The sequence below is a fragment of the Ostrinia nubilalis genome, chromosome 12 (genome assembly GCF_963855985.1).
Source record: "Ostrinia nubilalis chromosome 12, ilOstNubi1.1, whole genome shotgun sequence".
NCBI classification, from domain to species: domain Eukaryota; kingdom Metazoa; phylum Arthropoda; class Insecta; order Lepidoptera; family Crambidae; genus Ostrinia; species Ostrinia nubilalis.
In genome coordinates, this window is record NC_087099.1 from 16,138,005 (window position 1) to 16,277,453 (window position 139,449).

Genomic DNA, 139,449 nt, shown 5'->3' on the forward strand with positions numbered 1-139,449 from the left:
ACTGACCAAACCGAATTTAAATTCACACATCTACATTTTTACCAAGATCTTACAGAAATTATTATGTATCAAGTATCCAATCTTCTGATACAAAGATATGTACGAAATCTTCACACGACTAGAGCCCACGCCTAACCGCTACCTTTTTTAAATCAGTGTTGAGTGTAAGTAGTTAGCGTGCCTGCTTGATTGAAACAAACTAAATATTTTTTATTCCTACAAATATTAATCATATTTTTACCACGATTACTCTATACAAATGTTAGAATAATTGCACAGTTAAATCTTGATTTTACGCGAAAAGTTTAGTGACTATTGTCTAAGTACAGTTTACTTGATATGTATGATACAAGTCTAAATATTATGATATCACCACAGCATTGACTTCTCTTCATTTATCTCCATTACATTATACGTTAAATCTACGTTTAAACATCGAAGAATTCAAAATGTTTTTAGTAATTGTTCAGATAATCATTCATTCCAATACAATAAAAAGATTCATGCTTGTGATTTATGAATCTGTACTCGAGTTTGTAAAGAATTTTTAGGATCATTTTAAAATATATATTAACCTTAATTTTTCGTGCGTTTCTGAAATTCTTAATAGCACTGAGTACAATAATTAGTGTACTATACGTGTTACAATTAGGGATATTCCGATACTAATAAATACGAGTAGGTACTCGATACTTTTGATTCGATACCAAGTATTTATTGTATCGAATCAATTTTGCGATACATAATCGGTATCGAAACAAAAATACTTGGTATCGAATCGAATCAGCAAAACAACCGAAAACAATAAAAAAAATCCGAGAACGCATCATACAGAACTGAGAGAGTAAAAACAGTCAGCTAATCAGCTTTAATCGGTTACCGAGTTACCGGTATTCGTCGCGTGGCGGTGTGAGTGACGCGTTGTCTCGCGCTGGGCCAGCCGAATTCGTCCGACTTCAGCCGAGAAGAGCCGAAAGCGAGAGAAGGAGACACCCGCACCCGCCCGCAAATCATCTCGCCATTCCGCCATTGTGAAAGTGTTAAGTGATTATTTACAAGTAATTTTATTAATTGTAATCATCAAATTCATCGGTTTATTCCAATGTTATCATGGCATAAACCGATAAATAAATAGTTGTTTTCTTCTCAATTTTGTTTAAATTATTGTCCTTCAACGTTCATTGATAGCACCCTCAAAATAATAAAACAAAATAAAAGTTCCAAAAAGTATCGATATCAGTAAGTATCGATACTTTAGGAGTACTTATTTAAGTAGTATCGAAAAAAGATTTGAGTATTATCGAAATGAGTAGGTATCGATACTTAGGTGGTATCGGAACATCCCTAGTTACAATTGACTGAAATGCAACCATCCTATACTTATACACTATCGCGTACGAAACTTTTTTGTTTTAAGAGTAATTTCTAGACACATAGATTTTCATTTACATCTACTACGCTTTTGTTTTGTGTATACTATATTTTAACGTGTAGAATTAATTTAGGTTCATAAAATAGGACTTACTTAAAATAATTACACACTCGTCCGCATCTAACGTGCCGGAAAATGCTTCCATAACAATATGTTACGGTTGGTTACAATGGTGCACACTTTATAGTACGTTCTTTATGTTTTATAAAGAATCATAATTACCTATACAAAATCTATGTCTGCGATGCGGACCATTGTGCGTTAAGCATGGTTTAATTTTACACATATTTATGTGAATCATCATACACAAGTTCTAATACTAAGGCTTGATTTCCTCCTACGATGACGTCGGTCGCGTACATCGGTCGAGCGTACGAATAAACACAATGTTCTATGAAGCACCGCACTGCAACGCCGTCGTCAGCGGCAGATGATTACATAGAACTAGTGTGTAATCGTGCGCGCCGCTGACGTCGGTCACCGATGTCAGCCTAAAAGGAAATCAAGCCTAAAAGAAGATTTCGTAAATGCCTAAAACATCAACAAATGTATAAATATAGACTTTATAAAGGTGTATAAATAAATGTGTATAAAGCTCTACAAAGATTCTAATGCTTATAAAGCCGCTGATGAATATGTAAATAGGACCATAGTGCAAAAGGTTTTTAGGTCATCAAATAAATACCTTTCAATAATTCTAATAACAAAGTAATACACAACATTTGGATATTATATTCCATTTATATTTTGGCATGGAAGTCTAAAGTAACAAGGAACATTTTCATAAATTAAGAAACCATTGCTACAACAATAATAATTTAAGATTTCTTTTTGCCAATAAATGATTTTTTGACTAAAAAACGTACTCTCTTCTCAACTAATCTGCATAAGACTTACGATTCACGGCAAAGATTCGACATAATTAATACAATTATCTTAATAACAATTAATTAGATCAACGTACTTAATTTTAGGGTAACAACAAATAAATATACATTCCCTACCAAGCATTCAAAATACTGGCATAGTATGTTCAAAATAACTTTTTGGCTTACAATCTATTTGACATACATTTTCTAAGTATAATTTAGTCAATTCTTGATATGTATTCATTTCCTTATAATAATCTTTCGTGCGAACAATAATATAAGAGATCATCTTGTTTAAAAGACACAAGTGTGTCAATACTTTTCCAAATCTTAGTTGTTTCAGTTGTCAGGTTTTTTGTTCTGGAACATGAGTTTCATGGAGTCCAGGGCTTCCTCCAGCGACTGCCTGAAGGCCTCGGTGTTGGTGACGCTGGAGGAGGTAAAAGAGGAGATGCAGAAGATGACGCAGTCCTTCTTTGGGTTGTAGCTGCAGCCGTAGCCGTCTGGAACCACTGCGCCGTAGCCCATGAATGTGCCGTCGGTTGTGGTGGCCACCTGGGGAGCGAGATGTTTGAAAGCTCATAAATATAAGTCGCTTCAAGCATAGGTACCAGCGCCACCAGACACCAGCGCTTATTGGCATACGAATAGTTACGGCTTAAAGTTAGAGCTTGCAGTATAAGCAAATGGAAGAAAAGTTATTAGTCATTTGTCTAGTAAGCTACTATCTAACGTGATGGGCGTGTGTGATACTATAGTCTTATATATATAGACAAAATTCTACGTGCTCACGGACCGGGCTTTAGTCATACATAAAATTCGCTTTTACCACTCTGTTAGCGTCAAATCAATATCGCTGGTACATACCCGCTTCGAAAAAGCTGTCTGACTTGGGCTTGGAAACAGCAACGTATTCAATCAAAAGAGTAGCTAAGTCACATATACATCTACTGTTCTAACGCATCTTGGAGATTATCAATTGTTTGGTATGCAGCTACCAACCTGACTAGTTTTAAGCTTGCGGATTGCCTCCTCGAACAGCTCATGTTTCTTTTGCTCCTGCAAGAGGTAACTAACCTGGCTAGTGCTGAGCTTGTACTCGATCATCTGCTTGTAAGTGGGGTCGGTGAAGAGCGCCGGCAGCGAGCCCAGCGCCTCGCGCGCGGCTTCCCGCAGCCCTAGCAGGTGGTTGTCGATGCCGCGGCCCAGGATGTTAGTGCGGATTCCTGGATGACTCAAACTTGGAGTGCAGTTGTGGTTTTGTTCCACAGTCGATGAAGCACATGATGTCGTGCCATGCGTGCCATCCAGGAAGATTTAATTAATGCTACTGACAACGCCACACTTGTAGCGGAGTTTTGGGCTGACGCTGTGTAGGTTTGTTGTCGACATGACAAGGAGAAGGATGTTGGCTTCCTTAATGGAAGTTTGCTTGCGGACTGCCTCCTCGAACAGCTCTAGTTTCTTTTGCTCCTGCAAGTGGTGACTAACCTGGCTAGTGCTGAGTTTGTACTTGATCATCTGCTTGTAAGCGAGCCCAGCGCCTCGCGCGCCGCCTCGCGCAGCCCTAGGAGGTGGTTGTCGATGCCGCGGCCCAGGATGTTAGTGCGGATTCCTGGATGACTCAAACTTGGAGTGCAGTTGTGGTTTTGTTCCACAGTCGATGAAGCACATGATGTCGTGCCATGCGTGCCACCCAGGAAGATTTAATGAATGCTACTGACAACGCCACACTTGTAGCGGAGTTTTGGGCTGACACTGTATAGGTTTGTTGTCGACATGACAAGGAGAAGGATGTTGGCCTCCTTAATGGACGTTTGCTTGCGGACTGACTCCTCGAAAAGCTCTAATTTTTTTTTATTCCTGCAAGGATGGTGACTAACCTGGCTAGTGCTGAGCTTGTACTCGATCATCTGCTTGTAAGTGGGGTCGGTGAAGAGCGCCGGCAGCGAGCCCAGCGCCTCGCGCGCCGCCTCGCGCAGCCCTAGCAGGTGGTTGTCGATGCCGCGGCCCAGGATGTGGGTGCCGATTCCTGGATGACTCAAACTTGGAGTGCAGTTGTGGTTTTGTTCCACAGTAGATGAAGCACATGATGTCGTGCCCTGCGTGCCCAAACAACTGCACGCAGGAAGATTTAATGAATGCTATTGACAACGCCACTCTTGTAGCAGAGTTTTGGGCTGACGCTGTATAGATTTGTTGTCGACACGACTCCTTAATGGAAGAAGTTTGCTTGCGGACTGCTTCCTTGAACAGCTCGAGTTTCTTTAGTTCCTGCAAGACTGGTGACTAACCTGGCTAGTGCTAAGCTTGTACTCGATCATCTGCTTGTAAGTAGGGTCGGTGAAGAGCGCCGGCAGCGAGCCCAGCGCTTCGCGCGCCGCCTCTCGCAGCCCTAGCAGGTGGTTGTCGATGCCGCGGCCCAGGATGTGGGTGCGGATTCCTGGATGACTCAAACTTGGAGCTGGGCATGGCCGAGCGCCTCGACGACCGCCGCTTCCAGGTCACGCAGATGGCTCAAACTTGGAGTGCAGTCGTGGTTTTGTTCCACAGTGGATGTAGCACATGATGTCGTGCCCTGCGTGCCCAAACAACTGCACGCAGGAAGATTTAATGAATGCTACTGACAACGCCACTCTTGTAGCGGAGTTTTGGGCTGACGATGTATAGGTATGTTGTCGACATGACAAGGAGAAGGATGTTGGCCTCCTTAATGGAAGTTTGCTTGCGGACTGCCTCCTCGAACAGCTCATGTTTCTTTTGATCCTGCAAGTGGTGACTAACCTGGCTAGTGCTGAGCTTGTACTCGATCATCTGCTTGTAAGTGGGGTCGGTGAAGAGCGCCGGCAGCGAGCCCAGCGCCTCGCGCGCCGCCTCGCGCAGCCCTAGCAGGTGGTTGTCGATGCCGCGGCCCAGGATGTGGGTGCGGATTCCTGGATGACTCAAACTTGGAGCTGGTCATGGCCGAGCGCCTCGACGAGCGCCGCTTCCAGGTCACGCAGATGGCTCAAACTTGGAGTGCAGTTGAGGTTTTGTTCCACAGTCGATTAATCACATGATGTCTTGCCTTGCGTGCCCTAACAACTGCACGCAAGATAATTTAATGATTGCTACTGACAACGCGACTCTTGTAGCGGAGTTTTGGGCTGACGCTGTATAGGTTTGTTGTCGACACGACAAGAAGGATGTTGACCTCCTTAATGGAAGAAGTTTGCTTGCGGAGGACTGCCTCCTCGAACAGCTAGTTTCTTTTGTTCTTTAGAATGGTGACTAACCTGGCTAGTGCTGAGCTTGTACTCGATCATCTGCTTGTAAGTGGGGTCGGTGAAGAGCGCCGGCAGCGAGCCCAGCGCCTCGCGCGCGGCTTCCCTTAGCCCCAGCAGGTGGTTGTCGATGCCGCGGTCCAGGATGTGGGTGCGGATTCCTGGATGACTGAAACTTGGAGCTGGGCATGGCCGAGCGCCTCGACGAGCGCCGCTTCCAGGTCACGCAGATGGCTCAAACTTGGAGTGCAGTTGTGGTTTTGTTCCACAGTCGATGTAGCACATGATGTCGTGCCCTGTGTGCCCAAACAACTGCACGCAGGAAGATTTAATGAATGCTATTGACAACGCCACGTGAAACCACTCTTGTAGCGGAGTTTTGGACTGACGCTGTATAGGTTTGTTGTCGACACGACAAGGAGAAGGATGTCATGATGGAGGTTTGCTTGCGGACTGCCCCCTCGAACAGCTCATGTTTCTTTTGCTCCTGCAAGAGGTGACTAACCTGGCTAGTACTGAGCTTGTACTCGATCATCTGCTTGTAAGTGGGGTCGGTGAAGAGCGCCGGCAGCGAGCCCAGCGCCTCGCGCGCGGCTTCCCGCAGCCCTAGCAGGTGGTTGTCGATGCCGCGGCCCAGGATGTTGGCCTCCATGATCGAGGTCTGCTTGCGGACTGCCTCCTCGAACAGCTCGAGTTTCTTTTGCTCCTGCAAGAGTGGTGACGGTTGAGAACTTGTCACAGCATTTCTATCATATTCTTTCTAGGATTTTGGTGAAATGTAGTCATATTTTAGGGAGGGTCTGAAGTCTCACTGACGTTTAATGTAACAAAAACTCGCCTTTCTGCACTGCTGCAATAGCGAGAAATCTGACTCAATTATATCTATGCTGTGCTTCAGTCACACGGAAGTCTCATGGGAAAGTTTTCGAAAAATGATGGCTCATGAAGACTAACAACTCCTAGGTTGTGACTTTAGATGTACCACGACACAAAAGAAAATGAGAAACATGTATTTGAGCATATAGTTGCTGCAGCTGCAGTCAATACCAGGACCTAAGATCCATCTACACTGTAACCTTCGGTAAAGGCAAGGGTCCTCACCCCGTACAAGTTAAAAGAGACCTTCTTCTGGCCGTCGTCGGCGTCTCCGAGGGGCGGAGTCTCGGCCGTGCACATAGCGGCGGCCCAGGCCAGGGCTGCGTCGTGCGCCGACCTGATGTTGTCCACGCGACCGTTGCGGAAGCGCCGTAAGGAGGCCGACTCGTAGGTGGAGACGAGGTAGCCGTACATCCTGAAATACGAAGATATTAGATTCTCAGGCATGCTCTAGTTCTTTCTATCTGCCCATCATCTCAACAAACGTAACTAAACAAATATGATCATATTTTCGGCTTGAAACACATTATGGCAATTTTGGTTTGATCTCCCTCGCAGCTACAAAGGCATGATAACTGCCTGATGACATCATGGTAATATCATCATTAGGTTATTTTTGGTCTCTGCAGCACGAGCAGAACCCTCCCTAATTTACCAGAAGTAAATTGAAGATTTAGCCTACACTCCTTACGGTAGCTAGACTGGTTGAGGATGTCTGATGTGTCACGTAAATTGTCCTCTTGCGACATTTTCTGGAACAAAAATGGTGGTGTAGAAAATGGTGAAGGTTCTTACTTGTAGTAAGCGTACTGGAGCGCGAGCTGGATGTAGACGTCGGGGCTGGCGCGGCAAGACTTCATGAACTCGCGCCCGTAGCCTGTGTACGTGTACACTTTGTGGTCCAGGTCGCCTATGGCTCTGAAACATAAAAACATGACAATGTTTTTGCAGTTGTAAGAACACAGACACTTTTACATGACGATTTATACAAGCAGGAACGTCTGAAGAAAGGAATTGTAGAACTTGGCGGAAAAGTGACCCTCTTAATTAGGACAGTAATTTCACAAGTTTGTGCATGAATCCACTGAAACGAAGATGGGACTTACAGACCAGAGGTCAACAGGTCTTTATTTTGACGTTGATTTTGCGATGTCCTTAGTCTAAAACGTACCTGTCTAAATCCCTGGCAGCAGTCTCGATGGTCCTCTGCACATCTGTTGTTACATTCCAGCTCATGGCCTCTGGCGCAGGTCGGTGGAGAGGCGGTCCGATACTATAGTCAGGATAGTAATGCGAAACTTTGTGCTAGCCGCCCAGTGGCGGCTAGCACAGTTTCAGTAAACGTGATCGAAGCTTCCAGCGGTCAACAGGTCCGATGCTTCGATGGCTCCTTAATCTATAACGTACCTGTCTAAATCCCTGGCAGCTGTCTCAATAGTCCTCTGCACATCTGGCGTTACATTCCAGCGCATAGCCACAGGTGCTGGTAGCAGGGCGGGGGGCGGGGCAGGTCGGTCGGCCACCTCGGCTCGAGCTAGGGCGCGTTCGGCCAAACGAACAACCGCCACCCCCTCCGCCGCGCTGTGCTCGTAGCACATGCCTACCATGCCGTCCGAGGAGATGATAAGCTGAGGGCAGGGAAATTGGCATAAACAATATGGTAGTGCAAGTACAGGTTACGAAAATTTCTAATTTTCAGTGTAGTAACTTGTGTCTTTTAAAGCTCCTGACCTTCTGGTCAAGCTGGAGTGCTGATGTTTTGACCATATTTGGGCCTGGGCGGAGGCGAGTCGACAACTATTTATTAATCGTATCGTAATTCCAAGCCGACATATCTAAGTCATGATGAAGTAACACTGGATGTGCTCAATCCAAAGGTGTGTGGCCAAGGAAATACAGACAGGTAAGTAAAGATTTTGCATTGCGCTAGTTTATGACCAGTTCACTTTACGTTACTGGGTTACAAGTTCAATAGACACTAGAGGTTATTTTCTTTTTTATAATAACGAGTAGGATGTGGGACTCGTAGGTATGGTTCTCCCTGCACGGTCTTGTCGAACCAGCGGTTGGCTAAGTGGTGCCTAGTGCCTGCGCCATGCATCGCAGCATAGCGTTAATGGCCTCGTCCAGGAGCACAATACAGTGTTTTAGACATACGAGTACAGCAGAAGAAACAAGAAGTCTCACCTGCACGGTTTTGTCGAACCAGCGGTTAGCGGAGTGGTGCCTGGTGCCTGCGCCGTGCATGGCGCGCAGCATGGCGTTGGTGTCTGCGTCCAGATCGGGCCGGTCGCCGCCGCCCTCGTCCAGGCACACGATGCACAGGGCTCGAGAGATCAGCTCGAGGTTGGTGCGGTTGTTCTCATCTGTAAAATGAATGTGTGTCAATCGCACAGGTGATAGAACCTTAACAGGGACAGCGAGAACAAGAGCACATCTTGTGCTGGAGAATGGAGAGCATTCGATGTTAGTCCAATGAGGGCTATCGTTTTAGCGCTCACCAGTTGGCGCCACTGTAGAGTAAGGTCCTGTCACTTGCTAGTAGCGAAGACAGTGGCGCCGACTGGTGAGCGCTAAAGTGGTAGGAAGACTATCGCATTTGCACTCATCAAGATGGCGCCACTGTAGAGTAAGGTCCTGTCAATCGCCAGGGGTGCCAACTGTTAAGTATAAAAACGATAGCCCTCATTAACATTAGCCCAACCAAATTAAATAATTTATCATCCAAATAGTATGTTACAACTTTGTACAATTGGTATTCTTGGTTCGTGGCGCTGAAATTCCTGGGCAGTTTTTTATGCAGAACAAGGCAGGTATTTTATCGCAATCGCACCTGATGTGAAGTGAGATGCAGGCTACGTAGATGAATTGCCAATCATACCCATCTTTGAAAACCTTTGAAGGGAAAGTTGTCCAAACCTTCTAGCTAATTGACTTGAGACTCCTCCAGAGATGATCCTGACCAAATAATAAGGTTGTCCGTACCTCTAATCAGGTGTTCCCTGGCCTTAGCCCACTTGTCCCGGTCCATGGACGTCAGCAAACCGACGCGGGGAGCAAGGGGTGCTCCGGCCGCGTCCACCATGGCATGCAGTAGCTGTGCCTGCATCTCGCCAGGGGTCAGGCGTCCGCGGTCGGCAGCTTTCACCGGGATCGGGTAGAACTGGGGAAAATATGATCGAATTAGTTCATCAGTTGGCCAGACGTATTCTAGAGATGTATTTTGAAGAATCTGTATTTGCCGTCGCACAATATTCATAAAATAAACGGGTTTTATCAATATTTTGATGTTCAGAGTCAGAGAGAGCGCGGCGCTATCGGTTTACGCATTGCTCTTGCCTACATTATTTAGAAAATTTATTGAAAGATTTTTTTAAAAATTTATTAATTGATCATACGCCTTCCAAAAGAGATTTGCCTATTTCTTTCAATGTCATTTGCTGCAACATAATTAAGATACTTAGTTTACAAACTTCCATCTAAACTGTTGAAAGACGCATTTAAGTAACCTAAAGGCATATTCAAATTTACTGTAGTTTGCTTTAGTTTTCTAATTACATTCGTGGGACCGCAATGGCTCAAACTTTCTCTAAGAGCCAAGTTAAGAGATAAAGTGCGCCGTAAGTACCGACTGGGTTACTCGGGCCTAACTTAATAAGCCGGGACATTGTCGAGCGCAAGTTGAATACTGATTGAAAGTGCTGAAAATACTTTATCTTTGTTCGGGACTAAATTCATTGTCGTCGCCCTCTAGCAACTTAAGTTTCCCTCGGATTATAGACTTAAGGCTGAATCGTTCTCATGGAGATCAATCCTACCCTTTTTACATTCATGAAAAGTGAAGGTTAAGGAAGCATCTGGATGCGGGCAGCTCAGGACCAGTCGTTGTGGAAAATTTTGTGGCTTTTGTCAAGCAGAAGAAGTCCTTTTACTGGAACGTGTGGCTTACTCTGCCTGTAGGCAGGACCAAAAACGTGACTATGCTCTCGGTAAGCCATATGAGACATGAACGCAGGACATACCATCGGCGGTTGCCTCAAGCATTCGTCCGCGTTCCCTACACTCGGAATTTGGCACGCTTAGTGCAAAGCCCAAACCAAACAAGGCGTCATGTCACCTTCAGTCTCCAGCGAGCAGCACGGACACCCTCGTATCAGCTGCCTAAGTCCTACAGATTATTTTCTACCTTACTGTCTTTGACATATGGTCTTAACTTACGTAGTTCCTGCAGGCCACGATGACCAGCTCCTCCTGTTCCCCCTCCCCCCGGGCGGGCAGCTCGAGACGGTCGCGGCCCACCTCCGCGACCCTGCAGACTCCCAGCAGGCGGTAGAACTGCTCCATGCACAGCGAGGGAGCTAGTGCGTTACGAGGGGCTCACCCTGCCCAAACGCCGGGACCAAAAACCTGACTATGCTCTTGGTAAGCCATATAAGACATGAACGCAGGAACGGTTGCCTCAAGCATTCGTCCGCGTTCCCTATACCTACTCTGCATTTGGCACGTTTAGTGCGGAGCCTCAACCAAACAAGGCGTCATGTTGCCTTCAGTCTCCAGCGAGCAGCACGGATACCCTCGTATCTGGTGGCTGAGTCCTACAGATTAATTTCTACCTTACTATCTTTGACATATGGCCCTAACTCACGTAGTTCCTGCAAGCCACGACGACCAGTTCCTCCTGTTCCCCCTCCCCCCGGGCGGGCAGCTCGAGCCGGTCACAGCCGACCTCCGCGACCCTGCACACTCCCAGCAACCGGTAGGACTGCTCCATGCACAGCGGGGACAGCCTACAGATTAATTTCTACCTTACTATCTTTGATATAGGATCTTAACTCACGTAGTTCCTGCAAGCCACGATGACCAGCTCCTCCTGTTCCCCCTCCCCTCGGGCGGGCAGCTCGAGCCGATCGCGGCCGACCTCCGCGACCCTGCAGACTCCTAGCAGGCGGTAAAACTGCTCCATGCATAGCGGCTGGCCCTTCTCGCGGCTGGTGGCGCGCTCTAGCGGCAGTTCACCTCTGTTGAGAGAAGTATATTGTGGTGATAAAAAGCATTAGCGAGTTTCTTGTTGCTGTTAAATTTTTTTTATGCTAAATATGCTTGTGTTACGAGTGCGTTCATCACAATAGTTCAGCATCGGAGTTGGCACCAGCGTTGCTTAGATCTCGAGTCAACCAGTCCGACACCTTCACCGTTCGCCTATTTTCGCTTTTAAAAACTTGTTTAAAAGCGACAATAGCCGAATTTATTTCTAATTGTGAGCAATATTTATTTAGACGTTGGTAAAAGCAAAATAACATTTAAAAGGTCACAGCATTAATTAAAAACTCACAAAAGCTTTCTTCAGCAGGTAATTAGCATGAATAAAAAAGCAAAGGCGCTATGCTAATAAGACGTCTGGTGTCGACGACCAAGTGACCGCGACACGCGACCACGACACGACACGACACGACCCGGCACATAAAACGTAGATATCTTCATATTAAACAAAATTAAAGTCTGTTGCACTGTCGATTGCACGAAATATGATAGACGACAAAGATCTGTTTTAATTTTGATTGCATTTTTTGTTTTTTTTTTCCCCTAATCTTAATTTAACTATAATTGAAAACCGAATAAAATGTATGCAAGAAACTAAAAATGCTTGAAACGGAACGGTTTATAAAAACCTTGAAAAAGAGGGGTAGTTACGAAAAAACTTTTTTACGACTGCCGTGCAACTGAGACGTTTTATCATACTGTTCGGTAAAGTGAAGATTGAAATTTTGAATAAGATATCATTTAGCGGTTTATCGGTACGTACACTTCCTACTACATTTCTAGCGATAAAAATGTTGAAATCTTTACGCAATATTTTCTTCAAATAGTAGCTACGTCGAATGAGCTTGATTGCACAAACAATATTAAGTAATGAATTCTCCTTCTCGGATCCCTCGCTGGGCGGCTGGCTTTACTTGTGTCTGTTACTTAGCTAATTGCGACCATTCATTACGTGTTTAGTACCTACCTGCTAGAAATATTTATGTATTTTAATATGATGCTTGTAAAATTTTGGCTTTCTTGTATTTTGTAAAATGTAAATGTGTGCGTTTGGTAGAACTTTTGCATTAACATTTGGTTAACGTGACGATCACAGGCCGGAAGACGTAGCGTGGGCAGGCCTCCCACTAGGTGGACCGACGATCTGGTGAAGGTCGCGGGAAGAACCTGGATGCGGGCAGCACACGATTGTTCGTTACGGAAATCCTTAGGGGAGGCCTTTGTCCAGTACTGGACGTCATTTGGCTGAAACGAACATTTGGTTGGGTTACCTATTTATAAATAGTGTTTAACTTTATATCGTGATCGCATAAGACAGCAATATGAGGTAGATTAAAATAATTTTACATTATTGTCCTATTCGCTTACTTATGACCTAAATAATTTTAGTGTGTGACGGTGATTATGGGGTAGAAGAATTGAGAGATTGTTAGCAGTAGCGGCGTAAGGGGGGGGCGGTGGGGGCGGTCCGCCCCGGGTGCCAAGCATCAGGGGGTGACACAAGTCGCGCAGATTAGTACTCACTGGCACATCTGCATGGCAAATCTGCGGTTCTGTCATGATACGAGAGGGGTGGGGGGTGCGATTGTTTTTCAATCTTCGAATCGGGAGGTAACCCCAAAAATCCTGGGGGGTACCAGGGGGTGCCATAGGACTTGTGACGGGGGGGGTGATCGCCCCGGGTACCAACCCATGCTACGCCGCCACTGATTGTTAGTTCTATTTCACTTGCCACTAATCGCGAATACCATTGTAGTGTGTGACAGTGCTCGGCGAAATTACTTATCAATATATGGGATAGAATTACATGATTCTTTTCCACATACGATCGATCACGTGGACCCAGTGACGACACATTCATTGCAGTAATGTGAAATATTTTTGTGGGGTAGAATTAGATGATTCTACCGCGCGTATCATTGTTCGGTTAGTAGACTCAGTGGCGAGTAGTATGTGACGGTGCTTGGCTGGCTTGGCGAAATATCATTGTGGGGTAGAAGAATAAATTATTGAATGATTCTACCTCAAACATTGCTCGCTTGTCCAACTACTAGATTAGTAGGAACACTGTCAGTTTAGTGTAAGTTTTGATGTGGGGAAAAATTTTACTATAATTTACTTAAAACATAGTGCTTGCAATGTAGACCTAGGTAGATAGGTCAATAGGGAAACAGTTTAGTTTGAGTGTGACGGTGCGTAGCGAAATAATATTTCGCTACGCACCGGCAATTCTACCCCATATTCATATTATGAATATGGGGTAGAATTGCCGATTCTACCTCGCTGCTCAGTCGGTCTAAAATTAGATCGAATATTGATTACAACGAGCGAATAATACTTAATGGTAATATTTACTTACTTTCTAAACATAATATTGTGTTGATTCCCCTGATAACTCATTTATGTAAAGCAATGCGAAAGTGTATTTTATGTTTAGGTATGATACTACCTATTAGTTTTCTTTTTATAAGTAGATTACGCGAAACAACATCGAAGCGAATTTTCTCTTTTCTCACTGGAGGATTCGGGTTTGTAATCCCAACTCCAACTGCTAGACTACCCAGCTTAACAAACCAAAAGCGTATGTGCTGTGATTTTGAAGTCGATTCTTTTTTGCGTTTTTTGAACTGACACATTTGTAACTATAATAGTCTAGCATTTTCTTCAAAAGGAACCCACCGATCCAGCATCTCCTTGTAATCCAGCAGGTCGTCAATGAAAAGCGCGGCCAGGTCAGCCACCTCATCCAGTCTTCCGAAGCGCCGCCGCGGGAACACCATGCCCGGGCTTGAGTTGATGGGCAGAGGCAGTCGCACCTTCATATACATGTCGTCCAGCCACCATTCTGTCACCTGGAGGAAGAGTGGAGGTAAGTGATTGAACTGTTTAGTGTACAATATTTATTTTAGGGTTCCGTAGCCAAATGGCAAAAAACGGAACCCTCATAGATTCGTCATGTCTGTCTGTCTGTCCGTCTGTCCGTCCGTATGTCACAGCCATTTTTTTCCCGAAACTATAAGAGCTATATTGTTGAAACTTGGTAGGTAGATGTATTCTGTGAACCGCATTAAGATTTTGATGCAGAAATAAAAATAAAAAAAATTTTGGGGGCTCCCCATACTTAGAACTTCAAAATTCAAATATGATATCGAGGTTTCTAAAATTTTTTTTTTTCTAAACCGAATAGTTTGCGTGACAGACGCTTCCAAAGTGGAAAAAAGTTGGTCCCCCCCCCCCCCCCTCTCTAACTTCTAAAATAAGAAAATGAAAAATCTAAAAATACGTATAATGTACGTACATTACTATAAAAACTACCAACGAAAATTGTTTTGAACGAGATCTAGTAAGTAGTTTTTTTAACCCTTTGTGCGTGAGTCCGACACGCACTTGGCCGGTTTTTTAATTATGCTACCTTGTGTGTGAGAGACTGGTCTGAGATAGGTTTCCTTTGAAACCAATAATACACCGAACTATAAGTACTCTCTGTCATTAAGCCTTAGGTTCGGAAATCTTCTCCTCTCCTCTCCACTTTGGTGCAAATCGGCCCTTACACCTTACAGTCCATCGTCAAAATGTGTAGTGACCTTTACAAATTATAAGATGACACAGTACTTGATGTGCCAGTCTGTACACTGCCCACACAAAGCTTTTATTTTGATAGACGGGACTATTCCCACCTCTCGTTCCCTCCCAGCTTGACCGCCATTAAAAACCCAATCAATGAAGGTCAAGTTTGTCCTGGTTTCTTTTTATATAATAATTCATAATTCATTTATTCATTGCATCATGTAGTACAACAGTAAGTACCATTGGAAACATTCGTGAATTAACTATTTCATTGGCATAAATCTATAAGAATAGAATATAACAACTGAACCTTTAACATCAAGCAATAGATGGGTTAACCTACCATATTCGATATTTACGGAAAAACTAGCCATTTAGTAGAAATGATTCAGTAGGAAAATATTATTTCTTTTGGATGTAAAAAAACTCAATAATTATTTTGTATGAAATATTTTACTGGAACTACTATTTACAAAATTAATACATACGAGTAAGTACTTTAATATTAATATTATGCTACAATAAAACATCACTTCTTCCTGCGGCGGCTCCAATACGCTAAAAATAACGATTGTACGGCACAGTCGGGCTTAAAAAGAAGATGGTTCTTCTTGGTCTAGTCCTTCTCGGTCTTTTGGTCGTCGTCGTTTTCACTTCTTCGGGAATCCAGAAATTTCTTTTTAACGGCAACAGTAGCTGCTGAGGCATTTCGTCATCCTCACCATCATCATCATCACCAAGACCGTCGGAGTCATCTAAAGGAGAGTCCAAAAAGAAATCGCGTTGCGTTGTTGATTTGACAAAGTCCGTGTTAATAAGATAATTGCGTATTGAATCTACTCTATCTCTCAAAACCTTCGGCTTAGTTGAAGGCTCCAGAACAAAAGGCCTCGCTAGAACGTTATATTTAGGCACTGCCGGTTGTTTTTTCTTTAAAACTTTTTGAATATAATTGTCCCTCCACGAAAAGGCACGACGTTGGTTTTGGTATTCGTCTCTAAAGAAATTGTCTTTGTTTTGGTATATTAGTGGCTTTGGTCTGAGATTCGTCCGTTCTTGATCAAATTTCGGTCGTAAAACTACTTGTCTTGGCACACTCGTGGGCTTGTATACCCTCATATTCATAGTGTCTGGGCGAAACTTGCGCGCTGCGTTAACATTATTTTGCGTCATAAATCGTCGTTGCGAAAAAAAGTCGCCTGTATTCATCGTCATAATTTCTTTATTTTTGCTGGCCAAATGAATTCTCCTCATGATCTTCCTTTGAGTCTTTGGCGAAACTATTTTTATAGGGTACAAGTTTGTTTTAACGAAAGGGTCTAGTAGTTTGACCTTAGTTAAATTTGGATTGAGAGATACGAAGTTCTTAGTAAGTATTTTGTTTCGCCGGACTTTAACTTTTACAGGTGGATTGATGCTTGAGGTTGGCGTTAACTCTTCAGAGCAGTTGGAAGCTTTTACTAATTCTATAAAACTTTTCAAACTTGGATCGACGTGATGACTTAAGTTTCTAAGCAATTCACAAGCTGGGGTATTCTTAATCTTTATACCGACTTGAGATCCTTTGATAGTTGTGTATTTAGATTTTGGTAAATTCTCTTTGAATAATTTTATTCTTGCTTCTAAACTTACAGTGTTGTCTAAATCCTCGGTCGTTGGCTTATATGTATTGTATTTAATTGTTTTTGTGGTTTGGGCACTTGAAGTTACTGTCTGTGTCATATGCGTGCTGATTGGTTTATAACTTGTGGTGTGCCTAGTGGTATTATTGACTAGCATATTATTATTTTCGTACTTTCTAAACAAGTAGGTTCTTCGGTTTAATGGGCTAGGTTTGTCTGTGGCGGTAACAATGCGTGATTTCAATATTGGAGCTATTTTACTTGGGTACGAAAGTGTATACTGTGGATAATGCAAAGTTGTATAAACTTTGTTGGGCATTATATTCATGTGATCACCAGAAATGTTATAACTTTTTGTCAGTGGTTTTAAATCTTTCAATTCTATAGAATGTGATACAAGTTTATCAAATAAATGTTTAGTGCTGTCGGTACTTAATTTTAATGAGCTATTAAATTGTGTGTGTCCTTCTTGATTTTTATCTGTATCATTGCCTAATTTATGGATACTGTTGTTAGAATTAAAAAATGGTTTGCCAATTACGTCATATCTTGGGTTTTCTATTTTTGGACTGGTCTTTTTTGTTAGCCTTGTTATATGTACAACATCAGATCTATTACTCATTTTATCTTGGCCTGTGTTATTTTGTTTGTCAGATGGAATTCTGTCAATGCTACTCTGGTTTAATTTCTTCAACATATTTTTTAGTATAGATGATAAAGTGCTGTTAGATGAGCTTCCTGATTCTCTTAATTTAGTTAAATTAGTATTGTTATTATCATTGTGTTTGATCTCAGCACTTTTCAAGTTCTGTGGTAAATTGTACATAAATCTTCTAGTTATGTTAATTATTGTAGATACATTAGGCACGTTATATGCCTTAAACGTTTTTTCAGAACTTGTTCTGATGTCTAGAATCGTATGATCAGTTGACCATTTGTTGTCTGTATGACGTGACATACTTTCAGTATTTTCGTCTTCAGTTTCAGTAACTGTACTTAACTCATATGTTTGAGTCAATATTTCGGAATACTTAGGTAAATCCATATCAATCGTCGTATTTTTATGTGTTTTGTTTGTCGAGTGCTCAGTCTCTGGAAATAGTAACTTGAAACTGTCTACTTGAACAGTATTTGGAGGCTTTTTTTGTTTGCCTGTTGAAAATTTATTTTTAATGCGTGCTGTTATATTAGGATACAAGATTTCCGAAGTAACAAGCCTTCCAGGTACGCCTGATCGATTAGTTTGAGGCAAGTTTAGTGTAGCTTCATCTGAACTTAAAGACGGTGTAACATCATCATGTTTTGAAGTACTTGTTGATGCAGATCGGGCAGTAAAATGTTCAGTGGTGGTTTCTGCTAATGTCATATCAATTTCTGTCTTAGTGTTTTCTACATAGAGAATACTGTTTGACTGTACATTACCCAGTCCGGTAAATGCATACGGTGTTGCTTTAACTTGGGTATCTTGTGATATTTCTTCGACCAACTGCATTGGTTTAAATGATATAGGAGTTATACTTTGGGTGTCATCATTTATTGTACTATTATTGCCCAATGTAGTTTGTAAACTTGACGGACTATAATTTTTAGGCAAATCACCCAGTCCGGTAATTGCATACGGTGTTGCTGTAACTTGGGTGTCTTGTGATATTTCTTCAACCAACTGCATTGGTTTAGATGTTAAAGGAGTCATACTTTGGGTGTCATCATTTATTTTACTATTATTGCCCAATGTAGTTTGTAAACTTGACGGACTATAATTTTCAGGCAAATCACCCAGTCCGGTAATTGCATACGGTGTTGCTGTAACTTGGGTATCTTGTGGTATTTCTTCGACCAACTGCATTGGTTTAGATGTTAAAGAAGTCATACTTTGGGTGTCATCATTTATTGTACTATAATTGTCCAATGTAGTTGGTAAACTTGACGGACTATAATTTTCAGGCAAATCACCCAGTCCGGTAATTGCATACGGTGTTGCTGTAAATTGGATTTCTTGTGATTTTTCTTCGACCAACTGCTTCTGTTTAGATGATATAGGAGTTATACTTTGACTTTGGGTGACATCATTTATTGTGCTATAATTGCCAAATGTAGTTTGTAAACTTGACGGACTATAATGTTCAATTAGCAAGTTGCTGAATTCTTGTGGTCCATGTAACATTTTTCCAATTGCACTTGTAAAATTGACATTGTTACTTGGAGTAAAGTCAGTGTTGTCTTTGTGTGTAAATTGGTCATTGAATTTTTTCAACGTAGAAGATTCTTTTTTAACAAAACCCACACCTGAGGTAGTAGAATATATAGCTGACGTTTCTTGTTCATTTCGCATTTGTGATGGTTTAAATGTATCGTCTGTTATAGTATTAAGACTCTCAAGTGCGCTGTTAGTGTTTGTTGATAAATCTGGGAATTCCCTATTTTCATGTAACATAACTGAAAAACTGTCGGAAGATGTTTGTTTTAGTGTGCTAGTTTCTATAAGTAATTTACGGTCACTTTCCTGTAAACTTAATATTTTGTCATAATTTTCGATATCTAAGGACGTTAAGCTTTCTTTTTCTCCTTCGTTTTTAAATGTCTCTTTACTTGTTTTATTTTGAAAGCTATTAGTAGTTATTTGGTTAGTATAAATAAGATTTTCTGATAAATTATCGATGTCATGCGCCTTAATCGTATCATGTAAGCTCTTGTCGACTGTCCAAGAAATATCTGTAACGGAGAATAAGTTTGATTTTGATCCGATTTGTTCGTCTAGGGTTTTTGATGAAGTTTTATTGAAATCTTTTGAAAATGTGATATTATTATTATTATTTTCCTCGTTTATATTCATCAAACTTGGCTTTATTGATGCTGTTGTCACCATAATAGGTTTTTGCACTTTTGTTATACTTTTTAAATTCAAATTATTACTATCAGCAGAATCTGTATTACTAAAGAAGCTGATATTAGAGCTATCATTACTTTCTGGAAATGTGAATCCTTTATTGCTTTTTGAAATAACTACAGGTTGCATAACATTTGTATTTTCATCTTTCGATCCATGACTGCTCTTTACGTTTTCTTTCTTTGGTACTGTAGTAAACATTTTGAAGAAAGTTTGTTCATTTAATACCGGGGATTTGTACATAACTTCGGTAGTCATTGTTTGTTTATTTTCCTTAGATACTATGTTGTCATCTTTCAATCTGTTATTACTTGGTATATTTACAGAATATTCAGGAAGCAGATTCGTGGTTGTATCTTTTCTTATGCTTAAGTTTTCACTAACATCAATACTTTTCTTTGATGTGATTTCAGTAAATAATTTTGGTTCTTTTATAGTCTGTAAAGATAACTTATCTGTCCTATCTATTGTGGCATCTTTAGTTGCAAAATATTTATTATTCATAATTGTTAAATGCGTATTTTTGTCAGTTGATTCCTCGAATTGATTAATAGGCATTAAATTAGTCCATTTTTTGCCACTTTCGCGATGTTCATTATTTTCGTCTTTCAGATTAGATATTATTGTGTTTTCGGTAATATCAATAACTTCATTCGCATTATTTTCCGTTGTCAAATTATTGTTTCCATCAGTTATGGTATCTTTGCTGAGCAGCTGTGGTTTGTATGTAGTCAAAATGTCATTACTGGTGGTTCCGTTGAATTTTTTAAGCAACTTAGTACTTACTATTTTCAGTGCTTCAGTAGTCATGGGTTCTGTCAGTGCTTCAGTAGTCATGGGTTCTGTCAGTGCTTCAGTAGTCATGGGTTTTGTCATAAATTTGTTAATTTTATTATTTTCTTTAAGTTCTGTAGAACTTACAGTTTTCAATATTTTTTTTTCCGTATAAACATCTGAAAAATCAAAATTTGACTGTGGCTTCATTACTTGATTAAAATTTTTTAATTCACTTTTGTTGTCATTTAATGTATTAGTAGCAACAAAGTTGCTATTTTCAGCTAACCCAGCTTTTGATGTATTACCTACTGATAAAAATGTTGTATAGGAAACATTTTCAAAATCAATTTTTGCAACAGGTGCCCGTAATATATTTTGAAAATTTTCTAATATATTATATCTAGTTGTGTTTTCAACTATAGCCAACTTATTATTCTGCGTATCATCGTCGTCTTTGTCAGTTGAATCGGTGAATTTATTGGTTATTGTAACAATATTTTCATATTCTTTTAATGAAGGAGTCATTGCTGATAATTCATCTAAATGTTTAAATTGTAGACTGGCCACCTCTGCTCGTTCAGTTGATGGCACCATTGAGGGCCCATTACCTTCAGTTAGTTGAACAATAACAGGATAGGAAACGGTTATTCCCACAGATTTTGTTGAAATTTCTTTTGAATAATTTCTTAACTCATCTGGTTGCGTTGTGATTAATGTGTGCCGTTCTTTTTCAGAAAAACTTTCAGTTAAGAATGTGGGTTTTGTATACTCAGGTCTATCTTTAGGTGTATATTCTGAAAAAGATGTCAAGTTTATTTTTGTGAACTTCTTTATTTGATTGCTACTGATACTTTGTTTCTGCGGAACTGTGTTCGCCTTAAAAGAACTGTCTTCAGTATCGTTTCGAAGTTCACCATAAAAGTGTAATGGCATAGTTGTATTGGGACTATCAGGAAATAGTTTATCAAATCTTTCATTGTCATTTTCGTTAGAGTGATTTGAAGGGATACTCGTTTGTATTATTGTGTTAACCTTCGACGCTATTTCAGCTATATTTTGCACTACTTCTGTAGTAAAACTATTATTTGAATATGTGGCAGTAGATAAGTCTTCTGAGTTTTTAACCGACTTCAACAAAAGGAGGAGGTTCTCAATTCGGTTGGTATTTTCTACAGCATCCTGAGATTGTTGTGATGTTGTGTCCATGGTCGACATTATCTCTTCATCGGTAAATGCTGTGCTGTAAACAATATTATCTTTGTCTATTTCTGTATTATTATCCTTAATATTGCTGATTACACTTGTAATTTTTTTATGATTTAACAAGGAAACTGTGGAATCAAAATCTAATGTCTTTTTTGATGAGCTATTTTCTAGTTCATTTGTTTCTTGACTTATTGTGCTCACTTTTAAGATTTCTGGTTTTTCCAAAGTCCATTTACTTTCATTGCTAAGCGATGTCATGTCTGTTGTTACAATTTGATTTTGAGACGATAATGATTGTACAATATCTAAGTACATTTCCTTATTTACATTACTTTTTACTTTTATTTCTGGAACGGTAATAGTGTATGCAGTTGTAGAAGATAACTCTTTTGGTATCGGTTCATCAATATTAGCCAATGAAATGCCAGGAGTAATTTTGTTAGATAATGTATTTGACAAAACTGGAGTATTAGTCACAGTGGGAATCAAATTAGAAACTGCTAATGTTGGTCTGATAACATTCTGTGGTTCTGTAGCTGTCAAAGTCTGTGTAACTGCAGTAACAACTTCTTTATTGGTTTTGGTTTGAATGAAATTCACATTATTATATTCAACGAAAGAGGATGTATCCGTGTCTAGTACCTGTAGTTCTGTGTTTTTATCTAGTCCAACTTCATCGTACTCTTCAAGCTGCCTATAATGTTCTGGTATTGTCACCAAATTTTTGTCATTACGTGTGTTTTCTCTGCTGACCAATCGCTTCATTTGTTGTTTTGTAGGAGAAATAACACTCGAATATATTTGGTTTAAATTGTTAGTTGTTATATTTGGCAAAATGTTATTGTGATGCCGTACCGTTATGTTTCTGTGATTTTCTCTTGAGGTTCCTGTTTTAGTTACGTACTCAAAACTAGATTTATTGTTATCTTTGAATTCAATGTCATTTACATATACTTTTGTCGATGGTATATCAGTTTCGTAACTTGGCAACGGAAAGAAAATAGTGTCTTTAACTCTTAAATTATTGCTTGGAGGATAAGCTTCATTCGTAATAACGATGTTATGTGCATCGATCGTATTTTTAGCTGGTTTTGTAAATGAGTTCTTAGTCACGTAATTATCTTTATTGATATTAGTGATTATTTCATTAAGTTTTTGTATATTTGTGTATGTTTCAATGTTTGACGTTGTTGTTTTATCTCTAAAAGTATTTTCTTTGACATCATCTGTTTGACCTTTAAAACGATTAAAAGAATCGGTATTACTTACGTTGTGTAATTCATATCTATTGTAGCTTGTTTTTGTTTGATCAGTTATGTCTCTTTCTGTTGAAATAAGACCTATCGTTTCATCCAAATATGTCGTATCGATATTTCTATACGTAGTAATATTATAATTGATAGTTTGGTCTTTATTATTAACAGCTGATTCATTGACCTTAGCACCCGTGTCAACATTATTTTGTAAATAATCTTGAGGTGGTGAAATATTCTTTTTTGAGTTTTTATTATTTAACCCATAAAAAATTAATGTATCCTTTGGCTGTTTTGTTTCATGTTCATTTTTCGTAATCATTTCTATCTCATTGTAAAGACTCTTATCGTTGGTTTCCTTATCGGCAAAAGTCTTTTCAAATGACAGTGGAGTTTGCGTTTCTAATATAACTCGATAGGCAGTGTTATTCTTATTTATTTTCGAGTTTTCAGGTAATGTAAATTTTATATAATTTTGTTCTATCTCAGCTTGATTGGTAGTCTTATTTTGCATTCTATCTCTGTTTGGAGCATCTAAATAAGTGATCGTTTGGGATGCTGGTTGAATGTCTTTTTCTAAATTCACCTTATTTACTTTAAAAAATGCGATTTCTTCTTTCCTGTTTGAAGAGGGTAAAGTATTTTTTTCATTTTTGTCCTCAAGATTATTTTGGCTTTCAAGTTTTGTTTCGATATTTCCATTATGATTACTTTCTAAACTCGAAGGTAAATAAAAATCAGTACTTATTATTTGTTTCATATCGGCAGAAAAATAAGGAGCTTTATACTTTTCTTGATTGTTTTTTGCAAAAATATTCTTCTCAGTTGTTTTGATATCATTCGCTGTCACAAAATTGGTTTTTGGATATACAACAGTATTAAATTCCTGTTGAATAGGCCTCTCTAACACAATATTATTATCTTTAGGTGTTAATGTGATTGGATTAATGTTGGGGTAGCTGCGTGTTTTAGTCATTTCTTTTTTTGTTTGCTGTTTATCAGTAGCAAAGTAATTATCACTAGTTAAAGCATTAGTCGTTGTCAAAATCAGATTGTTATTTTTATTTAAAAAATAAGTAATTGGCATCCTAATTTCAGGTAATTGCTTGTTGGTTATTACTTTTGTAATAGGCTGATCGTTGCTATATAATTTTTCTTTATTAACTTCAATTTCTCGTTGAATTGGCGTCGTAAATACGGCATTATTTTCAATAGCTGTTGTACTTAAGTTCGTATTATACCATACTGTAATTGAATTCAATAAATCTTGGAGGTTTTCTGTATTCGCTGCCGTTGAATGTGAACGTCGATCGTTTGTCTTAACAAAATCCTCAGGGGTATTATAAGTTGACATTAAAATCATATCTAAATTATATTTGATTGTACTGTTTTGTTCACTATTATTTTTAGTTTTCATCCACTTTTTATATTTAAATATTGGAGTTTGAAGTGACTGTTCTGTTGGTTTTCCTGTCATAACAAAATTAGTTATTGTATCTTTATTCTTTTGTTTTGCGGAAGTTTTTATTTCTTCATTTCTCCCAACCCAACTAGATTTGTTGTCTAAATTCTGAGTACCTTTCAATTTGATGCTTTTATCATAACTGTCTGAGCCAACAGGTGCGGTTAAGTCGAGTGGTTTTTGTTTGAGTAGATATTGATCAACATTCTGCTCGGGTGTTTTTTGCAACATAACATTTGTGGTCAAATCTGTGTTCTTTTTGTCTTCTTCTATTAGATCTTCTACATTTTCTCGTAATATGAACTGTTTATTGCTACTTGGTTTATTACTAGCTACATTAGTTTCGTATCTCTCATTGGTTTCTTCTTGAAATGACGTGTCTTGCGTTGTTATTTTATTTTCTGTCGAAACTGCGAACGTTTTCGTTTCTTTTAGCGATGTTGAACTAGATATATCTCTTGCAACAGAATTGCTTATGTCTTGACGTGTTGTACTTTTATTACCTATTGGTTGAAGTAAATGAAAGGTTGTATATTTATTTATATTATTTTCTTTTTGCTTACTAGCATTTTTGATCTCAATAATCGCTGATATCGCGTGTACTGCATTATTTTCACTGGCAATTGGGGCATACATATTTACTTCCTCTTTGTTCTCATTTGTTTTATCTGCTATTAAAGTACTATTCTGGTAAGAAGTTGTTTGAAAATTCTGAGTTGGAGGACTCAATTCGACGTTGTTTTCAAATGAAGATAAATTCTTATTTTTATCAAAATGTTCCCTAGGAATCTGCAAATCAGTGGAATATGGTTTTCCAGACTTGTGAAATATATTTTTATCCGATAATTTCGTAGTATCTTCCTGATTATTTGAATTTAATTTGTCAGAGTTTCTTTCATTGTCATTTAGACTAGGTGTAAATATAGGGCCACTTTTGTTTTCTTGAACTACTGGGTTTTTAACTTCCACAGTTTGCTTTGAACTGGTTTCTAAAAAGATTCTGGTATATTTTCTAGTCGATGAACTAGAACTTTGTAAATCCTCAGTAAGTGTTATCTTGGGATCGGTATCTAATGTCGGTTGGGACGTCATCCCGCTTTTGTTAATTTTAGTTATTTTGGCCATCAATGGTGTATTAACACTTTGTAAAACATCATATGGAGTTGACATACTTGTTGTATTTTCTTCCGTTGAATTAGATAGTTTCGTTGTAGGATTTCTAACATAAATATCTTTCTTTAAAACATTTTCAACTATCGGTGACGTTGTAAAAGCATCATTATAATCAATAGTGTTCGTTTCGTAAACTTGTTCATTTCCAGCTGAAATGTCTAATATCCCACGTGAGAGTAAGTTATTCGTACTATCGATCATGTTAAGAGGCTTAGTGTAGTCATAATTGTGTGTAGTATTTTCTAAAGTTAATATTTTATTTTCGTGATAATAACTATCCGTAATGGTTTCTAGCTTATTATTAGTCGTTGCAGATACACTAGGTACATCTGACCGCTCATCTTGACGTTTTGAGTTTTTTGATAATAAATTATTATTTGACATCATCTGTGTTCCAGATTTGTTCAATGTTTTATCAAACGCAGCTGATAATTTCTTGTAGTCTAAAGGTAAAAATGGATTAAGAAGCATCATGTTGTCTTTGATCTTTTGTTTATTTTCGTCAGTAATGCTTTCTTGTTTTATTTGTTCTGTGAGTTCTTGGTTGCGAATAGTGGAATAAGTATTTATTTCACCAATACCTGAAGTGGTAATTTTATTTTGTTTTACATTTTCGTCGTACATGCTTACTAATGTTTTTATTCTGGAAATAGTGTCCATCAACGATGGAGCTTTGGTTTTATTTTGTATCTTTGTTTCCTCTTCGCTCACATCGTCATCATGTATAAAATCAATATTACACATTGTTTTACCTCGATCCCCACAACATATTCTACTATAGTCACCGTGATGTCTCATCGTTCTAACATCTATGTAAATTTTTATCATCCCTTTTCGTTTTAGCAGTTTGAATACCTTGGTAAAATTCCTTTTTTCGGTTTCAGTCAGAAAAAAATATATTGACTGTAAGTTGCATTCAGAAGCTATAGTCATTTTCATATTCTCAGTGCTTTCTTTTACATCTGAACCATACTTTGTATCTATTATATCAATATCCACTGGTGATTTTGTGTAAAGTGTTTCATTTAACTCTTTATCCGAAATAGTCGGAGAATCTTCGTTAGACTTATTGATATTGTTTTTATTAGAACGCAGTGTTATAATAACTATGATACTGTGTCTCGAGTTGTCCAAAGTGGATGGAAGTTTCGATTTTTGGAATAAGTTGTATGTTTTGATAGAATACTTGTGATATGACTGAGTCTGAATAAGGGTTTCGAATAATAACTGTTTGAGTTTAGTATTGACGTCACTCTGAATAATTGGTAACATATTAGTACTCATTTGAACCACTTTATCTGTAGTAATATCCATTTTCTTTCCACAATTAGAATTTTTCATCAAGTTATCGTGTCCCAATAAAGTATCGTGCATTCTATTTAGTTTTGTAGCAAGTTCAAGTTTCAAGTTTAAACATGTATTGTTGTATATTTTAGTATACAAATCAAGAACTTTTCCGTCGGATTCTTGTGATTCATCATCGATTTGTAAAGAGTTAGTGTCACCGTGAAAGGACTTTTTTCTTTCATTGTCTTTTAACGTCTCGTGCATACACATACATAAACTGTTTAGTAATTTTAATGTCACATCGAACAAATGCTCATCACTGGTTGCAGCGTCCACTGATTGTAATATTTTCATCAAAATGAGACTGTCACTAGCACTGCGCACTGCTGTGTTATTCACTGTTGTAGAACCATTTGTTGCGATTATCAGATGGAACAATAAAACATAAACCTTGCCACTTATCATTTTAAAGCAGTTACGTGTTCATTTTTTAATTTCATGTTGCATGTATCGACTGTGTGGCGTTATAATGGAGGAAACAATAGTTCTTACACCATTGTTTTGAGCTGCGGCTATCGGAACGAAAACTTTCATCGTTAGGCAGCGATAACGCTTGTTTGACCGAAATACTTGACCGAACTCGTATAAAATCAAACATCTTTGATTTTGCAGGAGATTTGATATTGTCACAGCTCAAGTAAAAAACTCTTTTTAGACTAGTTATAAGTCTTATTATTAAAAAATAAGTCTTCAAGATCTCACCCAGATATTCGTTGTCGTCCATTGGTCCTTATGCTCCTATTCTACTTTTTTGAAACCTCACGGCCAAAAACCTTAATGATGACCTATTAAAGAGGCCTGGTGTACGCATATTTTGTCGCCCTTATGACATCCACCGGCATCTTACCCAGTTATCCATCTCCCGCTGCCGGTCGAGCAGCGCCTCCTCCAGCCTCGACCCGAGCTCCTACGGCCCAGCTGGTCTCTAGCTACTGACGGCTTATCACCACTGCCGCCAGCTCAGACAGTAACCAGCGCCTCCTGCAGGTGTGGCCCTACACTACTTTTCTGAGTCTCACCCAGTTATCCATCTCCCGCTGCCGGTCGAGTAGCGCCTCCTGCAGCCTTGGCCCCAGCTCTTCCATGAAGCCGCGAACGACAGCACGGCTGGTCTCCAGCTGCTGGCCGCTCACCACCACCGCCGCCAGCTCCAGGTACGTGTCCAGTGTCTCCTGCAGGTCTGGTACCGGCAGCTTGGGCAGCTGGACGTTCTGGGGAAGACATTTTAGTTTAACGATAGATATCGTGTTTACCACCCCAAAACAATAGTCAGAATTTCACAATAAATGTAACGCTTTGGTGGAAATAACCTGCCAGTTTTCCCTCTCCCATATCTTTTCTCGTCTTGTCTCGTTTCTGCCGGGCCCAAGGCTTGGCGCAATTCGAGATAATGTTCTGTAAAGTTTAAAATAACTTAGATATGTATAAGAAGTGAGTACCTGGAACTCCTCGTCCTCTGTACCGAAGCCCTGTGTGCTGAGCCATCTCTTCGGCAGCGACAGCAGCGACTCCGCTGTGAAAGAAACGTTCCTTTAGTATAGCCTTATGCCTAGAAGCCTAGCCTACGTTACACGAGCATTCTTTTATGAATATAATAAAACCCACAAGTTCCAACTATGTAGGTATTTAGACTCTCTTGTCAATGTTACATACCTAATGAGACACTGTAACATGAACCTGTATTTCGTATATTAATCGCCAGCAGATTAGGTACTTTAGTCTGTCCCAGATTACAGTATTTATTAGTTGTCGTTACGCTGTCTGAACTAGCTTCTGTCTGAGATTTCACTTACGTATGTTTCGGTCTGAGACAATCTAATAACATTTAATTTCAAGTCAAAACAGAATCCCTAACCACGACAAACCATGGGTTTTTACAAACGTTCGCAGCTTTTTACCTAATTTTTAATAGCAACAAAATTTCTCAGCTATCTCTATACCAAAACTCACATACCTACAACATCAAATTGCTTCTGCAGCATAGACGTGAAAATGTAACAAATTGACAGACCTTTCACTACTATCACACGAGTATTCATAAATAAATGAAAATAGGAAACAAAAAAGATAAAAGCTTTAGTAGGTGCTAAGGTGTTTTATCTAGCTCTTTTCTTCCACAAACCAAAGCCTTCCTGAAAGCAAAACCGAATTAACTTTTACAATACGGCCCAAATTGAAAAACTCCGATCGTCTTACCAAGGTTTATCTGAGCTAAAGGCCAATAAGTCCCAATCTTGCGGACAACCGGCTGTTTACTGAGCTACCCGGGCGCGTAATACCGGATACCGAGTACCGGGTGCAAAGTGCCCGGGTGAATTAAGATCTAGTGCCAATATCCGGCTGGGAATGGGAAGGTTCAGCAGTTTGGTACATCCAATTTGTTATTTGTAAAGGTCACTTATCAGCAGTCAGTTTAAAAGGTGTTTAAAATCCAATGTACCTATGCTATTACTTAAAAATATAGATTTTGTTTCATTTGTGCTGACTAAAGAGATGTGATATTTCAAACTATGATATACTTAAAGACGCTCAAGATTCTATTCGACCAATTTGCCCTTGGCATGAAGATTCATATTTGTGTGTAATATCATACCTCGTGTCTATTTTTTAAATCTTTTAAGACTAAAAATACACCAGTCTTTATTAACAATTTTCCTTTTCTTTGAACCTAAAGTACGAAAAGCTTACATTATCATCATGATACTTTGTTTTTCATCTAGCATTATTAAATATTAAGTCCCTAAAGTGCTGGTTAGATACCCTTAGAGCAGATTATAGTAACGGGCTTATAAAAGTATCTAGAGACTGATAAAAATAACTAGATATTTCAAGCAACTGCTTTACTTATTTCTAGGGAGAGTAGGTGGGTGGAGAAACAGTGGCAATATCCGTTGCACGAAGCTTTGCTGAATTGGCTTAGTGCAGTTTGTATAACCATCGATGTTTTTAAATAGAAATGAAAAAGTATGGTTGGTTTAGTTTCGTTTTAAGTAGAGTTTCAAGTAGAGTTGTTTGTGTATTAAACCTACGTCCTACATATTCTTTTTTAAACTAAGCTTTAAGTTTACCAAGGTACCTGCATGCCAAATTTCAAGCGTCTAACTTAAGCGGTTTAGATTTTTCATACAAATGTTTTTTCCCGCTAACTCCCGTTTCCGTGAGAATTTTGGAATATCCTATTGTAACTAAGCTTTAAGTTTACTAAGGTACCTGCATGCCAAATTTCAAGCGTCTAACTTAAGCGGTTTAGATTTTTCATACAAAAGAATTTTCCCGCTAATTCCCGTTCCGGTGGGAATTCCTAAGTATACTTTAACCAGCCTGGAGTATGAAGAATAATTGTACCAAGTTTCGTTAAAATCCGTCGAGTAGTTTTTGTAGACAGACAAAAGTTTTACTGATTGCATTTTTGGCATCAGTAGGTATCGATCACTAACCACCCCCTGATAGTTATTTTGAAAATATATTTCATGTACAGAATTGACCTCTCTACAGATTTATTATAAGTATAGATTAATGTCGCCTTGGTAACTAGGTAGGTATTTTTGAATAGGTTAATTTTCAAATCTAATACTTTGGATCCATCAAAATTACTCAGAAGTATAATTTATATTCAAAATAGATTGCGTAGTCTTAACTACATTTACACTTATATCTCGTCAGGCACACGGTACTCGTAAATAGAGACGTTTAAAATTGTTTCAATAATAATATCTCTCGATATGATTGCTGTCCCATCCCTAGCCCATGCTGTCGCAACATTTCAAGGGATTTCCTCGCTTGCTCGGTACTTTCCACGTAACCACTCGAAAGCGGATGCCGGCATTCTTTTCATAATGAAAATGGATACAGTATTGTCATTTTCAACTTAAAAGTGTATCTATGAAAGACATGAAGCTAAATTAATACTGTTACATCTGCATTCTATATTTGTAATATTATATATGCTTTTGTGTATGTGCTGCGAAATCTTTGTTTCCTCATTGTTTGAAGTATTGCTATAACCGTCTACTTGCTGTTTTACAATTTTGAAACTAGCTAGCATAGATTTTCTGTACTAAAATGATGAAATTTATTGGGAAATTTTGCTTTGAAATTAGTTGTAGTAGTAGGTCATAGTATTTGAGTATGTTTTGCGTCAGTGACAATACTGTAACTTCTCTTCCACTATGGCGGTACCGTACCGTACCGTGTATAAAATACCTGGTAACGGTATAAAGTTGCCAATTTATGGGATAGGATGACGCAAAGTGCACGGGATAGTTAAGAGCTCGCTCGGCTTAGTTTCACCTAATTGGAGACTTTGTAATCCCAAGTTATTTTGAAGCAAAAACAAAACTGCGAGATATTCTAGTTGAAAGTTTTGTAACTGGATGACATAATAAGTTGTTAGTTTCTAGACGTAACAAAAAGCTTCCTTGTTTAAAACTTTTCTTTTCTATCGCCTGTTTCACCAGCTTATCGCTACGTGCTCTTCACATTGCATCTACATTCACAAATTTAGGACAAATGCAAATTTTTACTCTTTAATTTATTTATTTACACTTATGCATATAAAAGTACAGTAAATGTACAGTGGCGGACTTAATGACGGGTGGCATTCTCTACCAGTCAACCACGTTAATCATTTTTATAGCTGTGTCGCACATTAGAAAAGTCTCTTAATTCAGTCTATCTACCCCAACTTAATCTTACCTATCCGAAACCATCTCATTAACTACTAGGTACATCCTTTATCGGAGGACTGTAACCTCCAAATAAGTCCAGTGGGCCCAACATAAATTGCTGGCATTGATTAATTCGGGCGAGTGATGGATGCGCGATAGCATCGCGACCAAATTAGTTGCGCAAACGACCCCTCGCGCCCGCTTCGATGCCCGGGGAGGACAACCAGCACATAGTAATTTGAGGGGGTTATTACTTATTACTTCCGGTGATTAGTCTAGTTTGATACAGAAATGTTTCCACTTTTGATAATTTCAGCAGTTCAGCAGATCGTCGCTTATGACAAGATACAATAACGAGTAGGTACGGCCAGATGGCATAATTTTTCACAGCTACTAAAATAAAGATAATTAATTTCATGCGTAATTAATTTAGTGTTTGGCTTTGAAGAAAATTTAAGGTTCGCGAGTGTTAGCAATCGCGTCCTTTACGGCGATATACCGGCTAGACGATCGGCCGATTACTTTTCAGAAGTACTAAAATAGAGGAAAATAATTTATTGTTAACGACGCAATGAATTTTGTAACTAACAAACTATTGGCACAGAATAATAATAAGTACTTCGTACAGAAGATTTTCTTCGCGAAGGTATTTAAAAAAAATTATGCTCAATGTCGTTAACAATATGGTGTAATTTAGCTTGTCTCAAGAGTCGAGCACCATTTTGTTGACAAACGTCAGTGATCGGTACTGCGCCGAAGACATAGGGCTGACTTCGGTAAAATGATGTGTGACGTGAGGTGCCAAACTGCAAAAAATGGCGGAGGAAATACATGAATAAGCATGAATTATATTTTGTGTTTCTAATATTATTCAGGTAGTTAAAAAATACTGCACAGTATTAATTGCACCACCGTTTTTACATTGGTTTAATGTCTTTACAATGCAAATGGGTGAAGAATACGTGCGTGCGTCAATACTCGCTCGTGATTGTCCTGTCGATTTGGTACCTCAGGAGGGGTAGTCGCGCGTGTTTTGTTTTCGATGCAAACTCGCGGAGATGAACAGGCCTGCTATTGGTAACTAGATAAGAACATACGAAATTGAAAATGTTACTTTTTGAGCTGGCTGAACTGTATGTCATGGGCTCTCTCCCGGACCCTGAGCGATTGAATTAATTTATTTATTTATTTTATTTTTCTTTATTAAGGAAACAAACAGCATGAGTTTATACATGTGAACTTAAAAAATAAAAACAGTACAGTAGCCTAATCAGTTTCCACAGATAAACTTTACAAGTTAATCGAAAGTTATGCAGAGTGCGAGCAATTTAAAATCACAAAATATAAAAAATGCACAACAAAACCTTACATTCTTAATAGTGGATTAAAAAAAAATCTTTATAATAATGAAGTTTGAAATCTATAAACCCTTCAATAGGCGACGAAACTGCGCCAACTTCAAATGAAATATGTCGATATCACTGTAAGCATCATTATACTTATTACTAGCTCTAATAAGAAAACTGTTACATCTGTAATTAGTCTTGCAAACAGGGGTTGAAAACGTGAACTTACGCCTCGCGCCAGGTCTAGAACATTTCAGAGCCAGACTGCTTAACAAGAAAGGAGAGTCGACTAATCCGTTGAGTATTTTAAATAAAAATATTTGATCTTTGTGCTCTCGGCGAACCAGTAAGGATTCAATTTTATTGGAATCTAAGTTCCTAAACCTGTATTTTAAACGTTTTACAAACTTATTCTGAATTCCCTCCAACATGTTAATATACTTGGAATACATCGGGTTCCAAACAGGCGATGCATACTCTAACTGAAATTTGTACGAGATAATGCTGCGTAATTCCAAAACGTGGAAAAATCTCGCAACATCCTTCAAAAAGGCTGAAAGGAAAATTCATGAAATTAAAATATAAAGAGCCGCGTAAATTCTTAGTCGTAGATTTTCATAAAATACAATTTTCAACCCAAAGGCGAAGAATACCCCAAGGAATACTATCCGGTTTTGTCTTCGAATAAATAAAAGCCATAACTTATTTAATATTCAGTGGGCTAATTCAAATGCATTTGTCGAGAGTAGAAATCGTCTGTCAAATAATTTTCTAGTAATCAATTTTGAACTGATTGTCAAGGTAATACAGTTGAAAATTGAATATCAAAGCCAGACTACGCCTAATGTCAGATCAGCCGATGGTAGATGCCAAATTTCCAATATCGCGTACGAAGACGGAGAACTTTGTCAATATAGTGGTACATAAGGGTCATAATTAGTGGATGCCGACGATTTTCGCGCTGTCATCTCAACGACTGCCCACCCTTGTCGTTAGAGCAGTCGACTGGATAGAAAGCATGGAATTAACATGGTGATTGATAAACTAGGTGCAAATAAGCATAGGTATTTTATAACCACAGAATGCTTTTTGCTTAAATTTGAAAATAAAGGATATTGTTCTGCGTCCATACATCGTTCGCCCCAAGACCCCCAAGCAATGAAATAATGATTTTTATATGTGAAATTACTTAACGATTGTCACCTTATACTCCACTAGCTTTTCGCTCGCGGCTTCGCGCGCGTGGCCTACATTAGGTACCTACATATTTTACGGAACCCTATTATTTTCCAAAATAAAATTTAGCCTGTTACTCGTGGATAATGTAGCTTTCGAATGGTGAAAGAATTTAATAAAAACGGTCCAATAGTTTTTGAGTCTATTCATTACAACCAAACAAACAAAGTTTTCCTCTTTATAATATTAGTGTAGATACTTAAAGCACGGATAAGCGGGAGATTCGTTACAATCTTAGATTAATAAAAATGCTTCAGATTTTGAGGTTATTAGCATAACAGAAGTACATTTCCATTTTCTATCTTCTTTAGGTACCTACTTATAATAAATCTGTAGAGAGGTCAACTCTGTACATGAAATATATTTTCAAAATAACTATCAGGGGGTGATACTGATGCCAAAAATGCAATCAGTAAAATTGTTGTCTGTCTGTCTGTCTGTATGTTCCTTATAGAAACAAAAACTACTCGACGGATTTTAACGAAACTTGGTACAATTATTCTTCATACTCCTGGGCAGGTTATAGTATACTTAGGAATTCTCACGGGAACAGGAATTAGCGGGAAAATCCTTTTGTATGAAAAATCTAAACCGCTTAAGTTAGACGCTTTAAATTTCGCACGTAGGTACTTTAGTAAACTAATTCCCACGGGAACTGGAATTCGTGGGAAAATCCCTTTGTATGAAAAATCTAAACCGCTTTAGTTAGACGCTTGAAATTTGACATGTAGGTATCTTAATAAACTTAAAGCTTAGTTACAACAGGATATTGCAAAATTCCCACGTGAACGGGAAAAAACATTTGAACGAAAAAATCTAAACCGCGTAAGATAGATGAAGGGGGTAAAACGGGATCCACGCGTACGAAGTCGCGGGCGGCCGCTAGTTGCTAATAAAACTATTTATTGTCAAGAATTATATGTATAATAATGCGAATTCCCGTTCCCGTGGGAATTAGTTTACTAAAGTACCTACGTGCGAAAAGACAATGCCGGAAATTGGCGTCTTTTTTTTTTCGCGCGGCCATCGACCAAACTTTGTTTTTTGATTACAAAATAGTGTTATAAACCAAACTTACTATGACATGTATACCTCTAAACTCAGTCTGAACTGAGTTACGAGCATTAGAAGTTTGATGATTTTCATACTAGATTTGCTTTTTGCGCGCAAAGTTTTGTAAGAAATTGCAACAAAATAGTGAGATTGTATGTGTAAACAAACAATATCATCCATTAAAGGCTCCAGACATCAGTATGGAGCAGAATCAGCGCAATAAAAAAATAGCGCAATATTTTGTTGCAATTTCTTACAAAACTTGCGCACAAAAAGCAAATCTAGTATGAAAATAATCAAACTTCTAATGCTCGTAACTCAGTTCAGACTGAGTTTAGAGGTATACATGCCATAATAAGTTTGGTTTATTACACTATTTTGTAATCAAAAAACAAAGTTTGGTCGATGGCCGCGCGAAAAAAAAAAGACGCCACTTTCCATACAAAATCTGGCATTGCCATTTAAAGCGTCTAACTTAAGCGGTTTAGATTTTTCATACAAAAGGATTTTCCCGCTAATTCCTGTTCCCGTGAGAATTCCTAAGTATACTATAACCTGCCCAGGAGTATGAAGAATAATTGTACCAAGTTTCGTTAAAATCCGTCGAGTAGTTTTTGTTTCTATAAGGAACATACAGACGGACAGACAGACAGACAAAAATTTTACTGATTGCATTTTTGGCATCAGTATCACCCCCTGATAGTTATTTTGAAAATTATATTTCATGTACAGAATTGACCTCTCTACAGATTTATTATAAGTAGGTATAGATATGTAGGAGAGACGTCTTAATTACACTTTAAATCGTAGATCGATAAAGAACCCCTTTGTCAAACCGTATGAATAGCAGCAAATAGACCTTTGCGTATTGGAAAAATAGGAATGCCTACGGAAAAGCCAAACATTTTTTAAAAAGAAGTTAATATATTTTACTTACATTTAAATCCAAAAATATCTTTATTCCGACCCAAGGGTAAGTAGGCAGTTATGTAGGTATAAATGAAAATACGTATGTAGGTACTTATTATTTATTAATGGTCATGTTCTACATTTTCTATTAAATATGGGCCCAATACATCAATGATGTCGCCATCACAACAAAGTACCATAAATGGTTTAACGAGATTCCGATATTTGTATAGGGAATAAGTTTTTTTTTTGGTATGCATAATTGCTACTTTTTTGCACATAAATGTATGTATGTACCATCCATGATGACAATAGCCTTTCTTTGTGGTAAATCGTTTCCTGGCTTCCCGAAAAGAGACTGGAACATAAAGGTTTCTTTGGGCTACTTCCTCTCTACTAATATGTTGTAACCCTAAATGTGCTGGTACGAAATGTTCCTCCATCATACTGCGTGCTTTCATTACATATTTTATAAGAGTACTCCTTGAAATGCCAAGTAATGTAGCTATTCTGTCATCTGAATCACCGGTCCTCAGCTTCATTAAATAAGCACCAACTGTAGTAATTCGTGCTCTCTGATAGTATCTATGGCAAAGAAGATCTGAAGGACGAATCTGAAAATAAAATAAAACATCAGATTCACAGTTCAACAATAAGAAGAGCAATATTTATATAGGATTAACGACTTTTGTGTGTAACGGAATAGTAAGATGAGTGATGAAAGATAATTTATGATTTGAACGCTGAATGATGAGGAATGATTGGTCTATGGAGGAAACGAAAGGGATGAATGAGGAACGAGGATTGAGAGTGAGAATAGTGGTAGTTTAAAAGAGTAGTCTGTTGTTATGCAGGAAGTATAAATAAAACTTTACTGAGTTTATTTGGCTCAGGGAATTTTTAACTGGCTTTATAATAGTAAAAATTATGTTTAATATTATGTAAGTAATAATATTGCAATATTTTAATAATATAAGTCTATTTGTATTATACAGGGTGGAAACGATAAGTGATCTATAACACTTTTAATATTGTGTGGCTGGCATACATTTAGTATGGAGGCTGAAAACATTGAATTTTCGGATAGATCCAGTTAATTCTGTAACTATTTAGTGATACCGTTAGAAAGAGCTCGTGAAGCACTTTCAGGATGAGTAACCAGTTTTTCGATATCTTGTGTAGTTTAGAAATAATCGAGTGAGATCACTTATCGTTTCCACCCTGTATAACCTGTATGGATGAGAGTAGTGGCAGATTGAAAGCAATGGAAGGAGTTGAAGGATGGGAAGGCTGATTCGGAAAAAACCTTTTTTATTATTATAATAAACCGGCATAATTATTTTTATGTATTATAAAACTGGCAGGGCTCTTACCTCTCTGGGTTGAATCCAATTTCGAACAATGTTTAATATATCTTGATTATTCTCTGTATCCAAACAATGACTTCAAGTTCGCAATAATGAACAACCACATCCAACACAAACTTGTTGGTGACCTACCGGGGCACCGGTTGGCATATCTGGAGAGTCTTGTGAAGTAGGTGTGGTATCTCTTTGCAATAATGAGTGACAAGCCCCACAGATGTAGTCATTTGCAGTAACCTGTTTAAAAATAATAATAATTAGAAATAAGTTTAAAAAAATTATCAGTTTTTTAATGTCCCGCACTTAAATTATTTTATTTTAGTATTAATTTACAGAAACCAATAACTTTACAAGAATTAGACTGATTGTATAGCCAATAACATTTTATTAAATAAGGACTTTAGCGTGCATTACCTCTAATGGAGTTAGTCGTTCCACAATTATGTTCCTGATGTTAATATGATGTTGAGTGTTAGTTCTCAGGGACATGAGCTGATGTGAACGTGTTCTAGGCTCTAGTGTTCTACTGCAAAGCACACATTTTCTGCTAAGATTTGAAGTAGTTGCATTTGTGTTGTATCTTGGGCTTGGGTCCAACATGTTGTGCATATAAGATCATGAGCTGTAACCTGTAAAAATAAATAGATTCATTGCATGCCATGCCACACATACTCCTGTGCGTTGAATAAATTGAGCCACAAACCATAAAAAAAATGATAATTCAATATTATGTGCTGTTAGTAGAATTTTGGGTCAGAGGGTAGGGTTAAACAGCTTTAGTAAATAAGCATTGTTGTTATAATAATTAATTATGACGTGTTACAAACTTAGTTACAAAAAATAATAATCTAGTAGTCTTAGTTCCAAAAAACAAAACAAAACAAGCTTTCATTGAGAGCAGGGAGATAGTGTCAAAGTAAATAATTCCTTAGATTTACACCAAAACCAGCTGGATTGTCAACATAATTGTTGTTTCGCTCATGCCTCCATTGCGCTGTACCATCGACTAGTTTCTTACAATCGAATCGGGCCTGGCTGTCCACACTGTCCAGGGTTGAACCACAGATAATAGCGGAACATTCATTTCAAGACAACCCGCCATGAGAATGGCAATTCAGAAGTTTGGCAAGGCTAGTACTTATTCATAAGATTGCAGAGCAAAATGTAGGTACTTACCGATCGAGGTGCTGCCCATTGTTGTGTATAATTAAGTTGCTCATTTTCTAACACCATAGAACCACCAGCCGAGCCTTGGCCGAGCCACACAAAAACAGTAAATCCCAGGCTGAGTATGTCGTTATTGCAATCAATCAGAGTCCGTTTGAATAGCCAAGTTTGTAGTTAATAAAGTTCCGAAAATAAAAGCTAAAACACAAACGAATCACAAAGAAGGATCAAGCAAGACAGCAACACAGCAAGAGTGAGTGAGAGAGAAAAGGTGATGCGAGTGAATGACAATTTGACTAACAAATAGGGATGTCCATTTAGAATAGACATAATCGATTAAATTGATCGTTTTTGAAAAATTTTATTTTTAAACATTGTGTTGCTATAAATATTTATTTTATTTATTTAATAGGACAACCAACAAGACATACACTGGAAGACAATCAATATTTACAACGTATTTAACTTAATCTAAGTGCTGCCTTAATTATAGGTTGCCACGGCATGCAATAGTGGACTTATACATAAACAGTGTCTACACTTAAAGAAAAGAGTAAATATGTAAATGTAGGTAAATAAATGTGATTAAATATACGTAAAATGCAATAATCCACTGAAGCGCTGCGGGCGCGGCGGATCTGCGCCCGTCTAAAGGTCTAATGATTAGACTCTAGTCTAATCGATCATACCATTATTTACTTAAATCGAATTAAAAAAGCGCATCTCTGTCTCTGCTCTGTCAATATGTCGGTGACTTTGATTTCGTTTAAATACTTTTAAAATATTTTTTCGAACTGCAACTTGTCCGATAGGTTTGGACACTTGCAAGTAAATAAATAAAATATACATAAAATTATGGTACATACTAAGTCTTTGAAAATCTTAGGGCGATTTTTATCAATGTCCTTTGTCTGCTCGATTGCATTGATGGTAAGGAGCAATGGTATTATCTATAATATCATTGGTAAGGAGGGACTGTTCTAAATACATATTATGATAGTTGAGATGGTTGAGAATATTTCCGGGTCGATCGCTTCCACCTTCGGCCTAGATAGTACCTACCTACCTACTTATACGCCAAACTATCTTATGATTGTTATGCATTGTTAAGTAGGGTTATAATACCTAATTATGATTGTTATGCATTGTAAGTAGGGTTATAAATAATTATAATTTACATAAGCAGCAGGTCGGTTATTTTTATTTAGGCAAATGTAATATTTTAAAAGACAATACGTACGATCAGATATTAAGATCAAAGATAAAGATTTCTGCTGTGAAAAAAAATATAAAACAGCTAACTTCTATATCAAGTTCCAACGTCGCTATACGTACCTACCTACTTAATGCTACTGGATTATACGTTCATAGCTCAGAAGTTTAGTCCTTTTTCAGCAGTGTTTAGTAAGAATATTATTACAAATGGGCTTTTAGGGATTTTGTTCACATGGAATAAACGACAAAGTTCTTAGTTACTTATCCAATAGGTAGTAGTAACATATATGTAGAAAACAGGAACTTAGATGCCAACGAAAGAAAATAGGCTATCAAATGTTGTTTTGGGGACTTACCTTTATAAAAATATCACATTTAAAAATTCATACCATTTGTTGTTATTTAAAAAACAATGTCAATTTTGACGATTAACTGAAAGTCTATTATCTATGAATATAGTAGCGATATATGGTATCCAGCGGCAATGGCAGTGCAAAATTTTGACAATGACTGTAGTTATCATACTTCGAGTTTGTCCATGGAGACGGCAAAAGTCCTTTAGTTGGCCATAAAGTAAACTTAACGGAAAATGTTACTTAATTGATACCGAGGCGCAACCTGGAAGCATTGCTAAGTGTGCTCCTCGTTACTGGTTCATCGTTCGTCATCGTCATTGTTCGTAAAAACCGGGTCGCGGCAGGCAAAAATAAAATTAGTCTTATGTCTTCTCCCTTATTAACTTCGATGGATAAATAGCTAAACCTCCTTGCGCGTAACTGACGTTTGTTGGAAAACCGATTTTTTCAGGCCATCGGATTTTAATTTCAAAAGTCATTGACCAATCCCAGTTCATATAATAACTATTATGACGTTTTCTATTGGCCAAAAGATTTAACTCTCTAAAAATCCGCGTGCAACCATATCCTGCTTAAATATTGTGCACTTTATTCAGCACAGATTAAACAAGCTAAATGACAAATAGAATAGATTGAAATGACAGATTGCACTTGAATTACCCTACAGATCTTTCGTCTGGGCTTTTAAATAATGTGATTATCTTCAAAATATGAAAGCCTTATATCTTCATCTATAAATATCGCTCAGATTTCTCGAATATAAGAATACTAAAGCATTTTATGTCTTATTGACCAGGATTTTAACTATTTCCAAGTGCTACATTTTTTTTATTTCTTTTACGCGTGTATTCACAAACATTACTATGACTATGAGGTCTCACAGTGCGTGTGGACTCACAGGGTGACACACGAACCAATCACAGAACTCTATTCAACGCTGTGCGTTCAATTTGCTGCTTCACCTAAGCAAGCATCGTTTGTGAATACGGGCGCTAGTCTCGAAATACCTTCTTGTTATTCAGTGTGAAATCCCATCCTTAAAAGGATTAGGATAGGATTTATATTTTCTCTATTTTCTGGAACACTACCTGGTGATAAGCCGTGGAGCGAGCGAACTAGACAAGGCTTATTCCCACGGCGCTAGACTTGCAGCTGCATGACGTGTTATTCGATTCGCATTCGAATTGGATTTTCAGAGTAGTCTGATAGAATTCGCACAATCCGATACCTACATCTAAGCTCGCTTGGAGTTCCAACCGTATTATTTGATACGTGTTTACTAACAAATTTCATACTTATTTATTTGTAATAGGTATGCAAACAGTTTACAGTCTAGGCTTCATCGTAAAGAAAAAGTGTTAATAAATTACAAACTGGACCGTAAGCCAAAATTAGTATACTCATATACGATGTGTCGTCAAATCCACTTATTTATGCGCGTTTGCTATGTGCTTCATAACAAAAGAATATATTTACATAAATGCAATCATGATAGATGACAGGGACATACTTCACTATCCAGCTAGTGGCTGTATTTTGCTACTATTCGGTCCCTTGACTTGCTTTAATATTTTTCCAATATAAATATTGTAAATTCTGCCGTAAGTCTGGGACAAGTCGTAAACTGCATTACCAGCTTTTTATGTCCTCAATGGACGGCCAAATACAAATTATCTAAAATAGCTTTATAAAACGCTTTGTTCAAATTTCTCATCAACAGAAATCTCGTAGCATTCTCGTAGCGCTTGCTACGAGCACTCAAAAGTTTCGGCAAAAATAAAACACAGTTTTTGTATGTAAGACAGTTTTTGAATGCTCGTAACAGACTGTTAAAAGTATAAGTACTTTCACTTATATTAATAAAAAAAACTAGAAATAAATCATACACACCTTGAAGCTTAATATCCATCACAAAAAAGTCAATAAGGAAAAAGCGTCTTCTATTCACGAATTAGTGTTATGAGAAGATGCGTGCGACGCGTTTACTTCTAATGCATGTAAAATGATTAACTGATTGCATTTCTCTATAAACTATTATTATTCTTCTTCTTCGTCGCTACACTCTTGTCAAAGTCGTCGTGGTCGTCACACCAGGTCCGGAGGCAAGCCTCACAATCCGTCGCCATTCCTCCCGCACTGCAGCCTTTCTTGTGCACTCGTGGAGTGGACCATTGAGTGCGGTTTTGACCTGGTCAGTCCAGCGCATGGGTGACCTGCCGCGCGCTCTATTATAACTAAACTATTATAGTGCCATTCATAAAAACCCCCTTTAATGCGGCAATTAAAAAAAATACTTATCAGAGACACAACTGACAAAACAAATTCAATTTTAAGGACGTACTCGTAATAAAATAAACCTTACATGACCACAAGCGGATTTGTTCGCGAAATCCTTTGTAATTAACACGGCACTCGCCACTCGGCTCACGACCCACGGCCCACGGCAGGCGGCGGCTCCCACCACGGGCCGGCTCAGGGGCCGGGATCAATAGTTGCTTTAGGCCGTATTTTCTTTCCACACCAACTACACGAATTTTTGACAAAGCAATATGCGAGCTGGGTGTTTGGGTGCTTTATTTTAATTTGCTAAACCCATTGCCCAAGCCTAGAGCTGTTGCTATGTAATATGTACCTAACAAACGCTATAAGTTTGTAAGAATATTAAGAATATCATTTAAAACCCAACAGTTTAACTTTGGGGTTAATGTAATTTTCACAATATCAGTTAAACTTACAAGACAAAGCTTTGTGTAACCATTTCAGCGCTTCAACCGCTGAACCAAAATTAATTAATTTTGGTACGCCCATGGTGAAATTGGATAAGGAGTGAAATACGGTATAGATCTATGCCTTTAGTTGGGAATATTATGTATTCTGTATAATATAACAGATAGTATCCACGCAAGTAAACCCATTGACAGAAGCTAGTGACTTTAATCAGTTAATGTTAGATATCGATTAATATTGTAAAAACTAATATAACAATAGTAAAAATGATAGTTATATTGTCAGCATGCAGGTAATTACTGTCACTCAATCGATACATGCTGACAGTGACAATAATTGCTGTACTGAACCATCTGCTGTTGGCAGTCAATCATCATTAATGGCGGTGTCCGCCTTCAAATGTTAATTAACTTTCACGTTAATAAAGTAATTGCAAATATTTCGTAATGTGCGATTGAGGAATGAAATGACTTTTATAATTAACTAGCGACCCGCCCCGGCTTCGCATGGGTGCAATGCTGATATCAACAATACGACATCGCATTAGAAACTTCTAAAATTTTCAGTGTTTCCGCAACAAAATTCGTTGCGTAATTTAAAATATCTAAACATACATAGGGACAGACAGCGGAAAGCGATTTTGTTTTATACTATGTAGTGATTACTTTGTATGTTATCTACTTAAAATTTGTACAATCACTGGTCATGTGGTAGTATCTCCACTAGACTAAATAATATGTACGGAATTGAATTATCTAACGACTAACATCCCAACGGCTCTGATAGATTTGTTTATTCAAGAAAATAGAGAAAGGAGATAAATTATCTCTCAAAATATATCTCAATCGCAATCACAAAACACTGCAACGTTCTCACTAAAACCGAAACATTTTAGCTTGATTACTTGCTGCATGTGCAATGAGCTGATAATCGACTCGTAGGATTGTCAAAGGCTTTATCTATTATCCAAATCTGTCCATACAACCCACTCGTACAAATAGGTCGAAGTGATAGTGTCATTGTGGACATAACAGTGCTACCTAAATATTTATATTCAGTATCGTGATTGAAATAGGTGTGTAGATACAGAATATGATATTTAAATTATATTTTGGTAGTTTAAAATAAGGATACCCTTGGTCAAATGTCATTCCGAAGTCAGATTCCGAATTCATTTAACGAAATACCTTGTACAGCATCAAATAGTTCGTGCGTGATACCCAAAGTAACCAAAAAGCTCAAAACACGCCTTGAATTAAGGTTATGTTGTCAGCTTTTTGTAGGTCGCTACCAACCGGCCGGCCATTAGGAAATCATTGGGGAGGCCTATGTTCAGCAGCGGACGTCCTGTGGCTGAAATGATGATGATGTCAACTTTGTGGTCACTTTGGGTGTTACGAACTATTTTATGCTATCGCCCGTATTCACAAACATTACTATGAGGTCTCACAGTGCGCGTGGACGCACAGGGTGAGACACGAACCAATCACAAAGCTGTATTCAACATGCGTTCGATATTCTGCTTGACTTATGCCAAAATTGAAAACAAAATTCCTGTTGTGTGTTGCCATAGGAGTCACTTAAAAATTAGGGCTTGATGGTGAAAACGGGCACTAAGCAAGCATCGTTTGCGAATACGGGCGTAACTGTACCATAGAGCTACTGGTTGTGCCTACACTGTAGCACCACTCGAACAGTCGCACTAATGGATTGATGTCGAAACAGTTTAGAGCTCCAATTAACAAGTTCCTCCAAACCCAATAGCTTTGAGCCACTAACTGTCGGATTGACAGTCTCTGTAGGCCGTACACGAAGTCCATTCAATATTTATCCACTATTGAATTGGTTCTTCGATTGGTCGTAAATCAGTTTAGATTTGCTTTTAGTAACTATACAAGTTGTATCATGACTCGTGACTCTTTGAGGCAAGATTGCATTAGTAGGGTGAAAAGGCACTTGTAGATACTACTGGCGTACATGTATGATAAAAAAGTTTATGACTTAAATTTTTTGTTCTAAGCCTTGCTAGTTATTTCTCATTGAAACTGCTACCTGTTTAAGTTTCGCTAGACTATGGCGAAAATATATTGTATTTGAAAAATTTATGTGTTATTTAATGAACTCACCACAAAGGACTTTCGTATTTAAACCGCTATTCAGATTATTTCGTTTGTTTCAGATGAACTTCTATCCTGTATGAAATAACGCCCGAACCGGCGCAACGGTTCGCTAGATGGCGCTAGGCTCCCGAGACCGACTGGCAACAGCATGAAGGTCAGTTTGAAACATTATTCTTTCCAACTATGCATATAGGTAATTCCTTTAGGAAATAATGTAATTTTCAAACATATAAGACAAGAACACTAAGGTTGAGTTACGCCATTTTATTTTAACCGTAACTATAACCATAACCGGTATTTCTTGCGTGGAATTTGACAGATTTTTGGCGTTTATTAAAATGAGATGGTTTAACCCAACCTAAATAGAAAACATCACGTTTCTATTCTAATATATCACACGTTAGAAAATATCACGGTGCGGCGGTGCTGCGTGACAAAAATATATCGTCAACACTAGCGGAATATTCTGGAAAATTGTTTCATCGATAAAGTTACCTAAACGAAAATGAATGTCACATTTAACCCATGTACGGACCAGCGTAATAACCCCGCGAAACTCGATTACGCCTGATGCATTGCATCTGCAATGGCCGCCGCTCGCATCGCGTTTAATATTTCCATTACACAAAGGTAATTAATTCAATTAACCTTCCGGCTGAAAACGTAAAAGGATAATGCTTTACAATAGAATATTTTTAAATCATGTTAATATTAAATATTAATAAACTATTTAACCTCGAATATAAATTATTACAATTTTTCGTCAAAGGGGAAATAATTAAGTGAAAAACTAAATGTATGTAAGTGTGAAGACTTGTTACGAGTTAGTCGCAGGTATCCCTTGTTATTGGATAACGTTAGCTATAGGTATACCGTAGTTGCCTGTAGAGTACATAATTATTCTGCGTCTCTAAGCAATATAATTTTAGTAGGTAAGTAATTAGTAAGTATGTTAGGAAAATGTAATGAGAGAGCAGAATCGATATGTTCCAGAAAAACTAAAAAGGCATCAACCTACATCCCCTTTTGTAAAACTGAAGCAGTCCTTAGTTGAAGGAGTTTTAATTTTATTTCCTACATGTTAGTCAATAGCAAGTATTTTTCAGCGTGTTGTGGACAGAACCTGCTTTGTCGCAGTTTCCGGATTAATTACTTTTTCATTAGAGCTGCAAAACGCAGCAATTTTACTAGTTGCTATATTTGAAACTAAAGCTCGGGAAATGGAACTGTTTTAGTGGTGTTGATTTATTTTCGTTCACGTTGAATTATTTAGTTTGTCTCTGTGAAATTATGTTGCTATTGAATAAATGTTTTATGAGAGACTACATTTCTCGATTAATATTACGATCTATTTTTAAAGACTCGAACGTATTAATGGGTAGATGAAAGAAACGAAATTTAATCGGAATATAGTTACTAAAAGATGAAAGCAGACGGCTAATATGGAATTACTTCTTTGAACCTTATTTTTATTTATTTATTTAGGGATAGTGACACTGTGTAGGTTTGTTGTCGACACGAAAAGAAGACGATTTAGGGATAGTACACAGCACAATAAATAATATTCTTAGACATTTTAGACTGCGCTTCTAGTCCCAAACTAAGCAAAGCTTGTACTATGGGTACTAGACAACGGATATAAACATACTTAAATACTTTTTTTTGTAAATACATACTTATTATACATAGAAAACACCCAGTCCAATACATACAAACAAATATGTTCATGCACACAAATGTTTGTACTATGCGGGAATACCCATTTAGGTTACAATAATGTTTTAGTAAGATTTTATATAAAATCAAAATCAATATGCCTTGTAAGAATACTGGCATGCAGCGTGTTTTAAATATAATTCTTTATTTACACAGAAATATCTTTGTTAAAACTTTCTTAACTCAGAAATGAATTTTCTAAAGTACAGCAGCTTTACTTTATTATTTGCTTTAAAAGCAAAACCCTCGCGACGCAGTCGGGTTAATCTCGTACAAGTAATACATTTTTCATTTCTGTGAAAGTACGAGCCGCTCCACGATAAAAACTAAAAGCTAAAAGTTGTGGAAATGGAACGGTTGCTATTTTTAGTTTGTTTACTTTTTCTGCACGACTTAGCTCTGGCTTTGAAGTTATTTGTTTACAGTGTAATGGGTAGACGGTTCAATATGAAAGACATGCTAATTTATTAAGTTCACCAGCTGCTACCTTCATGCAACAAAGATTAGTTTATTGTAGACGTCCAGAGCATGTAGGTACTTTTTTTTCATTGATATCATGATTGCACTCTTCATACTTATTATTATGTTCAAGTTGTATTTTCCTGCACATGTATGTACAATCGAATGCTATTGAAACATTGTTAAACAAATAAAATAAATCTCTATTGCTTAACTGCTGCTACTGCTCTGTTTGACTTCTTAGATTCAGGAACTTGGTAACTCAATCGTAATCAAAATGTTATTTTTTATGTGTTTAGCGTTATTTTGCAAGTAAAAGTCATTTCATTCTTTGCGTTTCCGAAATAGTGAATAGTTAGAATAATGCCTGTTTTCACCATCAATCCCTAATTTGTAAGTGACCCCTATGGGAACTAAATTTCTGTCATGTGTTACCATAGGGGTCACTTAAAAATTGGGGAGTGAAAACGGGCATAAGTCCCCATTTAGACGAAGTATAGTTTTCCGCTTTCCGCTCCGCTCATGGCGCTAGGGTGGCGTGTGAGCGGGCGGGGGGCGTTGCCATGGCGACCAGGTGCGATCGATGCCAGGTGTGGACCCCAAACATCTTCACACCGCCAACTCGTTGTATTGCCATTTAAAATTTGGAATCGTGGGGGAAATATTATACAAATATTTGTCATAGGTCACATTTCATGCGAACGCTTTTTTTTGTAAGCTGACCGTTTTAGCGCTAAATTATACTTGCCTCTCTTTCGAAAATATATCTGTATTTTAGAACATTTAAGCTATCGTAATAAAAAAAACTATCTGTGAGTTTTCTTTCTTGGCGATTATAATTACAACAATCTTTTCTATATTTTTTTCCTCAACTGAAACAAACTTCACAGTTTTTAATCTTGATTGACTGGGAGACTTTCATTAATCCTAGTTTCTTCCTAAAATGAAACGTCTTTTAAAACTTAAAAGTTTACTAGTTAATTGACTATTACGATGATAGTTACGAATGATGATAGCAAGTTTTTTATTAGTTCTAAATATGTAGTGTAGCTAGTAAGTAGTACACGTTAAATGCTAAACCATCTCCAAGGGTGTGCCAAGTACGTGAACTTCAACAGTTTCTTTGCGACAAAGTTGCCTCGTGCATAATAATAGTCATTGCAAGTTTAAGTTTGTGTACTGCAGTTTGCGGAATAACTGCAATTTGATACAAAGTAGTATGGCGGAAAGTTACTTTGTTTCTTGATTATTACGTGCACATTCAACACAGGTTTTTATGTTACTGTATTCTTGTTGTATGACTAAGCCTTTTTGTTGGGTTAGCTTTAGCGAGAACGTTAGGACATTCTTAATGCTTTACAATGTTACCTTATTGTTGAACATAAAAATAAAGTCGCTCCCTTAGATATTTCAAACTACTCAACTGATTTGAATGCTCCAAGAGAAAGATACACATCGACCTTGCAAAGCCGGGGTAAGTCGTAAAATGTCTATTATGATATCAGAAACTAATCTAAAAATTTAATTTAAAATATCAAAAAACTAATTTATTTTGTAAGTAGGCTTTTTAAAACCACTTTTACACGTCCTAGTATTAACCCTACCACTGCTTCGGGACAATAAATGGGCCAGTGCTGAGAAGAAGCGCAAGAAAACCAGTCACTATTAATCTGCCATAACCACAGCATACGAGTATGCGTGGAGCATGGTGTACATTGTTTAATCAACGAAGTCAGCGGCCGCGACAATCGAGTTACGGACCCCCACCCACTAACGAGGGGCCATAATTTGGCCCCTGACACACGCAAGGATGGAAATATTTCACACTTTAATTAAAATACTGCTTGTAACTTTCTATAAACTCGACAAACAACACAATACAACTACTAATTATTGTTAAATTATTTATTGTTTTATTCAACACTCGTACGTAAGTCTATACTAATACTGAAATTAACAAGATAAAGTGCTTTGTCATACTAGCGATTAATGTACGAGTACCAACTCGACATTGGATTAATTCATTTGAACAAATAGTCAACATATTATTATTTAGGAACTACTAACATCTATTAAAGTTGAATACCAAAATAAAAGAAAAAGACTAGAAACAAGTTACACAAATAACCCTTTATTTTTAATTTTACCCTAATCCTTTTTAATGTGACGTAATACGTGTCCAAAATATATCACCCGTAATTACAGAGGTGACCTCCGCGCGAGCTACGTAACAAGGTTACTACGGCGCTACGAGCTACGGCAACTACGCCGTAGCAAATCCGTAGCCGTTAGCGGACTATTTTCAATAAATCAATTTTTGCTAGAGATTCGCTGGAGGATTTATTATTTAGTGTTCTTTTATATTGCAAAGGTTCTCACTTTGTATTACGACGTTTATTAAAACCTGTATTTCGTTCGCTAAAGAATATTGGAAAAAAATTAAGGTCCCTCGGGAATCTAATGTATTTTTGATATAAAAAGTAATCTTTATATTCGTTTGAAACACTTTGAGATACAGTAAGGGTCAGCAACTAGAGAAATATAAACAGATACAAGATGTATTTTTAGAAAGCTCATGTTTGAAAAGTGTATTTTATGATTCTGTATGGAAAGTCACTCTTTTAGAAAACGTTTGTATTTCATTTTTGTTTTGTATTTCGTTTGTAATATCGAAGTTATTTACTAGCAATCTAAGCTTTATGTTTTAATATTGCAGTCCGTTTACATGAAACAATTTATCAATTAAAATCATAGACAAAAGTGACAAACACGTGTATACTCGTAGGTATAAACCCAATTTACATTAATGTTCTTAGTTGCTAAGCCGTTAATTAATAAATAATAAGCATTCATCAAATACTTATAATCGAAACGCACCGAGCCAGCCGGGGGCTTGTTAAATTTTCACAGGCGTCGAACCCCGACCCTCGCCCCTTGCGGTAAATCGCTGAGAAAATCCGCGGCGGTAAAACTATTATAAAACCATTCGATGTTCATAATCATTATTGTTGAGGGGACATATTTCGGCTTGTTCGGATATTTTGCGAGGTTTGCGCTGGCGTAAATGAAGTTGTGGCTGTAGGGTCCCTTAGTAGGAATTTATTTTGCTTTAAATATGCCTTTACGTTGCGGAATGATGAGTTCATTTCTAAGCATTTGCTGTTGGTTGAGTTTGATTTCTTATTTTTCATTTGTTATTTTGCGTACGCACAGAATAAGTAATAGTACCAAGGTAGTACGGCATCTAATAAGGTCGTATTTGAAAAGTTTTGTACATCATGGTAACATTGTAATATTATTAAATCAATATTTATGTTTCAATTTTCACTTTTCTTTTTTACTGCTTCCCTCATCAGATCATTATCTAAGACTCGTTCACACGTCCCCCCGTCCACGTTTTACCCCCTTAAGAGTTGAATTTTTCAAAATCCCGTCTTAGTGAGCACCTACGTTCTAAAAGGAACCCCCATGCAAAATTTGAGACTCCTAGCACTTGTAGTTTCTGAGATTTCGTGATGAGTGAGTGAGTCAGTCAGTCAATCAGTGACGACCTTTCGCTTTTATAGATATAGATCTGTCTATACCTGCCTATTTGCCTTCCATACAAACCCTCACTCCTGGCTGCTCTCCAGAACTCCCAATTAATCCAAAAGGCGAGCAAACAGATCAATGGCCCTCAGCCGGCAGAGGGCGGTAAGGGCCAAGTCAAGAGGGATCATGCTCACGCACTTATTGTTTGGCACAAATTTTAATGATGGGCTTGGCCACCTTTACACCCTGTATTTTTAAAACAAATCGTAAAAAATTTACTCTACCCTCCACTTAAATGTGAATAAAAAGGACTTTTACTTTAAAAATTACATCTTGTAATTATTTTAGTCTTGTTTGTAAATAAAAATATTTGTAGTTAGTGTATGCCTATGAAACGTTCGGTTTTCCGGACACTTTTGCCCGTTTTTACCATCAATCCCTAATTTTTAAGTGACCCATATGGTTACACATAACAGGAATTTTGTTTTCATAGAGGTCACTTAAAAATTAGGGATCGATGGTGAAAACGGGCATTAATCTATCAAAAAATTTACTACATGACACTAAACAAAGAACTTATTTCACTGACAGAATACTCATTACTTCAAAGCCGACGAGTGCAGTCCTCACTTTATTCATAGACACGATATACTACGTAACACGATAGAGTACGCAATATCAAAAGAACCATACAAAATCTCCTTTGATCAAAACACGGGAGAACACCTAGCCCCTCTAATTTAACTAATTACTATTGAAAACAACTTCACCGCACCCTGTATATTTATATCGGACCCTTCCCTAATTAAAACATTCAGATCCCAATCATATGTCCATTCGATAAAGTTCAAAATACGTTTGACTGGCGTTTGAGTTTGAATTATGAGAAAATATACTCTACTTTATCGTAGCAAAGGTCAATTTCAAATGAATGAAGGCTTAAAACCAATTTGGATCTGTGAAATTCAGGTCGAATCGAGCTAAAAGCGATCTTGAGACACAGATATAAGGTTTGTTATGCTGAGTGGTTTCCTAAAATTGGCAGAATCCGTAATAAATTGGTAAATTTGCATAGCCAGACAAATGAATTGATTTCAGATATGGAAAGCAAATTTATACTGACAGACGACCGCGATACAAATACGTACTATGTTCTATATCATATCTAGAAAAAGGTTTTTATAAGATGTTGGTTAAGGACAGTCACTTTATTTTGTTGCTTTCAAAATCAAAAAATCAAAATCTAAAATATTTTATTTAATTAAGACCACTGGTGGCACTTAAAGTCTGCTTTTAGCTACTGGGTACACAAAAAAAAGAGATTTGCTACATTGCCGATAACATAAGATTATCGTAGCAAGTACCTATTATGGGCATTATAAAAAGTTCTTCTGATTTAATTTCTTTGAAGAAGGTTAATTTCTTAGCGCAATATACATAGACCAACTATCTCTCAGCACAGGGAAATAGCATTTGTGTGTTGGTATAAGTAAAAAAAACACAAATTATTTTTGGTGTAACAATTTTATTCGATCACTGATTAATTTTGACCACTTTACGTACAACTATATAGAATATTCGGTTATAAGATTATAATCTGATATTTTCGTTACCACTTACTAAGTAGATACATGATAATTATCTGATGGGCCAATATCTTGGGCATTATTATTAAATTGTTACATTAATCAATCAATCATTTATTGTGTCATTCATTATGAATGAATATGAATTCAAAATTATATTTATATAAAATTATGTCATTATTATACTTATAGTAATAAAAAAAACATTGACTCTGCAATCCGTAACGAGATTTTTAAATATTTACTAAGTAAATTAATGAAAAGGTTATTTCAAATATATTATCCCAAGATATTAAGTCCATTTAATTTTTCCTAAACGTTCAACCATTATATTACATAGCTATTCTGAAGCCATAACTTACTAAAATTAAATAATATCTGAAACAATAAACTAATAAATTATCGAAACAACATTCGTAATTACGTAATGTGATTAATTTTTATATTACAAACATCTAAGTAAAAATCGGCCTCATTTTAAAAATGATTTTAATTTCAAGCATGAATAATCAACGGCACGTCAAGTGTAACTTTTTTACAGCAAAATCGCTGTTATTCCAGGGGAATAAGGGCGGTCTTATGGTAAAAATGTTACGTTTGTTGTGCTATTATGAACGGTCGCCAGCAAAATTATCAATCCACTACTAAGAGCATTAATTTAAAACATTTTATTGAAAGATGTTAGCTGGTGACAGTACATACGTTTTTATTTATTAACCACTGCAAAAACTTCTCTTGTTAAGTATAATATTGATATTTATACTATTTTTGTATAAATATCCGTAATGAAACCGATTTATACTAGAACAGGATTAAATAACACTAAACGAGTGTTCAAACTAGTCTTTAGTTAGTAAAACTACCTAAACTACGATACACATGCCTACAATATGAATATGTATAGTGAATTGTAATAATAGTGATATTGATAATATAGTCTTATATTATTCTAATATATCATAATATTTATATGTAATTTCACCAAGCATATTTAAATCTAAATTTCCTTAATATTTTAAATATACCGTTGGTGGAATATAACCGTTATTTTGAATTATCTGTACATTCGTATTATGATAACGGTATTATACCATTTGTTAGATAATTTAGTTCTGACTCTTGGTTTGTTTGGGTTTTAAACAATTGAATTCCAGACACTAGATATTTCAAATCGATTATGTTTAATTTCATCATTTTTATCACCTGTATAGGTACTTAGTTCGTCATTCGTTATTAGATGTAATCTGATGTATATGGAACTCAACGGATGTGATATAAATCAAATTCCCGTCGACCATATTTCTTTTATTGGGCATGCCATGCCACTGAATGCCGTTTGGAAAATATTACATGGTATACCTACATTCGCCCGTTTTTTGTTGCCAGTGAGTGTCGTGGATTTTTATCAGTTTCTGGATTTTTTTTTCGTTAAAAATAACAAATTGCACTTGTTCTCCACCAATGTCATATTTTTATCATTAATTAAAATAGAAGTACCTATATGTAACTTTTTTTTTTCTCAAACCTGGTGTCAAGACTTGGTCTTAAGTTAATTATCTACGATACAAGATACGAAGCTGATTTAATCACAAATTAACTAGTGCCTACGTATTTTTATATCGAATGAGGTATTTATTTATGAATAATATACAATAGAAAGCATTGTTCCTATAGAAGATCTACTAAAACCCTAATCAAAGCTAGCTATATTTTATCTTACCAAAAAAACTAGTTGATAATGCTCATCTAATTACATAAGAACAGCTATAATAACTTTGGATGGTAACAAAACGGGTTTCATTCTAAATGAAATAGAAATAAACTAGAGGAAACAAAACTAAAGGTTTTGAAAATCTAGTGAAAATAATGAAGAAATAGTGCTGGTAATATAATTTTATACACACTACGGCTTAATGACTCCATCTATCACTCATATTTTTGTGGGCGTTTGGTTTTTATATTTACACTTCAAATTATCATATAATTTATCGTTATTACTATAATATTAATGTTTAATTAAACGAAACAAAGCATTGTTATTGAAGTAAAAAAAATGACCACTTAAAATGTTTTTAGATCATAAGCAACATAATGTTAAATTTATTAACCCTAAATATTTTACTCTTTAAAAAATAAAAATAATAGATGACGTAATTATTTACAATAATTAATAAGTAAATACCTCTATTAACTTATATTAAATTGCACATTACACCGAACTGCTTTGATACGTATAGATATGATTACTATACAAATTATATAGCATAATACAAATGTAAACATAAAAATAACTATTTAAATATTATGACTACATCAATACATACAAAAAAAACAATTTATAAAATTTGATTTAATTAGGATTTTTTAAAATTGATATAACTTATTTACTATACTCGTAAAAGGTTGTAGGTACTCTCTATTTAAAAGAAATTTTAAATGACTAGGATTTACATCATCCAAATTAATATGTTTAGTTAGATATACAACATTACATAAAACATAAGTTGTTTTCAAAATGATTATAAGATTTGTAACGACGTTCCTAAAGCCAAACACGATAGATAAATAGTCGTAGAGCTAACGGACGGGTATCGATCTAAAAGGGAAATCTAACTGCACTGCAGATTCTTTAGATTCTTCATGCATAGCCATTCAGAGAAAAAGTATGCAAGAGGTATTTTATGGATTAAAACAATTTAGTATGGTTTTTATTACCTTGCAAGTTCTTGTCTGGGATTGACATCGTCGTTTATAACTTAAGAAGTGTATTTGCAGTTAGATTTCTTAGAAAATAATCTTAGATAACCTACATGTAATAAATTTATAGAGATCCATCAATCGGCATTAATGCTTAATGCCCAAGAAAAACCCAGTCGCTCATTCATACACACATACTCAGAATAATACATAAATATATTTATTATGAACTTGTAAGTAAAAATTAAAAGATAAACGAGATTCATTTATCTACGATATGTAATGACTTTTTGGTTAAAGATAATTATGTCTTTATAGTTTGATTTTTAGGGCTGATAATGCCCCAGTTGTCAATGAAATATATAAGATGTTTATGAAAATATTCCGTCCGTTACTAAAAAAATATCAGAAAATGTATGTAAATCAAAAGAATTACATATAAACTATAATTATTGACCTTATGAAATCTATTACATCATCAATATTTTCACTCTCTAAATATCTATTTCAAAAAGGCGTACATATAAATATATAATATACTTATATAAATCCAAAATTGTAAATCCTTAATACTAATGATATGTATGTGATATATATCGGTTTTTGTTATTGCTGATAAGTTATATTATCATACAATAATAATATAATTTAAATATAAACGCACGCACATTAAATTGAATAAGATACTCGTATAATTCACAACAGAATTCTATGCTGTACATATATTTTGACTTTGTGTTGAGATAAATATAAGTGTAATAAATACTCGTATGTTCTACACCGGCCTGCAAAAGTAAGAAATTCACTTTTAAAATTTCAAATTATTTTGTAACAATACAAGTTAAACATTTAAAAAAAAGTTTTACTGCAAATTTTATAAGCTTCTTTGAAACTATAGTAAATTATTATACTCTTTTTCAAGTCCTTTTTATTTTTAAACTTCTTTAAATCTATTTAAAAAGTGATTGCATTTTAAAAAATGGAAAAGACCAGTGTAGGTATATGATCGCATTTCGTCTGACCGTCTACTTAGCAAAAATATGGTTAATATTACACAGAGTATAATTTTATTTATACTTAATACAAACTTCAAAGTCAAGATATACAAAGCAATTGCTACTTAAATATAAGTTTTATATAAACTCTTTTGTGCCAACTACTAATTAATTGAATTTCGGGAGAATTTGACACGAAAATTGACGCTAAACTTACATTTATATTTAAGAGAGATCGCTTGATAACAATTGTGATTTAGTATTAGGATTTATTTTATCCAGACGTTAATATTATTTAGGAATCAATAACCTCTCTATAATAAATGGTTTGGAGTACCAAAATTTGTGCGAGACAACTAAATTTGTGCAGAGGAATTTGACTATACACTATTGTACTTTGCAGGCAAGGTTCTTTCCGAATGGACAACTGAAACGAATACTCGAATCGTAACCCATATGTTTGAATACATAAATGTTATTTCCGCGTAGCAACTGAATTGTATCATAGCACTCTCGTTATACAATAGCATTTACGAACATTATTCACAATAATCACTTTTACTTTATACATTCTTTCAATTGACATATCGGGCTCGTCACTTTATCTTGTACAATTATTTTAGATACTTTTAAATTTCGACTCTGCTGTAATGTCATCTGCAAATCAAATCTATTTGGAGACCTTGCGATGGGATTATTATGATCTGCGACTAGTATATTTTATAATGATTATATATTTTATTTTTATATAATTATATAATATAAATTATATTGTTGTAAAATATATATAAATATTGTAAATATCGTTTTGTTTTTAAAATTTCCATATAATAAATTCTACTACATAGTGTAATAAATTAGTTTTTGTTCAAGTGGGGCACTTTAAGACAAAAACTGTGCACCTTAGGTATTTGTATATGTGTTGTTATAATAATAAAATTTAGATTGATGTGATGTCGTCTACGCCTCTATTATGTACAGAATATATTGTTTAATATTTAATCGATCAATTTGGAATTTATTTGAATTAATAATTATTGGACATTCTATTAAAAAAGTGCACTTGTTTCCTCATTGTAAATTGAACAAAAATAACAATATTATTGCGATATGTTTTGAATTCCGCGACTTTGTTAAAGATAAAAAGTAATTTCTTGCAGTTTCAATGCCTTAATCCCGTCGCAAGGTTTCGTCTCGTTGCTCTGATGGCTAAACAATTACAGTTTAATTACAAGTACTCGATATTAAACACGACAGAAATATATTACTTAGCTACAGACAATATACTATACAAACTAACCTTAGCCTACGTGAATCAAAAGATTCTGATATGTTTCGTTACCTTGGTTGCAACTTTATCACAAGTTGGTTGCTTAGTCTAGACCTACCATTAATTGATATTTTAATTGATATTAAGTCGAATAAGAATTGATTAGAAGCGACATATTAACCTTACACTAATATTGCTGGTATAGCATAGGAAGATAATCTTTATATATCGATTTATCCTATATATGATCTAAAATTACGATACGATAATCGAGATTCAAAACTGTGCTGCTCAATTGTGTTAACACAGAGATTTTATAAGAATCTTGATACGAATTTCATGATTATTTACAAAAATAGGTTTATGACCTTTACTTAATGTCAAAATAATATAACGCAATTATATTTGAAAATTTTGCTGAAACTTTTGCGCTCTAAAATGGTTTCGTGTATAACAACGAAGTAGAGTTAACCGTAAGTGCCAAAAGACCACGTAATAAATATAATATCTTAGGCCCTTACACGACTTTGTGCTTTTTATAGCGCTTTAACAACATTTACATCGTGCTTTTGATATATTGCATTTTTAATATTAGTGTCCTTATTATATTTTATCTTAAAGTTAATGTGTAGAGTGAAATTTCAAAATGTGCGTAAGTTGTCGAACCCGAAACTATTTAAAAAAATGAGAACCGCAAACTACTCAAAATACTGATCCATGTAGTTTTAGTATTCACCAATTATCATAATTGTCCTCTAATTGTTTGATTTTTACTTTTTCTTACAGGCTCGGGTTCAGCAATCACGCACACTTGCATAATTCGCTCTGTCCAGTTGTATTGACACTGTGTAAAATTTGACCAACATGATAATTTCAGTGTGAAGTGTGACTTAGCATATTATACTCTTTTTGGGTATGTCTGTGCTTAGATCTCATTTCGTATCTAATTTTACAAAGTGTGAATGCTTTGACTATAATATTAGTATCAATTCTAAAGTCCAATAAATCATTTTGGTCTTTACGTTACTTTGGTTCTTATTATTTTCGGATAAGTTTTCTATACACTAAGAGAAGGCATAATCAACAGTTTGTATTTAGTTACATCCGAACAATACAATATCAACAAGGAAAACAGCGTGGCGGTTGACAAGATGGCGTCTCTCTAGCAATACACATTTATTGATTACACTGGAACTATAATCTTATAGTATTTTGTACGAATGTACATTGAAGCCTTTACTATGGCATAATTAGTATCAAAACGCCATCATGAAAACGGCCATCGAAATATTCTACAATATCATATATTACAAGCACAGCTAGTTAATAGACATCTAATCAGACACTAAATAACCCGCCGCCGATGGGATGCGGCTCAGTGATCGAAGTAGTACCCAAATATAAGACATTTATAATTACACAACAAGTAAATTCAAAAATATAGACAACAACACTGAATTAGAGCGCTCTAGAAGCCTTGCCGGAAGGGGTTCTTGATGGCAGGCCCGGGGGCGGGCGCCGGGGCGGCGGCCGGGGCGGGCGCGGGCGCCGCCGCCGCCCTGAACGGGTTGCTGGCTGGAGGCTGCGGCTGCGCCGGCAGCTGCCGCGGCTGGCTGTAGCCCTGGCTCTGCTGCTGGTAGTCCTGCTGCTGGTGCTGCTGCTGCTGCTCGTACCCCTGCCCGTAGTTCTGATAACCCCCCTGGTACGACTGGTCGTAATTGTACCCCTGCCCGCCCGCGTCCACGTTCGACTCCTCTGTCCCCGCCACTTGGCCAGACACATTGGAGTACTCCAAATGATTCTTGTATTCCCCATTCACGGGTCTCTGGTCTTGCAAACTGTACGTCTGGTACTCCTTGTCGGGCGGGTCGGCCATCAAAATGTTGGCTTCGTTCTCGAACGGCTTGAAGTCGTAAATGTGCCTGAGGTACATCAAGACGGGAGCGTAGAGAAGATTGCTGAAGGCTATAAACAGATTCAAGGCGGTGAAACCGATGGCTTCGACCACCTCGCCGGCGATGATGGGCCCCACGGCGTAAGCGAAGGAGTACGATATATCGGCGATTGCGTAGATGCTGCCGTAGACTGACACGTACCGCACGTCCACGAGGTACCCGAGCATCGGCAGCAAGGCGGTGTCGATCAGAGCGATCCCGAAACAAATTCCGCATATAGGTATCATCAACATTTTGTAAGAGTTTGCGAATGGTATTATAAAACAGCAGAGCCCTTCCAACGCCAGACCGCCCGCGGCCATCAGCCACTGCTGTTGAGGGTACTTCCTGGCCATTTTTACTGTAATGATTACGCCGAGAACGTGCGGGAAGAAGGCTGGTAGCCAAATCATGCCAATTTTCCAATTATCTTTGGTAAGGTTGTCTTCCATCCATAATGAGATTGTCGGTTCAAGGAACGCCAATGCGACATTGGACATCATGAGTGCTCCAGCACAAACTGCAATGTATGGGTCCATCAGGAGCTTCCATATAGGTGTTCCGGCAGGCTTCGGCTCTCTCGCCTCCTTCATTTGTGTCTTCAGTGGTTTCATGACCAACAGTAACATAAATCCGTCCAAAAGAGATATCAAAGCGAGAATTAGGAACGGAACTTCTTTGCCTGCGAATTGATATAATGCCCCACCAAAAGGTGGTGCAACGAGACAGCCGAAACTAATGAACGCGAGGGCGATACCAAGAGCCTTAGATCTCTCATTCTCTTCTGTAAACCTGTCAGCGATCATGGCCAGGCCAGAAGTATCGGCGAAGGCGGAGCCGACGCCTTGCAGACTTCTCGCGAAGAACAACATGCCGTAGCTCCGGCCGCAGGCAAATATAGAAGTCGAAAGAAACATTATAATAAGTCCGAACATCATGGGTATGTCATACCCGATGCGGTCGATTAAGGCACCAGAAAAAGGGTTAATCATGAGTTGCACTATCGCTTTTGAAGCGAAGAGAACCCCCGTCGCCGACTCTTGGCCCTCATGCGAGGCTGGGATGATTTTGGTGGGGATGATGGTCCTGTTGCCTTCCCTGATGGGAGGCAGCTCGACGACGTGGTCGTAGCCGGCCTCGCCCCACGCGCCTATGTACCTGAGGTAGTCGGGGATGATGGGCACGATCACCATGTACAACATGTTGTCCAGGAGTAACGCTATGGATACTATGACAAGGATGATTTTCCTCTGGGAGCCGGGTTCCTTGATCTTCTCCCATAATACCTCGCGGACCTCCCGCACCTCGAGGTTGACGACGGGGATGACGGTGTTGTCGATCTTCTGCCATACCGTCTGGGGTCCTTCGCCTTCCGCCATCTTGAGTGTGTCTGGTTACCGTGTGCTCAGAAATTTCTACGTAGCGTGTGAGCCCGTGTTCATGGTCGTGCGCGCGCGCCTCGCCCGCTCACAGAACATTGGCTCCCGCGGCGCGACCCTCGCAAAGGACTTCGGAACCTGACGACAAACAGAAATGATCATTAATATCATTTCCTCGGGGCGCTCTCGCGCAGGGTTAAAAGTGTTGTTTCAAAAGGATTTTGAGTCGATCTTTGTTTCTGTTAGTTGACATGGTTCCTCCGTCCGTGCGAATTTAATGAAATCTTCCTTTTTTCAAAGACGATTCAGAGTCCTTTTGAACAAAGCACGAACATTAAAATAAATAAACATATACAATTTTTAAAATGTTTTCGTACACTTTGAAATGCAGTCCCTAGATTATTCTGAAAAACGCTTCATGTAACATAAAAATTTGCGAAAATAATAACACAAACAATTTTATTTCAATACGCAAAAAATTACAGTTAAGACTGCTATACTTAGTATACTATAGAAAAATGATTAGAAAAGGTGAAAAAAGAAATTGAAACGAGACAAATGTCTTTCTTTCAAAAATCTGGATTGAGTTTTTTGTTCGAGGGGTGTGTTCGTCGGCAAATGCCTTTTCTCGTTAAAACACTACGGTCGGCGGGTAATTGTAACGACTTGTTTAGTCCAAATCCAATTTGTCCGGGACCCCGTCATTATCAACGGAGGGGAATTTCTTGTGCAAGTTTGGGGTTCCCTAATTTCAAATATCGGCTACTACTAAACTTTTTTTGTAGTTGTCAAGTTTCTGAAATTTGTAGGTATTTAGTAGAACCACTCAGACTTACTTAAATTTGTTTAACCCAATTAGTGAACTTTAAAAATAAGCAATATTATAAAGTGTGTTTTGTTTATACCTAAAGCTTTCTATTCGGTAATAACATTAACCTTCAAAAGCTTGACATTCGGCCCATACCTAATCAATCTCCATTTGAAAGAACTTTTCGTGACTAATACCTAAATGTTATTTGTTTAATAATAGTGAACCACTTTAATTATTTCAAATTTCTTTACCGATCTATGTAGACTTGGAACTTTAGCCATTCCATAAGTAAAACTATTTAGATTATTTTATAGTACAGAACCCTCTGTATACGTAACGTCTTCACTTGACCAGGTTTTCGTTCCGTCGTAAGTAAGGGTCTTTCTTTCGGTTTTTTCGGAGCCGAAATGAGCCTGTCTTTCATCCAATAAGTAATTCGATCGCAGCTCTTAGCAAACGCTGTTTTTGCAAACAGGAGAAGGAGATATTTGTATTTGCGGGTATTCTCTAGGGTAGCATACTCTGCGAGCTATTTATAGTCTTACACTTTTGAACTTGTTTCAAACTGGGTAACAAGAGCTTTAGAACTTTTGAAAACGAACTTTGTAAGATAAGTTACGGACGTGGGTGCTTACTTACTTCTAGTAAGCTATGCTTTCTTTCAAGACTGCAGGTAGGAAGTAGGAAGAGAAACATTGTAACTTTCCAATATCTTTTTTGTGTTCTATTTAGAATACTTCGTGACAAACAAAAACTAAGGCTTTCATTTATGTGTATATCTCCTAAGTAATAAGGAAATGGTTACTAAATTAAGCACTCCCCAATACCTTTTCGTGAAAGCTAATCCGACTGCTCCCACAATACGCCAAATCTATTACCCTATAAGCAATCTTTTGAAGCCTTTCAAAACACGGCCTCAATAAACGTTGTTTCGTTGGGAAAATACCAGAAAATTCCTGTTGTCGAGGAAAAAAGCGGAAAATCCTCGTTAAGGCGCCGGCTGAATGCAAAAAAGGAGGAAAGTTCTGTAGGGTTGGAAGCTTAATGAACTTGAAAAAGATACTGAAGTTTTTGTCAAAGGAAATCCTAGAAGCATAACTTAAAACAGCTTTCAGGGAAAAAGTTATAAATGTCTTCATTTAAATAGGCAATCTAAATATGACCTTTGTTCTAATATCAGAGGTTTTCTTTTTCCTTTTTAGTAATTTATTTAAATATCCTAAACTAAATTGGGCTAGAAAGAAATCTTTGGAGACTATTGTTTTATTTAACGGTTTGTTCAGGTCATAATAGAATTTTCTTTGACGAATTCTGATTATAAATATTTATTTAGGAAATGGAGCTAAAGTTTCTCATTATAAGTATTTTACTGGTGGTTTAATGTATTTGATTTTAATTCAAAATTGTCTTTACTTAATTAACCTAACTCGCCTCAGTCTATTTCATGTGGTCGCATGACTTTAAAATATTGTTTTAGGTTGATCCAATTTTTATGTTTAGGTTGAACCAATAACTGATAACATTCGTTCGTTTCAGCCAAATGACGTCCACTGCTGGACAAAGGCCTCCCCCAAGGTTTTCCTGATAACATACTTTATAATATTGTTTCAGTTGATGTAGAACTAGTAACTGTTAATGTAATGAGGTAGGTATGAGGTAATCAATATAAATTAAGTATCCAAGGTAACCCCCGTATCAAAAACACTTCTGGCAAAGTAACGTTACTGGCCTCCGTCCATTTTCTACGACCTACTCGAAAAGTTTTGCTGGGCCAAGGATATGAATTCAGGTCACCTTGAACATTTATGTCTTGAGATTTAGACTGATGATAAGTCTACTAAACATAATGTATTAAATGAAAGGTCAATTAAATGGTTAACTTAAAGATAATACACGTTTAGTAAATTACGAATAACGACATCATTCCAACGGATCCAACCCACAAGCGATAACAATTTTTTAGGCTTGGGTGCACCATCTAACTTTATAGTTAAAAATCTCTCAAACGCTATAGAAAAAACAACGGTTATCGTTATTGTTACGGTTAAAGTTAGGTGGTGCAACCCAAAGTTAGGTGAATTAAATTCATCAGTCAATAAAGCTTTCGTTCACTAAAGCTCGTAACTAATAAATCAAAGGGAACCTATCAAATGTAACCCTTTTAACCATGAACATGAATCTGATGATTGTTTCCAGTTAGTAATTTCACTTCAGCTTACTAAATCGTAAGTACATTCTAGGCGACACTAATGACTTTCTATGAACTGTATTGGTTTACTAGAACTGTACCACCATAATCGAATACATCGTGAATGGCTATTTGAATATTATAATTGTTTTTGTTGTGTTATAATAGACGAGATTACCAACTAAAAGACACTAAAGGACTGTTTTACAATTATTAATTTCTATGTCAGTAGGGTAGGGACATACACATACAGTGAGCTCGATAGTTTTTTATCATAAATGGATAATTGAGGATGGCAAATTTGAGCTGTCAACCTACATCACATTTTAATAGCCCTGCCAATTTATACCTACGTTTAAGACTGTTAATCAGAAGTTTCTATAGAATTTCGATAATTGACCTCAATTTTGTATTAAAGACTAGCACTTTTAGCGTGAATTCCTAATCAATTATTCCGCAAATACCTATCCAACCTCGGTCCTAATGGTCCTTTATGAGCAGTGGTCAGTTAAGTACATAAACCAGCTTGGTCAGCAGAAACATGCGCAGTTGTAAGAGTCGAGTGCGCAATAATTGGTAGCGTAGAGCTTTCGAACGAACGCCCTTTGTGCGGTGAGTGGATGGGGAATTAGCTTCGGTAATAAAACGTCAATTCGTTTGAGAGTGGCATTTATACGAGTAATATTTTCATTTTATGAGCACACTTATTTAAATTATTAACATACGAAAATACAGTAAGTCAGGTAAGTATATGGAGGACGGGTTTCAATCCCGCGTAGCTATTAAATGTTCAGTATCACGTTTTGTTATTAATTCAATAGGAGAAATTGTATTATGTCAATCTTTAGTTATGAACGTGTCATTAACAATTATTTCACTGGAAAGTTTTCCAATAAGTGAGAGCATTGAAAATAAAAAAAAGTTTTCGTGGGTACATCAATGTGCCAAAAATATGAATACACAAAAAGATCGTTCCTAAGTTTAATATTTAAAAGTCGTAAAAGCAGCCATAGTAAAATATAACTGCGTTTTCATATTGTATACGGTTATACAAACATAATGTATACTACTTTTTTACAAAGGTTGCACAACACAGCGGCACTTGTGACTCGTTGCAGTGCAGTGCGCCGCAGCCATTACGTAACCGGCTCGTATCGACCCCGCGGCCGTCGCGGGCCTGATATAGTTGTTTCACGGCTACAAAAATAATTTAACCTACTTCCTATGTCAAGGAGTAGACGTATACTAAAAAAGCTATTGTTAAATAACACATTTCATTTTGAAGGCAGGGTAACTTCAGTCACAAAATTGGAAATTCCAGACGGATGGACCGATTATGTAGAGCTACATACACTGTTTCCATTCCAAACATTTTTGAATACTTACTAAGAACAACAACATACATTTTTTGTTGTTTTGTCGTTCCTACAGGTTTCAAAAACGATTTGTAACTGAGGATTGGATTTACAGTCCAAAAATGTAGGAAAAGTTATATCAAACTCGCAACCAATCAGAACTTGCATGCAACGCGAAACGCAGGATTTTCTAACAGCTCCGCCGATTCAGTCCAATTTAAACTTTACTCTGTTAGTTTTCGTGTTGGATTTTCATATTCAATGTTAATATAGCGTTTAAACTGTACAATAGTCCTCTTTACTCTGTAAATAGTTTTACATAGCAATGTGCTAACATTATTTTTCACTTGTTTCAGGTAAGTCGGTGTGTTTTCTAATTATATTTTACTTGTCTTTTGGTTACTGTGAATATTGTACTTGCTCCCAGAAGAAAGCGCAATAGATTCTATACAAACATCAGAGCGAAGTCAAAAAAGGTAAGTGATTTTTTTAACCACGTTTAATCGCCTTGTTTTTGTGTGAGTGAAACGAAACTACTTTAACCTATTGGAAACACTCTTTTTACCATTAATTCGTATTAAAAGAAGTACAATTCACACAAGCGAGCATTTTAATAGGCACTTCCTAGTAATCAATCATAGACTTAGGGGCACAAAGAACGCCGCTCGCACACAAAGCGCTCCAGCCCCATCAAATCAAATGATTTCCAGGTACAAGTAGGGCTGCCGACTCATTAATTAGATGTATAAATGTGTATCAAATCATCATACGAAGGGTCCAATGAGTTAGGCGTTGTGTTATCATGGTCAATGTACATTATCAGAAATAATTTTAATTCTGTCTTGATAGAATATCAAAATAGAACCAATCAAGAGCTCTAATGTCTTAACTTTAAATGTAGCTTTGAAATTCGCTTTGGTAAGTCTACTTATTAACAAAAATACTTTCAATATTGTATTTTGGTCGAAGTATCAAAATAAAACCAGTCAAGAGCTTTATGCCTAAGTTCAAAGGTAGCTTTGAGATTCGCTTCCAATTACGGGCCTAAATGTTTAGCTAGCTACCTTTTTTACTTTAACCAAGCATCAACAGATCCTAAACAAAACTATGGATGCTAAAGTATGGAGTTATTTATTTATTAATTATTCATTGTGATTAATTAGTCATGGTAATTTTTGCAAAAACATGAAACCTCATGATGTATTTCACAACCCTGGTATATTATTTCCCGCAAAAGACGAGTCATTATGAATAATGGAGTAATCTAGAACAACAGCGAAACGGCACAAAGGTGGAGTACTCAAAAATTAAACGCTGAACAATCGCGTTACCGTTGCCCGCGGCCATTAAGCCTGCTTCTTTATTCCGTTTCTTGTACCTTTCCTTTGAGTATGTGGGTACAGAAAAAGCCTTTTCAAGAGTTATTCTTAAACATTTATTGCCCATTTTTTCTCATTATACCTTCCTCTCAAGCGATACATAATGCCTAAAAACTGTTAAAAAAAAAGCTAAAAAAAACATCAAAGACGCACCTACTAAGCTTACAGTTACAGCACTTAACTTTTACGTTGACTACGAAACTTATTCGTAGCATGCTACGACGCGTCTACGGGCTATCGTAGCGAGATTCGTAGTTCAATCAATATATTTATTTTATACAGGTTACGAGATATCCTACTCATATATCAACGTCAATAGTTTCATTATTAGTTGAGTTACTCGTATAGTATCGTAAATAAAAATCTATCATGATCATTGGATACCACACAAATCAACACAGAAAAAATAACTTCTAGTAATAAATTGTTTGTAATAGCTGCTTCAATAATAATCACGTTATCATAATTACACGACATGAAGGTTACTAAGCAAAACAATGTATTCGAGCAATTGCATGCATAAGTACTTGTATTCACATTAATTTAACACTAAACTCTGGTAGAGCTTTCGCGTGTGAACTTACCAAAGCTCTACATCGCCTGCTCTGCCTTATTTATGGTTTTCAACACGGAAGTGCCGGCCTTGCGACACAAACATGCTATAGTTCATTCAAAACTTTTTGTGTAGCTGGAAATAGAAAGTAATTTGCAAAACCCCGATGCATGCATAATTTTCTCGCTATTACTAATAATTGTATGAATTATTACCGTATCCCTCGACCCGACTAGATTGCCTTTATGAAACAATGTTATAAACCTAAAACTTGCAACGGTTTTAAAAACAACTCCTCACCTCTCAAATGACCTAAATTGTCATAACGATCCCCGAGTCTAGGTAGGGCAAAATTAAATTGGGAACGTGTAAAAGTGACCGCGGCGATCGATGAAAGATGCCTAGACGTGATACGAAAACGAAATCGCCAAAGATGTCTGTCTGCTAAAGATCTAATACCCCACTCGTATACCGTTGGTACGAACGAACCGATTTGCTTTGATGTTTATTATGCGGACTGCACGGAAATGGACTTAATTTTTATCTCTCATAATCTAATAATAATAACCTGGGTGTCTTTAAAACGTAAGTATAGGATAGGCATCCCACCAAAAACATTTTTATATAAAATGTTGCCAAGACGAGACTATATGGCACGCACGGTCAAAAAGTTACCAGGCCTCATGTAGATCCAAGCTTCTAACTCTAAATGCCCTAACTTCACAAATTCTGTACCTTAGTCAAAAAAATATGTAAGTTCGCCGTATCGCTGCCGTCATATGAGCATGGTGAAAAATGTATTCATTGCTCTTCTGTTAACAGTACTTCTTGTAGTTATGTACACAACCTAATACAAACTCAGCCGTCACTGACTTGGTACTCGTATTCCTTTATCAACAATGATCAAATTAGCCCCCAGTATAGGTAAACAAATATAATTCTACCAATACATCTTCCTGTGATATTTATCTAAGTAGTAGGTAATTCAAATAACGACCCGGGCCCCGCGGCCCCCGGGGCCCCCGGAGCGCGGCGGATTATACGGAGGTAAACATCGCATCAAAACGAAATGAAATTGCTATTTCTAAGCACACACGCAGAAAGTATTGCTCATTTGACTAAAATGATATTATGAATTTCTGATAAAGATAATTTTTTCTTTGTTTCTGTTACGTGACTATTTTATTTCTATCTAATTTTATTTCTTTTTTCAAAGAAGTGTAATACGATAAACCTGGCTGTAATAGCATATTATGATCCTTCTTCTGACCAATAATAGACAAATACTGGTCGCAATCCAATGAATTTATTACGTTTACGTTCTGCTCTATAACACCACCAAAATGCATCATAATTCACTGCACTACTTCCGAATCATACTTTCACTGAACTACAAAAGCCTACCATTTAAATGTTAATTCTATTTATCCTTTTACTCGTAATTTGCATTTCGCTAACAACACTATTTGTGCAGCCGAAATGCCCTGCGGGTGTGCAGTCGGCGTTTTCAAAGACAGGTGAGGGCAAGTTAATTTCACTGAGGGTGTGCCCCCAGGGGAGGGGGGAACTGGCTGACCTATAAACTAGATGATCTATTTTCGGCTGTAACCCGATAGGCTTAAGGCCTAAAATAAAGTGGCGAGGGACTAGACAGGGGAAAGCGCGCCAGGTACTGAATTTTTTACGAGCTTTTCCGAAAAGCTTTTTGCGAGAGCTTTGTCTGGCGAAAGTGTTGCGCACTGTGTCTGCTCACGCGTGCTGGAAATTGGTTTTTAGATTGCATTAGACGGGCAAGTGTGATGCGAGTAAAAAGATAACACTTAAAGTTATAACCCCTGGAGAATTACGTAGGTAACGTAACAAAGCACTTATTACTCATGAAGTAATGGGATACTTTTTAGGGATTCTCGCATTATTCTAATTTAATATTTTCATCAAACGCTTGGGGAGTTTATGTTTCATTCGTCGGGTATGGTTTTGGTCTTAAATTGTCTGTCTGTTCTACCAACGCACTTTTATCATACTCAATTCGTAATGTTATTTGATAAAAAACACAGGGAAATCGTTCAAGTTTTCATAACAATTTTTGTTCAATTAGAAGCCCATCAAATCAATCACACACGACTGTTCAAAACAATCAAAGTACAATTACTGTCACAAAAACAGTTTAATATCGAGTATTAATATGGCGGAACAATCGCGAGGTGAACGGGGCGATCAAAGCGGGCCCTTTATGCCCCGCGGGGCGCTTGCGCACCCATGGGGTGCTTTTGTACCCCAGCAATGGATTGTCAGCCACAGAATTCACTACCGAGACTTTGTTTCGGGAAACAATAGTGAATGGTTTGTACGTTTACAATGTTTATTGAGGCAGGTTGTTACAAAATAATTAAGATTAGATTGCTAATCTCAGGGTTTCCTCTTTAGTAAAGAAATAAATAACTTTAGAACGTTTTACATGTATTAGGTACAAGCCGATTGAGTACCATGAGAACCTAACAAAAGGTTAAAAAACTCAGTCATTTTTGTCTTCACAAGAATTTGATGACAAAAGTGACTGAGTTTTTTGCGTTTTTTCTTCACAACTGGTCCACTTATTGTCCCAAGCAATTGTGGTAGAGTTAAAATTATACTGGAAAGCCTTTTTTTGCAGATTTTTCTCATAACACTTTTGTATAAATAATCCCAGATTTTATAAAGTACCAGGACAAACAGCCGGGGATATGTGCGATAAGTGCATGAAACAAAAATCTTTTGTTTGACATTTTAATAGGTAGCTGGCATTCAGTAGTTAGCGCAGCTTACTACATGCATATAAAAACCCGCATTGCACAAAGTCCTCAAGCAGAGACAAAGGTCGCGGGTGAAGTGGTCGTGCCCTATCACAGGCGGCTTCAACTTCAACTAGCTGCACCAGTCGAGTGCTGGCCGCGTGCGAGCGGGACGGCCTGATGTGCGAGCAAGAGCACGAGGCTTGAGCACGAGTTGACGCTGAAGTGGTTATTGTATTGTGCTCGTTATTTGAAGTGGACGTTTTTATTGTTCTATTGATGTGTTATGAAAATCACAGCAACTTTTTTATTGCTTTAAAAATTAAAAAATTCATAAAATTAATTTATTTTTGCAAATAGGCTTTAAAAAAGCGCTTTTACACGTCCCAATATTAACCCTACCACTGCTTCGGGACAATAAATGGGCCAGTGCTGAGAAGAAGCAGCGCAAGAAACTCAAGAAACTCACTTTGTTATTGGCGTTAGGGGTACGTATAGTCGTATTCCATTTTCGGGATTTGAAGTACTATAATTAGATACATGTCTTTTAGCTCATTTCATTAAGATGTATTTAATCGTATATCGTTAAGACTTAGGTATGAGCGTAACACCGTGGTAACACCGTGGGACTTTTTGGTGCTCAAAAAGCTCTAAAAGCGATTTCGTGATAAAAAATTAACGCATGAAAAGTTTTGACAGTAAAAAATATATGAATATTTAAGATTTCAGAAATGGCTCAACCAACATTATTCACGATTCCAAAGCACCTCATCAAGCTGGAAATTGATACAAAACAGAAACTGGGCCAAGGAAGCGTTGCAAATTAAACTTTTAAATTAACTTTTATTGCGCTTCTTTATGTGCGGCGTGGAGCTTTGCAGAAACAGACGCGGAAAACGAATCTAATTTCATAATTTTCGCTTTATAATAAGAAAAGAAAACAAGCCGCTTGCTGGATACGAGTTTTTTGAATTCGTAAATCAGCGTAATGGATATTAGAACTTAAGTAAGACGGTTAAGATTGAAAATCGCTTGAGATATCGGTTTGTTCGGAAGGGGAGAGCGGGCAAAACTGGATTATATCGCGCGAGCCCCCAGGGAGCGGGCTCAGCCGGCCCCACGCCGGGGCTGCGGAAAGTTGACATAACTTGAAGAGTAATCTCGTTTGGGTTTTAGGTTAGTGTGACGCCTGGAGGTTTTAGGGTTGGACTATTGAAGATTGGAATCGATTTGGCTTTTTTACGTTCGGTTGGACCGTCGTAGGTTTTTTGCCACTTCTTTTTGAAATAAATGTTTCAATTCCGAAGAAAATTAACGCTTCGATGATTTGATATCTAAAGTAAAAATATATTAAGGTGTTAATTGAATTCAATCTCAGAGCATAAAAGTAGATAATTTTCCCAACGATCAAATAATTAAGTCATACCCACGGTATGCTATAAATAAATAAACGTATAAAGTAGCTAGATGCCTGCGTTGTTGGGCTTGTTTATTCGAAACTCTAAATAGGACTTTGAAATACTTCGCGAACTAATTCCATAGTTGCAAAACAATTTGCATGAATAAATCAATGGAGCCCGAGCAATCAGCAACTTTTGAACAAACAAGTGACTGTCGTTGTTCTGGACTTTGTAACTTATTTAACTTCCAGATTTACTTGAAGCGTAACAAAACAACAAAATGGCGTACATGGTTTTGTTTGATTTATTGTTTTGTTATTTATAGGTATTTAAGATAAGTTGTTAGAATCCACTTACTGTATAAAATAATAAAATTGCCTTAAAAAATCTATAACATAAAACTAATAAAGTTTCAAACTTTTATTTTAAAGGACAATGACCAAAAATGTATGGAGTGTGGTCCAAATGTCCACCACTAACGTGACCTATGTAGTAAAATAGTCTACTAAATACTGATTCATTATAACCAAACCGCAATCAAAAATATGCTGTCAGTAAAAAGTTATGACTGAATGAAAAGTCTGTTTTTTACCTTTTCGTCCGAAAAATGTTCTTAATATCATTCTATCCATTGCACATTTTGGACTTATCTACGCATGTTATGTCATGTCGCATGTGGCGCTGGGTTATAGATGAATTTTATTAAATAATAATGTGCCTACAACTTTGTACGCGTGAAAATAGTTTAAATATTATTTCCCATTTTTACAACATTTGTCTTTACTGCTCCGCCCCTATTGGCTGTAGGATGATGTTATTTATCCTAAAATCATCCTTGATAAATGGGCTATCCATAACAAAAATAATTTTTCAAATCGGACCAGTAAGTTCTTGAGATTAGCGCGTAAACTACTACAATTTTTAAACGGTCATAACTTTTTACTGACAGCTTATTTTTTTTTCGTCCCATACTGAAAGTTAATCTCTATTTAATGGACTATAAGCCAATGTAGGTCTCATTGGTGGTGGACATTTGGACCACTTTTGGTCATTGTCCTTACTTAGTTTCATATCCCCGTTGAAATACAACACAACTGAAAATTCGAGATTGTTATAAAGTTATGTTATGTTAACAAGGAAAGTTTGTCAGTGTCGTCATTATTATGACAAAAATATAACTTTTAAATCTAAGTATTTTAAAGTAGTAGATTTATTATATCTAAATATATCCTGCAATATAAATCCTACTTTCCTTTTACATTTGAATCGCAAAAAAGTAAAACTTTTCAGTCAAACGCCGACGACTTCAAAAGTGGACTTTATTGAATTTTCCCTGTCCCGTGTCCGTTATCCCCCAGTGCCCTCGGCTCCTGCGCCCAACCCTTCGCAGGGTTCCGTATTTATACTGTTTTTGGGCCGTATGCAAATACGCGGGGCTCCCGAGACTAGTTCCGCCCTGGTTCGACACGAAAATAAACTCACTTCATGAATAAGTTAGGAACCTTGTGGAAATGTACGTTGAGTCATAGTTATGTCATATTATTATTCTGAACTGCAACTTGATGCAGTATTTCATTATGATAAACATGGATTTACCTAAGTGAAATGTCTGGAAAAGTTGTGGAAAACTTAAACAGAGAAACCCTGTCCTCTACACAATGCATTTTTTTAATACGGTTTCGTAACCGGTTATACTGTTATTACTTACTTTAGTAGTGTCCATCGTCAATAATGCGTTTAGATTTCTAAATTCATTTTCTATTAGATGTAAATTTTCGGGTGGTCACTACAATGTAGCCAATATTGAAGTGACCACCTGAAAAACCTCACATTCTGGCAAAAATAACTCCCATTCGTATGTAATCGAAGTTATCAATCATCAGGACCCTAAACAATGCGACAATTCTGCCTAATTAGCCGGTGCAAAAATAGAGTTCTATTCCTGCCCGCTCTCCCCTCGCCCACCTGCTCGTTAAATTCGCGCGCTCCGCGGAACAGGACACCCGTAATTGCTTCCCTCCCCTCGTAGTGTAGGAGGACCACGTGGTGACAATTAGTAGGATATTGTTTGTTTTAGGAATTTCTTTAATGATAAAATTTGTCATTAATAAAAAGTACAACAGATACCCGTATAACCGTGGGACGCATCACTGTACCTTAATTATAGTATTGAAACCTTTTGAAGCCTTAACGTTAAGCTAAAGTTACGCGTTCAAAGATCAAATTCGAATTTAGGAATGGAAAAAAGAGTCTCAGGACTGAATGATTTAAAATTGAAGCAGTTTGGCGCTAAAATAATTTATTAATATTTGCTAGGGTGTAAATGCTAATAACATTAAATGCAAGTCCGGGAAATCTTCAGCAATGTGGCTGCCCTGATCATCAGAGAACCGTGGAAATAAAGCCATCGTTGCGTTCAGGAAAATTCTGCCAGCGAGGTGCTTCTCCGAGACAATCTGCACCTTCTTCCATTGTTTCAAAGCTCATATTAGAAATGGTTACTTCTGCGAACAATGTGTGTGAATTTCAACTTTGTGCGGTCGAAATAGCGGTGTTACGATAAGCGTATTAAAATTGTTTTCGCGAGTGAGATACTGCCAATGATTGGTGGGAACTGCTTTTGCGGCTTTAGACTTTCTGCGGTGGTGATAAGAGCAAGGTAGATGTAGAATAAAGTTGTATTCTAAATGAGATGTTTCCACACTTGGGGTTGGGGATGTGTAGTTTGCTCAAGTTACGATATTGGTGTTGTAAGACAACGCTGCGGCGGCAAACTTTTGTCTTAGTTAATGGCATCTTTTTCCTCCTTTGGCTTTCAGAGTTTTTCCGCTAAAAGTAGGGGCTTAATGCGAAATAATGAGGATGGATAAAGCGTTGGCTTATATTTTCTTACGCACCTGCCTGATGTGATTGGGGTGATTTTTATAATGATACAAAAATGACGTTTCTCAAATTCATTTTAAAACTTTTTCTATCTTATGGGCTGTAACAAGTGACATATTTGATCATATTCCTGAACACAACACTCCTGTGTCAAATAAAGCATATCCATATTATTCTATTTCGATCACTTGAAATTGTAAATTGAGGGCAAGGCAATACAAATTTACAGCCACTGCAGGGTTGTAAACAGACAGACGGTCGCGTGGATTGGCGTCGTAAAGAATAGCTCGGTACTTGGGGTGCACCCGACCTCGTCAGGGTGTTCCGAGCCCGCGGGCAGTCGGGGGTTAGCCTTGCGGTAGTGCTGGCACTTTGAACGCTTGCCATCGGGTGGAAAGATTTTAAAATAAATCCTTTTTATGAAATAAAACATTCGCCATTTTATACTATGAATATTTTTATAACTGACTGAAAATCATTGTCTGCTGCTGTCTTTCCCGAAAACTATATTCGGGACTCGTGAGAGTGAATAGGCATCCCAACTAATATTATAAATGCGAAAGTAACTCTGTCTGTCTGTCTGTCTGTCTGTCTGTCTGTCTGTCTGTTACGCTTTCCCGCTTAAACCTCGCAACCGATTTTGATGAAATTTGGCATAGAGATAGTTTGAGTCCCGGGAAAGAACATAGGATAGTTTTTATCCCGGTTTTTGAAACAGGGACGCGCGCGATAAAGTTTTTCTGTGACAGACAAAATTCCACGCGGGCGAAGCCGCGGGCGGAAAGCTAGTAGATAAATATACAGCAGGTATGCACCATCATAAGCTGCATCTCGCATAACATCAGGTGTAAATGCAGTCAAATACCTGCCTTTCTCTGCATAAGACCATCTACTGTCACTGTGTATCACAAATAAGAAAGTTATTTGTCACTTTTTCATAATCAAATCGCTGAACAAATAGAAGTTTTAGTTAACAAATCGATTGGATTACATTCTGGCATGTCACAAAAAACGCTTTTTGAAACTTTGCAACGTTTCTTTTCTTTCTTCTTTCCAAGACCCTAATCTTAAGTTTTTTGATCTCCCAAGTGTTCTGCCCTCAGCTGTAAAAGGCAATCCCGCTGGCGATGAAGCCATTCCCGGAGCCCGGGGCGGGACAGTGCTCCCTTTGTTAGGGATGCCATGACAATTGTCCGGGACCGCGGGAATGCCGGATTTGAGAATGCTCGGGAATTTGTCTATTCGAGATAAGAATCTTGTCTTTGCTTTAGAATTTAGATACTCGAACAATTGAAGATCTAATGGTTGTGGAAATCTGGATTCGGGATCATAATTACCTTCATGAAAGGATCAAAGTTACCAATTTACCATCATAAACGTACAATTTTATTGACGACATTTAAACAAGATATTCGCCAACGCAGCGCAATAAAACTTAAGTGTAGCTTGTTTAAGGTCATTCTGCGATTTTAGTGCCTACCCCTATAATTTTACTACAGCAAAAATATAATAACAGACGTAAAATATACCTACTTGTCCAAACTTTATTCGATGTGAAAAATACATTTACTAACCCTAAAACTTTATGCGTGCACTTTTAAAACCCTTTTACACATATTGTCACTTTTATATTAAGCGTCCCTATTCTAACCCGCCAACGGCTCACGGGTCGTAACTTCCAATGGGGTCTACTCTGCAAAACAATTTCTATAACGTCTACTCCATTTGTTTCAGTCGCTCATATCAGCGTTTCAGGCTGAGTGACAAGGATGGGAAATGTGGAAATTTCGAAATTTATGTTCGCACACAACCCCTAAACAAAACCATAAATTGAGCGGGGCCCCGTCTGCCCTTGATTAGCCATTTGTACGTCACGCCACTCTCGTTTTAGACTTTCTTTTACTGTAGGGCAGTGGAAGGTTAATTCTGCGTTTTAGTGCACTCCCGACGGCATTAATGTTTATGTAATGCGAAATGTAAACTTGTTTTGTTGCGTGGTAAGTTTCAGGTTAATGGTTAAGGTCATGAATTGGATGATCTGTTTATCCCAAGAGAGAAATTGTCTTGTCTGTGTTCATTTGTAATTAGAAATAGAAATGCGTACACAAACATATATTTTGTACGCTCAAATTCAGACTACACTCAGACTTATTGTTGATTAAATTAAGGTTTGTAAGTTTTGAATTCAAAATTACCAAGTTGGTCTGAATCCGAGATGTCCAAGATTCAATGAATGAACATTATAAATCTTATTCATTTCGTTAAAAAGCATGGAGCAAGAAATGTATAAGTTAAAAAATCCCACCAATCATATCGTAGCATCTTTATTAGGCTGTCGACAATCGGGGTAATTTTCCGAGTTGTCGCGGTTATCGGCGATCGCCGCAGCATCCGCGTTACTGACGCCTAATTTAACGCGGTATTGTGGGGGAACTTAGGCCGGACGAGCGAGGGCGATTTTATTGCTTTATATTTCTTCTTTTTGCCAGAGTGGTCGTCACACCTGGTTTGGTGGCAAGCTTCACAATCCGTCGCCATTCCTCCCGCATTGCAGCCTTTCTTGTACACTCGTGGAGTAGACCATCGAGTGTGGTTTTGACCTGGTCAGTCTGGCGACCTGCCTGTCATGCCATGCACTTAAGCGATGCGTAACATAATTATCGTGTTGAACTATGTAACAACTTATGTACATAGCCATCAAAAATATCTAAGCACGCAATAAACTATTGAGAATTCTAAAATAAGGTTAGAGCTACGTTCTTAGAAGAAGAAATTGAAACTTTTTATAATCAAATAGAGAAGATAGAACTCAAAGCTTATTAGCAACATAAATTTTTGTAAAATATAGAGCAAGCGGTTTAGAATAATTTTGACAATAAAGATAAAATAAATGACAAGAAATCATTGATAAAGTATCATTATGAGGCTCGATAGGCCTATTGCTTGCAACATTATCCGAAACTTATTCATTACCATCTTAGAATTCATATCGCGTCTGAGTCGTTCCTGTGCCTCCTCCCTATCGAAGGGGAGGGAGCCATCTTGCTGATATCATCGGTTATGGCAACACCGGCCCAAATCGTTCCGCAGTTTATCCGACACGCGCCATTAGTTTCGCAATGAGTTATTATGGCACATACAAGTGGTTCCTGGTGTAAGCTGGTGTCAAATTTTGCCAATATTTGACTTGGGGAGGGGGGCGCAGATCGAGATTATTATGCTCTTACAATTTGAACACGATGAAACAATTATGCTATGACGTTTCTAAAAGTAGTATTAAAACATACCTACTACGAGTATGTTTTATGTCATCGTTTTTGCTCTAACCAAAAAAAGTGTCATCTAAAAACATAACCCTCTTTCTGGCGCAGTCGGGCAAATTAAACAATTGATTGTTAATTTCTTGCGTGTCACCATCGAAGTAAGTAGAACCTAACATCTAAAAATGCTTAGTGCATAAAGTCCCCAAACGAACAACAAAACCAAGTAACATCATTCATTAAAAACACCCCCATTTCAGTCTCCAAGTAATTAAGAAAGGGCGAAATTGTACCTAACGTTAATTGCGAGTCAAAAATAAATCACCCCTGCCCCGGAACATTAGCGCGAACAAGGCTAATCCGAGTTAATCAGCGCGGGCCCCTGGATCAGCCCTGCGGCCGGCCCTGCCCGTGCCCGGGGCGTGGGGCTAAAGATCCCAATGTTCGCACTTTTGTACCATTCTCAAAACCCTTTTGTGATCTTAAAGTTCTTCTTTTCGTGTCGACAACAAACCTACACAGCGCCAGCCCAAAACTCCGCCACAAGAGTGGCGTTGTTGTTTTAAACGTTTGAAACTAACTTCCAAAAGTATTTGAGTTTTCAGAAACAAAAATATGTATCAGTAGTGGACACTTGACATGGACGCAAGGTAGAAAGTATCCTTCGATTGGATTGATGACTGAGCTTCTTGCACTGCTTCTTCTCAGCACTAAAGACGTATAAAAATCTCTTTAAAAACATACTTACTCGAATGCTTATCGAGTCTATTAAAACTCATAGTTTTACCATGTAAAATACAATCGCCACGTGCATTAATCAGTATTTTTACTGCCAAATCTAGATGACAAATGACAAGTACTATATCTCACCTAAAAATAAGCAGCTACCTTCAACAACAAGACTTTTCCAACTACCCTAACCGTTAATATTTGTCTTGTACCCGCGTCCCATCTATGGTCTAGCCATAAATTCATACCGGGTGTCACCCCCGGCTCTCGCGTAATCCGCAACGTGGCGGGTGACCGCGGAACATCTCGGGGGGCGGGCGGGGAGATAATGGCAATTCTGTATAACTGTTCCCTAAACTTAAATAGGTTTTTTTTCTATTTAGCGAAGGAATACACAAGCTAAGGAATGTAAAGCTACTTATAACTGGTCGTTTGCGTATCCTAGCGCAGTTATGTATTTCAGTAGGTAACTGTACGGCTAGCACGAAAAACTTTCGAGTTCGAATCATTTGCGTATTCAAATCGCCATCAAAAGATTTAGTACGAAAACTACAACAGCGCCCTTGTGATCGTGTCGTAAACTTATTTTGAGAATCAAAATTGTCACGTTATCGTTTAATTCGAAGGTTGAATATCGAATTTTGTCGAATACGCAAACGATTCGAAGACGAAAGTTGTTCATGCTAGAGGTATTGCCAAAATTAAAGTAGGTAACGCCGATTTAATTAAAAACACTTTCACTTGACTATTATATTCGTATTACTCAACCCAGAGAAGGTAGGTTATAGTCTAGGGACTGATAACTTTGTTTACTCTTCTTATATTCTTACAAATGACTGTAATCTGTACGTGTACTTATTACAATTTTAAACCATAACTAGAGATTCGGATTTCCGCATTTATCATCAAATCTTACTATTCAGCTTAGAAATGGTGCAGCATAATTGGCTGTATCAGCCTTTGTCAGGAAAATGACATGCCGGTTGTCTATTGAATAATTTGAGGTGGGTCAGGAGCGGAAGGAAAGGTGCAGTAATTGTGATTGATGTATTTTGTGGGGGTGTGGTATACAAATAGGGTACCGTGAAAAATGAGAATTTTTTCCTCTTGTTTTGGATCGCTCATATGGTAATCATGCAGCCCTACGTTGCAATTTATTGGCACAAAGCAAAATAGAAGTCGTGTATATATCTATATTCCCTTAGGTACTTCCCTTGACACCTACTCATAGTGGTTATAAAATTGTCAGACATAAGGCAAAATTTGTAATAATTATGGTTCCACTCTTATTCCAAGAGAATTGATCTATAAAATATTTTGCCCACAGCCAGATAGATAAATTACTCGAGAATATTAAAAAAAGCCTTTCAAATATTTTTTAAAACGGTACCAACTCAGTGTTTAAGTGTTAAGTAAACGGCTTCACTTTTTTGCTTATCATTTAAATAAACTGACCTATACAATTTCTTTTTCCATTTTACCAAATTGAAAGGCCGCGGGCATTCACAGTAATCACGGTACATACCGCAGTAAGGGGAGCGTGGGCCAAATGGACACCCGCGGAAACGGTTAGTTACGCGCACAATACCAGAGGGAGCTTGTGTGACGAATACTAATTATTTTAGGGAATAGAAAACTGGGCAAAATAAAATAAAAAATCTTTTTACCCGCCTTATAATGTTGGCTATGTTTTAGAACTACTATGTTGAATAGTGTGTTGATTTTTAACTAAATTTTTATGGACAATGTTTCTAAACAAGTTCTAGTCGCAATAATAATATGACTTTGACTTTGGTTGCTCATTAGTCTTTCATCAATGTCAAATATTCTTCTTCAATTTTAAAAGTCCTCGGCATTTTACGAATATAATATTTAAGCCAAAAATCTTACAATATAATGGCGTCACACAATTTGAATAATGAGACACTCAACCGCCATCCTCAAGGGTATCATTCTAGCGTCAGAAGATTTACACGAAATAAAAAGCTTTAGATGATTATGCAAATCACTGGAATTTCAGCTTTAAAGTGAATTTTCTGTTGATGTCGCGATTTGACTAAAAATATCGTATATCTAAATTTTTTATCAAGAAAGTTGCTGATATAAAATACTATGTAATAATTCATAATTGTTATGAAAAGGAACCATTATTATACTTTTACTACTTGTGCAAGCAGTGATTCGTCTAAGCATTAAATACTATGACTGTTATATGCTTCCTAAATAAATCAGAAATCAAATAATGGTAACTCCAAGTTTTTGGACAAATGCCACTAGGTAGAAAACTCTACTTTCTTAGACGAAGTTTATTACACGAACTACCAAAATCACTATAATATAAATCCTTCGCCCTCCATAGCATTCGACACGCATACTCAAAAGGGCGATCGCAATCACGGCTATTAGTAATCCTGCACACGTACACACAAAACGGCTTATTTTCAACTCTATTGCACCGACTTAACAGTGCACGTTTAGGGTAGTTTTGAACAAAATGACCCCAATCATAACTCAAGTTCATATTCCTCCGTAGTTATCGCATGGAACCTATTTGTCACGCGTTGTCAAAGCACCCGCGGCACGTGACACCGATGATACAATCGCTTGTAATCAGGGAAAGTACTTGAGTGTGCTTGTAATCGATTTATCGAAATCTTCATTAGTAAGCTATTATCGACTTTGGAAGTTTGATTTATTAATTTTCGATTCGTGCGTGCTTATTCAACCCCATAAGCTATTTGAATAATATATCTTTTTCGATAGTGATCATAAACATAGAAACATTAGTACTTACAAATTACAAAATACTTTCGAACCGACTACATAAAGGAGCAGGTATTTCTGCTGTATTTTTTTTATTAAATACAGCAGACGACTTCTCAATCATCCTTTGTTAGAACCCACATGATAGAAGAAATTACATAGAAAATTCAGGATGTTATTTTCGAATACATTTCAAAATTATCTGACGTAATATGGCGTAATGTTATCATGTACAGCTAGGTAATAAATACACGTCCATTTTCATTTGAATTTCAATGTCAGCGAGGTTGAGACGCGAGCAGTTGTTTTGTGCCCGACTGTACACGGGTCGGGAGTGCATCAAATATTCATGGGGGGAGTGAGCCCTCGCCCTACCTCCCCTCACTCGCTACTTGGTGTTTGACATTATTTGGGAAGTCATATAATTGTATGCGAATGATATACGCATAATGTAACAATGCTGAGTCTGTGAATGAAGTGTTTCAAATTGGTTTCGTTGTTGGTTGTGTCAGTTTGACTCTGCCTTTGTTTTTTTTCGTGACTTTCGATTCAGCCTTCACTAATTAAGAAATATTTTCATTCCCATTTGTGGCTTTCAAAGTTTAGTTCAGTAATTGGGCAAGTTCATATTTAAAGTTTATGTATGTAATCAAGCAAATGCTTAGTAGAAACTATTAGCAACGCCGTCAGAGAAAATGGTATAAACTGAGGGTATAAATTGAGCTGTGAGAACTCACAGCTGTAACGCTGGCGTGCAGCAAACAATCAACAGCTGCGTTGTCATTGTAATATGAAATAAATTCATCGACAATATCAATGCCTATCAAGGTGTGTACTTGCATGTATTTTGTTTTTATTATTGATATGCCAGTAATATTATTACATTATCATCTTTCCTGGCATGCATGCCGAAGTTCAGCATTCGAAATTCGACACCCAATCGGGATATAGTCAACATCAGCATAATCTTAGGGTGTCGATTCTCACCGCAAATGGTATTTCGCGGCTCTGGGGCGGCGCGCGTGAAACGAGATTCGTGAATGTGACGCTTGGTACTTGTATATCAATCGAATTACAAGAAAAGATGAGTTGAAAGATATGTGGAAACATGAAAACAAATTTCATTTATAACGCAATTACCTTCAGGAATCGTTCGAAGTAAAATAAAGACATCCAGTGTTTATGGCGTCCAATGTGACGCTCTTTTTAAAAAAATGGCCTCCGCAGAATAACAGCGTCCTGTTCTGGGGTCTACCTCAGATTGCCATTTTGGTTCAAACATGTACAAATACTTTGAACTGTAAATTGTAATAATTGTTTTGGACCAAATAATTTTTTTTTTTCTTTCTTACATTTTGATGACTGAATCCTACATTGCGATCTAAAACAGTAATTTCCGGTAACAATAACGAAAATTACACTTGAGAAAATATGAAATTAATTAGATTTTCTTACAAGGAAGAGTTATACACCTCTTTCTAAGCACCTGATACCTTAAACAGCCCAAATTGCTACAATCGTCGTAATCGCGAGCAGCCAATTACGAGGTGCTTACAATCAACGAGCGTCATCGGATTACACGGTGTCGCGATGTGTAGCGAACAGGGCTCGAACCCGAGACGACCGGTGTAATTAACAGGGGTAGGGTTGACGATATTTGAAGCGATTACATACTTATGTAGACACGTATCATTGTGTATAATGAGTAAATCGAAGGACAAGGTATAATAAAGCTATATTAGACTTGTGTAAAATATCTAGACTACAAAAACATTCGTATAAAAAGTATGCTTAGTTAAAAGACTGTAAGTTGTAGCAAATACCAGTTTTGAATATTATAATTCTACTGGGAGAACTGCTAAATAGTGAATGACTTTCTTGCGCTGCTTCTTCTCAGCACTAGCCCATATTACTGTCTCGCAGCAGTGGTAGGGTTGGGGCGTGTAAAAGTGCTCTTTGGGAGCCTACTTGCATAAATATACGATTGGATTTGATTTGCTAAAACCAAATTTTGCTGTTTCTATATTACATACTCCATAGTATGTTACTATGTTATATCCTTTTTTTTTCGATGAAATAAAAAGATATTTTGGGTATAGCTCTCCCAAAAAAAGTAGAAAATAAATGTGTGAATCGTTGACAGCCCTATAAAACGCAAAGTTCGCCGAGTTAACGAATTATCGGTTCGCTCCGTGTCTGCCGGGAGTCAGGGCTCCTAATTGTGTTACTGTCAAACGCCTTTGTGGTTGTGTCATTAGGGATAATTGATCTTGGGGTCCTGGCTCCGACGACCTTGATGGTGTGTATAGCATCTGAAGAGAGACTCTTCGAACCTCAACACCAGTGATGCTCGTAAAGCCATTGACTTATTCGATTTTGGCTCGCAGGAATATCAAAACGTAAAGGCTACGTAGAGAGACGTTACCACAGTGCTTTGGCATATTATTTTCATCATAGTACAATTTCCATATTATGAGTCGTCAGAAATGCCATTATGGAACCATCTATTTTATATTATCATTATTTAAGACAGTTAAGTCGCATTCAAATGACAAAAAAATTGTTAAGTTTAACTCTACACCAGTATTCGTCCGATTTCTGAAAGCACAAAAGAACTTAGTTTCTCTTGAATCAACACTAAACTCGGTCAGTTCAAATCAGTGCCTAGTTATAACATAATATATCTGCTCCCACATCCAATGACCTATTAAGGCCAGACCCTTCTTTAATAACCCTCAAACTCTGCTTTACAAACTTTGCACCGTTGTAGCAAACCCGGGCTTACAAAGTTATGCTCACAACGAGCCCGAAATAATAATTGAGAGTAAGAGCCAAAGCACACGATGCTTTTCGGCAGGCGGTGCGACGACGGAGCGGTGTCACTGCGTCGTCTTACGAGTACATCATTGGGCGACAAAACGCGGCGACAGACGCAGCCACAAAACGCACGCGAGTGTCATTTCATATTATTAGCTTGTCGTCGTGACATGTCGCGCAGTCGTGACGACAGCTAATTTATTAAACGACGCGCGCGTTTTGTGGCCTCGTATATCATGCGATATGACGCTGTGTGCGCTGTCGCTTACATAGAATATCTGGGGAACTCGAGCGGTGCAGGGCCGTGCGATACGGCGAAATTTTTGCAGTGCGGCGCCGCAACGTATCGTGTGCTTTGGCTCTAAGCCTCACCCCGACCGTCTAAGTCGACGACGTTGTCACGCGACGGGCTTGGGCTAATATAATTTGAAACGAGTTTATAATTGTAAACGCTAAGTAAATGAAATTTGGATTGTTTTTTCTTGAAAGTGTTGTGAAAATTGCTATAGTAACGCGTGTACAATGCTAATTGCAATACACTATATCGTTGTTAAATGTTAGCATATTTCTTTTTTGAAAATCCAATAATAGAATTGAATAAATGTCTATCTTTTTAAAACACGGATCAATTCTGAGGAAGATACTCATGAAAGTGTGAAAATCAGAAAACTTACTTTCATATTTGCTTGGTTTATCCCTGTCGAAATAAGTATCATTTGAGCTTATAATATCCTAAGATAAGATTTTCATATAAACAAAACCCATAAAATTGATAGATACACCTTTTTCATCTCGAATAATACATACAATACAGGAATAACTTCATAATATAGTTTTTTCAGGTTGTGCTTTTTTAATAACTTACTAACTGCACATTCTTCATAATTCGCTTTTATAGATGTTACATCCAATACAAAGATGCCCATATTGACACAAGCCGTGTATTACGTCATAACGCCCCTGTTTGTTTTCCGACGGCATTGTTTCACAAATATTTGCTCATCGTTAGCTGTGTCTACCCCCAACAAACAATGCTCCCCAATCACGAAAATGAACCTTGATGTAACTGCATATAGTGCAAATTCGAAACACTAATTTAAACACACCAATGTTTGTGCAAAAAGCTCTCTTTGCTGCGTATGGCTTTTATGTTGTTTTTATTTGATATTGATAAAGTTATTTTTAGGTGACATCTGTTTCAATCAAATTAAGTCTTCCTCAGTACATAGAATTGGTCCTTCGAGCCGGATGTTTTTATTTATAGTTTTATGAATTTCCGATCTGTCGTTTTCCAGCACTAAGACTGATGTCATGTTTGACAGCCTATTTGGAATATTCACAACCATATGGAAAAGATGAGATCATACATTTCCTTGAGCCGAAGGAAAAATTTTCGTGCTTTTAAGTGATTTTGTGAAAAATATTATTGGCAGGTAGTTGCTAATTGCTCATAAGATAGGCCCCCTTAAATAATATTTATTGTCCGTGGTGCATAGTCTTTTTTTAAACCTTTGTTTGTCACCTGTCATCCGCTTTGCAATGGAGGGAAGTCGAACCTTAATTTCGAACTCCTCCTATGTTCTTCTAATTAATTTCGTTGCGGGTCCAATGACAGTTTAACTTTCCCCCGGGACAAACTTGACCTTCATTGGTTGGGTTTTTGTGGCGGTCAAGCTGTAGATCCTGGCTACACAGGTGTTGCAGTGGTGGGAACGAGAGGTGGGAATAGTCCCGTAGCCTATTTGAAATAAAGACTCACTTCCGATAGTCCCCGCTGCCGTGATATACTATTTAGGCTTTTAAGTATTGCCACACAGCTCAGAAATCGGAGCAAGGATTGCCTAAATCTAAGTTAAATTATAAAAATAGTCACTGACCTGTGTCTCTGAGCTGCAGCGATCCGACCTTGTCGGTCAGGTAGCCCCGGATGGAGCTGGCCACGCGCGACGGCGAGGCGGCCGCGGCGCGCCCGCGCAGCGCTCCCGACAGCCGCCCGAGCAGCGCGCCGCCTTGCTCCTCCACGATCAAGCCCCCGGGGGCGAATGCCCCTCCCGCGACACAACTCAACCGAACAAACTCTTTTCAAATTCAAAATTCGCGTTCGAACGGCCAGTATTCACTTAATTTATGATTTACTTTTAAATATCGAATGCTTGTATATATTTTTAAAACTAATGGCGTTTTCAGTGCATGTTTTGATATGTATTGTTTAGAGGTTCGGGACCATGGTGCGCCGCGTTTGTAGATCTGGAACAAATAAAACTAGTCTTAGTACGCGCTTTCAAATATAACTGCATTAGGAGGGTAAAATAAAGCACAGGTACACAATCTACATTTAAACCAGCATTCATCACGTACATTTTCCTCGTAATATTTCACTGTGACACTGAATATACACCATCTTTCATTCATATCATCTAAAAACCTCTCAGAAAGTGACATTACATTTAATAAAATCTACCTTTTCAGTGCTTAATAACGTTTATTAATATAGCATTTCTTTTTATCTACATCGGATATCCCAGAATACGCCCTCAGAGCTGAATGAAGTCTTTTGAGTGGTAATGTCGGAATATAATTTATAAAATCATGATTAAAATTGTACCGTCTCCGTCTAACCTAACGTTTGACATACGAAAATGTCTAAAATTCTGTTAGAAATATCTGAGGAATTCATAATACTACAAACAGTAGCAAGCATTAGGTGCCTAATACGGAGCTTAAGAACCGGCGATTAGGTTTGTCGCAGCATAAAATTCAAACATCAAAGTAATTAGGAAAATTAATACATAAAAAGAGAAACATGTGAACTTTTTCCCTGAAAATTACGTGTAATTCACATTTCCCCCCGTCTCGAGAGCTTTCCGGAAGTGTGCCGCCGGAGGTCGCCACTCGCGCAGCATCCGGCGGCCATCTTGCGCCGGAAGCGGTTACAGTTTATGACTTCCCGCCCTTTTGGGAACGTAAATGTAACTTGTGAATTACGCTTTCAATTCCCTTTGTTAAAAGTTGCAATGTTATTCACCGGGATTTGCATTATAAAAGACCGCAATCGAAACGCCGACGCAGATTGAAATATTCTCTTTTTTATTCCATGCCAATAGGTAGTTATGTCATGGTCAGGCAGTTATACCTATTGCTTACGGGTGAGCGGAAATCTACATCAACACAAATGTTCTTTGATAAAATAAATTCACTTCATTTTAGTGAATTTGAAGAAGCCCTTTTACAAATTCCAAAATGACGTTTTGAATCATAATGGGTCAAAATGTTAGCGCAAGAAACGCAGTTGCTATTTGTGGCTCTTTACACTACTGTTAGACTCAATTATAAATTAATTACAATCTTTTCAGTGTACGAAAATAACTTAAATCTTTACTAGCAACCACGAATTATTTCCGTGTCAAGTTATGATTTTTATCTAAATCTGTCCCGTAATTATTGTTTTGTAACAAAATCCTATTTAATGCTCATATTAGTATTCAGCACATCATTATGGTGATGATTTGTACAGTTAATATTAGTTCTTGTTCTTATTTCCTCAGTCCTAAATATTCAAATATTTTTCTCAAAAAACTTAATTTTTAATGAGCAATTATGGGCTTTACAGAAGTTTACTGATAGGGCATTTATATGCAAAAGCAAGATAATTGATGATTAAAAACCATTGTTTCCTATAATCCCTGTTTTAAATTCAACTTGGAAAATAATTTCAATCGAATATAAGTCTATTGATAGATCAACATAGGTATTTAAGTTATACGATTATAATAAAAATAGGTATTGACAGTCGTCATTTATTTTTCATAAATATTTTTAACTCGTTGAGTTTTTCTACTTTCTATTAGTTAAAGATTATGTCACAAAACTTTAAGATTTAAAAGGCATTTCACTCTGTTTATTTTCTTTTTAATCCATTACATCTGTGACCTTTCCGAATCAAATTCTTTTTAAATATAAAGACACGGGTCTTAACGCGACATTGATTAATGAGTTGCAGTATGTCCTCATGGCTTGACGTTTGTTATTATTCTTGACGTCAAATTCTTTGTTAATAATTAGGCCTTCTTCAGGGCACATACATGTCTCAATATGTTCGCACTACCACTTCAAGACAACATTATCGGCTGGTACTAAGTAAGAAGTAGCGGAAGAAACTCGGTCACGTTTGCTCAAGCTCTCGGTCAAGCTTAGCTTAGTTTGGGACTGAAGGCGCAGTATATCAATGTCCAAAGATATTTACATACAGAAACTTTTAGTCAAGATGTCTTTAAGTAAAAAAAGGTTCTTCTTTTTATAGAAGTATAAATACTTTCTTATTATATGTATACTAAACCCTGATTTTAGAAGTTATTAGCCACTATAGTGTCCTCTACCGACTGCTCGGGCCGACGGTTTACTAACAAATGCAAAAAATTTCCTTATTTTTCTCAATTCTTTGTAAAAAAAAGACTAGCTAAGATAACATTGATATGTTTTAACGATATTTTAACGTCTTTCTCGTATTTGGAAGTAAGCACTTTAATAATTACTAAATGGAAAAACTCACATAAACTTATGGAGGATATCAAATAAATAAATATTTATGTATTTTAAAATGAAAATAATATTATGATCATTATATTATTCTTATAAAAATTAAAAACAAATGAATACTATACCACCACCTATTGATACTACTGAAAGTCTTCGCAAACGACCTTCATTGAAAAATCACTACTCCAATATCTCCCCTCTCTTTCACACTATGCACACATATACATCAATTATACACACACTCAAATAGATGATATTGAAGCAGTTACGTAACTGGTACATTATTATGTAACGTAATAGCGCAGTTTACCCTTCTACAGCTTTCTATGTAAAACGAACATAATGTACACGTTTCTCGCTAACAATACCCACTTAGTACACAAAAAACTAATAAAAAAAATGAAAATGTTCTAAAAACACACACACTAAAAGCACACAATCGAACGCAATGTTTACCGCGTTGCAAATTCAAAAATAATAAAAATGGCCGACTAAAAAGCGTTTGATATTGACCTTTGTTAGGGTTGCCGCGAGCTTGGCACACCTGGGATCACCTCGCCCAGACTGGCCGTCCCTGCGAGAGAGCCTGAAAAGGCTCTGTTGACATGCGCGGGACGCCGCGCCGCCATTGGCGGGGCGCGCCGCGTGACGTCATCTGCCCCAGACCAATCCCCGCCGCCTGAAATTTTCACGTAGGTATGAGAGCGCTGGGTCGATGCATGAAACAAAAATAGGCCCTATGGGCCGGCGCCTGGTCGATATTGGCCGCCATCAAACATTTATCTGATCATTTGGAGCGGTTTTCTTTATGATGCTCCGTTTAAATGGGAGGCGAACTATTATTTTAACGCTTTTATGATAGTGGGGGTGGAGGAAGACTACGGTTGAGGAGGGCATTATTCAAAATTTGTAATTAAAGTGCTATCTATTTGATTGGAAATGTGATTGTGATACAAACGTTATATAAATCAAGGACAAAATGAATTAATAAATGAACGTGTCGTTTTAATTGCTAGTTAGATACAAACACAGTTTGTAATATTCTCACTTAATTTATCAACCCCGCCAACTTATAAATTAATAAGTTATGGAAGATCGAATGTCTGCTGCAGCGGAACAGCGAAAAATAATATAGATGACCAGCGCGCTGATGTTCGTGAGCTAAATGGATATCCGCATTTCTTAAAAATTCTTGCTTTTCTAAAATATTTACTCGGCCAAAATAAATACAATACTAAAAGACCTTGATTTGATTTCAGGCGCAAGTTTAACAATGAATTAGGTAATATTGCGTATGTTTATGGCTACATAACTTTACCCGTTTGTTTGATTTATACCAGAATTATGAAATCCCATAAAATTGACCACATAGTGATCATTGCTAGGTTTTTTAAGTTACAATATGTTTTGAAAATAAGTCCGTTTTTCAATTTTATACTTACTACAATTTCTGGAAAATAATACACGAGATTTGAGCTCAGCAGAGTCCAACAAGAGGTGATGATTAGCTGCTGCTGACCACTGTGGCCTGATGAGAATAAATCACAAACTACTAGTACGAGTACTCGCTACGCCACAAAATTCATTATTAGTAGCCCTTTTCAGGACACTTCTACACGTCCCAAAAATAGCTTGCCCTACCACCACTCGGGACAACACCAACTCGGTCTGCTCGCTATAACATAATATGATACCGTGAAATATTGACTCTTACTAAAATATTATCCGTCCCACCATTCCGTCAATAATATTTTCATGTGACGATTGTGGCAAATCCAATCTATCGAGGAGCCCATAACATAGAGTACTTTTCACCGAGTGCCTGTCGCCCGCAATACAAAGTAATCTTTGAAATCATTTTTGGTAATCCTCTGGAGAATAAGTATTTTCGTGAGATACTGGGAATACCGCGAAATGACAGCTTTTGTTATTTTGTACTTAGTCGTATTAGGTACAATACCTTTCAACTTGTAAAAATTATTTCCAAGAAAATTATTTTAAGAAACATTTATAAATTTCCATTACGTTACGCAAGGTAAATTGGAAGAATTCGAGCGTAAAAACCACTTTTTCTTTTTCCGTTTAATATTTTTCTTATTTCATCTTTATATTCTACGAGTATTTGTGAAATTAGGAAGGTGAATTTTTAGTTTATTCGACGTCTCAAGGAAAACTAGGTAAGTCAAAGAAAGCGCTTAGGATTACATCGTCTAAATTCGTCTAAAGTTTTTGAACTACTAGTTTTGCGTTTTCCACTACATTTTGCATTCTGCAAAGGAAAATGATGATTCTACAACTTGCTCTTTTTGATTACCTGGAACTCTAGGGTATTAATAAGACCACTTCCAAGAATCGAATGGCATTAACGTTTTTTTTTTAAATTGAACTAAGTACTTTTTTCGACTTACGTATTTTTTCATACAAAAAATTCGCCTTAGTAGTTACGGGACTATTCCCACCTCTCGTTCCCACCACTGCAACTCCTGTGTAGCCAGGATCTACAACTTGACCGCCACAAAAACCCAACCAATGAAGGTCAAGTTTGTCCCGGGGGAAAGTTAAACTGTCATTGGACCCGCAACGAAATTAATCAGAAGAACATAGGAGGAGTTCGAAATTAAGGTTCGACTTCCCTCCATTCCCTTAATGAAAAAGGGCTACTATAAAGTCGATGATTATTTAAAAGATAAAAATGTTTGGGATACGTTACTGCCTAGCTCGCATAAATATTTATAACTTTGTACATTTTAAAGCATGTAAACCTTTGAAAAAGAGGCTGACAATAGTGACTGAGTTTCTTGCGCTGCTTCTTCTCAGCACTGGCCCATTTATTGTCCTGAAGCAGTGGTAGGGTTAATACTGGGACGTGTAAAAGTGCTTTTTTTAAGCCTATTTACAGAAATAAATGAGTTTTAATGAGTTTTTTAGTTTTTTTTAATTGCAAAGCGGATGACAGGTGACAAACAAAGGTTTAAAACCTTTAAGAAAAGATCGCCTTAGTAGTTAAATAACCATGTAAAAATACCTGTATGTAAAAAAAATATCTTTAAAATGAACAGACTTACTTTAAAATCCACTCTTATGAGGAAATTAAGTTGCTTAAACTACTGTGCAACAGAGAACATTTTTTGACTTAAATAACGGTCTACTCGTAGTACTTCTAAAACAGTTTTATATAGAACTAGCTGTGCCCGCGACTTTGTCCGCGTGGAATAATGACTTTGGGTAGGCACTTTTAATAGGCTAATAATGTATTTAATGGGACAGTTCTTTACAATGAACTTAAAAATTAAAAACTTGTATTATTATACAAATAAGACACACATGCATAAATACTTAAATAAGCTATGTAGGTACCTACCTATTTAAAGAAAACATATTTACTAACATAACCTAAAAACTGAAATTTATTGATATTACTATGTAACATGATTGACATTAACAATAAATCTTGTAAGCAAATCTAATGGTAATCAATTTGCAGCGGTGAAAATCAATATTCGCATACGTTAGTAAAGGTTCGACCAAACCAACGCGTGCAGCCCGCGTGCGCGATGGCATCAAAAAGTAGCTGACGTCCTTTCTCAGGCTCTAGCCTATCTGAGTACCAAATTTCATTAAATTCGGTTCAGTAGTTTTTACGTGAAAACAACACAGACGGACAGAGTTACTTTCCCATTTATAATATTAGTAGGCATGGATATGGATATTGTGAGTTTAAATTAAAATGTAATTCAGTAGTAAATTGGATGGAAATCAAATAATATTACTTATGTACTTTATATATTTTTAACTTTCATGTGTTAATTTATTATTTTGTTTACACGCTTTGGAGCTCACGGGTCAAAAGTGGCCCGGTCCTTTATAAGGCTTGCGTGGGGATATAGATCCAACACGTAGGGGCCGTTATCGACAAAAGTGAAAGTGGTGCACATGCTGGATCTAATCTTTGAGTATATAATTATATCATGGGATGTACTTGAATTTGGTTATTCTTACCGTTAGATAATTCCTGGCAATTAGTGGTGACTGAGTTTGTTCCGGCGTTTCTTATCAGCACTTGCCATATGTTTGTCTCGAAGCGCTAGTAGGGCCAAAAAGATAAGGAGACATGTAAAGTGTCCCATAAGGGCTACCTTTTCTTTTTTTATTATTTACTACGTACGTACCAAACCTGCTACATTGTAATTCTGCGATTTTTATATTTTTATTCATGAAATATTACTGCTAAAATTTTCGGAAATCAAAAGGAGCACGTTGTATAGATGACCGTCGTTTATCGCATAAAAACTCATGTACCTACTTAGACATGGTTGAATAATGGTAATTCATAGCACACTATAGGAGTCGTATATCGGGAAATGGTGGATCGAGAACAATGGACTACATTCACAAAGGTCTATATAGACTAAACCTTTGTTAATACTAAATCTTGATAACAGTGTGGATATATCAATGTGTTATTGTAAAAGCATTTTCATTTTTGTAATCTATACTAATATTATAAATGCGAAAGTAACTCTGTCTGTCTGTCTGTCTTGCTTTCACGCCTAAACCACTGAACCTATATTGATGAAATTTGATATAGAGATAGTTTGAGTCCTGGGAAAGGACATAGGATAGTTTTTATCCCGGTTTTTGAAACAGGGACGAACGGTATAAAGTTTTTCTGTGAGAGACAAAATTCCACGCGGGCGAAGCCGCGGGCGGAAAACTAGTATTCTTATATGTAATTGCCCATCGTTCTTTTTTCATACAATACCTTGAATATGACAATAATAGGTACAACAATAGAGAGAAAATAGGCACTTATACAGGGACTAGGCAATTCAATAAGGTATTGGCTAGGCTATAAAAAGGGTGGGTGGAGTATTGGGCAATGTCGTGTTGGCACCGCATAGATTCTGCGCATTAAGAAAGGGATCGTTTTATACCGCAGTAAGGGATCCGACATTTTTTAGTTAGGTTTAACCTACAAACAATTGACAAAAGCTAGGTAAGTATCATATTATAGAGCATTGCTAGTCTTTTTCAATTTTATTAAATTCATGTATATGTTAGTACTAGGGATGTTATGGATATATGTAGTTTCGGTTATGGATACGGTTACGGATACAGGAATAATATTATACCGGTTACGGTTACGGATATTTTATTATTTCGGATATCCGAAAGTTTCAGTTACGACTACGGATATCTGTGCTTTAGAATGCAATAGTTGTCCAACACGGTTCATTCATGGCCGCACACTTTACATCGAATAAAAGGTTATAAAAAAAATTGATACTAGATAGCATTATAAAGGTAAATCAGGCTGTTATGTCTTTACACATAATGCTATACAAAAAACAATTTAAACTGCCTACATCCGAAACTATCCGAAACTTTTGAATCGGTTACGGTTACGATTTCGGATATTTTTTTATTTCGGATAGCCGAAAGTTTTGGTTACGGTTACGGATATCCATAATATACCTGGTTAGTACAGTACAGTACAGTAATGTAATCAAAATTTATAAATTCAGAAAATAAAGTTTGAGTACCTAGCTTGGGCAAAAACATATGCATATGAACTACCCATCTCGGCCATTTATACTGCCAATATAATATGCATATCTTTACCAGAACAAAGTTGCATCCATAAAAGCCTTCACGTGCTGGAAGTTAAAATCAATGTACAAACTGATACCGCATTAGAATTGCAAATGCCAGGCATCCATTCGGAAGAGTTCGCGAACTTTCGCTCGCCGCTCGCAGCTTAATTCGCAAAGGGGAGCGGTACGAGCGTGGAATCGTAAGAGGCGCTAACTTTTGCTTTATTTTTTATTTTAAACTGAGAAGTTATTTTTTGCAACGAAAATAAGGTTATGAAGCTCGCTTACATTTAGTAAAGGAGGCGATTGAATTAAGAAAAATTTTTCGTTTTCGCAAGCGCTCTCTTTTCTCGCAGAATTTATTTTGACGGTATTTGAAGCCTCTATGTTCCAGTAATTCGCGGTAGATTCCTCAACTCAAAAGTTTTCCAGGTCCAACGTAGACCATGCACCGAATATTACACATTAACACAATATTACTTCACCATTACTACACACACACCTACACAAACAGTTTTATCTTTTTATTAGTATTCTTTTCATTAGTGTTTTTAATAGACGTAGTCCTATCATCCTTACCGATTTCCCGCCTTTTGTATTTATCTGTGCACTAATATTACTATTTATGTATGTTTATCTAGACAATTTTATGCAGCTTACTATTTTATTTATTTTACCAACGGTCCGTGACCCTCACTCGGCATGGGGCACACTGAAAACCAGCGCCGTGGCCTTCGTCACCGTGGGCCACGGCATATGCTGAGTGGGGTCCCGTTGCAGTGGGCATCTTGTTGGTGAATGGGTGGCACTGCTCAGTTTGCTCTTGTTTTTATTTTTTCTTCTTTTATTATTATGTGCCACTGTCATGTCTATGTAATTGCCTGTATTTGTGTGATGTCCGTTGTAATAAATGTATCTTTCTTTCTTTCTTTCTATTACTGACTGATTTAAGCCTCTTATTAATTGAAATAGAACCGATCAGTTATATCTAACGTGATTACGTTTGATCAAAAGAGCTTCTGTCGATCGAGTTCGAGATATCGAATATCGAATTTTGAGAGTTGTTTCACAAAGGGATCATAATGTATTTTAAAATCACTTTGTGATCCTAACTTTCTTTATTACATTAAACAACATTTTTATTTAGATAGAACATTGGCATTAAATTAAGTTACATCTCTCTGCTGGCGGATATTGATAAACTCAATTAAATATTTTATGCGTTCATATTTTATTTTATTTTTAATAGTTCCGTTTCAATAGCATTTGCTAACGATTCCATCGCCCTTTTTCTGGTGCTTGTTAGACGTTCAGCGAATGCCTCGTAAGGTAGGGTGAAGGTTATATTGAATAAGTAATGGCGACGTCCCCTTCCTCCCAAGAACTAGGGAGTGTTGGGAACTTGGGAGGTTTGGCACAAACTAACCATTAAACGACTCCAAAGAACCTTACTTCGTTGTCACAACTTCTCGTATTCCCTTTCAACTACAAGATTAGAAACATAAAAGTTTCAACACGAGCAGCGGTTAGCTAACCCTTAACTAAACTGTGTGTGAATTAATGAGCGCCTTCCTCTGTCCGGACCGGACTGCTATTTTTAATCCGGCTGTCCGGATATTGCCTGCCAGACGCCAGGTCGAACCGGACATGCATTTTAGTCTGGACAGCTAGACTTCTAACGAGTAATTTCTCCAGAAAGTTTATAATTTTGTACACGGGAAGCAAGAAAATTGAAACCATGATATTGGTTCCACGTCCGCCTAGCCATTAACCATTAGGTTCGCGTACCCAATTTAAAACGCTAGCAGCAATTGCGGGTTTGAATCCCACGGGTGCATTATGGTGTCCCGTTCAGTGGATGACCTGGTGATGTTGCGGACAGCGCAAGATCGGTCGCTGCAGAAATCCTTGGGGAAGGCCAGTAGTGGACGTCCTCCGTCTTAATTTAACACACAAGGCTGACGCCAAACGAGCGTAATTTCCGTAGCGTGATAAACGTTTAAGTTCCAACACATTTTACGTCGTTGTTAAATTCATAGATAACTTTTGTGTAGACCCAAAAAATATCTTTTATAGCTTCACTTAAATCTTAACTATTGACTTTATGATTTATAGGTTTTTAAAGAACCTCGTTTTTTGAGAGGAATGACTAAGTGGCGTTTATCCTACAAGAAAAACTCCCGCGCCCTCATCAAATATTTGGTTCAACCCAATTTAGGCGATCACTGATCGGTAAAGGCCAGATTAGAGTGCCGGTGCTTCACTTTTAGATTGTTTATAAATGGGATGAATTTGTGAAACAGGCTGCAGGAGACAGGTTGCCAAAAGTTTTAACGGTAAACTCAGACCAACATCCCAAATTCTATCGTTAATCGTTTTTCCCGGAAATGAAACATTGTTTTCATACATTTCTTTAACACAAAACAAAATGTTACATGAATTTTACATTCTGCACAGAAGTGAATATACATTATTAGAGTCGCCAATCATGTGCCGTTCATACACAACACACTCCTATAGAAAGTTGTGTTTTTAGTTTTCCCCAAATGAAAGGCCAAGGGCGACGTAACCTACATTTTTACGGACATGAAAAAATACCCACATAGTACTAAATATTAATGTGGGAAAGGTGAATACATCGCGAATCGGCCGCGGCCGTATGTATGACAGGCGCTCAAAACTCGACATAACTCATTCATGCAGCCGAGGGCGATTTACACCCCTCGATTTCAGTTCCCATTCAAATAATAGCAATGCAAAGACTATTTATGCCAGGTAGGGGAGACCGATGTGAGTTGTAACAGAGGAGAATTGTGAAATTGACGATTTTTGGAAACCTATTAACATTAGCTCGAAACTTAAACTAAAATAACTAACACACCTCCGCCGCGAAACCATAACAGAAACTATTTCAATTTACACCTCTGCGTTTATTTCGCCACGTTTACACTCTCCTCTGTTATAACTCACATTGACCTCTCCCCTACCTATGGGACACCAAGGACCAATGAACTAATTGGAAATACATATTCTCGAATAGAGAGAGAGAAAGTTGCCGGGAAGCGTTCTCACTGTGGATTTAGCCATAACAGTCGCTTATACAGTTGACTCCTGGGTGTAGAAATATGTGGGGGACAGGAAACGATCGAAACTTATAGTTTGCGAAGGTGGTGTTAAGTTAGAAATTATAATTATAATACCAGACAGGTTCGACATTACTTTTTCAATGATTGATTCTCAAACCTCGCCGCAAAGTCGTCTATTGCAAATCCTCGTTTCGTCTGCGACTGGCTTGATTCCGTTCGGTGTAAGGTGTAACATAAATAAAATGACGGTCGATGGCGCGGCGCATGCGCCGTGCGCTCTCTCATAGTGGCCCAATTTGACAGGTGAATAGTATCGCACAAGTAGACATGTGCTATATGTCTTCTATAAAGAAAATATGTTGATATATGGTTCAATTAAGACATCAAATTAGAAAAGTAAGAGATGATTGATGATGATAATTGGTGTCATAGTCACGACACGAGTGAGTACTATCATCATCAGTTGCCCAACATCCTGATTCCTGATGCGTGCGCTTCATATTATTCTGTGTCTCGACTTTCGCCTGGCGCGACATCCAAATAAAAAGATTAACAAAAGCCGGACAGGCCGGACAAGACCGTAATAAGCCAAACACCTGGCAACCCTAACTGTGTAGGTAACACAGAATCAAAGTTTCTAAGGCTGAGTTGCACCACCTAACTTTGACGATAACCGGTGTTTTTTGTATGGAGTTTGACAGATTTTTGACGTATGTCAAAGTTAAAGTAAGATGGTGCAACCCACCCTAAGAAAATAAAGTAATTTAACCATTGATAAGACAGCCTAATGTTATTCAAATATTTTTTTGGTTACTTAGCTAATGTTGTTAAGAAGCTCTTTGTGTATTCAAAGAGTCTCATCATTTCAGCTACTTAAAAACCATTATAAAAACCACTTTCCAAAGGTCTTTGAAGTAACAATATTATTTTTTCGAATATTATCTTACCAAAGCTCTAAAAGTTCTGTGACACACTAATAAAGCTTACAAAAAAGTCGACAAGTCTAGTCACAAAATAGGGAGGTGAAGAAGATCCATTACACAGTGGTTGATTGAAAGTACGACATTTGCGATATAGCAAAAACGTATAGACACAGAAATTGATTGGATCTATGAGAAGAACACAGGGTACCTTTACTCACAAGGACATCGGTAGAAAGTAATTTGTATGGGGAATCTATAAATTTATATTACTACTACCTACTACTATTAAGGACATGCTATGGCGGCGCTATACTGTGAAAAATAACATTTAAAATGCATCGGTATTAAGTCCGTATCTACTAATTTTAAAGTATTTTTTCTTGTCCCTTTAGTAAACCCACTGTTTCGACTGACATTAATAATGTGATCTAGTTTTCCCTACTTTAAGACAACGCAAAATCTGACTAAGCTTTTAAAGATTTAGCCAACCAAATGTGTGCCTTTTATCTGTAGAAATAAGAATGAAAATACATAAGTAAAATAGAACGCTGTTGTCAAAGGAACCTTACCACCCAACTACACAAAATTCATTGTCAAGCTACTTTAGAAATTCTAGAAAGTTTGCTAACATCTGCGCCAGGCTTCTTCAAGCGCTAATGATTTCATTTAATTTCTTAAGTAAACCTAGATTACAATAGACAATGTTGTTTCCTTTGCTAGATTATAAGATTTGTCCCCAGGGCTCTGAAATTGTAACCGAAACTAAAGATAATATTGGAATATTCCGATTTGTACTAGTATTTACCAATATCTGGCCGTAAGGCAAATCTACAGATTTTAGCAAATTGTGTTCCTTTGGCCTGATAATCTTACTCTAGTATCTATGAAGATTAACATAGAGTTATATGAGTCTTGTTACCTACTCCAACATTCTATTCTCAACTTTGAAAGTTAGATAATCCATATTATGGAAGAATCAAGGTGAACTTTACCCAACTTAACTCATCTAGTTACGGTAATTGCCAAACTGTTCCTAAATCGTCAAAATTAAGACTGACGTTATGTTTAGGGTCGGATGACCCTGAGATTTTATCCAAAGGATAATATGATAAGCAGACACGCGTGTATATCCCACACGACTTACCGATAAATATCTCTAAGAGATTGGGACACATTCGACGAGTTCTACCCAAAGACCTAAAGTTCCATTTTCGAAATATTACTTTAATGCGAACATTTTTTGCCAAAATCGTTATATTTGCATTACATAAATACAGTGTGTCCGGGCATGTAGTGATCAAACTTTAAGGGCGAAATCTAGGGACAATTTTATCGATAAAAATACTTCGGGCTTGACCCATTTATCGCAAAATTACAAGGATTTAAGTTTTTATTTTTTAGTTTTTACCTCTTCCTTCAAAAACAAGTGAAAGCGTGGGTAGCTTAACATTCATAAGCAAATATTTTATATCATGCGATAGCCAATAAAATTATCTATTAGTAGAAGAAGAAAACAGACACAAGTTTCATACATTTTATGGGAGTAAGAATGGATTTAAATAGAAAAATACATGACTTTTTTCACTTCTTTTTCAGTTATTTTCCAACACAAGAAAAACCCAGGTCGTTAAGGTATGTTTTATTTGCATTCTATTTTTAGTATTTGAGCTATTCTACAAAACGAATGTAAATTTATTAGTCTATGTCTATTAGTTTCGACGTAATTGTTGAACAAAGATACCCCTTCCCAGCGATTCCATAGCGCGGCTAGTATGTAATCGGAATAGGTTATGTGATTCTTTCAGACAGTGCATTTTCGAATGTCGCGTGCGCGTTTAACGACCTGTTTTTCTTGTGTTGGAAAATAACTGAAAAATAAGTGAAAAAAGTCATGTATTTTTCTAATTGAATCCATTCTTACTCCCATAAAATTTATGAAACTTGTGTCTGTTTTCTACTTCTACTAAAAGATAATTTTATTGGCTATCGCATGATATAAAATATTTGCTTATTAATGTTAAGCTACCCACGCTTTCACTAGACTTGTTTTTGAAGGAAGAGGTGAAAACTAAAAATTAAAAACTTAAATCCTTGTTATTTTGCGATAAATGGGTCAAGCCCCAAATTTGAAGTATTTTTATCGATAAAATTGTCCCTAGATTTTGCCCTTAAAGTTTGATCACTACATGCCCGGACACACGTATATAGAACCTCTCTAAACTACTTTCTATTCACGAAAAAAAACCACAGCAAAGCTTACAAATATCAAAGCTTAAACATTTCCTTGGTTTTTCTACGTTATTATGTTTAGTATTTAAAAATAATTTATCCACAAAAGATTAATAAAACCAAAATAAATCTCATTTAGCTTCGTAGTATTATTATTTTCCCTACAAACAGATGGGTCTGCAGAAGCTGTGTAATCCGACACATAAACGCCGAGGCCGTGTCATTTCATTAAGCATGCCCTATTTCCCTTACAAAATCATTATACACACGGTGTAAATGCGACAGCATTTATCTTGATTTTACATTCATATGTTCCTCTGACGATTTTTATTTGACTTACTCGTGATTTTAAGATATTCACGCACGTGCGAATATATTACAATTGCTGAAAGAGAATTTTACCTCTCAAGATCTCTACAATAAACACACTTTGTTTATTTTTTATTATCTACTAGCTTTCCGCCCGCGGCTTCGCCCGCTTGGAATTTTTCATTTTTTATATAAACTATGACACCCAGAAATAATGTGGCTTTCTATTGGTGAAAGAATTTTTAAAATCGGTTCAGTAGATCCCGAGATTACCCCTTACAAAGTAACAAACATACAAACACACAAACTTTACATCTTTATAATATTAGTGTAGATTTATAGTACGACTTAATTCCAGTTGAGCTTAGTAATAATCTAAACTAATAAAGGTAGCAGAAAGGCCACTACAACCGGTCATTATGGAAATCATTGGGGGAGGCCTATGTCCAGCAATGGACTTCCTATGGCCGAAATGATGATAACAATAAATGTTATGTCTGTTTAAACTACAAACGGGCAGTATTAGATTTCTCTATTTTAGTTGAAACGGGCAGTAGGTAAAGTACAACTTAATTCTAGTATAACTTAGTAATAATGTAACGTTTGTTATTTTTTTAAAGTTGTAATGCGTATTTACAAGGAGCACGTTGTGATAAGTCACCCTGTATTGCGGTGCATCAGTGATGCGCCGCACGGCCCTCCCTTGATTGCTATGGCGGCCGCGCACTTATCCGCGATCATGGCTCTCCGATAACAATCGTTTAGTCCCCCAAATTGCGACACGGATATCAGAGAAATTGCATAAATAAGAGAAAGAGAGATTTTTAGATGAAATCATCCCTTTCACCAAAGCACGATTGTAGATAACGTGACATTGTTTGTTGATTCGATTTCGTGATCGTCAGTTCTTTAAGTAACGTAGAACACTGCAGATAATTCCCAATCTTCAATAATACATTTTTACTTCGTATAAGCAATGGGCCCGAGGATGTGGTCAGAAGCTCCTTAGCTATTAGGGAGAGTCTTTGATGGGACATATTAGTTAAGATAATACATATTTAAAAAAGCACTGAAACACTATGGACAGCGGGTCATTGAGTCAATACCAATTTTGATTTTTACAAGTGGGTTTATTATCTTGCTCATTAACTGGGAATATAAAACAAACATCAAATCAAATATCTCAGACTTTTTCCCAACCGTTTGCCTTAAGAGCTTCAGTAAGTCATGACTGAGCTTTTCTCGTTTACTTTATGTAGCAAAATAAAGAAACGCCTGTGCAAAAGAAATAGCAATGAGCACAAACGCAGATCTCCATTCCGAGGCGCGAGGAAGGCGCTCGTGTTGGCGAAACATAAACGCAAAGAAAAGGGTAGTTAACATTGTCTTTACAATAAAACGCCTTTGCAAAAACATGCTTTTATTTTTGACGATAAAGTCTTGGCTAGGTATTTTAGTACTGAAATACTTTTGTATATTTTATTTTGTAGATGAAGTTGTTTTTTGTTTATTGTATAATTTTTGTCTTGTTTTTCTCTATCTAATATAGAATAGAAGGTATATTCCATGCATCCATTATTATTTTGTATGCAGCATGCAACTAAATTCTCTATGGGACGTCGTAGAATCGAAAACAACATTCATCACTTTGGCTATCCTCTAGATACAAAACTACGCTCCCTGCGTACTGTAAGTTTAACCACGTTACTTAGCATAGTTTGAGAAACTTATTTTCTCTTATTCAAATTCAAAAGCTTGTATACTTAAATGGAAAGCTTGATTTGACACTTACGTAATAAGAAACGAAATTTTAATTTCATTCATGAGGACGCTAAAGCCTTACTTATTGCCTTTCATGAGGTTTCTGAACAATAGTCAGATGTCAAAAACAATATGTAGTTTCTTTACCAGAACTATAGTTTTTGGTGATGTGAAGAACAGTAGTACATATTTCACTTATAGTTACATAATTCGTAGAACCAAAGTTTTTCCACTCAGCTGGAATCACGGCGTGCGTAGGGTATAATCCTTACCATGAGGCAGTGAAAACTATTAAATTTTACGAGCGCTACTGGCAGAATATGCACCTTAGTAGTAGGTACAGTCAGCTTCAAATAGTTCGTCGTACCCAAAGTGACCAATATACCACGGTAATACTATCTACCTTACTCCAATCGTAACAAAAACGTCTTGCGAACTCTTTCACTCGTATTCACAAACGATACTTGATTAAGTGAAGCAGAAAATCGAACGCTCAGCGTTGAATAGAGCTTTGTGATTGGTTCGTGTCACCCTGTGGATCCACGAGCACTGTGAGACCTCATAGTAATGTTTGTGAATACGGGCATTTGGTTACTTTGGCTGTCAAGGACACATATGAGACGCTGACTGTAAGTGTAGCTTACGTAGTTTAAGCAAACTATTATCATTTGAACAGTCATCTAACAATCATTTCGATGAGACAATCCCATCGAGTATTCCAGAGTATACCCCAAGCTGTCGGCAGATCTTCAGACGTCAAGCGTATCGACCGGCCACGCCCCGTCCCCGCCCGCCCAGTGACACCCCCACTGGTTTGGAAATCGAACCCAGAGCCGACCGATGCAACTGATTCACGCTAATTTGCAAGCGTGAATTTGGGACTGCTGTCCGGTTTGGATAATGTAAAAAACTTACACACTCAAGGCAGGACAATTTGGTTGGAAATAGATTGTTGTGTTTTAGAGTTTCTGCATCTCAAACGCGATTTTCATTGATGGCGAATGTGGTCCCTATCCTCCTGTGTATTACGAGTATAAATGGAAAAAAGGTGCAGACCTAATAAAACGCCATAGACGCCTGATATGGCTTAATCCCGACTGTCTCATTTTCATGAAATCAGACTGTTTTAATGTTTTAAGAATACTTTTCTTACCTTCTTAAAGATTATAACTTGATTTTGTACGTTCTTCAACTTCGCCATCCAACGTTTTGTCGATGAGAAATTGACACGTCTTTTCAGTTTTTTACCTCCCATCTAAGTGGGCAAAAAGGCGCAGTAAAACCCGGGTTCAATTGAAGATCGGGCTCAATTCGCAAAACGATTTATTACCTACTTAGATACGAGTATCTAGAGTGCTGAACTGCTGACTCTCCCAAAAAAAACTCTGCCACAAGGGTGTACATTTAGGTATATCCATATACAAGTAATTCCTTACTAAGATACCAATATGCTGTATTTATCTTTTTTGTGTGAAAAGAGAGATGCCGATAATTTCATACACCTGGTAGGCATGTAATTTTATTCGGAATAATTAGTAATTACGGAGGCACAAAGCTTCCACGATACTCTCGCCGGTTAATGACTCATAACATTTACCATAAACCTTACATGAGATTTTATTCACTTTCTGACTGGGAAAGGAAAAATCGTAGAGGAACATGAACATGATGTGACCACAAATTGAGAATGTTACTAGGTATGCAAAATCACTTGAAACCTATGTTACAGTTAAGCTTTTACATTTACAAATACATTAGTTTTTATTTCATTCAAAAATACCCAGTAGTTATGATTTTATAGGCATTCAAAGTTCGCTTAAATATTGAGTCCCGCTGACGGTCACGTGACCCCGTGTGACGTACATTCACAGCGTCCGCTCACTAGAAAACGGATATAAACATACTTAAATAATTTTTTTTTGTAAATACAAACTTATTATACATATTAACACCCAGACCCATCACAGAAATTAAAATTGAACCAAACCCAAACTTGATGCGATTGTGTCGTTTTATTGCGAATTACCTTCCAGCTCCATCATTAGACCCCGATTACTATATAGAATTAAAATACTCATCAATACAAAACGAACGAGCCCAAACTCGATGCATTTAAGTCGTTTTATTATAGAGTTCCTATGGCCACCTTCCAGCTCCATCATCAGATCAGCTCCATGTCATCATAATATTGCATGGTCATCCAAATCACATGTGTTTGCGAAATTTCAGCTTAATCGGTTGCCTGGAAGTGGGTCTTAATTCAGTTTGCAAGATTCCACCCATACAAATATGAGCCAGTCGTTGTAATATGACGTCACGCGCATACAATGGCGGGCCGGCCGCCGCCCGCACTTTTAAAATTCAATATCTTGGAAACTAATTGACGTATCGAAATAATTCTTTCACGCGTATTTTTTATTTTTAACAGAGAATACAGAAAGCTAAAAAACAAAATTAGTGAACATTCTTCATTGTGTTTTTGTGTTGTGTTTAGCTACAGTCTTCTAGTGTCAAAATCTTTGAGCTGTCATAGATGTCATCGCTTTAAATTAAATATGTTTAACCAGAACTATAAAATATAGCTATAAATAACTGCAAGAATTAAGCTTTTGAAAAAGCCGTCGTGAACTCGTGACTGACGTGAGCGTTTCGATTTCGTTTCGAAACAACTTGGACATTTCTCTAACTCATTGGACATTTATATCGTTACAGCATGATGCTTAATTTCTATTTTTTTCGTTCACCTCAGCCAGTATAGCAATTAAGGCGTTTGCATTCCCAAAAAGGGCTGAATCGATCCAATATGCATTGTCAATATTAATTATCTGCGGTCATTATTACGCCTTTAAGAAGTTTCGAGGAAATTTGTAATTTTTGTGAAATTATTTCCAATCATGGCATTGTTATCTGATACGCTACAAAGTACCTACCTGTCTTTTCAACTGAAAAATCCTATTCTCTTCATAAAAATGCTGAATGTAATACTATGTTTCAAATAAAGTAATCGACAAAACTATTATATTGTGGTTGCTATATCATCTATTAAAACAACTTATCTAAGTGGGCTAATCCCCAAAGGTCCACGACTGTATTGTCCTTCTTTTCCCACCGGGTCCATTAAACTTTAAAATAAACTAAAATAGCTTTTTTTTAATGTCATGGACCTCGTGGACATTTTTTTAAAACAATAAAGCTGTGAACCTTTGGGAATAAGCCCATTTTTGATCAACTAACCGAATTGGATACGTAGTAATTGGAGTGAGCTGCAGTGCATCTAGGTACTTACGAAATATTCAAAGGAACAACAATGTAAACATTCGAAATGCCATTAAAAGTATTTTAATCACCGCCACCGCCTCACAAGAATGTACGAGTAGTTTGCTTCTGAATTTTTGTAATTATGACAATTATTTTACGAGTGTCAATTTGTTGGCACTTTAAAGCACGCAAGCCCTTTGATCTTCTGAGGTTGTATAAAGAACTGGATTCGTCTCAATCGATAGCCACTAAATGCCAAGACAGCAATTTCGCCAGCCCGGTGCATCCTCTTCCTTCTTGATTCACAAGCGCGGAGGGTCACTCGCTACACTTGGCACAGTGCAACCTGGAAATAGTAGCGTACGTCTGAACAATAAAAACATAATTACGTACTTATAATCTTTTTATTAAATTTTCAGACGTAGATGTTTCAATATTTTTTAAATAATATTTTGTTTCTACTAAAGGATGATGGGCACAAATGTATGGAAAGTGGTACCCGCTCCAATAGCCATAACCAATATATATTTCAAAAGACCTTTACATGTAGAAAAATGTTTGCTATGGGGCCAGTTCTAATTCACGTTTTGAAAGCAGTAATTCCACTAAGTATTATATGAAAGTATAACACAATCATCCATGTATACGAGTATGTACAGTCGCGGAATGAAAAGGTTCGTCACCTTAGTGTCGGTTTTCGCTTGCACTAGGTACTGTAAGAGTCAAACCTGCCAACATAACCGTGCAAGAAACATTGCTGCTAACATTTATTTATTTGAACACCAACAATGTTACATTGAGGTTTCACAAAAGTAACTATAAAAAATGACACTTGTTAAATGCAAACTTAATTATAGGTGAAAACATCAAAATAAATATGACGTTTGCTAACGAATAAGGTTTTGCTTGTTTATTTTTCTATCCCATCAGTGAAATGTTACAAAATGTAGTTTTTTTATTTAATAGATAATGGCAGGTTGAACCAACAAGAAGGTTTTAGTTTATCAATCATAATAATCTTCTTGACAAGTTAAATCGTCAAACAACTTTGATCTGAATAATTTTGAACTTTACTGACGAACAGTTAAAGATTATTTTCTTTAACTCAAGATTATTCTGTAACATAGTTTCAAAAGGTAATATGTGCTCGCGATTCGTTGAAGGAATCAATTTGAAAACTGACGAACCTTTTCATTCCGTGACTGTACTATGACTAGAATCTATTAATATAACTAAAATAAACATTGAAAAGGAAAGGATTATACCTACGATGAACTACCCAAGCCATTAGCCCTTTATTCGCTTTCATCATCATCATCATGATCATTTTAGTTGAACATAGGCCTCCCCCAATGATTTCCACAATGGCCGGTTGGTGGCGGCCTGCATCCAGCGCCTTCCCGCTACCTTTAAGAGGTCGTCGGTCCATCTTGTGGGTGGACTTATTGGGTCTTGTAGGTTTATTCGCTTTAGCAACCCATAGTAAAACCCTTAAGTAGTAATAAAACTCCAACCCCTTTATTAATAAAAGTTACACCCTAGTTGAACTCTGGCTTAAATTCTCATTTGGTATGGAAATTTCATTTTAATCCAAGGTTCATCCTAGGTATAACTTTTTATTAATAAGGGGATATTAAGTTCTTCAAATAAAAACATTTATTTCACAATTATCCCTATCAATAATTATAGAGTTAAGGAAGGATGCTGGAGCAGTAAACCCCTCATGCCTCGCATAACCTAAGTACCATACGATGGACACGTAGATATGATACTTCGGTTACACAAAAAGTATGTTTATCTTCGAACGCAACCAGATCTGAGGCTGGTGGCCATAGTAAATGTTGTTCGTCTTGGTAAGACCTTTCAAATGACACTACAAACATAACCATTGGAGCCGGGTACCATTTTGCAAAAAAGTATGTTTATCTTCGAACACAACCAGATCTGAGGCTAGTGGCCATAGTAAAAGTTGTTCGTCTTGGTAAGACCTTTCAAACGACTAGAAGCATATCTATTGGAGCCGGGTACCATTTTGCCCATTGTCCTTTCAATTACAAATTGGTATTTAATTGCTTCAAAATACATACATTATAATAAATTATGTACTTGTTAAAATCGCAATAAAATTGCACTAATTTACTAGCAAGTAATTTTACAAGAAGTTGTAGAGCTCTCACACCTGTTTTCTATACGTATTTCCTTGGCGCCAGTAACATTCGCTGAATAGGCTCTTACAGGGCAGATATGTACCATCCTAGACTGCATCCTACTTAACATCAGGTGCTATTATGGTCAAATACCTGCCTTGTTATGCATAAAAAAAATTAAACTCTTTCTTCTTTCAATGAGATTTACTGTGGATCTCCAATTTGTTCTGTGTGCAATCATATTTTAGTGTGGATCGATCTTGTCATTAACAGCGATTATCGCAATGAAAGTCCATCCACACCGCCTTCAACAAGCCTTAATTATTGCCTCCTGCAAGGGCGCATTCTCGCGCCACTGGGATGCTCCCGGATGTAATACCTTAAATGCCTAAGTAAATCGAACTTATGTTTAACAGCCTGATTGTATGTTTTCCTTAATTTGCAAGTTTGTATATTAATATGGCTTGTCGATAAAAAATTTTGGATTTTATTGGCTCATTGATTGCGAAATGAAGTTGCTTTGTATTGTATTATTTAATTGCTTAATTTAATTAATACGAATAGTAAATGAGGAAAATTATCCACAATCGTTTTTGAGGGAGTCATTCCTTTTTAGCTACATATGAATCGGGGGACATGTAGGTACTTACGTGGATTCCCTCTGTCTTAGGTTACACTACACCACAGGTCTTCAATCCCTAAAAACGATTCCTCTTCGTCCATCCTCTAAGTATCTACCATGTGTGCTTGTTTTATCAGAAGTGACACATACATTAATTATTGTGTTTGTTTCCTGTACCCACAGATGGAACAGCATACATTTTATTGCATTAAATTATCCGAAACACGCTATACAACGTACAGGTCTAAGGTTATCGTAAATATTCTCCATCGCATTAATTTTTACGGCGCGGAGCTGAACAAGTTTTTTCTATCAATTAATTTGTCCATTAAACGATGGCATTTAATTAAAGCACCGGCGATTTTTCATTTTCGACATTCCTTCGCGGACTGGTCGCTCAAGGATGCGCCCGCGCACGGCGTGGATAGCTTTTGTCATCTTTGGCTGTAATTGCGCGGTGGACTAGTCGTTGTCGTAACCATCGCTTATGGCTTTTATACAGACTGGATTATTTGTTATAATGTCAATTTCTCGTAACAAATTGTACGTACAATTATTGATTTAAGTTTTTTATGTAACTAGACAACTCGTAACTCCAATCACCAAAAGAAAAGTGTAATGGTTCAAACTACATCCTTGCTCTACTCAGGAGCAGGAATCGATGTGCTAAGCTTATTGAAGTACTAAGTGGTCGGAGAGTGGTGCTCTAAGCTCTAAAACGATTTTAATAAATAATAAATTTACCGTGAATGAATGATGAATCTCTACCTCCAAGGAACTAGAAGCACTCTACAATATTCGATATAAAATCAATTAAACGAACTTGAAATTGAACACACACTAAGAACTTCCCATGGTACCTGTGTCGTAGTTGATCCCTAATCATCGATAAAATACATCAAATATCCTGAGTAATCCCAAGTAATTTGGATACAGTAGGCTCGCACGATAGGTGATATTTAAAACTAATGTAATATTTTCAATTTCTTAACATTTTAATTGTCAAGCGTGAGACACCCCTTTAGTATCAGTTGAAAATACTTAAACTTTTATGATTGTGTAGTCAACCATTAGCCAAACAGCAAAATGAGGTTTAACTGTTGAACTACTTAGGTTGTCAATTTTTTTAGTTTTCCAAGTCTATTCCCATTTTTGCAATCTGGAATTCACTGTCTACGTAGAGAGAGTATCGCTACCGTATTAACGAAGTGGAACTACTATATTTTACTAGTTTTAATATTATTTCATATCGTTATCAGACATCCTTCCCCGGATCAAAGAAAGTTAACTGGTTCGGTTATATTGAAAGGAAATTACTAACAGAAGTTCCTATAATCTAAACAACTAAGAATACTGGTTTCCGCTGCAACAGGTAACTATATTAACCATGGTTTGCTTCATATTAAACACATTAATTATATTTAAGTAGGTACTATTATGCTGCAAACTAAATAAAATGATGCAGTTTTTAGCTTGATTTGCTGTCAACAGAATCATAGTTTCATTAGACTCAAATCCCAAAAGTTGCATTATTTTTTTAACGTTCAGCCGTATCTTAGGAAAAATAGTTCATTGACGTGAATAATTTAGATACGTATTCCATTAATATTAATTTGAAACACGTTATATACTCATTCATAGTTAATCATGTTCTAATAATGTGTAACAAATTATCTATGCATTAGCGAAGATTATTTGTGTTAACATTATTCTGTTCAATTAACAGTTACGTACGTACTAAGCTGAGTAATTAGATACCTTAGGCGATTGGGAGATGCTTTACATATTAATAGCACATTAATTGCTGTTAAGATAATTATTAATATTGATTTGCCAGACAGAATACCATAAAGTGGTCCTAAGTACAGCAAATTACAGGCCCTATCTATGAAAGAAAGAAGACGTTATTTCTATAATTATATAGGTGTGTATTATTTTTTATTAAAATATAATTTCTTTAATAAGTCAACTTTTTATATGACAGGAAAATTAGATATAAAATAATAAATCACAACCACTTCTTTTACCAGATTATAATGTTATAGAGCAAGCATATAAACAAAGGTAAACCAAAGTAGAGAAAAATAAGGAAACAATGTTAAAACAAGAGGTCAAAGATATGACAGATTATGAAATTATTATGCTTACAAGTGACCAAAATATTAACCCCGGAGCTTTTCGCCAAAATCCGTCGGGTTCATCGGACCACACAAAGTGCCGCGGCCGTTCACCGCATTCGGAACTGCTCCATGCGGGTATTCCTAGAAGTTATGTGTTTATGTGAAGGACCTTTTTATGACAGTTGGTATAAAAATACGTACCAGGAAAATGGTTATAAGGTAGCAAAGGCAACATTGTTTAGTAGAGATCATCATCATCATGACTTCAGCCATAGGACGTCCACTGCTGAACATAGGCCTCCAATGATTTCCATGTTGATCGATTAGTAGCGGCCTGCGTCCAGCGCCTTCCTGCTACCTTTATGATGTCGTTGATCCACCTTGTGAGTGGAGTAGTAGAGATCACTAAACAACAACTATAAATGGGTGATAATTTCAATTGTCTAATGACTCCAAAAGACATAATACTTTGAAGTTAGTTCCGACTATAACTACGTTTAAGCATAGTCGGATGTCAAAGGGCGGTTAAATATCGTTTTAACTAACAATGCGAGATAATCGTTATACCAAGTCTTCTACAAAGTGAGATGGTAGAGTAGTTATCAAAACCGTCCTATAGTCGGGTTATTATTTAACATTTTACTTACCCAAGGGTACCGAACGGACAACTCATTTATCTTCTTCGTAACAATATTAAAGCGGCTATTAATTCCATGAAAATAAAATATAAAATCCTTTCAAAAAGTCTGGCTTGTGGACTGAGATTTCCCACAGGAGAAATAAGTACAAAAAAATAACATAATTTATTGAATATATTTATTTAAATAATCTTTTTTAGAAGTAGGTAGGATATATTTTCATGCTTTCATAGACGATAATGTTTCATATTTAAATCCGCTACAAAAATAATTGAAAACGTAACTCATGGCGCATGTGATTCATGTACCGAAGAATTGTCTTTCTAACTCCAATGTTTGGCATATTATTATTATCTCACACGTCCCGAAATTTTCTTCCAAACAAATGTTTGGCATAGGTATTATCTCATACGTTACACATGTTGTGCGATGTTGTATAACTCGGATTGCCGCGTCGTTAAGTTTATTAACGGATTGCACACCGCATCGTGGCGATTGACCTTAGCTCGGTTTTTGTGTGTACCTCATACACTCTACACGGTCATCACTGTCTTTTCCCCATTGCTGTGGTTGCGACAGAATAGAATCTCTATAGTAGTCAAGGCGTGTGCTCTATGATAGCGTAACACAACAAGCAGTCCAAAAGTCCAAATACACTATCGTGCGAAATCATATTCTGGTCTTATGATGAAAATTGTATCAAGAATCAACTGCATATCTCTATGATCTGTTCTTAGAGATATTCAAGTGTCTAAATTAAAGAGTAGAGAACGCAAATCAATGCAAAGTGACGAAAGTTAAGAAGTGTACGTCAATTAACAATCCGATAATCTGAAACCATAGTGATATAGAGAGATGCCAAACTAATGCGCTGAGTTCGAAACTCAGTATCGCATTAGAAATTGATACAATGTAATCAAAATATGTGCTCTTTATCCACTGCGGTATCAGTACTCAACGTTCGAATAAGTTTAGTTTCGAATAATAATATTGCTGCGACGACGGCCCCGCCCCCTTGGCACATCTCCTTTTAGTTTCTGTAATCTTTGTCTGAAACATTTGCAAGCATGGCGCTGATGATCAGGAAATTAATTCTACGCCACCGCCACCCGCTGTGGCCAAGACCCCAACTTTACTAAACATCTAATCCGAAGATTAATTGATCAATTATTGTATTCATGAATATTGTTTACCGACATCGAAACTCATCGTCTTATCATCACTAAAGCGTAATCTGCAATGTAACTGAATTTATAGATTTACTCGTAACTTCAGATTATCAATGTAATAAAGACTTTTAACGGATCATTGCTCAAATAATGTGTGGTACCTTTGACCTCTTCGCTTGTTAGACAAACCTATTTAGATTTTAACGATTACCTACTTCTCATAATTATCATTAATTCCTCATTTAAATTAAATTGAAGTCTTATAAAATGTAATTAGCATAATATCTAGCTGTGAATTTATGCTGATATCACAGCTGACATAATATTTATTGGTTGTACTATGAATAAATAAATAAATAATACTGGCACTAGAAACAGTTTTAAGTCCACACGATAGTTTAGTCTCTAACGCATGATGTTTTCGCCTATAATTAAGTTTGCATTTAACAGGTGTCATTTTTATAGTTACTTTTGTGAAGCCTCAATGTAGCCTTGTTGGTGTTCAAATAAATAAATAAATAGTGTATGGCCACAAAGGTATGCATCACTAAAATATCGTTTTCTAAATGGACTCTATTGGGAACCAAACCCAGGACCCTTTGCGTAACTAAGTGGAGACGAGTTTCCTTGTCATTGCAAATTAAAATGACCCTGTGTTTGGGATCAACTTACTAATTTGGACACGTTCTATTTCCATACAAATCTTCTCAACCACAAACCAGTGTTCAGGCAACGTCAAATATTGTCCGCGACCGCCGCAAATATTGTATGAGAGTGCGCAAGCGCGGCCTCGTTACATCACGGAAAAGCTTCTGGATTTTCTACCGGTAAAGTTAATGCGACATAAAATATGACTTATGAAAATCATATTTTTTTAACTCTCCGGCTGAGAATTCCGGAGTCAATAGTTTTTCAAGGATTACAGGAATTTTCATGCTCAGATAAGAATGATCATAACGAGAGAGTCAATAACTTTTCTCACTTCTTTAAACGAGCATTACTTTACCCCAAAATTAACAAAAATGGGGGTGAAGTATACACCCACGCAGAAGCTCGTTGATGATTACCAACTAAATTGATCTGGCTCTAATATTCAACTGGTCAATATTGATAGTTGTGGTCAACGTTCACAAGCATTCAAGATCTCTTTCTTTCGTGGCCAGTCCATGCATCTGTTTACCTATCTTCATGTTAAATATAGCACAAACAAACCTACATACATACATATTACAACCAATTGGCATGAATCTCAAATTCTCGTCACGTACGTGGCCCACACACAAGACCGCAGCGGGGATTGCTTCCGGCATAACGGGCACAGAGCCTGTGAATATTCGCTATGGTTCCTTTACAGCATCCTCAAAGGACCTGCTGTAAAGCTTTTAGCATTTGTACTGCGAATAGTCCAAAGAAGCAAGTCAAAGAGCCTCACGGGGACTGAAAATCTTTGGTGGACCCTCAAATCATTAATTGTTCATAACCACAGCGACTTGTTAGAACTTTTGACCCTCGTACCTAATAGTATCATTATTTGCATTTCACTAGTTAGAAAGGCTTTAAAGACACTTACTAGTAACTTGTTACATTAGAACATAATCGTAACCTTTATTTGTAATTTGCCCGACTCATATTTTGCCAAATAGAAGTAGAAAGTTAGCAGAATTCACAAATAAAAGCATCATTAACTTAGTAACTTACAATGTAGAGAGCCTATAACTACTGTTTCGCAACTAGTAGGCTATAAAACACACGCTTGAATATTTTAAGAGCCTGTAAGGAAGACACATAGCTACTTCAAGCCCTTAGTTGCCTAAGTTTACGCGAACGGAGTCACGGGCGCAGCTCTATCTTATTAACCTCTTAACGGCCTCTTAGCCCACCGTTAGGCAAAGGCCGCCATAAAGTTAATTCCGTAATGGTTATGATCGGATCATAATAATAATCATGCTTGTGAAATGCTTCTCTTTCGTCGTGTCGTTGTTGGGGGTCGATCATTATGGGGCATGAATCTTCGCAATGACGTAATTGGCAATTGCTAATTGAGTTGCTTGCAATTTCCATGAAAATCGTGAACTTCGTTGTTGTGAAGGTTTAATTGGACCAAGATTTATAAAATAGCTTATTTATCTGTTCGTTTACATTCACTGCTAGCTTTTCCCGCGACTGCGTACGTGAAAATTGTTTGAATAATATCTCTCGTTTTTGCAACATTTTTCTTTACTGCTCCGCCCTTATTGGCTGTAGGGTGATGTTATATAGGACCTGTATATGAATATGGACCATCCAACACAAAAATAATTTTTCAAATTAGACCACTCAGTAGTTCCTGAGATTAGCGCATTCAAGCAATCAAACTCTTCAGCTTTCTAATAATTAGTTTAGATTTTGTACCACCATCAAAACCGTTATCTTAATAACACCATGGATCTTCGATCATCACGTATGAGCAATATCAATCAGCTAACGCCTACTCACCGGTATTATGACACTTGTCGCGTCACAAGACCCGTCATAGAAGAGCCCTACGTTTCATTAACACCATAGCCTACTAAGCGTGAAACGTAAGCAAACAAACCATAGTTAATCCATCACCATTGTTCCATTAAGCGTAAAGCGCTTTGAGCATAACATAACTTGCTTGAAACCGCCGGATTGTGGTGGCCAGAGACTGGTGGCCAGAGACAATAGTAGACAATGTCCTCTTTGCTATTCATATCGCTTACTGTGTACTTGTATTATGATGGAAACGACAAAGTCATAGAAATGCTAAGAACACACAGTATTATGAAAGAGTCTCGGTAGGTTTAATTCAATCAGCTGTAGCCGTATAAATGTTAAAAAGCTTTTTGTTTTCATTTGAGAATCCCTTGTTCCCATCTTACAATATTAATACTGTACTAATTACGAAATGAAAATTACTCATATCATCGGCCATAAACAAAATACGGTTCTATATTGGCTCACATAAAATTCTAAATCCTATTCTTTGTCTTACTACCGATTTGTGTTCATAATAATCTCTCTTCATAATTTTATTTTTCATACTTTTTTATTCATACATTTTTATTACTACCATCGGAGCTCATAACAGTTAGTAATCATAATTTTTTTATCAATACTGTTACTACCAAGAACCATTTAAAATACATAATTTTTATTTTCAGATCTTTTTTCTTCATAACATTCATTGACCATATTGTTTTAATTAATAATGTTGTTACTAAGAACATACTTCAACTCATAATGTTGTTGTTCAGAATAATTTACTTTATAACAGACTTAGGTACTTGTATGTTTAAAAAAATCATATATAATTTAATAGAGTAGATAAGCATGCAGAGCATGCAGCATGAAAGCAAGCATGCAGCATGCATTGGTATCTCCTCGTCTCCGGTGCTGCGGGATGTGCAGCCCTTCCGCCCTTGCGTAACGAGGCTCAGGCGACAGGCACCCACGCTTGCTTCCGCAGCTTCGGCTTTTTGGATCGCCATCGGCGCCTTCGGCGCCTCGGCGACCAGCCTCAGCCGCTCCAGCTCACCCGGGCGCCTGAGCCTCGTTACAGCGGGCGAGGGCTGCCCTCCCTCCGCGCCTCCGGCTTTTAAATTACACTCTAGGGGTAGGGCAGACAAGACTACGTGGAGTCGGTTTTGCAGCGATTCGTTTCTGTCACGACGTTAGTTTTGTGGCACAAAATATTGCCTGTTTTGGACCATTTCAAATTAATTTAATGTTAAAATACGATTTAATACGAATATAGACATCATGATTTTCAATAATATGGATAAATACACTTATGAGTAATAAATTTATGAAAACAAATATTAGGATACATCACATTTATGAATATTATAGTTATTTATTCGAATGATTATGAGTTTCGATCATTAGTATAGAAAAATATATGAAAACAAATATTAGTAAAAACTAAGTGTATGATTAGTGATATTATGAATATCAATGATTATGTTTTGAAATGTGTAGGTTTTAAATTTTTTATGAAGAATGATCATTATGGTATCAAATTGTATGAGAAATATTTTCGGACCTCCAATGATAGGAATTGAAAAGTTATGTAAGAAAATGCGCTACCACAAAATACGCGTCTTAATATGGCCTGCCATTGGCAGAATAATTACGATTAATATATCTTTGGAATCGAATCCGTTTAAAAACGCCCAGCATCAGTCAAATGGACAAAATGATTCACTGCACTCGAGGTCATTTCATGGTTCATCTCTCGACTCACCTGGATATCGATCATTTTTCGTTAATAATTAATTTACATTTCATTTTCTTTAAAGCAAAAGCTTGATATTTTTTATGTTATAATTATTGACACACTCAAGTGTGATTGATCCACTAAACTAATAAAAGAAAAGCAAAGATATTGTGTTTACTTCTATGTTTTTCATTGCCTACTTGTACTCGTATGTATTGTGCTAAGAAAACTTGCAAATTACATAACACCGCATCTATCTTCCAAGTTTGACGCAAAGCATTAACTCGCCGGTTTGCAGGGTTGACGACAACTTCAACGAACGAGAAAAAAGTTGATGTAATTCATCATCGTAATTGGTCGTTCATCTTGAGGCAATAATGGTTATTGATTGATTGCAATTTTGCGTTCAAATTATCTTGAGTTTTAAAGAAATTACTTATAATTATGTCGAACATTGTAATTTTTCAATCGATATTAATTAGTCCTTTTTAATTAATCACCTCATATTTTTAATGATGACTTACTTTAATGATGACTTTTACTTTCATCGGTTCTTCTTCTTTTCGTGTCGACAACAAACCTACACAGAATTAGCCCAAAACTCCGCCACAAGAGTGGCGTTGTCAGTAGCACTCATCAAATCCCTGAGTGCAGTTGCTTGGGCACTCAGGGCACGACATCAGGTGCTTCATCGACTGGGGAACAAAACCGAACCTGCACTCCATGTTTAAGCCATCCAAGAATCCCTACCTGACCAGATTGTCCTTATTACTTTCATCGGTGAATTTTATTTTCAATCTCAGTATCAGTATTTACTTGGATAGATATAGACTTAATGTCCTCCATGTAATAAAAAATAAAATTCTTCAATTGGAATAGTAAGAAAGTTTTAGTTGAAAGCCCTAACAGTAGCAGGAATCAATAAAGACCTTAGAACACATAGAAGAGTCCGCGTGACGTAAGCGCGCGCGCAGGAATGCGGCCGCGGACACTCTCCAACAAAAATATGTGACGTTTTTGAGCACTATTACTTACCACCTTTTTTGATAAAAAAAATTCAAGGACACAAATTGCTATTCATATTCCCGTTAAGCCTTCTGCTGGACTAAATATTAATAGGCTTGTTTGATGAAGTAATGAAGTAATTACAAGTGCGCTAACTGGACACTATGCCACGTATCACATGCTCCACTGATTGTTTTAGGTGTGGGTTTACTACAACCGTACGGCTAGCACGAAAAACGTTCGAGTTGGTATTCGAATTACCATCAAAAGATTTAGTACGAAAACTTACAACACCGCCTTGTGAACGTGTCGTAAAGTGAACTTAGTATTAGAAATGGTTGCACGAAACCTATTTTGAGAATCAAAAATGTCACGTTATCGTTTAATTCGAAGGTTGAGTATCGAATTTTGTCGAATACGCAAACGATTCGAAGACGAAAGTTGTTCATGCTAGAGGTACAGTTCAGCGGTCCAGGATCAAACTACAGGCCTTCCAATTAGCAGTTCGATAATAAAGTTACTAAAGGAAGGTAGGAACTGAGCTCTACCGATAGAAAATTAATGCTGTGTGGCGTAAACTCTCCCACGTCGCGTCGCATGGTCAGCACTTACGTTATAAAGTGCTACGTTAATGCACTCAAATTTTCATATACACATTGTAGTTTCTAATGTAGAGCAACGTTATATCAAGCAAAGAACGTATATTCATAGTTATAGCTACTTTTAACCATCTCTATTGTGTATACAAGAAGCACATTTAGTCTTAGAAATTATGTAATACAATTCAGCTTTCTTTGGATTTAGACGTTCATAAATTGAATAAAAAAACATTCCATTGTCTTTTGTGTCCGAGTGTACCGTGGCTTTGACACGGGAGAGGAGGGCCGCCCTGTGACACTTTCTAGCCGCAATGCTAATCGTTTCTGTAATTCGCTAGCTGTGACCCTATTCACCTGCACTGACATTTTATTGCATAACTAGAAATTTAGATTGAATCACTGTTGAGATTTTCATGACACTTGTGCAGTTGAGATGTGAGTCATAAATTGAATGTATGCTGAAAATATTTGACGCTAATGCGAATACACTTTGACCTTTTTTTAACAAAGCCGGGTCACGTTTTCGTTGCTTTCAGGATTTCAGCGTAGAAATACCTGACTAGATAAATTCAAACATTTAAATAAAAACTTTATATTAATTAACTGATAACGCATTTTCAGAAAAAGTTACTTCTCTTTGTGTAGACGCTCATGGAAACTGGCGATTTTCCCAGGAAAGCCGATTATCTTGACATCGAACTGTTTTATATTTGGTTGCAATGTGGAATAATGTTAAAGATACTGATATCTGCGACAGTTACATCTCTGTTTAAGTCGATGTTTATCGCACATTACCGAATGTGCCTGTGTCTTTTGGTGCGCACCGTAAGTACGCCTCATCATGAAATAAATCACATACTAACGATTTATCCGCGCATCAAATCTTTCGCAAACGTTACGAAAACTATAAAGAGCGCATGAATGGAGTTTCCCGCAAGGAATACGAAGTTTTACGTAACTCGTGACCACGAAGTACTCAATTTGTATGTTTATAAAAGTTCCTGGACTATGGTTGTATGACATCTTAGATTGCATTATTAAAGTAATTGTGCGTTGTTTCAACACCAAAGCTTTTAATGATCCATTGGTCCATTTATGCTAATAATACTTTAGAAATCTGGTTCTGTAGGTATAAAACATTAAATAGGGTTATGGTCATTTGCAAGATTAGGGTCAGTGTAGTGTTTTACATTGTTTTATAGCTCATAATAAAGTCTGAAGCCTATATTTCATTTTATTGGACCCTTCGATTGCGCGCAGGCTCACGTAAAGTGAAAGGTATAAGTTGTGAAATGAAGCTTTTAGAAGAAGTTATTTTTTTTAAAATGGAAATTCTCCAAAGTCTCGTGGATCTCGGGAGATCTTGTCGGTCCTGCGTTAGCTTTCAGTTTAAATGCATTGTTTTTTGGTACTTCTAACCAAATAATAAATATGTGTTTCAAAATACCTATTAGTCTCTTGAATCATATTTTTTCTGTTGACACTAAATTATGGAAACTAAGTAGTTATTATGTAAATTGAAAAAATACTGTTAGTTTTGGGACTAATGACAAAATATAAATTGACTTGACCCGTGACTTTGATCTCATAACCTTAAACTTTTAATGGACGGAAAATGTTATTAAGTTTTGACCAAATTACATAATTAAGTTATTTATGTAACTGCCTACATCATTCTTATCGTCAAATATAATATATTATTAACGTAATGTCACATAAATAAGTATACCTTTACACATGCTTTGATAAGTATTTTAATACAAAGTGCACTAGTGACACTTTTACCGTATATTACAAATGTCCTTTGTTCGTGAAATTGTGTGTTTCAGTTTTGGTTGCAAAATATTTTACGGGTATTTTCAATAACAAATTAGCATTTAAAAAGTTTCAAAGGTTCTAACTTAACTTCTTTTATACATTAATCGCACCACAACTTCGGGGCAATGGTGGGCTGAGAAAAAGTAGCACAAAAAACTCAGTCACTGTCAATGGAAATGAGAGTCATGATGAAGCGAGTTTTCACAGGCAAAAGCTATTTCAGGGAATTTTATGACATTTGTCCTCTTGGATTCTCAAAAAGGCTTTGAGAGGCTGATAAAAAATATGCAATGAAATCACAATGCAAAGAGTCCATCCTTGCCATCCCAAAAAAACTAAGCTAAGTTTACAAAAAACCCAGAAAACTTGTGGATGGGAGTCTTACCATATACTTTTGGGTCAGATTCCTGCCAACCTGCGTTGCGCTATCTATGTTTGAAGACACTTCCGCACTTATTATTGGCAATGGCTCCTGCAATGCCAGTGGCAGATCGGCCCCGGCCAGGGGTCAAGCAAGCAATACACTTATTCACGAATTGTGTAAGACAGTTATTACAGCGGTCCAGCAGTTTGAGCTCTTCATTAACAATCGTAATTACAATGAATATGTATTTTTAGTCTGAGTAAACTATTATCTTATGCAAACGGGTTATGTCATAGGCACTTTTTTACGAAAGATGCGAAGTTAGCAAAGCTCTAAAATATGCTTTACGACATTGTTATCTTCATTGCCACGTTTTTATTGCTGAAATCCTCTCTCTTCTTCGTCGCTACACTCTTGCCAGAGTGGTCGTGGTCGTCACACCAGGTCCGGTGGCAAGTCTCACAATCCGTCGCCATTCCTCCCGCACTGCAGCCTTTCTTGTGCACTCGTGGAGTGGACCATTGAGTGCGGTTTTGATCTGGTCAGTCCATCGCATGGGCGACCTGCCGCGCGCTCTTGTGCCCTCAACCTTCCCCTGCACGACAAGTCGTTCAACAGAAGCGACGTCTCCACGTGTTATATGGCCAAAGAAAGTGAGTATACGACTTTGGACGATGGAAGAAAGACGCTGTTTGACATCAAGCTCTTGGATGATCGAGACGTTGGTTCGGAACTCTGTCCAGGTTATGCCAAGCATCCTTCTCCAGCACCACATCTCTAGAGCGTCTATCTTCTTCTTCTCACTTTCTCTCAGAGTCCACGTCTCAGCACCGTAAAGAAATATGGGAAACACTAATGCCCTGACAAGTCGCATTTTGGTGGCCTTTGTGATGTTTCTGTTTCTCCATATTTTCTTGAGCCGGTCCATGGCGGACCTGGTAATAGCCATACGCCGCTTGATCTCATCCGCGCATCCACCACTGTTCGATATCAGTGCACCAAGGTAGACGTATGATTGGACGACGTCGCAGTTCGCAACTTTAGTGACCTCGGGCGAGTTATTGTTAGCTCGGTCGACAATCATTATCTTCGTCTTGCTGCGGTTAATCTTCAAACCGAAATCCAGGCTGACCTGTTCCATTTTGCTCAGTAGAAATTCCATATTCTCGATGCTAGTTGCAATAAGGGTGGTATCATCTGCATAGCGCAAGTTTGAGATTTTATGACCCCCAACAACGACTCCGTCCGACCAGTTTTCGAGTGCTATCCTCATAATGAGCTCTGTGTAGGTGTTAAACAGCAGTGGTGATAAGATGCAGCCCTGACGGACTCCAGCACTTGGATGAAAGTTATTCGACAATATGTCTTCCGTCCTTACCGAAGCCGTCCCTTCTTCATAAAGTTTTCTGAGAAGGTGAACAATCTGAAAGCTGAAATCCTACAAGAATAAAATATGGTAGAGACAGAATTTGCTTATCTCTCTTTGCCTAATACTTGTCATAAGATATTACCCCTAATAATGCAGCCCTGTTTTATTGCCGAAGAAAATGTCGGGAAACGTGATAACATTTAGATATTTCTTCCCTAAAATAAACCCACGGCACTCAAGTAATTTAAGTAGGTTGATAAAGGATAAACAATAGTTAAAAATCTCCACTAGAAAAAAGATAAGAAACAATGGTCTGGTGCTGCTCTTATTGCGGTGTCGCCACGAGGGGCGGGGCAGCGGCGCGCGCGCACCTTGGGCGCGCAGTTTGGGTCAAGGCCGGCCTTAGGGTTGCCAGTAGATAATCTGACGATTGATATTTTGTGGCAGTGGGTTTATTTTTCTTTGTTGTAGTGTCTTAATATTTCCTAATAGTTGTTTAATGTAACACACACAACAATGTTTTTGAAAGCATGCATGTACATTTTTGTACTTTATCGTTTCAAAATATTGAGACAGTTTGTTTTTTGAACTTCGACTTGGCAAGAAGATTCTAAATATACTCGTAGAGCGACTGCACTCTTACTGATAAATCAATATTTTCAGCATTTAATTTGACTCACGGAAGTCACTAATAACAATGGCAAGGATGGCTTGTATACAAGTTAAATAAATAATAACAACATAATAATATAATATTAATACATTAATTTAATTTGTGACATTGTATGTTAAATAATAATCTGACTGATAAAATATTTGTACGTCTGCTTGCAGGCTGAATACATGGGAATCATATTAGCTATAAGATCTGCTTTGTAAAACGAGCATGTAATTATGTATTCTAGCAAATAAATTATTGAATTTGAAACAACAGAGGCAACCCTGCTCGTCCCGTGGCCGAGATGCTGCGATCTCTCACGCATCAGAAACTATAGTTAATATGTAGAGTAATTACAATCACGAACAGTGCATTATGCCGCCGTTTGCGCAACTGTTCGTTAGATGCCCAGCTATCTGAACACCATCATGAGGCGAAATGATTGACGGTCCATTCAAGGATGTTACTGCAAAAAGTCGCATTGTATTCTGCACCATCAAAGAACTTAATCGATAATCTACGTGCAGAATAAGCGGTCACGCATTAGCTGGTCATACTTCCAAAAAATGACGTATGCTCTAATAAAGCGAAAGTATACTTTAACGCCGGATATGATATGTGGTGTGTGCATTCACTGGGAAATACATCTACTGCATGTATTTCTTTGTTTGACCAAAATATGTACCTTTTTATAAGTATAACTAGTGGGAGCATAAGCTATAGATGATTTAAATGGTCCATACTAGTGATAATCATCCCAGAGACCAAGCTTTCTTAGTCATGTAATCGTATTATTATGACTCAATTGGCCATTTCAGTGTACGCTATTCTTTGAAGTAACTAAAATGAAGAACAAACATTAGATTCAGTTAGATTACTTGATCTATCATTATCTCATAATTTATATTCATGTTGTCGAACATAAATGGTGCAATCGAAATCCTCGCACAACAGTGTCGAACCAAACGCACGGCGCAAGATCAGATACATTCCTCGCTCTGAATGCCCTTCGCCGATGTTACATCGATTAAGTGTGTTACAATTAGCGGTGTTACACGAAATTAAGCGCGTTTATGGCCGTTTTGAGGTACTCTCTCTTGTTGTAATTGGAGTGAAGCAGTAGGCTCTATCTACATGGTTCAATACAACAATGTTCTTCTGATTAATTTCGTTGCAGGTCCAATGACAGTTTAACTTTCCCCCGGGACAATCTTGACTTTCACTGGTTGGGTTTTTATTGGCGGTCAAGCTGTTAGATCCTGGCTACACAGGAGTTGCAGTGGTGGGAATAGATAGTCCCATATGGTTCAACACAACGGGAATGAATAATATATAATTAGAATAGATAGCATTTAGTAAGACCTCATAAAGGTAGCAAGAAGGCGCTGGATGCAGGCCGCTACCAACCGGTCATTATGGAAATCATTGGGGGAGGCCTATGTTTAGCAGTGGGCGTCCTATGGCTATAATGAGGTGAGGTGAGGAATGATGAGATATCTAATATGAGAGGGGAACACAATATAGCTAACAATCAATTAATGCTAGTTCCCAATATTTTCCTATTCATATTGTATCCATGCGTTTTTCAAGTTAGGTTAGATGTATAAAGAAATACTTAATATATTTGTATTGTGTATTTCTCGTAGGCCGTTACCCAACGCGCACGGTGTTAATCTGCGCATTATAACGGGCATAAATTTATTGTAACTGATGTTTCCATGGTGTTTTATTCAACTTTACAATGGGTGCCATAGTTTGTTAACTACAAAATGTTTCCTTACTTCGAACGGTCAGGGCGAAAGATAAAAGTTATCGAGTTGAATCACCTCGTTATTATGTAGGTACAATAAAACCAAATACTAGTTACTAAATATACTCTCTTTTTCATCAAAATACATACATATATTTAAGAAAATCTATGAAAAGGCCTAAAATATTTTCCACGTTGAATGGACATGAAACAAAGAGTATCTCAAAATTAATTCATAAGATACTAACTAATGCCGCAAACAGTAGAAACGGAGGTTTCATACTTTACCCCTTATTATAGCATTTTTGAACTTATCTTCTATACTTATAATAAATCTGTAGAGAGGTCAATTCTGTACATGAAATATATTTTCAAAATAACTATCAGGGGGTGATTAGTGATCGATACTGATGCCAAAAATGCAATCAGTAAAATTTTTGTCTGTCTGTCTGTATGTTCCTTATAGAAACAAAAACTACTCGACGGATTTTAACGAAACTTGGTACAATTATTCTTCATACTCCTGGGCAGGTTATAGGATACTTAGGAATTCCCACGGGAACGGGCATTAGCGGGAAAATCCTTTTGTATGAAAAATCTAAACCGCTTAAGTTAGACGCTTGAAATTTGGCAAGCAGGTACCTTAGTAAACTTAAAGCTTAGTTATAACAGGATATTGCAAAATTCCTACGGGAACGGGAATTTGCGGGAAATTCCTTTTGTATGACTGACTCACTGACATACCCACGCACAGCCTAAACGGCTAAACGTAGGCACTTGAAATTTATAAGGGACGTAGCTTAGGTACCGTAGAGGTGCACTAAGAAAGGAATTCCCGAAATTCCCACAGGAACAGGAATTACCGGGAAAATCCTTTTGTATGAAAAATCTAAACCGCTTAAGTTAGACACTTGAAATTTGGCATGCAGGTCCCTTAGTAAACTTAAAGCTTAGTTACAACAGGATATTGCGAAATTCCAACGGGAACGGGAGTTAGCGGGAAAAAACATTTGTATGAAAAAATCTAAACCGCGTAAGATAGATGAAGGGGGTAAAACGGGATCCACGCGTACGAAGTCGCGGGCGGCCGCTAGTTTACAGAATAATATTAACTATGTAGTTACAAATCAAAATCAAATCAAATCAAATTTCTCAAATTCTTCAAATGTAATAGTTTAAGGCAGTACTTTTAACTAAATAAATATTCTTATTCTTAAACAGTCGAACTGGATCTTTTCGTTAAAGAAATAAACGTCTCATACATCGCAAGACCTGTAAAATATTTTACGTTATGTAAGTCCAGCCGAAATTATATTTAAGAGGGTCGAGTAATAAAATAAATGCTTAACATAAAGCTTATTCTGAATCCATTAGCGATTGAAGTGTTCGAGCAATATGAAAGTGAAGTTAGCGAATAATGCCTTATGAAAAAAGAATGCACATCTTGCCTGAACAATGTTATTTAACACTATTAGATAGAAATGGTTACATGTTACATTCACACTTTTTATTCACAGGTCAATGATGTCTTCATACCGTTTTAGTTCAATCAGTATACAGTGGCCTCTCCAATTTATTTTTAATACGTTAGTAGATTAAGTATCCGTTTGCAACAAAGCGTCTAACTAAATGAAAACTACACCAAGCCTATTTTTTTTCTATTTTAGACTGGGCTAAGGTAGATTTGATCATTGTACACTTAATTATTTTTTATTTTATCCAATTTTATAGCTTTCGTACCCGGTTAACGTTAAAATTATAATTGTGTAAAGTTTAATTTAAAAAGGTAAGCAATGTCTTTAGACAAAATATTATTGCATCACCGGCGCGTGTGTGTGTGACAGTCTTTACATTGAAATTGAAAGTAATGTGAGCGTGTTTCCACAAGCTGGTATGGCACTGACGACAAATGAACGTCACTCGAACCATGTGCCAGCCAGAATTTTTTATTTAATTTATTACCGCTGGCGTACCCATTGAATAAAGCAAAAACACCAATAAAAAAGTATTTTGTCATACAATACACACCCGTAGAACTTATAAAACTCATAAAAGCTCATTTATTTTTCCAAATAGGCTATACGAAATAGATATCTTTCATCGTTGTTCCATGTAATTTCCACACTGATTTAAACAGATATAGAAAAATTAGCATCTAGGTATTTACATACATCCAAATACCTCATTTTCCATACTGTAGCCGCGGCACGGCGGTGTGTAATGGAACTAGACCCAATGACCGCGAGAAAGGACATTAGACAAATTGTCAATCGCCGTTATGTCACCTTTTGTGTGGTCGTCGTTTTGTTCGGTGTCCGACCGGACACTGCCGGACAACTCGTGTCTGACAACAGGGCAGACGGTGACGGATCTATAAATGACGACTTACAGATGTACCACCGTATTGATAAAATTCGTCTTCTTGTTGTGTCGACAACAAACCTACACAGTGTCAGTCCAAAACTCTGCTGCAAGAGTGGCGTTGTCAGTAGCATTCACCTCTTGATAATAATAGTAAAGATAAATATAAACAATTACGTCGACTTCTTCATCAACTGAGCTAATATTTTTTCTTTGAATTGGGGTAATACAGGGTGGCCCAGAAGAAAGTTAACTTTTGAAAATTCAAGGAAACGAAAACTGTACATTGTTGTATAACTTGAACTATTGCAATTTAAAGGAAATTTAGTGCAATTTATTTTAAAATTTACTTTCTTTTATAAATTTTATCGTACATGTGATTGACGTTTACAACATTCGGTCAACATACATCGAAAATTTGGAAAACTTTCGTTAGAGTTACCTCGAAATGGATTCAGGATGAATGAATGCTGCAGAGTTTTTGGATTATGAGAGTATACTCTGCTCATAAGGTAACCCCACAAAAAGAAGTCTGCTGGAATGAGATTAGCGCTTCTTAGAGGCAGTGAGATTTCACCCCTGCTTAATTGGTTTGTTGCATTGAAAGGATGATTAATTTTTGAAAGCGCTATACTGGTAGGCTGAAAAGCTTTTTGATTTCAAAGCTGCAAGATTCGCAAGGCTATGACCGGAGCACTTGGTTTCATCAAGATGGGGCTACGTGTCACACTTCAAATTAGAGCATTTAGATGGTAAGAGACATGTTCCCACAAAAAAATATATTTTCAGGCAGGGGTGACATCTCCTGGCCACCAGGAAGCCCTGATCTCACTCCAGAAAATTCTTTTTTGAGGTGTTACATTAAGAATAGAGTATATTGTTATAATCCAACAACCATGCAGCAACTGAAGCCGAGCATTCGTCAAAAAATTGAAAATAGGTTGCGAGGTAATTCTAACGAACGCATTTCAAAATTTTCATGTATGTTGATCGAATGTTGTAAGCGTCAAGGAAATCTCCTGGGTGATGTAATTTAATAAAGGTAAATTTAAAACTAAATTGCATTAAATTTCCTTTAAATTGCAATAGTTAAAGTTCTATAAAAATATACAATTTTCGTTTCCTTGAATTTTCAAAAGTGAACTTTCTTCTGGGCCACCCTGTATAATAATCTTCACAATTAACCTCAAGTTTGCACTAAAAAAAAACGCTATTTGTTTGTAGGTGCTTCAACCACTATGCTTTCATATAATCCATGGAACTAGACACTAGAGTGCATTGTTAGTGTTGCCTGAATATCGATTGTTTATCGATAGCAAAAACAGTATAACAATGCCCTCCACCTGTTGACAAAAAAAGATGCAATTTTTTTCTTTATTGCTTATAACTGCTCTGCCCAGCGACTCTCTTGTTTCTTCCTCTTACATGACGGGTAGAAAATACATTGGGCCTGACATTTCAGATGTCAATAACGGCTCATAAAATCTGAATCAAAGGTTGGTTGTTCTATTATGTGTTATTGTCATTGGCATGTTCCTCGATGTTATCGATACGAAATTTTTTGTGCAACTCTATGCACTATCCCGGCGCTCCCTCGGGGTTGGTGGACAAAGACCCTGCCACTCGCCACTCCATTCCAGTTGGATATTAGTTTTGCCCGGTAAATGTAGAAATGGCACTCCTTGGAGTCGTCGGAACATGTTAACTGTTGAATCGAGTAAACGCAAGTTGAAAATTAGTACGGGCACCAGTCGTTCCTATTCTGCATTTTAAAATAAAAATAAGTAGCCAAATTGCTGGACCAATTCGGAAATTTTCCGTAACTAATTAAATTGTTATGAAGAAAAAAAGTTGGGTAATTACAATTGATTATTCATTAATTAGTAGGTACGAGAACCACCCACCAAGCTGCCGGGCTGCCGAAAATAATTTTACCATGGTTCTTTTTTGGATTTGTGTGATTTGTCCTTATTGCTTCACAAAAATGTAAGGTTGTATTCTAGTTTTTAAACACAAACATAAACGTGTCCGCCATATTAATATTTAGCTGATCCAAGAAAATGCACCATCGCTTTCAAACTTTCTCAAGAGTACCGAAGACATTACTTCGTAGTTTTCATGATTAATAACTAGCACAAAGTTGGTAAAGGTTAGCAGCGGGAGGCGCTCACTCCCGGCCTCTGCGCCATATCGACCAAACTCCGCACAGTTCTTGAAGTACCTACTTAGTTGTTAAGAATCATTTAAGCTTGCTGTGTGTAGCGAATTCTTCACTAAAAAAATTAAGGCTGGGGCTGCAGATGAGGATACAGGACTCGGATGTGTATTTTAGGAAATGACGATCACAGTAGATTGATACTAGTCGCTGTGATACTAGGACTTCATTAAAGACTGGGGCTGGGCGGTTCGGGGGTCTCTCTTTGTACCACATATAAGTCTGTGCTGGTTAAGATCCCGTGAGAATTGATTCGTAATGGACTATAAAGGTTTATAAGAGTAGATACATACACATGTATCTACTCGTATAAACGTTCATAGTCCATCCAGTTAAATATATTTATCCGTTATGTAGCCGACATACATCATACCTATAATTACAGTCTCTTCTTAGTTTGTTAGGTATGTTTGTATTTATCTGGGGGCACGGCAGTGCCCCCGCCAAGTCGAGCGCGAAGCAAACACTGCCGTACCATCCTTTACTGGAACCATTTCGCCGCATTTTCAGGCCCCTTTTGAGAACCTCTGGATAAGACCACAACGCAGAAATTTTCGTCATCTAGTAAGCTATAATCACATACTTTAAATCCAAAATTTCAAGCCTGTAGCTCATTTAGTTCCGAAGTTAAGCGAAAGCAAAGTTTCGTATTTACGACACTCACTCACTGATAATCATCAAAATAGAACTAGTACTTCCCGTAAACTCAGAGAGCTGAAATTTGGTACAGAGTTAGGGTTTAATGGCCACATAAAGGGAAAACTATAAAAACTTGGAAAATCGAAGATCTGGAGTAACACCTCATTCATAATCAATACTACTCCGGCACCGTGGTGTTCGCATGTATCGCTCACCACTAGATGGCGCTATCACTAGCAAGCGGTGTCCAGATTTTTTTCCTTTCTAGAGTCCCCCGTCGATTAAGTTGAATGTTATGTAATTTGTATTTCGTTAATTTCGTTTATTATATTATAAGGTTCGATAAGGTTATGTTATTTAAATAATTGTTCATTCGTTGTTCGTTGTCCGTTTTAAGGGTCGTTGAGTTTATTTGTGTTTAATATCGTAAAAAAATGTCGATAAAACGACGACGTTAAATAATTTTGCCACTTTCTACAAAAAGAAGTGAAATCCCTCCAAAAACATTCTGTAAAAAACTAGCCAAGTCTCGATGGAGCTGCTTGTTTATCTCTAAAAAGTAATGAAATCTAGACAAAGTCGTGCCAAGTCTATGGTTCCTTACTGCGATTTCTTTATTATTATAGTTAATGTTGTGTGACTTGGCCGTTGAACAATCTTTATTAAGATAATCATACATAAGTATTATTGAAATACGCAGCTTTATTAAACCTACAATTGACTGGTTATTGTTGAATCAACGTTTTCCAAGTGGCAATTTTCCATCGTCAATGGGTAGCGGTTCTGGCGACAGATTGGTGCAATGGTGTCGTGGAGCACCTGGTTTTGTCACCCTTCAACGGCCAAGTCCCACAACATTAACTATAATAATAAAGAAATCGCAGTAAGGAACCATAGACTTGGCACGACTTTGTCTAGATTTCATTACTTTTTAGAGATAAACAAGCAGCTCCATCGAGACTTGGCTAGTTTTTTACAGAATGTTTTTGGAGGGATGGAATAGAAAGAAATGGACTGGCTAATTGAGAGTTAATACGAGTACACTCAAAAAATTTGAAGCAATTTAAATTCCAAAAGCAGTCACCTCAACCTCTTTGGAATGGCAATATTTTTTTAATGTAATTTGAAGTCAAATGTCTCTACATTTTGCGCTCAGGAGATACTTTCATTGTCAGTCGTGACCTTCCACCTTTTCTACCGGAAGTGGAGCCTTATTAAGTGAATACCATCCGATAAGTGTCCTCTACTTTTACTCGACATTGTTAGATTTATCTGTGATATTGGCGCATAAAACATTTTTAAGCTTCCATACTAAATGTTAATGTATACTTGTGATCAACCCGAGTTTAATTTTTTGTAACAAGGGGATAGACTGTGAAGAACTCGGAATCGTAAATAGTATTTATAGAACAGGTTTGTGACAGGTCAAGTGTCGAAAACGCCAATACCCTAGAACTCCCATGGCATGGCGAGGTCGTTGCCCAACGCGTGACATAAGCTGGGCAAACAGTCAGCGCATAAGACGTGCTAAAACCGCCGCCGCCGATCCGCGCGTGCGCTCTTACGTCATGTAAACAAAGATGTACAATTTATATTATTGTAATTACTTACATTGTTGTTAATTTCTTGTGAGAAATATCTAATTAATCAATTAACACGGCACTTAAACTATTATTATTATTTACTGTGCTTGTTTTGACTGCATATAGCTTTGTTTCTATCCGTTTCTAATGTGCATTGGGAACGATATCATGATGAGTGTCACGCGTTGCGGACATTGTAGACACAGTGTACCTACGTTTGTATCATCTAGATTCTAGACAGTTTCTTATAGTTTTTATACGATTATCACCTTTACCACCTTTACAAGTTATTGTGCTTTCAATAATACTTTTGTACTGTTAATTATGAAAAATCTAAAACGTTAAAATAGCGGTATCGTTATAGCCAATGAGATGCTGTCATAGTGACATTGACAATACGTCAATGTCACACGAGAATCAAACGTCAGAATAGAGGGACGCGCGGAGACGACTCCGCGCGCTTTTGTGCTAAGTGATGAATTGTAATTAAAATAAGGCAATATAATGTGAAAGATGAGTATCCAGTGTTTTATTTATGAGAATAGATCTACCGGCCTCTAATAGTTCAGAAGTGAGATCTGAAACCTATGATAGTAACGTGATTTCAAAGTGTTCCAGGTGACCAATGTTTCGTGTTATTTGTCACGAATGTTATCACAAAACGCCCACGATTCTATGATTATAATGGAATATCATGAAGAGAGAATGTCATGGAAACCACGCTGACAACTGTGTGAGATGCAGAAAAGTATTTAAGTACGAGAAATGATGGACGCAAATTATGAAGATACTCCCTCCGTAACTTGGCTTGAGGTCACGTAAGTGGTGAACAATTTGACTAACGATGGCCCCAGAGCAGGTACGATTTATTATTATTATCGATTATTCCAACAACAACAATATTAACACATTTCCTTTTTGAGCAAAATAATGCATGGAAGTGAATGAAGCATCAAATGTTATAGGTATTGTCAGTATTTACTGATAATGCCAGGAATGTGTGTGAAAGCTATGGTATGTGCTCATTTTAATTGCAATGCCTAATAAACTATTTTAGTAAATCAAATTAAATTGAACAGTGTTCATTTGTTCATGTTTACATTCTGCAAAGAATAACTTGTTGAGATTTAAAATCTATAAAGAATAGATAGAATTTGGTCAGATAAATTAAATAAGTTTGGTGATCATGCCCGAGAAACCTCTTGGCATATATTTTGGAGAAGAATTAATAATTAGTTTTATTCAAGTAAATTGAAGCTAAGGTCTGTGTTGTGTAAACCAGTTTTAGTATCATGATGTTTCTTTCTTGATGTTGAGCACTATAAGATGAGATAAAATCTATTAAATAGCTTAATTTGTAAATTGAAATTAAGTAAAGCAGCCAGTTATGCCGTTGAACATGTGGTGTATTTTTGATACTCTTATAGTGATTGATACTTCAATTATTGTGAAACATAATTATTATTATGTTACATGATGCTATATTTTGAGTTAAGATAATGTTAATATTGAACTTTTCCAACTTATCAATTAATTTCTGCTGCCAGTAGTGATTTGGGTTGTATCACTAAAATTGAAAATTAGTGTGGGTGATTAAAATTTATCCAATTATGATATTACATAAAAGATATAGAATGTGGTACATTTAACTTAAAGGGTATTCTTGTGTACCAGTCATTATTGTTGGTTATTCTCACATGGTGAAAATGATTTTAATCTTGAGGTTATTTGTTAGCTGGTTAATAAAAAGGTTATTGGTTGTAGCATGTTGTGTGTGCATATTTTTAGATTTGACTTGAGTTTTAGATGTGGTGACTTATCTGTCTGCGGGTTGGCCCTGTGGTGAGCAAATCAGTCAAGCACAATACCATAGTGAAGCTTAACACTGAGCAAGGGTACTCCACATAAGTGATTTGGAGTTGGACAGAAGGTAATGCAATACAAAAGGCATCAGCTGTGATATTTGGTGAGTGAAAATGCAATACAAAAGGAATCAGCTGTGATATTTGGTGAGTTGAATTAATGTTTTATTGCAAGGTTTGGGCTGAGACTAGCAGTGCCACTGCGGCTTGGTTGTTTAACTGTGCTTATTCTTGTCATTGGCATGAAATTGCATATAAATAACTTGAGTGTGAACAGATTTTAATAATTAATTAGCTACAGTCTACTGCTAGACTTTAGAACTTCCCAACTGCCGCTAGCAACCTTAAGCAAAAAGTTATTTGAAGTACTTGGGTATTTCTTGTGAATGCTTTGAGGAGATGGTAACTTCATTGAAGTATTTGCAATTGTGCTGTTACCTAAGATAATAACAAGAAGTTTATTTTGATAAAGTTGGATTTGTGTGTGGAGCAACTTGGTGTTCACCCAGACACAGTGTTAAGCACCAATCTGTTTGACTGGCATTGTTTTGTTGTTAATGATGATTTATGTAGTTGTGTTATTCATCTTAATATTTTAGAGTTTACATTGAAATATTATAAAATTTAAATAAAATGTTGTGGTTATGGGAATGGTTTGAAAATAATAATAATAATGTATAGGATGTACTTGTTGATCATACACCAGTGGACATCGTTATGAAGCTGGGTGGACATTGTCATTCTGCGTGAGATGTCCTGATATCTGTGTGAGGAGAACATGTGGCATGACATGACAAGCTATGTGGAATGGCCTAATCTGTGTGGGTTTAAAGTGAAAATGTTCAAAGAACCCTAACTAATCCCATAAATCATTTAGGATGATGACATTAGATGTACTGTATGATGGTGTATAGATGTACTGTATGATGATTTCTTGTGTCAGCAGAGCCGAAAGTAGTCAGCGTGCAGAGGTGCGTGGAGTGCAGCGCGCCTAGCGGCGCCAGCTGCAGGTGCCCGCGCGTGGGCGGCGGTGGCGGCTCAAGCGCGGCGGGCCGCAGCGGCGCGACAGCCAGCTCGGTGCAGGGCGGCGTGGCGCGCGGCGCGGCCGGCACGCGGCTGCTCCTGCGGCGTGTCCAGCGGGTGCCACAAGCTGTGTGGTGTGGAACATGTCATGATAATCTGTGTGAGACATGTCGTGACAAGCTGGTTGCGACATGTCGTGACAATCTGTGTGGAACATGTCAAGCTGTGTGGAACATGTCATGATAAGCTGTGGTCATGATGAGTAACGGCGTCAGCGGCTCAAGCGCGGAGGGCCGCAGCAGCGCGACGGCTAGCTCGGCGCAGTGCGGCGCGGCCAGCGCGGGCGCTTCGGGCAGCAGCGCGCACAGCGCGGACGCTTCGAGCATCAGCGCGGTCAGCGCGCGCGCTTCGGGCAGCAGCGCGCACAGCGCGGACGCTTCGAGCATCAGCGCGCACAGCGCGCGCGCTTCGGGCAACAGCGCGCACAGCGCGCGCGCTTCGGGCAACAGCGCGCACAGCGCGGGCGCTTCGAGCATCAGCGCGGTCAGCGCGCGCACTTCGGGCAGCAGCGCGGTCAGCGCGCAGGCTTCGGGCAGCAGCAGCGCCAGCAGCGGCAACGGCTCGCGCTCGGCGCGCAGCAGGTCGCGCGCCAGCGAGTGCGCGGACAGGCGGTGCAGCCGGGCGAGTCGGCGCGCCACGAGCGGCGCCAGCGCGGCGAGCGCTGCGTGGTGCGCGGCGCGGTCGGCGCAGCAGGAGTCCAGCAGGTGCCGCGCGTGCAGCAAGAACGCGCGGGCGGAGCCGGTGCGCGCGTGGTGGAGCAGCAGGGCGCGCGTGTGGTGCGCGAATTGTGGTGGAGATGGCAGAGTGGACCTAGCAAGGTGCACAGCGGATCCCAATACGAGGCGTCAAGTGTGCCTTGGGTAGAGAAGACCTTCGAGGGCGAAGGAATTGCAGGAAGGCCGAACTGTTAATTATGAAAAATCTAAAACGTTAAAATAGCGGTATCGTTATAGCCAATGAGATGCTGTCATAGTGACATTGACAATACGTCAATGTCACACGAGAATCAAACGTCAGAATAGAGGGACGCGCGGAGACGACTCCGCGCGCTTTTGTGCTAAGTGATGAATTGTAATTAAAATAAGGCAATATAATGTGTGCTGTGTGGGGACGGCCGTAAAAGAATACTTTTCCCCACCGCCAACAGGAGGCGTGTCGTAAGAGGCGACAAACTCCTGTAGCACCGGACGGGCAGCAGCGTCTGCGTGCGAAACCAAGCAAAAAAAAACTGCGATCGCCAACCCGCCTGCCAAGCGTGGCGATTAGGGCAAAACCCTCCAAATGGTGGTAAAAACAAAAAAACGGCCCCTAGTCCCCGGCGGCCCCACTATCCCGGACCACGGTAGCGGTCACGGTAACGGTGGGGCAAGGGGTGCGAAGAATCCCCGGGGGATGCCAGGCTACCAACACCGACGACCTCTGGCCCTGGCAACCTATAACGCTCGCACACTGCGTACAGACGTGAAGCTAATGGAACTCGAGGAAGAGTTGAGCAGGTTACGGTGGGATATCGTAGGATTATGTGAAGTCCGAAGAGAGGGGGAGGACACCATAATTCTTAAATCTGGAAACCTGCTCTATTTCCGGGAGGGCGACCAGCAGTCCCAGGGTGGTGTCGGGTTTATCGTCCACAAGTCCCTTGTCAACAACGTGGTCCAGATCGAGAGTGTTTCGGCGAGGGTAGTGTACCTGATACTCAGAATCACCAAACGGTATTCGCTGAAGGTCATACAGGTATACGCACCGACCACGGAACACCCCGACGACGAAGTGGAGACCATGTATGAGGATATTTCCAGAGCCATACATGGCTCCCGGTCCCATTTGACCGTTGTGATGGGGGACTTCAACGCGAAGCTAGGTAAACGAAGCGATAATGAGCCGAAAGTGGGGCAATTTGGGTACGGAGAGAGGAACGCACGTGGCCAACTGCTGGCTGGCTTTATGGAGAGGGAGGGCCTCTTTATGATGAACTCCTTCTTCAGAAAGCCAAAACAGCGAAAGTGGACATGGCTGCATCCCAATGGCGCTACAAAAAATGAGATAGACTTCATCTTGTCGACGAAGAAGCATATATTCAATGATGTCTCTGTGATCAATTCGGTCAAAACAGGAAGCGATCACCGAATGGTAAGAGGCACATTGAATATCAGACCCAAGCTCGAGAGATGTCGACTGATGAAGTCTACGCTCCGCCCAGCGCCCATCCAACTCCAAAACCCCGAAAGCTTTCAGCTCGAGTTGCAAAATCGTTTCGAATGCCTAGGAGACTGCGAAAATGTGGACAAATACAATGACAGGTTCGTGGAAATTGTCCAAACGACTGGGTCTAAGTTCTTTAAAACCCGTCGTTCAAAAGGAACCAAAAAGATCTCTGACCTCACCAATCAACTCATGGAAGAGAGACGGAACTTGGTTCTGCAGTCCTCTGAAGATGCTGCTCAGTATCGGCGCCTTAACAGACAGATCTCCAAGTCTTTGACTCGCGACCTACGCCAATTTAATACAGACCGTATTAAAGAGGCGATTGAGCGAAACAAGGGCTCTAAAGTGTTCGCAAGAGATCTGTCTGTTGGCCAAAGTCAACTGACCAAGCTGAAGACAGAGGATGGCAGAGCCATTTCGTCGGGGCCGGAGATATTGGAAGAGGTCGAGAAGTTCTACGGACAATTATACACGAGTGTACGTGCACCTGTCACAAATCTAGCCGAAGACCCAAGAGCTAGACTGACCCGACACTATACCGAAGATATCCCGGACGTCAGTCTGTACGAGATTAGAATGGCTCTCAAACAGCTGAAGAACAACAAGGCACCGGGTGATGATGGAATCACGGCTGAGCTTTTGAAGGCAGGCGGAACGCCGGTACTGAGGGCTCTTCAGAAGCTGTTCAATTCCGTCATCCTCGAAGGAAAAACGCCTACGACATGGCACAGAAGTGTGGTGGTACTCTTCTTCAAAAAAGGTGACAAAACCTTATTGAAGAATTATAGACCCATCTCACTTCTGAGCCATGTCTACAAGCTGTTTTCAAGAGTCATTACGAATCGTCTCGCTCGCAGGCTCGACGACTTCCAGCCTCCCGAACAAGCCGGTTTCCGAAAAGGCTTTAGTACCATAGACCACATACATACGCTAAGGCAGATTATACAGAAGACCGAGGAGTATAATCAACCACTTTGCCTGGCGTTTGTGGATTATGAGAAAGCCTTCGATTCGGTCGAGACCTGGGCAGTGCTACAGTCTCTCCAAAGGTGCCAAATTGACTATCGATATATCGAAGTGTTGAGGGGTTTGTACAAAAACGCCACAATGTCGGTCCGCCTCCAGGATCGGGATTCGAAACCTATCCAGTTGCAGCGAGGGGTAAGACAGGGAGACGTCATATCTCCAAAACTGTTTACCACCGCCCTGGAAGATGTCTTCAAGCTTCTGGACTGGAACGGATTTGGCATAAATATCAACGGCGAGTACATCACCCACCTTCGATTCGCGGACGATATCGTAGTCATGGCTGAGACCTTGGAGGATCTAGGCACAATGCTCGATGGCCTCAGTAGAGCCTCTCAACAAGTGGGCCTCAGAATGAACATGGACAAGACAAAAATCATGTCTAATGTCCGTGTTGCACCCACTCCTCTGAAGGTTGGAGACTCTACACTCGAAGTTGTCGACAATTATGTATACCTGGGACAAACAGTCCAGTTAGGTAGGTCCAACTTCGAGAAAGAGGTCAATCGTCGAATCCAACTCGGATGGGCAGCGTTCGGGAAGCTTCGCCATATACTCATGTCCGAAATACCGCAGTGTCTCAAGACGAAAGTCTTCGAGCAGTGTGTGTTGCCAGTGTTGACATATGGATCCGAAACGTGGTCGCTTACTATGGGCCTCATAAGAAGGCTCAAGGTCACCCAAAGGGCGATGGAGCGGGCTATGCTCGGAGTTTCCCTGCGTGATCGAATCAGAAATGAGGAGATCCGTAGGAGAACCAAAGTAACCGACATAGCTCGCAGAATTGCTAAAATCAAGTGGCAGTGGGCGGGGCACATAGCTCGTAGAGACGATGGTCGTTGGGGCAGGAAAGTTCTCGAGTGGCGACCACGGGCTGGAAAACGTAGCGTGGGCAGGCCTCCTACTAGGTGGACCGACGATCTGGTAAGGGTCGCGGGAAGAGCCTGGATGCGGGCAGCGCAGGACCGTTCATTGTGGAAAACCTTGGGGGAGGCCTTTGTCCAGCAGTGGACGTCATTTGGCTGAAACGAACGAATATAATGTGAAAGATGAGTATCCAGTGTTTTATTTATGAGAATAGATCTACCGGCCTCTAATAGTACCTACTTGTGACATGCACAGTTATTCCATACTTCATGGTTGTTTATCCTTTATATGTGATCTAGCCAAGTTTAATTTTGCTATAATTATTTATTGGCTAAAATATAATATTACCAGTGCCAATCTTAAGGTAGAGCAAGAAGATCAATCGCTCTAGGCGCATTCCACACTTTATCTGAAAAAACATGCTCTGCATCAATCTCATGAATACAAAATGTGAAGGTTCAGACCTAAAGGGCGCCGAAAGACAGTCTTGGTTTAACCTGATCAAAGGATTCAAACCTCACAAACATTTTATATCAACATTGCCTGTCAACTTTAACTTCTAAAACTCCTCTAATCCAATCTACCTGTGGTCCGCGGACATTTGGTGGTCCGCAAGTATGTATGGGGGTCCGCAGTCTTATCTGTGGGCCATATAACAGTGATGCCACCAAAAGTCTTGCAATGGAAATTTAGTGCTATTTTTTTTTGAGGGGGTGCCTTAATAAAATTTGATAGGCAAGCCATTGGCTCCGAAACTACTTGACCGATTTGTAAAAATGTTTGACCATTGGAATCATACATTATTTCTTATGAACAAGGTGGTATATTGTTCGCCGAGTCAGCTAGTAACTTATTAAGTAAATAAATATCCTCACCATAAGGGACAAATCTTGAATCCTCTTTCTCAGATGTGGAAGCACTTGATGATGACATTACAGACACAAATCATTACGACGAACACAATCACCAGCAATCCCTCGTAACACAATTCGGGCGGTGTTAGTTTGATGATAAAATATTTGCGTGACCTTTCACTTGAGTAATCAGCTCTATACTAATATTTATACGAACATGCGAAAGTAAACTGTTTGTTGTTGCCTTTTCACGCCTGAACAGCTGAATAAGTGTTGAATTTGTTTTAGACAGAGATTTAATCTTAAAAAAGGATTTTCATAATACCACTTTTTAAGCAATAATTAAATTAAACGGCTGATAAAAACTGAAAGATCGTTTGCAATAGCCATTGTAATAGGGATGATGACTGGGTAATTAAATCGAAATTCTATTTAGTCCGTCAGACAGATAATTAGAAAATATTAGACTCATATTTTTTTATTTTTTCCATAATCCAATAATTACAGTATTATATTGAGTTGAAATGTCGCGTGACGTCACTTTTGAGTAAAAATTCTACTCAACCGTGGCGTATCGCGCCATTTCAACTCGATGTAGCACTGTTATTATTTAATTATGAAAGAAAATAAGAAATATGAGTCTAATATTTTCTAATTATCTGTCTGACGGACAAATAATTGAAATTTTGTCATCTAGCCTATTTTGTATTAGTATGAACTTTACACTTCAAGCAGATTATAAATAAATAAATAAATAAATACACTTAGGATACTACATAACGAGTAGTACAAAAGTTACATAATGTAAAATCGCTTTTCCTTTAGGCGCTTTTCGTGCTAGAAACGTATCAGTTTGACCTCGCCTTTTATTACTTGTAAACTGTGTAACATATAATTTCTTGAAAACATTAAGAGCCTGAATACTTATTTAAGAGACAGCACAAGTATATGACTATGAGAAATAAAATATAAATGAACTTCCCGAAACGTCTCGCCTGCTACCGCACATTCTTAAATATTCACGGGCAATTAGAAATGGCTTCGAAATAGCGAAGTAAGAGGCAACATAAACGCTGCAATATGCATTAACTTGCAAATGCATTCGACGCTCCGCCATTTGCATTGCCAAAACTAATCTCCATACTTCATGCCAAGATAATTACCCCTAGG

At 37.5% G+C, this 139,449-nt stretch overlaps 2 protein-coding genes and 1 long non-coding RNA gene across 5 annotated transcripts; all 3 read right to left on the reverse strand.

Moving 5' to 3' along the window:
* Positions 1-2,538: 2,538 nt before the first annotated feature.
* On the reverse strand, positions 2,539-85,390 carry LOC135076429 (choline O-acetyltransferase; the record flags this gene model as incomplete). The annotated part of the gene is made up of 13 exons (XM_063970896.1): positions 2,539-2,856; positions 6,070-6,270; positions 6,666-6,855; positions 7,236-7,358; positions 7,848-8,068; positions 8,628-8,806; positions 9,426-9,603; positions 10,659-10,775; positions 11,278-11,458; positions 14,160-14,332; positions 27,794-27,985; positions 28,214-28,287; positions 85,288-85,390. Coding segments are annotated over 13 exons (2,148 nt in total), but the record flags the coding sequence as incomplete, so codon positions are not given.
* Positions 36,120-38,761, reverse strand: LOC135077062 (uncharacterized). Of its 3 annotated transcripts, none has more exons than XR_010258375.1 (4): positions 38,526-38,761; positions 37,764-37,978; positions 37,359-37,586; positions 36,120-36,599 (listed from the first exon to the last, which is right to left on the reverse strand). It is a non-coding gene; the product is annotated as an uncharacterized LOC135077062 (long non-coding RNA). The 3 variants fall into 3 exon arrangements; XR_010258376.1 differs by lacking the exon at positions 38,526-38,761 and adding an exon at positions 38,288-38,410; XR_010258374.1 differs by lacking the exon at positions 38,526-38,761 and having other exon boundaries at positions 37,764-38,409.
* LOC135077045 (vesicular acetylcholine transporter) lies at positions 58,657-60,533 on the reverse strand. The gene has a single exon (XM_063971639.1). It carries the CDS (start codon positions 60,499-60,501, stop codon positions 58,657-58,659), a length of 1,845 nt encoding a protein of 614 aa, XP_063827709.1. The 5' UTR covers positions 60,502-60,533.
* Positions 85,391-139,449: the final 54,059 nt, after the last annotated feature.

Bases quoted from the DNA above. Each gene is read 5' to 3' on its own strand.
- LOC135077045 (XM_063971639.1), bottom strand. From the start codon at position 60,501: ATGGCGGAAGGCGAAGGACCCCAGACGGTATGGCAGAAGATCGACAAC.